At 32.2% G+C, this 135,869-nt stretch overlaps 4 protein-coding genes and 1 long non-coding RNA gene across 35 annotated transcripts; 2 read left to right on the top strand and 3 right to left on the bottom strand.

The window, feature by feature from the left end:
• Positions 1-15,468: 15,468 nt before the first annotated feature.
• On the bottom strand, positions 15,469-18,124 carry LOC148618854 (uncharacterized). The gene is made up of 2 exons (XR_015921488.1): positions 17,631-18,124; positions 15,469-15,643 (listed from the first exon to the last, which is right to left on the bottom strand). It is a non-coding gene; the product is annotated as an uncharacterized LOC148618854 (long non-coding RNA).
• A 14,285-nt stretch (positions 18,125-32,409) lies between these two features.
• LOC148618853 (dynactin subunit 5-like) lies at positions 32,410-46,197 on the bottom strand. Of its 4 annotated transcripts, none has more exons than XM_088578150.1 (8): positions 46,092-46,197; positions 41,187-41,255; positions 40,191-40,309; positions 39,002-39,113; positions 38,081-38,183; positions 37,479-37,587; positions 36,370-36,439; positions 32,410-34,900 (listed from the first exon to the last, which is right to left on the bottom strand). In XM_088578150.1, the coding sequence occupies exons 1-7, from the start codon at positions 46,137-46,139 to the stop codon at positions 36,415-36,417; spliced, it is 585 nt and encodes a 194-aa protein (XP_088434276.1). In that variant the 5' UTR covers positions 46,140-46,197; the 3' UTR covers positions 32,410-34,900; positions 36,370-36,414. The 4 variants fall into 4 exon arrangements, with proteins under 4 accessions (XP_088434276.1, XP_088434275.1, XP_088434277.1 ...); XM_088578149.1 differs by having other exon boundaries at positions 36,393-36,439; XM_088578151.1 differs by lacking the exon at positions 36,370-36,439.
• Positions 46,198-50,284: 4,087 nt separating this feature from the next.
• LOC148618852 (protein transport protein Sec24A-like) lies at positions 50,285-71,873 on the top strand. Of its 2 annotated transcripts, XM_088578146.1 has the most exons (23): positions 50,349-50,489; positions 50,824-51,531; positions 53,653-53,742; positions 55,140-55,226; positions 55,575-55,669; positions 55,916-56,494; positions 56,810-56,925; positions 57,784-57,886; positions 58,373-58,499; positions 59,051-59,160; positions 60,299-60,365; positions 61,157-61,321; positions 61,834-61,991; positions 62,383-62,484; positions 63,405-63,528; positions 63,741-63,899; positions 64,217-64,390; positions 65,033-65,143; positions 65,488-65,666; positions 65,952-66,089; positions 67,264-67,461; positions 67,809-67,912; positions 69,448-71,873. In XM_088578146.1, the coding sequence occupies exons 2-23, from the start codon at positions 50,889-50,891 to the stop codon at positions 69,560-69,562; spliced, it is 3,744 nt and encodes a 1,247-aa protein (XP_088434272.1). In that variant the 5' UTR covers positions 50,349-50,489; positions 50,824-50,888; the 3' UTR covers positions 69,563-71,873. The 2 variants fall into 2 exon arrangements, with proteins under 2 accessions (XP_088434274.1, XP_088434272.1); XM_088578148.1 differs by lacking the exon at positions 53,653-53,742 and having other exon boundaries at positions 50,285-50,489.
• A 2,851-nt stretch (positions 71,874-74,724) lies between these two features.
• LOC148618851 (meiosis inhibitor protein 1-like) lies at positions 74,725-112,086 on the bottom strand. Of its 5 annotated transcripts, none has more exons than XM_088578141.1 (29): positions 111,985-112,086; positions 107,835-108,074; positions 107,073-107,120; positions 106,647-106,720; positions 105,998-106,103; positions 103,691-103,891; positions 98,130-98,342; positions 96,067-96,112; positions 94,455-94,525; positions 90,766-90,880; positions 90,431-90,565; positions 89,898-90,068; positions 89,360-89,507; positions 88,563-88,714; positions 86,700-86,827; positions 86,078-86,183; positions 85,041-85,152; positions 84,250-84,295; positions 83,723-83,847; positions 83,263-83,376; positions 82,945-83,016; positions 80,852-80,954; positions 80,002-80,097; positions 79,593-79,685; positions 78,797-78,936; positions 78,029-78,256; positions 77,692-77,773; positions 75,957-76,066; positions 74,725-74,934 (listed from the first exon to the last, which is right to left on the bottom strand). In XM_088578141.1, the coding sequence occupies exons 1-29, from the start codon at positions 111,995-111,997 to the stop codon at positions 74,791-74,793; spliced, it is 3,432 nt and encodes a 1,143-aa protein (XP_088434267.1). In that variant the 5' UTR covers positions 111,998-112,086; the 3' UTR covers positions 74,725-74,790. The 5 variants fall into 5 exon arrangements, with proteins under 5 accessions (XP_088434267.1, XP_088434268.1, XP_088434269.1 ...); XM_088578142.1 differs by having other exon boundaries at positions 90,766-90,865; XM_088578143.1 differs by lacking the exon at positions 111,985-112,086 and adding an exon at positions 110,056-110,072.
• On the top strand, positions 110,422-135,124 carry LOC148618850 (uncharacterized). Of its 23 annotated transcripts, none has more exons than XM_088578131.1 (37): positions 110,422-110,458; positions 112,426-112,755; positions 113,205-113,348; positions 114,640-114,824; positions 115,791-115,911; positions 117,368-117,460; positions 118,199-118,262; positions 118,441-118,539; positions 119,167-119,270; positions 119,543-119,681; positions 119,892-120,010; positions 120,210-120,359; positions 120,563-120,733; positions 120,938-121,117; positions 121,295-121,418; positions 121,631-121,695; positions 121,888-122,093; positions 122,255-122,512; positions 122,739-123,204; positions 123,520-123,729; positions 123,911-124,056; positions 124,218-124,308; positions 127,050-127,106; positions 127,398-127,484; positions 127,683-127,849; positions 128,402-128,480; positions 128,700-128,945; positions 129,145-129,341; positions 129,572-129,704; positions 129,880-130,096; positions 130,271-130,511; positions 130,682-130,874; positions 131,082-131,582; positions 131,786-131,986; positions 132,365-132,523; positions 133,418-133,444; positions 134,680-135,124. In XM_088578131.1, the coding sequence occupies exons 2-36, from the start codon at positions 112,555-112,557 to the stop codon at positions 133,427-133,429; spliced, it is 5,826 nt and encodes a 1,941-aa protein (XP_088434257.1). In that variant the 5' UTR covers positions 110,422-110,458; positions 112,426-112,554; the 3' UTR covers positions 133,430-133,444; positions 134,680-135,124. The 23 variants fall into 23 exon arrangements, 22 of the variants coding, with proteins under 22 accessions (XP_088434257.1, XP_088434254.1, XP_088434260.1 ...); XM_088578128.1 differs by lacking the exon at positions 117,368-117,460 and adding an exon at positions 116,921-117,013; XM_088578134.1 differs by lacking the exon at positions 117,368-117,460 and adding an exon at positions 116,921-117,013 and having other exon boundaries at positions 134,676-135,124.
• The last annotated feature ends 745 nt before the right edge of the window (positions 135,125-135,869 follow it).

The following is a 135,869-nucleotide window of genomic DNA, read 5'->3' as shown; positions in this document are numbered from 1 at the left end:
TTCTTCCACTACCCTTTGTCAACTAAGGTATAGATGCAATTAATTTGGCTAACATCCACAATCACAAAGACGTCGCAAAAGTTCTCTATTCAAATATGGTCCTTCCGGTCACATCGTTACGGGAGATTTAAACATAATCGGAAACAAATCTCTCCGTAGGGTCCTTTCTTCAGGTCCCAAGTACCGTGAACTACACTCCATAAATTGGAATTTTACAACATTGTTTTTGTCTGCAAAACGTATTACATCCAATGTTTATTATCAGAGATAGACATAGAAAATAATAGCAGTAATAAGAACTATACTGCCGCTACATTCTCCAAAGGAGAGATAGTAAAAGACCATAAATCTGTGTTATCCTCTTTGTTTCTCTACTTAAGACGATGACTTTGATCTACCGTCTGAGTAATGGATTCCTGAACTCCACAAGAATCCATACAAACAACGCTACATAGCTGGATCTGCAAAATGTACCCCCAAACCTCTCTCAAAACTTTTAATCTCTATACTCCCAGCTGTCTAACTTGTTACTCCCGTAGTGGTATTGATTAAATGTAGATCCTGAACAATTCGATAAAACTATGGAAACCCTCAATTCAAGATTATTATCAAATTATCATATTATTATACAATAGCGTTAAAACCTATGATTTTCAACTCTTTTTACTTCTATTCCTCATACTCAGTTAATATTCCGACTCAAAAACATTCATCGTTGTTACTCCAAAAAAAGAGGGTACATCTAGATACAAATATGTTCTTGGTAGAGATTCCTCATACTTTGTAAGAATAATTCAAAATCATCTTCCAAATATACAATAGAATATATTTTCAAAATTCTGGAATTTTTTTATCTACAATATATTTGTCTGGTGTGACGGACGCGTTTTTCAACAAACGGTCGGCATTCCAATAGGAATAAATAGTGCTCCTCTACTTGCTGACCTGTTCCTTCACTCTTATGGAGCTGACTTTGTAGCTGATCTTATCCAAAAGAAGGAACACCGTTTAGCTAGATCTTTTAATCTCATTTTCCACTATATAGATGACGTATTATCGTTAAACAATCCTAATTTCGGGGATTTGATACATCGCATCTACCCCAAAGAACTTGAGATCAAGGATACTACAGGCACTGTGAAATCAGCCTCATATCTTGACCTACACTTAGAGATCGATGGAAATGGGAAACTATTGACTAAACTATACGACAAACGCAATGAATTTTCAGTCCGTATTGTCAACTTTCCTTTTATCTGCGGTAACATCTCTTCAGCACCTGCGTATGGAGTTTTGTTATCACAACTCATACGTTATGCCAGAGCTTGCCGTAAATACGCAGATTTTTTGTATCGCGCTAAACTTCTTACAATTACGCTTCTGAAACATGGTTATGTTACTACAAGATGGAAGTCATCACCACATAAATTTTATGGTCATCATCATGAACTCGTGGATCGTTACGGTGTATCCATCTGCACCATGAAAACTGATTTGTTCAACGTGTCATAGTTTTCCTTTTCTCTTTCGTCTAACCCGGACAAGACTTTTTATGAACAACTCGGTGAGTGTTTCTAGAAAAGCAGAGGGTGCATACCCTACCGGTGCACCTGGTCTATGCTCTTAGTTTTTAGTTGAGTCCGAGTTGCTCGTTTACGTTTGTTATTTTGTGTGAATTATTTTGGTTAGTTTATGTTCTTTGTTGTGTTTGTTTTCCATGTCTGGTCTTTGTCCCTGGATTACATTCTTTTTTTATTTCCGCTAGAATCTTGTTGCCCTTGATTACTATTTGATTAAAGAAAAACTATTGAAGTTAAAAGACAATATTGTGCTGTGGTTTACAATTTAGAAAATATTGAACATGTGTGTAATGAACTTTTAGAGTTGACTATTCATAAGCAGTAATTTCTTGAGACTTTGATGATGGAAATAAGGGGAAAACCATCTTCTATGTTAATTATAAGAAGAAAAAAAAACAGAAAAGGGGAAAAAGAAACTGAATTATATAAAGAAATAGAAATACTTGGGACAAGTCTACAGGTTAAAGAGAAAATATAAGGGAAAGTAGTTAGATAAGGGGTTCAGTGGATTGAAGAAGATAAAAGCCCACAAAATATTTTTGTGGCTTAGAATCAAAGAGACTTTACTTGTAAAATTATACCTAAGATTGAAAAAGAGGATGGGACTGTTGTCACGAATCAGTTTGATATAATAAAGGAGACTAAACATTTCTATGAAAAAATTGTATGCAAGTAGAGATAATTATATGAACAGATGTATCGTAAATACATTAAAACATGCTATACAATATTTAGTATGTAGAAAACTGAAGAAACAAATATGATGAGAAGGGGGAAATGAATGTAACTGAAGCTAGTTTAACATGATAAAAAAATGAAAAATAACAAATCACCAGGCTCTTATGGCTTTCTGTAGAGTTTTTCAAATTTATTTGGGAGGATTTAAAATTTTTAACTGTGGATTCTTTAAATAATGGCTTACATACTGGAGAATTATCAGTCACCCAAAAAAACAAGGAATAATCACTTGCCGTCCAAAAGATAAGACATTTTCTGAAAAATTGGCACCCTATTCTTTATTAAATACAGTATATAAAGTAGGGTCTGGAATTATTGCAAAAATAATTAAGTAAGTTTTAGTCCTTGCATTAAATTCTTTTGATTTCCGCTAGAATCTTGGTTCCCTTGATTTCTCTTTCATCTTTCAAACATAATCATAAGTTATAGCGCTTGTTTCTAAACAAATTATATGTAAATTGGTCAATTTGATCAGACAGGTTTTGTTAATGTGAGATATATTGGACATAACATTAGACTGATGTATGCTATATTGGAATCTGCAAAAGATAAAAATATTCCTGGCTTATTGCTATTGAGAAGGCAGTTGGTTCAATATCTTGGACTTTCCCGTGAGTGTTAGCAATTTTTTTTATTTTTTAGATTCTATTATTAGTTCTGTTGAGGGTTTTTTCTGTGAAAATATTAGATCAACAATTAAAAAGGAGGTAATCTATCTGACGTCTTTAACATTAGCCGTGGTTGTAGACAAGGAGATCCACTATCCTCTTATTTTTTTTATTTTATGTGGACATTTTAGCTATTAAGATAAGAGGAAATAGTATGATTCAAGGTATAGAAGTAACACAAGTAGAGAATAAGTTATCACAATTTGCTGATGAAACTTCTATCAGGTATTCATACAAAATAGTATTCCAAATAGACAGAATGTTATTATTTAGTGATAATGAATGGAGAGAGAGATTATTCATTTTTAGTCACGAAAAATACGAAATTACAGTGGTTACTGTTAAGAATTAACCATAGAATTATAGTAACAAATACATTTTTATGCAAGGTTAAAGTTTTAGACAGGCCAGCTTGTATATTTTGTGGTGATGACAAAGAAACAATAGAACATTTATTTGAAATTGTGAAGTTGTACAAAGTTTTATTGAAGGTAAAGACTCCTGGTTTTTATCGAATGGTATAAGCATTTTGTTTAACAAAAAGATTTGTTTTGGCGATGTATCAAAGATTTATAAAGGAGAAGCTACAAACTTAATCTTCTAAGCCTGAAACATTATTTTTATAATATGAGATATTTTAAAAGGTACTTAGTATCTCTACTCTGAAAGAGTAATCAAGGGAACCAAGGTTATAATCACAGCAATTTAAAGAAATTTCAGGTTTTATTAAAAAGGCAGTAATCGTCAGAAGCATTATGTATATGATAAGAACCATTTTTGTTTTCTCTCGTTTATATATATACTATAGTTTCCTTGGAGTCTAATCACTTATCTGGAATCACTCGAAAATGTTTACTAGTATTTAACTCCTGGATTAAATATAATCTATAAAAGCATTTTAAGGTAATGACACCAAAACAGCTATAATAGTCTAAATTTAATTTTCATGGAAATAATTCCAAATATGACTTTACTTAACTCTGCCAACAGGAGGCATTGATAGTCTGGTCTTCACAAATGTATATTTTTTTTCATTCCTGGCAACTAACAGTTGAGGAAGGCGTATCGTTTTACCCATGTCCACCCGTCCTGCAAGTTTTCGCAAAATAATTTAAAAAATCAAACTTAGGGATGCATGATTGTAAGCTCTCTTTAATTTACAAAAAAAAGTTTTTGTTTGAAAACAGATGCAGCAATTTGCGTGATACGATAGAATTTTCGTGATGATATATGATGCAAATCAGCACGGTAAAATAAATCCTACTTTGTATCAGGAAAACACTTTTAAACATGTTTTCATTTACATGTGTTCTCCTTTGTACACGTTTATGTTTTTGGGGGTTGGTATAAATCTACATACCAGCTCATTAAGAAGCTTTTTTTGTTGTGTTTAACTGTCCATATATGTGCGGGTGCATTAGTCTGTGTCTCACAGACATTAGACGTTTCTAGGGTAGTCCCACTTGGAGTGTTTTGGCGAAACAATTGTGTCAATATTGAGTGGGGGCATTACTTTAGTTTCTGTTTATTTTCGATTTCAAACTGGAATCGAAAATGTCTTCCGAGGGCAAAACTAGAACTTTTAAGTAAGTTGTCGTTGTTGATCATCTGTCATGTTGAAAACAAAAATAAGACAAAAAAACTACCAAATAAACATAAACAACAACAACAAACAAGACAAAATACACTAAAATTACGGAAAACAACAAATAAGACAAAATACACTAAAATTACGGAAAACAACAAAATCTCTCGTACAACTCTATAGATACCTCATAGACTTTGTCATTATGATCTTTCGTTACTATATATCTGTTGTCATGGTAGTTATGAAAAAAAAATAAATTAAAACCGACAAACAAGAACTAAACAAAAACTAGGAATTTGTCATTTTAATCTCTATGAGTTGTACGGTTTCGGCTAAAGTGAGGCTTTTGGTGGTGAAGAAGGGGAGTAACGTTTATATATTTATAACATACGTTCTAAAATATTTAAGTCGTCGGTTTTAGGGAGGTGATATCCTTACCGACGCCGACGGACTGTAAGTTAGGATCTGACTGACTCTTATATGGATTTGTATTTAAAAGAATCAATAGACCACCAGTAGTAGATGTTTAATACATTCACGACAGAAGAAAAATGACTTCATTCACATGATTATTATAAAGCATGTGACTCATTATTTATTTAAATATAAATGAAATGTATCTTACAGTACGCCCAGTATTGTGACCGTTGAATAATACTGTAAAGCTTTACACATCTTTACCCCTTTTTATGATCAAATATAACGAAAATAAGTATGGTGTATATGTCAGAAACAACAACCCATCCGGGATGAAAGTGTCAGCCAGACAATATAGGGATTTCCATCCCATGTCGTTTAGGTTTGTTTATGAGCGAAATTGTAGCATATTTAAAATCTTGTATAAAAACTTCCTTCAAATAATTAAAACGGCTTGGTTCTAAATACCTAAATCCACTTGCCTTCGAACTATTTCCACTTGAATATGTGAGAGTTTATTATTGTCAAATTTGTTTGTTTTATACAATACTGCTAATAAGCTTTCAACAAAATGAAACTGTGTCGAACACCGCTTTAGCGTGCATGATCCGATATCATAAAATATTACCAGAGGGTGTTTGAGAATTTCAGTCCAGCATATTCAATGTTATAATAAGTAAACCCAACCCAAAAACATTCTATTTGACGCTATATTCCTTGTCTACTAATTATTTTTTGTGATATCACGTGTTGTATCTCAGTTTTATTGGTGGATCTCACGTGGCAAAATATATAGGAATACCATCGTCTCATAAGATACCAAAATATTTTCAGAAATATGTAGCAGCTGAAAAGAAACGAAAGAAATATTCCGTATACTAGTGCATGTATTCATGAGCAACTGTGGCCGTATTCAATACATTGATACTGAAAATAGAAAGTTTCCACCGCCAATTTTGTGGCAGCTGGCAAACAATGGTAGTAGAAAAAGTTTATTTTGTTTTAACGAATATTGATACCGAGTTGACAAATCGACTATAATAAAAATAAATTATGTTATACACATGAAATTATATCAAACTTTTATTAAATTTTTATGTTTTACAAGAACTCTGACTAAACAGTCCGTGTAAAAGCAAACTTTGATTTTTTTTTATAATATATAAGATGTGGCATGAGATGTATGTACAAATGTATTAGCCGTATGAAAAGAGAAATAAAGTAATGGATGAGTATGATATTAAATATTTGTCAAATTTGCCCAGTATAAGAGGTGCACATCTTCGATATATTTATAAACACGGTGCAAAGATAGAATATTATATTTTGATTAATTACTTTTTCAGAAACAGATTACACAAATTAGGCACTGGACACAACATAAAGTGGCAAAATGGATAAATTCAACATGCTTAAAATGTAGACAATGTGTCTTTGTAATAAATGGTGCACATTTTAAAATATGCATATAAACACTGCATAGTTTGAATAACAGTGGTTAAATACTCTTTTTTTAGGTTATAAATTACACTTAACGTGACGGACGGACGGACGAACGAAGTGCAATCGGCTATTAGACCCGCTTTCACTATCGGTGATGCTGGTTTAAAAAGAAGTTGAGGGTTCCAGATATATTTTCACACCGTCAATAATTAGTTTTACTCTAAAACATAAGAAAAATTACAAGATCGGTTGTTGCTTTAAGGGTATCAGCAAGGAAATACGACAATTGTGTGGAAGTTGTGGGTTCCAAGTATATTTCAAAGGTTTCCATGGATGGTCGCAATAGATAGATCTAACAAAGTTTCCATTTATAAAATCACGAATATTAAGCATCACTATTAAGATAACCCAGATTTATAGGGACAATCTACAAGAAGTATGAATGATAAAAACATCAAACCAACATTGAATTCAATTTCGTCAGTGAAATTTATCTGTTATATGTATTTATTTAATTGTAATAAATTAGTCAAAAGTCATAGTTGTTGCACTTTTAAATATGCATTTTGAAAGTAAGCATTATAGCAGAAATAAACAAACAATCTGTATTGGATTCTTCATAAGAATATGTTAGGATGAAAGAGTGATCAAGGGAACCAAGTTTTGAGCGGAAATGAAAATAATATATTCCAAGGGTAAGGACTACACAGGGAAAATAGATACACACAACAAAAACATGAAATAACCAAGTTAACACGTACAAAGGAACAAAATTAAATGACCAACCCCGACTCCAATTGGAGCAGGTATGGTAGGCGTCCTATGCTTTTCTAGAAAGACCGAGTTGCTCATAAAATGTGACGCCCGGGGTAGAGGAAAGAGAACAAAAACAATTACACGGCGGAAAAATCTGTTCTTATGGTGCAGACGTACACATCATTACGATCCACGAGTTCATGATGACTATAGTTATAGAAATGATCTCGTTAAAATTTATATCACGCATATTATTATTGTCATTATTTGAATTCTTTATTATTTTTTATTACATGTACTTGAAGTCTTTGGCATTCAGTGTTACACATACATAACTGCATAACACTGCATTATTATTATTATTATAGTTGGGTTACTTATCTTCCGTTGCAAGTCTTTGCCGAACATTGCACATATTTAAATTTAGGTCTTAATAAAGATATATCATCAAGTGTTATTGTTTGAAAAATAATTGAACAATTTGATAAAAAAAGGGTTTATATATATATATATATTTATTTTTTTTTATAGGTTTAACGAGAAAAATCAAATTCGATTTATAATCACTTTAACATGTGGTTACCATAAGATATCATTTATTGGAATTCACCAGTTACTGTGACAGATTGATCTTTCTACAGCTGTCAAACGCTTTTTCCCGTACTAATATAGTTATGTTGCAAACACATTTGCATAAAAAAAATGGGGCTTCGTGTTTATCAAATCGTGCACAAAATGGTTCTTGTGACTAGAATGTGAACATTTTCTGCTATACTTCTTAATTGCTAATGATATTATACTGTTGTTAGCACGAAATACAACGGCTATAACGTGTATACACATGCACTGGACGCAACATACAGACTCGTAAAGTTGGAAAACTTTTAAAATGTTAATTAACCGTTCGTTAGTTATGTTGTCCAATGATTTAACTATCTTCAGGATATACTTTACTACTACGATTTTGTAGAATTTTCCTGATGTATGTTTTTTTCTCGTGATAATTCGAATACAAATTCAACAACACCCACATTTTCGGGAGCGGCCTTATAAAAGGTTCTCATGTGATAAGTTTAGAACAGCCTGTCAATTGCGATGCCTTCTCAACAGTCCTTCATTCCAAATGTATGACGTATGCTACTGTATATCTACATTATTTTTATAGTTTGAGATATTTTAGTTCTTTAACAATATTATATATTGGTCTTTTCTCTCTTTTTAATTCAATGAAATGAAAAGAAAGACAAGTATAGATTTTATGGTAACTTAAAAACGAATATCTTCTGATCGGTCATTTTTACTTCACTCTTGGCACGGAATATATTTAAAATAAATAATAAATGGTTATGTGTACATTAATTTTATTAGTCATTTATCCGTGAAACAATGGAGAATTAAAGTATTCGTACCAGTTTTGAGTCTTATAGATATTATTTATTGATGCATTTTAAAAACTAATGGCTTGGAGTAAAATATATAAATATCCAAGTTAAGATTTAGAAGCAGTGTTTCCCTATTCAGCGACGGGAAGGTAAGTGAAGTACATTTGTTTTTATTGTTATTTCTTACGGGTAATTCTATATATTGACTGGCATGTCTTTCAACAAAACTCTAAGACATGTTTAATATTGTAAAGTAGTTTCAATTCGTATTAAGCTTTCCCTTGCCTTAAACTTCAGTCTGGTTTATTTCGTATGAGTAACGTGTTATACTGTTTTGAAAACTTAAATTATATATGGAAATTAATAAATGAAAGTTTTTAAAGATATATGAAATTTTTGAAAAAAAAATATAAACTTTTTAAAAAAATGACAAAGCAAAACAGGCATTATCTAATACTGATACATTGCACAAACAGGCAATTTTTGTGTATTATTCCAAAGTTTATAGAACCAGATTTAAAGTAATACTTCTCATTATCATAATTGTAATCAGCTTTAATCATGTAATTCTGTATAATCTGTATTCAACCCTTTTTTTTTATTAATACTTGCAATTGATTACATAATTTAAAAAAAAAATAACAATTTTGAATTTTGCTTAGTTTTTAATATGATTTATGTTATCAGTATTTCATTGTACTGTACGGTTACTACTATTATCATTTATTAACCCTTAATTCTAAGAGTTTATTAAAAATCATTTGCAAAACGTTAGAAAATATATTCTATTCAAATTCTTTTAAAACAATGTAATATAAGTATAAATATATTAAAACATCATACATTATCTTCTACTCAGTGTAAGAATAACTATTTTTTTCTTAGTCCAAAAAATATACTTCCCAGTTTTTATTGGAGCCTGGGTTGCTCATTTCCTCCTTCTTGTATGCGCATGTAATTTGGATTGATTCATATTCTTTGTTGGGTGTATCTATTTTCCTTATATAGTCGTTATCCTTGGATTATGTTATTTTTTCCTTACCGTTTTCTGGTTCCATTGATTTCCCTAGCTTATTTGAAATCAAACCATTGCTATGGATGATTTGTGCTATTGTTGTTCTATATTTTTTGTCTATATGTCTTTGTGTTTTCGGTGACATTTTCCGCTTCTTGGTTTTCTGTCCTCGTATTTGATGTAATTAGATTTTTAGTTTATGTGAGTATGTGATAGTAAGAGCAAGAGACGAATGTACTTACTGCTTTGAAAGCCTGTACCATGTAATGTATACTAACAAGGCAAGGCAAATTCCACTTTAATGTGTCTCTACATTTACAAAATACATATTTTAACATTTAATAAAGAGTATATTTATTTTAAAGCAACCGAGAACATAATTTCAGGACTGTCGTTATAAATAACATTTTTTTTGTTGAAAAATCTGTTGATAAGTGGCCATCATTTTAAGTCAATTAATTGATCATTTACTTAAATGGCTTTTTTCCTTCTTTCTTTTTTCTTTGCTTCGTATTTGTTTCTCTGCTATAAGTTCATTGTTTACTGACTCACAAATCATTGCATTAATCCATATGTCTGATTATAGTAAGGTACTCTTAAGGATTTTTTTCTGCTTTTAAAATGGTCTCGTAGATTAAAATAGGCAAGATTACTACTATCTCCTGAAGGGTTGCAGTGGAAGTAAAATGTCAGTATAAATTTTAAATCATCGAACTCCCGCTCCCTGTTAATATTAAATGCTTGCACCATTTAGAAGAGCAAAATGATACAAATTTTATTTGGAGTTACACTTCAAAAAAGTAATATCGGAACACAATCTGATTCCTTTAGTTTTACGGCTGACCTTTGTACAATGGAGCTATGGTACTGTTAGTCCCAGTTATATTTCAGGATACAATTATGCAATTAAACATCGAAACTATTGTTTAAAGAATGTGTGGGACGCTCTAATAATTTGCCTGGTTGTTTTCAGAAAATGTTGCTCGATCAGCATATTTGAGATATTCGGGTGTCTAATGGAATTCGGGATAGGCAGGACACCAATCCTTAAACCTGATATCAATAGAGCGCGGGAAAATACTTGGGGAAACCCTTGTTTGCTAATTGCTAATTTAAGTAACAGGATGTACACCGTGTGCTGTTTGTCAAATATATGCATGTTAAACCAATACCTGTTTGTATTTATACAGATATATTTTTGGCGACTACACTAAAACGGAATAGTTACAAAAGCTTCATCACACGATAAAATAGTCAAAGGTAAGGCGAGGAGGAGAGTACATAAATCATTGCAATTAATTAGTATGTGTTATCGTGAATGGATAGGTGGAATAATGGGTGTACCATGTAGGTTAGTAACGGCTTATTTTGATACTAAAACAACATGATGTAACATTTGAAATTGAAAACGTTTAGCTGACATTAACGTGACAGTTACTAACCTTTATATGGTCAGTCTATATCGTCATAGTATATGACCTTAAATTACTATTATTGCTTTATTGCTTCAAATGAAAAAAAGATTTAATTTTATCACAAATACTAATACGTAGGAGGATATCGTAGTGAAAAATAAAATGAAACACGTGTAATGGCAAACCTCGTGGCGCCAACGAAGTAAAGCGTTTCATATATAAATGGCAGAGCTATATTTGAGAAGCTATTTTTTCTACCTAGTGGATAATACAGTAAGTTTAAAATGTGTAAATTCAAGACTGATACACGCGCTGAATGGACATTTTGGTGTTTTTTTTTTTTTGTTTTTTTTTATTTTCAAGTGAGGATATCTAGACAGACACACCAGCTGAAAAGATTTGTATTCACATCATTCAAACTGTTTGTTCTTTAAAAAAAACGGTGACGTTTTCTTCTATTAATTTTTTTATAAGGCATGTCCAATTAAAAGCAAATTTGCCCCACTTCTTACAACACTAGGTATCATATGATGAAGTACGAGTTGTTAATTAATGTTATCGATATATGCAATTATGACTATATCTAAATCCATTGTAGAATACAAGTTCAGTGGACTTTGTCATGCCAGCCAATTTTGTAAAGTTTAGGGTAATGTTTCATTAGTGAAATTTTAGTGGACATTGTGATAAAACTATTAGTATACAGTTGATATGTATTTTGGCGGGTATAAGGAAGCTTAACTTATTAATATTAAGGCACTTGAATAATGTACTGAGAAAAATATTACCTAAGATAATGAAAATTCTGAAATAATTTGTGTAATGGAATTGTATGTATAAAAATTTTATTTTCAAAATTTTTTATTATAACATGATACATAGCCATGTCCCTTATCCTTCAGCTATGATCATTTACAACATTATATATAATCTGTGCAAAAATATCGGTCGAATTAGGTTTCAGAATTTAGACCCCTTTATAATATTAAAATACTAAATTCTTTCATTTTAAAAGAAAAAATTAGGGAACCAAGGTTATAGCGGTAATCAAAATAATGTAATGCAGGGACAAAGACCAGACATGGAAAACAAACACACAACAAAAAAGTATCATTATGACGCAAGTACAGCGTGTTCTTGTAAATTGATAAAGAGGTTATGACGCAGTACCTTCGCTAAATAAGAAGACAGGTTTCTGGATGTCATGAGATAAACTATGAGAATTAATTACATTTCTGAAAGGTGAAAACATTTATTATAATATGAATGATTTTTTTTTCCTTGTTTTTCTCTATTGTTTGGTCTTGTTATGTTGTTAAAACATTTCCAATGGACATATTCGATGCACTGTAAAAATGGATTTGATTGTAATAAAAAAAAAAAAACATATACAGTAATTACATTTTTTAGTTAAAACATTAATCATCGCTTTTTTTTTTCACAGCTACACATCATAGGACTCATATCTAAAAAAAAACAGTAAGCATTCAAAGTCGATAAAATCCATTCAAGGTCAATGCATGAATATAAACAAAAAAAAACTTTTGTTTATTGAGATATGCGTCGCTGCTTTTAATTATTCTGCTTTTCTTTTATTCTGATATTTCTAATATTACAATCGGTTTTAAGAGGCACATTTTATTTACAGTCTCAAAATAAAGACAACGAAAAATACATAATTGACATTAAATGCTTATTTTTGCTGCTTAACTAAAGAATTAGTTTCTTTCAACTGCAAGGAAATAAAAGAAAATAAACAAGATCTGCTTTTAGTGATAAAAATAATAAAATTGTGCAGTATTTATTTGGTCAATGGTATTTCTTTCTCTTAAAAAAAACAATCTAACAGTCAACAGCATTGTTAAAACATTTTTCTCCTTTTTTATCATAAGAATTTTAACTATTCATTTCAAATAATAAGACAATTGTTCAATACTTTAAAACAATCCATGCTTTTTAAAGTGTTTCAGTTAGAACTTTCCTTTTTAGTGTGATTTTATTACGGAATATATACAGTGTATTTGTATGATTTAAGAGATATATACATATAAAATAAGAACTGCTCTTCATTTTTGATATACCATTGAATATAATCATTTTATTTCAACTAAGAATAGCAGATTTCTTCTCCTTGGCGTTTTGAATCCAATTGTTTAACTAGCTTTTTAAATGTTTAATCAGTATTTTCTAAAGTCCCACCTAATTCTATATATAACTATCATGGTATGTGTACATTAAAAGACAGGACACATTGCAACTTAGTTCAACATAAAAGTTGAATGTAATAACAGAACATATTTGATAACATCTAGTGCAGAAATAATGAGTAATTATTTTTCTAAAGAAAATTAAGGAAGTTTATGTAAAGTTTCCGAGAAAAATGAATAGTGATACTTGTTTCAATCTGATTAGCCAATATTCAATTTTAAAATTAAAAAACAACCTCTCTTAAGCAGCAATTTTCAATATCTGCCTTTGAGACTAAAGGTTTCTGATATTAGTTCCAATCAACATTCATTTTAGCTTACGTTAGTGCATTTAGTAAAATGTGTGAGAAGTCTGTTGTTCATGTTACTATCAGAGATGAATTTGGTTTCAACTAATGAGATAATTGTAATAAGCCAATAAAGCAAAAATAAATTACCCTTACTTCAAACTTTTTACAGAGGTTCAGTTTTGTTTGGAATTGTACACAGTTATCTCAATAAAAATGACCATAGAATGGATGAAGCCGAAAGTTTACCTTTTATAAGGGAGATAAGTCGAAGGAAAATAATAAACTTAAGATAAACGAATTATGTCATCCATGTCCACGTTTAGTATAAATATAGGATAAAGCAAACCAATTACTATAACAAAGACTTGATATTTGGATTCAAAATTTGAATTAGATTTCTTATACTATAATATCCATTACACTATAATTGTAGGATACCAAGATTTGTTCATAACAATTTTAAGTAGACTTACACTTTTTGTTCCATAAGTTATTCAAAAAATGAGAGAAATTAATTAATCAAACCACAAATAAAAATTATAATTTATGTAGATTGTAACCAATTTAAATTACTGCATCAAATCAAACCAGTTTTAATTTATCTAAGTTTCTTTTTTAACAAATGGAGGACTAATGTTTTCAAATGATAAAATGATGAAGAAATTTAAATTAAGAAACTTTCACTTTTCATTTTTTATTATTTTTTTCCATGGAATATTAGGATATATTCCAGCAGATTACATCTAAGATGTAAGTTTGGAGAAATGAAGAGTTTAATAACTCTGCGCATGCATAAGAATTAAAGGACCAATCATGAAATTGAAATTGATATCCTAAAATTTATGGCGTTATCCAATAAATGAATGTTGCACTGGATTGTAAAAATTGTATAGCAAGAAAAATGTTATATCTGAACAAATATTAATTTGCCATGTTTGATACAGTTAACGTCAAAGCCAAAATTTGCACTATCAATATGAGTTAGCAACCACTAGGTCGATGCCACTACTGGTGGACCAAAAGCCCAGACTTGTCTGACCCGAATTATATCATATATATTAATTTACCAAAATTTGCAGTATTACAAAATTCAAAAGAGCTAAAACCTGAGACTCAATTCCTTGGATTGCACTTAATAGACTCTCTCAATCTTGAATTTGCCTTGTACGGTAGATAATCTAATCACTTATAGTTCGGATTAGAAATAACAATATGTCTTTTGAATCAATAACCATAACAATTAATCCTACCCAATTCAAGTGATTGGATCAGAACTTTGTATAAGTGATTTGTGATTTGTATAAGTATGTAAACTCGACAGCATATAGTTTGATATCGTTATTTTATGATTAGATGTGATTTAGCCTTAAAAGAGTCAATAGGTAGAACTCCATCATTCCATAAGATTTGAAGACAGCAGGGTTTCTTTTTCATCTTGTCGTTTTACCATATAGCTGAAAAGCTTTTGCTCTTTAAGAGTATATGTAATAAAACTTTCGAAACTTTTAGGGTTCAAATTATTTATATAAAAAGACCGCAAGTCAATTTAATAACATGAAAGCATAAATTTTCTAGCCATCTTTTAGAAATAAATAATTCTTTCATGGTTCGTTAAGTGTTTAAACACGCAGAAAACAACCACTATATATGATAACTTTTATTTTATTATGTAATCAACAATATTTCATGAATGGTTTGAGAACCAGATTAATTTGATTAAAATAATTAAATAATACTGATGTAAATGTGACTTCAAAAGTGTTTACACTTTAATGGATTTCAATATACAAAAAAATCTAAATGTGCTCTGGCGAGTTGACTAGGACGATTAAAAGTACGTGGTGTTTTTTTGGTTTTTTTTTTTTGTTGTTGTTTTTTTTTTTTTGACACGGGTCACAAGTCTTCCTCCTGGTTTATTTTAAATCAGTATTATTTAAATCAATACAAAACGAAAGAAATAAAACGACACTTAGAACAAAAAAGTTAAAGCTTTATTGCATTGTGAAAATCTTGGTGATATCAGTCGGCTTTATTTTATTATTCAATGTCATATAACAGGAATGCGACCTTGAACGAAATTCGAACAATCGTGAACTCATTATACCGACAGCTCTTCTTAGTGCTGGATTTCCCGAAAGCATATCCTTCAAATAAATGTAAACAGGTACAGATGATAACAGGTCGTGTTTCCGGGGTTATACATTTCTCATAAGTATTGATACGATTCACGCTTGCAGTTATAGAGTAAACTCAGTAAGGCAAACGTGCCTGTTTTGCTGTGGTTCAGTCAACATGCATTTTATGTGTTATATACAGGGGCGTGTCCAGGATATTTGAAAGGGGGGGGCGTAGAATAAAATATTTCGCCGAGCGAAGCGAGGCGAAAAAATTTTTGGACCTTTTTTGGCTTAAAAACATAAAATAATAGAGAATTGCACTAATGTAACGGTTCCTGACTTGGAGCATGTATATTTTATAGTTAAAGTGTCAGGGTGTGACATTTTTTATGCCGAGTTTTCTCCATTAATTGTCTATGGTATATTAAAATGATTGGATGGATCTTAACAGCAGTAGACCAATAACGAGAAATTCCAAACTCAAGGGTATAAGGAGTAACTTAACATTTCAATACCTAGGCCACGATAGTTTTTTTTTTTTTTTTTTTTTTTAAAGGGGGGGCGTACGCCCATTACGCCCTTACCTGGACCCGCCCCTGATATATATGAATTAAATTCCTTTGACTAATGTGTGTCCTATTGAATTGCAAGGGTATGCTTTATTTAAAGTATTTAAAGAAGGACGCGAGGACGTCCCCTGAATGAAAAGGAGGAGTAAAAGTTTTTGTACCTGTCCCTTGGTGCATTTTCCAAACATTTTTATCGATATAAATCAATAGGCATAATCTTGGTCATTCATATGAGAGTTTCCACTCAATTGATAATATACTTCTTTTCTATGGACTTCCTGCATTTATCTAACAGTGAAGGCATGATGATTTCATGTCGATTAGAATAAATGCACACTTCCGGGGCACTTGTCCTGTGTCAGAGTTACTCTGTGTTTTTGACACTTATTTCAATTTTGTTAAATGTGAAAAAAAAAAGTGTTTCCCGTTAGGGTCGGGAAATTCATACAAGACACTTTTCTTCACTAAGGTTTTACCGAGAACGAAATGTATATACGCATGGTACCATTGAACTATGTGAATTCTTCTGAACATAGCGGTAAATTCTTTAAAATTTCGAGAAAAAGTGAAGTGGGAAAGTGTTTCAAACTCTTTCATTAATTCATTTTTTTTTTTTTTTTTTTTTGGTGACAAAAGCAATATTTCATAGTTTTTATGACACCGTTTTAGGAAAAAATATGCTTTTATTGATTACACGATATCGATAACTAAACCAAATACGTCAGTTCTGATGCCGTTTTTTCTCCCACACATCCTTTTAATCAATATCATTTTTCTTTTATCGTGATTTTTAATCGGACATAACCCATGTTCTATCTCGTGAAATGTTAAAAAAGGGAGGTAAAATATTTCTCTGCATATTGTGTAATACATGTCGTTTCAAAATGGAGAACGTTCATTCATAAATTCTGAATATTGACTACCTAAGTGTCACGTGAACTACTAACTTGGTTATTTCGACACATGACGTCAAAAGACACACCCACATACTATTTTTGTGAATGGGTTTTACTACTACATGAGTACGGTAATATACCACATGTTTAAGGCGGGAAATGCTTACAGCACTATTGCGTTAGTGACACATTAAGACCGAATTTATTTTTAAATTAAGTAATATCATGCGAACATATTGAATATAGAATTAGAATGTGAACACTAGACAGTATTTCTAGAACATATGGAGCTGAAAATATATCGATTAATGTGTGTTACCAGCTGTATACTTTTTATCTAAGTTATACATTGTCATTGCTATCAAAAGTATAGGAGATTTTGTCAGAACTTTAGAAATATGTGACCGAATATTTGCTCGTGGAAATTCCACTCGTAGGAGTTACTTAAACTTCATTCTGAAGTTGTATATTCTATTCAATTTTTATATTTTGTGAAAATTTTATACGCTACAATATTTTGCAGATTTTATGGAGTATTAAAAGTTTTACCTGTATGTTTGTATTAAGGTAAGTTCATTTGTTTAGTATCATTTCCGCAATTCTAATTCACCACGTGCTTTCACATCCTGTTTAGTGAAAATTTCTGGACTATGACATACATGTATGACTTTCATGCATTAATATTTCTTACTGATTCAAGGTCTATTTTTATTCATGACTCAATGCTTATCATAGGTTACAGAAGCAACAATGAAAATGGTCGGTGATTTTCAGACATCAATCGAGAGAAAACGGATTTACAAACTAGAGGAAGATGAATACAGACTTGTTTTCTTGCTGATTCGGGGTTTTGTTTGACAGTCATGTTAAATAATTCATACTGGCCTGCAAAATCCCAAATGGGGCGAGATACTAACATCATTTGAGAATTCTATTGATGACAGATTTTGGTTTTTGTGGTAGAGTATATAGAATGATTTTAAAACGTTTATGTTAGGTTTCGGTAGATAATAATTATACGTTTTTAACGAGACTGTGGTTAACTCAATACCAAAAATCGATATTTTTATTAATTATTACTGATCGCATGTGTTTTAAACTATACGTGGCTGATATTGTGTGGTTATGACGTCGTTGCACGAACCTCGTCTTATGTGGAATCTATGGTAACATGTGAAATATTTGTTTATATTTTGGATCACTGTTTTGACTATAGTTGTCAATACAGGAATAGTGCATATGAATAAATAATTGATAGTCCTAATGAGTAAGATTATACATAGGTAAACTGGGGTAACCTTTTACCCGGTTTAAACACGGGAATTTAATCACATGATTTGCTAATAATAAAATATAAATAATGCTTAGGCTATACTTTCAACTAGGTTAAGAAATAGGATGTTACTGGAATTAATTTTACATGTGAAATTTACAAGACATCAAAGCTAAGATAGTACTCAAGCATCGAACATTTTTCGAAATCATCATGATCAGCAATGTCAAAAAAAGAAATATGTACTTATTGTGTACAAAAACACTGAACAATGATTTTATCTAACTAAATCAAATATTTTGAAGTGTTTTATAGGTTTATATATGGAACCAATAAAGTAATTTGTTCTCAGTAATATTGTTTATTCCATAAATTGTTCCTTCAATAAAAAATATAAACAATTCATATATAGGACTACCAAGACAAATATAATCAAACTACCAAAAATAGGCTTAATTATTTTCAAATCAACATTATTTGAAAATTGGGATTTAATATAAAATTTAAAAAAAACAATACATGCAAATTGACTTAAATTTAGGTGTTTTCTTAGAATTTGTTGTTTTGGTACAGGATTAAGTTGTAATAATCTGTTTGTAACATTAACAAGACAAATGCGCGACGTGTTCGTGACACGAGGTCATCGGTTACGAAAGTGTTTATAACATGGACAAGTTCATTGATACCAACACAAAAGAAGTATATAAAATATCTAATTCCTGTACATATTGCGCAACAGCTTAAGTTTTTTTCTGTGAAACCTATTTTATAGGCTTTGTTTCTAGCTTTTTCTGGCTTATCGTTGTTTTACTAAGCTAAAATTCTTCAATTATGTACATGAAAGAAATATTCTGAACAAATAGTCATAAAATACTTAATTTGTGCATAAATTTATGAGCAATAAACATAGTTGCTGAAATAATGTTGGACCGAAAAAACTTGTATAACTTAAAACAAGGAAGCAAAATGAAAAGAAAAGAAATGCTGGTCTATATTTAATAAAAAAGACAGATATTTCATTTTAAAAATGTATATATTCGGGCCAATTTATAAGTGTTTCATTAAAAATTTTTGGTTGTGAGATTTGCTGAATATAATCGTTATTTATATGTAGATTTCGGGTCCCGGTTTCAAATAAGTCAAAATTCTTTGATTTGCTATTTCTTACCCTGTAATTAGATTTTTTGTCTCTTTTTTATAGTTACCCACATAGATGACCATAGGGTTCAAAATTGGACTCTGTTTGATAAATATAGAAATTGAATTCTTGATTAGATTTCCAATTTTGGTCTCTTTTTTTTTTTTTTTTTTTTTTTGGTCGATTTGGTTAGATTTGGAGTCTAAATGGTCAAAAAATTAACCTTAATTAAGTTCAAAACAATCGTGAAATCTTGTGGTTCTTTGATGTATATTTACGTAACAGATGAAAGTCAAATTTCAATTTTAAGTATTTTTCTACATTGAATCTGATGTGTACGATCTAAACTCAGAGATATTTAAAGCTGGAATATAGTGCATATACTTGCCCGAAGAGGTATGCACGTTTAAACTCTGTGGTCATTATTACCTTGTTGTCGTTCACTGCTTCTTTGAAATCTATTTTTCTCTATGAAAAATGAATGACTAATTTAACTTTAACTCCTCTTATTGACTAGTTGGTATCCTACTATTAAGTGTGCTATTTGGTTGGTGTCTCATGTACATGCTTCGTTCCACTACCGTTATAGTGAAACCGAACAACTGGGATTCCACATAAAAACTGAAATCTTGGACTTGGTAGGACACTGATAGGGCAAGCGTTTAAGCGTCTTCTGTTTTTCTTTAATCAACCATTAAGTCTTGTGCCCATGGAACATTTTGAATATAAAATTAAATAGCGGACACAAGGTGTCCCAGCTTGAATGTTATAATCAAAACGTTTAATAAAAGTTATATATCTAAAATACTGATATCGTCGATAAGATTGTTCTGCTATATTTACGACTGTACTAACATCAAATTTTAATATTCTACTAAACAGAGACTAAAATACAACGCACCAACTTTTCAGCCAGAAAAAAAAGTAATTGCAAAAGATTGAATTTTCGTTTGACATTGGAGATAAACTAATAACAATATGTGACCAAATAAATGACTAGTAAGGAACGCAGTCTACTCCTCTTTATAATATAGGTGTTAGTCCGAATGAAATTTCACCGATAGCCAATACAAGCGTCTGGGAAAGAATCATACTACCGTCGCGAAATTTGGGGGAAATTAACGACCTCTGAACATGAAATGCTAGAGAATTGCTGACACCAATTTACTTTGCTCAATTTGCCTTATATCTTGATAAATGATTCCCAATTAACCCTGGACGCTATTGCTGCATTCACCAAGCTTTTTTGTTAATTCGATGTCAAATAATATCAAAAACAGATATAGCAATATTAGAACAAATGACTGAAAGAAAATATGTTTTTTTTTTTAAATGAACTTCGATATCAACCCTTTTTTCTGCAAATAGTTATTAGCAAATGAGTGACCATGACTACTTTATTTCCACCGTACTTGAATGATATAAGAACAATGACACTGCATGGTGTTTCATCTATAAGGGTACAAATCACTATTAAAATTAATATGTCTAACTCCATGTACATTTGTTGTCATTTGATAAGAAAATGCTTTAATGCAGATTTATAAAATAAATATTATAGAATTGGGTTGTTTGGGGTGGGGGATACTACAAACAAATCAAATATTTTGCAATTAAAATTGAAAGTCTCTGGGTTGATCCTTAACTTATTCACCGAAGACTTGTTAATGATTGGTGGAAATAAATGGGTATATTCGTAAAATTAAAGGCAAATCCGTTATGAGGTTTTTTTAGGAGTTTCGTTGATCAGTTATACCAGATTTACATTTAACTTTCTACATGAGTCAGTTTAAAAATTACATGTCTTAGTTATAAACTGGTCTATCCTTGTAGCTTATAATTGTGACAAAGAACCAAATTTCACAGACTTGCTTTATCTTTTGACATTTCGTGATTACACCTGGCTTTGTTCGATAGGTATATTCACCATCAATATGTACTTATGACATGTACATAGATTATCATAAAAGTATATTAATTCCATCCTTAAAACATTTATGAGAGACAATTTATTAACTTGAATAAAGTATTTAAAATCATTCCTTTTAAAATTGAAAAAAAACTGTATTTACGGTCTTACGGTGTGACCATCTGCACCATGAAAACTGATTTGTTCAACGTGTCATTGTTTTCCTTTCCTCTTTCGTCTACCCCGGACTTACTTTTTATGAGCAACTCGGTGGGTGTTTCTAGAAAAACATAGGACACTTACCCTACCCATGCACCTGGTCCATGCTCCAACTTTGTGGTGGAGTCTGAGTTGCTGATATACTTTTGTTTCTTTGTATGTATTATTTTGGTTATTTTATGCTCTTTATTGTGTGTTTCTGTTTACCATGTTTGGTCTTTGTCCCTGAATTTTTGGGCATTTGACAGTTTTTTTTTTCTGAACTTCTCAGGTCATTATAGAGAAGAAATGTCTCAGTTATGAGTAATAAATAACGACATGGTAAGAATTTACATAATTTAGGAGTATCGTTATTTCGCAATAGTTATGCAAAATTACGAAAATTGTAAAACGCCTATATAAAAAAACATTTTGTTATTTTATTGCGCTTTGTAAACTATGTTGTTGATCACTCATCTTCAAATATATAACTATCTCAAAGAGAATTATCCCACATAGAAATTTCGAGAAATCCAAATTATTAATTAGTTATGTAAACGTCATTGACACAAACTCGATTTTACAAAGTCAAAAGGTTATATAGTGATGATGTTGTGTTATGTTGGATGTATTAGTGCATCATTTCTTGCTTTAAAATTTGGATTTAACATTTTATATAGTTGTTTCCACATTTAGTATGTAATATAATTTTAAAAAAGAAACGTGTGTGTGATGCACCGAAAAGAAATTTGATACCTAAACCTTAACCTTAAAGGACGTTCTTTTATTGTTATTGGTTTATGACTGGCACAAAGTATTTACGCAATTGAAATCTATATAAAAAAAAAAGCATGTTCCCATAACTGAACACGAACTAACTGTACAAAGCCGAAAATATCTATTGAAGAGATTAAATATTGCTTTTTTAATCTTGTTTTGTTCTGTTTTGTTTTGTCTGCTCTTTCTTTATTTTTCGGTTTGTTTGTTTGTTTTGTTTTTTTTTAATTTATTTATTCTATAACAGTATGATGAAAATTGATATATTTATTAATAAATATGACATCTGTGATCCAAACAGTTTATTTTGAATAATCTCCCTTTGAATATAACACATGCTAGAACTTATTGAAGCTGGACTAAGCAAAATCACGAAACGAAATCATATTTAACTATTCCATAGCAGACATAGCAACAAAAATATGAGAAAACAAGTACAGTCTTTAAAAAAAAGATAGCCGACGCTGTAAAATTTTGTTCTTTTTACTTGAACACATGGCACACACTTTTCGATACCATTTTTTTCGAACGCCACTATAAATATAACTATTTGGCCAATCGGGAAACTGAATAGTGATCAAGTGGCTCGAGTTTCAATGGAAGGGCGTCTTTAATTTCAAAGGGTAAAAAGCGAAGATATGCCGACTGCATCGGAAAAATAGTAGACTGGAATCAAATAAGCGGTCTATTTTGAACTATAAACTGCATGGACATGTAGCACACACACGTTTTTTGTTGTTGTTTTTGTTTAGTTTCTGTTTGTTTTTGTTCGTTTTTTGTTGTTTTGTTTGTTTGTTTGTTTTGTTTGTTGTTGTTTTGTTTGTTTGGTTTGTTTTTGTTGTTGTTGTTTTTTTTTTTTTTGTTTTTTTTTGGAGGGTCATAGTTTTAGGAATTCTCATCGCGAAGATAAATGCTGACTAAAATATTACCTTGTTCAAGAGTTATCAAGGGAAAAGGTTCGAGCGGTATTATGAATTAACTGTAAGCATAGCACATGAAATAACCAAAATATTACATTATTAAACATAATTAGTAAAGCCCAGGTTTCCTTGATTTCCTACTTTCTCAACCCTGTGCAATTCTCTGATCGTCTGAATATAGCTGAAATATTGCTGCTTGGACGTTAAACCCCAACAAACAAACAAACAAACTGATTTACAGAGGCTACACAGAATGTTAATACCTTGCTAATACCTTGTTAAACTGTAGTTTGACCCCATGTTCTTTTTTTTAGTAACAGCGGCATGTTTCTCGACGTTTCAAAAGTTTTAAACAATCAGATTGTGCAGGGTACCATAAGGAACCATGCTAAGTTTCATGTCAATTGGTCAAGCAGTTTTAGAGGAGAGGATTTTTAAAAAACAGCTAACGACGACAGACGACGACGTCAGATGACGACAGACAACGGACGCAAAGTCGTGACAATAGATCACACGGCCTTTAGCTCGGGTCAGTTAAAAAAGAAATAAAAAGTTGAACTGGTCATATAAAATCCTGAAAAGGGAGACAAAAAATAAACTTTAAATGACTGTAAATTAGAACATTCCTATAAAACATTGTTATGCTTCATAATTATCAATCTTATCATTCATCACCACTTTGTGGTGAGAATAAGGATATAAATAAAACCAAACATCCCCTTTAATCTCCTTCAGCCTCACTGCACCAAGCAAAATCTTACATGGTGATATTTGAGTAGAGGTACCAAACTTAAACAATAGATACATACAACCACAAATCTAGAAACTATGCACGTAAACAAAACATTCCATGCAACACGATAAGATTATATTATACACCACCACTTCAATCGCAACGGATAAACATTCATTTTATTTTATGTAGATACTCAAGAAAAGTGTTTGCTTACATTTCAAGGTCATTTCTTCAGTTTTTATATAATTTGAATACATTAAACATGCAATATATGAAAAAGTAATATTTTACAAGTTGCCCCTTTAAATTTGAAAAAAAAGCTGTAGATATTCTCTAAAAAGCAAACTATACCATTGTAACATTACTTTCTACCTTGCTCTTAACTATCACTGCGATAAATGTGATATCCGTAACTGCAGTTACTCACATCGAAAATGGTGTAGGGAGTTTCAGTAAAATATTTCAATCGTCGATTTTGTAACAATAATGCATTATCATTCAATATTTCATGTCATTATAAGTGAACAACTTTCAGAAGATTTTTCGTAATTCAATCGCTAAATTATGATGGCTTCTTTTATGATAAAGAAAAAAACATTAAGTCGTTCCTATGAGTTATTATGTACATTGCACCCACTCCAGCATCCTCCCAAGTCAGGGTTTTGAGTCCGCCCTAGTTCCCTCAAACCCCAAACCCCTGACATCTCATTCATATTTAGCGGGTATCGTCCAGCGCCATCTAGTGGGTTACCTAACTTTAACCCGGATCCAAAATCAAGTCAAATCACTCCTAATGGAAACTCTTCGATATAACTTACAAAATGGCTACATACACATAACGTCATTTTTTCGCTAAAGACTCTAAACTGAATCTACAGTTATAATTTTTTTGTCATATATTGAATAATTTGTGACATCTTACAACTATCATTTACTCGTATCATTGTTTACCTTTCCACAGACATTGTCAAATCAATTTTCATTGGTGCTTCGCACCCGGAGAAGCAACCAATCGGAATTGGCTGGACGATACCCGCTAAATATGAATGAGTGATGTCAGGGGTTTGAGGGAGCGAGGGTGGACTCAAAACCCTGACTTGGGATGATGCCACTCCAGAAAAACATTTCAAGAATTTAACCTAAAACAATTTTTAACTGTGCGCCCTCCCTAATCTAAATTCCTGGACCCGCCCCTCCGTACGACAAAATATAAAAGTTCCTGTGGACATCTCTTGTCCAGGCATTTTGCTGGCTGTGTAGTTATATAGTGTACAGAAGTGGTAACCTTATAAATAAATTTTCAGAAAAGAAATCGTCACAGGTCTTGAATATTGTAAGACTTTCTATTCGTTAATTTATATTCCAAAATCAAATGTAAACAAGACCCTTTTTGAAAATATTTTTAACGGTAATTTCAGTTACAGACATCATTGACTACTTATTTTCTTTAGTCGTGCATTTGTACGACTAATTTCTCCATTTAGCGATTAAATCATTAAAAAAAACAGTACCAAATTTATTAACACGTGTACCTAGACAAAAAATACCAACGGATAATGCATTATTATTGCAAATCCCGAGCTATTGATGCTTGTAACTGCAGTTACAGATATGACATTACCCAGCGAACTATGAAACTTAAATTCAAGCAAATTTATTAATCTAATGAAGGTGAGTCGTAAAAAATCAAGTTGGTAATAAATTTATTGTTTGGAACGACAACTATTGTCTCATGAAATATGGAATTTACAGTGACTGGAATACCTACACGCTGCCATGATAATACATCCGATTGCTGTTGCATTGTTCTGGTTCTGTAAGACAAAACCGATCGGCATTATTATTCGCGGAAATCAACACCAATCCAATAATTATTGGTATTTGTTGCTTTAATTTCATGCAGCTTATTTTTCTCGTTATTCTGATGCTAAATTTTAAGTCAGTAAACAGATTTTGTCAACGTACAGAATTACGCATGTGGTCCAGACCATGGGCATATGATCCAAGTATCTGAATGACCCAAACATGAACATGACAATGTTAATATTTCAAAATATAAATGATGATGTGATGACGAAAGGTATTTTTAGGCAAGAGAGGTGGGTAGGGTCGGACAATTTAGCCCTCTGTGGCGGAGCCCTATGGTTACTAATCCAGGAGAATACCACAGAAGGGTTCTTCAACGTGCGAGAAACGTGGCATCTTTCCCGACACGTTGCACCAATATGGCTTTCCGCATTATGGCCTGACGACCCCAGCATGTAATATGCCAGGGTTACCCCATTCCACCATAGATCTGGGGCACACAACCCAGTTGATCTGTGGGAAGAGCGCCCTAGCCCCCCGGTCAGGGTTCTGTGCAGCTCAGCGCAGCTGCGGGCATATTCTTTTGACACCCAGACCCGCACGGGGTCGTGGTTACAGTAGAACAGGCAGAAATTCGAAACGATATACAAATTACCGAAAAGGCAAAACAGTGTAAAAGCTAAGGAAAAATCAACAAAATTTTGACCATTTTAAAATTAAGTCTAAATTAAGTTTTTGTTTACAAAGTCTCGGACTCGTCGAACAAAGAAATGGAATGAATTATCGAGGCATTAGCATTGTTAGCAATTTAGGGAAGTTATTTACATCCGTCTTTAATCAACGTTTAAGTGGTCTGAATCTTACGATATTATTACCGATGCCCAGTTTGGCTTTCGCCCCGGACTAGGGACTGTTGATGCTATTTTTGCACTCACATCCCTTATTTTCCAATCTTTGTCATCTAAAAATCGTTTATATTGCTGTTTTATAAACTATACCAAAGCGTTTGATACAATTCAAAGATATATGTTATGGTGTAAGTTATCTAATTTTGGTATTCAAGGAAAACTAATATCTATTATGAAATCTATATGTGTAAATTTTAGCACATGTATTAGTGTTGATGGTTATTATTGTGAATGCTTCAGAAATGAAATTGGTTTAATGCAAGGTGAAGTTTTATTCCCTATTCTTTTTTTCTTTATACGTAAACGACTGCGAAATGGCTTTCATAAACAGTGACTTTATTCCGTTTGAGGTTAGAGAGTTGAATCTATTTTTACTCATGTATGCAGATGAGTTGGTCATTTTTTTTCAGAAACTGTATCTGGTTTACAAGAGATGCTTGATACTTTATCTTTATACACCCCAAAATGGTCGCTTAGTGTAAATATATCAAACACTAAAATTGTAGTATTTAGAAATGGTGGTAATATCAAAGAAAATGGGAAATGGTATTACAATAACCAGGAATTAGAAATTGTAGATAAATTTATAAATAAATATATAATAAATCTTGGTATTCTTTTCATATTATAAAGGAATATGATATGTTATAGCAGAAACTTTCTGAGCAGGGTAGAAAAGCTGTATTTGCTTTAAGAAGAACTACCAATGATATGTTTTTGAATTATGTAACTTTATTGTCACTTTTTGACACTTACATTAAAAGTATACTTTGACTTATGAGTTATGGTTGTGAAATATGGGGTGCTCATAAGGCTCCAGCTATAGAGAGAATACATTTGAAATGTTGTGGAACTATTTTGAAAGTAAAAGGCTCTGCGAATATTGTCATGGTTTACTATGAGATAGGCAGAAGGCCGTTGTTGTATACTAGAAAGTGCAGAATTTTCAAATATTGGTTCAAATAATTATGTACTTCAAAATTTTGAAAAATTGTTATGTATTTTTATATGAACAGTTGTTGAAATAACACTAATTGGTTGCATTTTATCAAGAACGAGCTTTTCAGAATAGGTCTTGATGATATTTGGTTTAGCCAGGAATCTTTCACAGACACAAATGTCTGCAATGCGTTTTTTTTTTTTTTTGTTTTTTTTTTGTTTTTTTGTTTTTTGGTTTTTTTTTTCATCAAACAACGTTTATATGATTGTCAGAAACAAGAGTTTGATAGTCTCTTGAGAAGTTTAAGTAAATGTATTAGTTATCAATACATGGTTTAGAATGCATGCCTTCAGTTTTATTTATGTAAACCTATACCAGGTGTATATGAAAAAATGTATTACTAAGTTGAGACTTAGCAGTCATAAATTTAGCTATTGAGAGCGGTCGTTTTTTTCGCAATCTCTAGAATTAGACTGTTTATTTTGTAAAGATGACATCGAGGATGAGATGCATTTTGTGTTAAAATGTCCTCTCTACCGTCGTTTTAGGTCGTATTTCATTAAACATTACTACTGGGAGAAACCATCTATGTTTGAATATGTTCAATTAATGAGTTCTTGTAATGTTAAAGAGCTTTGTAATTTGGGTAAATTTATATTTCGAGCTATGAAACTACAGACATGTTATAACTTGCTCAACATTACCTTCTGCTTACTGACTATTTAATATGTCTATATAATGTATTGAAATAACATTCTTTGTACTTGTATAACCTATAGTTATATTGACTTCGGTTAACAAAGATATATATCTTAATAAAACTCAATATATAACATATAATATATAATATATACATCAAGTCAAAGCTGTGTATTAAAACTTAAAATATCTTGGTTTAAACACGTCGTGAAGATTGTCTCCCATATTACTTTTACAAAATGGAAGTTCCTTTAGACTGAAAGACGAGGTTCCACATAAAATCATTCTGTCAAGTAAACAGAAAAATTACTTCCTATTTTTATGACCAATATTTAGTCTTACCGGATCTTTAAATATCGCATGGAAGAAATTAAGGGCTTATCAGAACTTAAATTAGTAGTTTGTCATGGAACATCTACAATAATTATTACAATTATGTAATTATTCCGTCTGGTGAAACTTAGAAAACAAAATGCTACTTTTTTTCTTTTTTTTTTTGGGGGGGGGGGGGGTGTTTTGTTCTGTTTTTTTTTTATGATGGAAAGGTTCGTGAACTGGGAGGCTGCAACTATGATATTTATGACGGTTTTATTAAATGCATATATAACTTGAAGAACTGGTATGCACTTGTCAGGCCTGTTTTCACCAAACATTGGCTCGTCATAAACACGAACCTAAAAAAACATAAATAAGGATGCACTTGCATAGCATCACAAACGTGATAAAGGATTTTGTTTTTGTGTCTTTGTATCTCCTCATCTTTATCTGTGTTTTGTTACTTTTACTGATTGTTCTTTCGGGGCTTGATTGTTGTTAGAATGCAATTGGTTGGTTTTAATTTGAAATTACATTGTACTAGTATTATCTCGGTAATTTTGAACTCAAATAAAATTCAAAAATACCAATCATATATATTGCAAATTTCGGTATATGCTGTACACGTGTTTCAAGAAGTAACCTCTCATCAGCAGCATTAGAGTAAAATATGTAGGAAGAGCTTAATCCAAAAGTTAACTATATACTCCTAAAGTATTCAATACCAAAACTATCGAAATAAGAAGCAAAATGCATCAGCCATCAGCTTTACCATGTGCAATACATGAAATGAAGCCTCTGTGTTTAAGGTTTTTGCAATATTGCAAATACAATCAATAAAATCTTGATATACTGTCTGACTATTTGGTTGATGAATACCCTCAGAGGTCTTTGGTCCATAAGTCGCGGAAGCATAGACCATGTTTACATCAATCGTCTACAGTTTAAAAACATATTCAATGATGAAATGGTGTCATACGTTATGTGCCGAATAGTCCACTTACCTTGAGCTGCCTTGAGCTAAAACTGTCCACCCTATGCCTCGAAATATCCCACAAACTTACAATTCAATCGAAGCTGTAAATATTCATTTCATGCGATATTATCATTTTTTTTTCATTATCTGTCATTTGAACAGGAAAATGTCAAGACCAAATTTATAGCATTCTGAATTTTATAGAGCTGTGATCAATTTTCAAAAATTTCTTCTGTTTTTTTTTATTCTTCACTCTTAGTCTCTGGTTCGTCCTGCCTTTTTAATTCCTAATTCTTCTTAACAACACCCCAATTAAATTGTTGCTTAACGATTTATCTATAGCAAGTAGAATCGTATTTATCGAGGTTTATGTGGGCTTAAAAGGCATTTATTTATAGAGAGAATATTTACCTTTTAAGTGCTTACTTCGTAAAACATATAATGAGTCAGCGATTAGTTTCTATGTCATGTTTGTCCTGTTCCTGAAATAGGAGACTTATCGACCTTGATATCGGTATCAAAAGTGCCTCGCGTGCAGCTCGGTGATATTGATATTCTCAAGCACTAGTATCAAAACAACAGCTGACCTTATATTGATTTCAATATGATCCAAGAATCTCGTGTACTTATATCAAGGCATCGCGTGCTCTCTGGTAGATCTGATATTGGTTTCAAAGCCTCTCGTACAAACATGTAGTACACATCCAACTCCCTATCGTTCCTATAGACTGGTGTCATTATGTCTGGGCTGGCGCCTCGGTCTTATATGTGCTATTTGAATAATATTGGACCCGTGATAGAAATGATGTGAAATAAAGAATATAATATTATCTGATTTTTTCCTATTAAATATGCCACAAGATCCCCATGACATTTTAACGCTAGAGCTTACTCGAGTGCTTATATCAAAATAACATTTTGTTCGGGATTTTTTTTAATCGCGAATTGCGAACAGGTCGACGTTAGTGGCGCCAGAATACGATGATGATTGGGGTTTTTTAACGACCTTGAATGCCAATACAGGCCTTTCTCGGTAGATGTTAGTGGGGTAGTAGAACCAACTGACGTCGGTGGCGGAGCCAATCCTTCCAGATACCTGACCGAAGAACTCGGCCAGAGTATGTACTCCTAGCGGCTGGACTGCTGTGTTGACGCTCTGGCCTACTCCTAGACCCCACGTAGGTTCGAGAGCGTTTCCCCACTCTGTTTTGGGGTACGTCAATGTGAAGAGTGGAATCAAGTTTAACATTATATCTAAGTTTGCCCAAAAAGAACCAATCTATCAGAAAGCGTCTTACACTTCAAATCAAATTATTTAAGGAGTGTTTCTAATTTTTGAACATGTTAACTATACGTACGAAATAATAAGATAGTTTGCAAAAGTTTGTACATATAAACCACAAGGAGACCTAAACTATGCTAATGGATTAAGACTGTTCGTTATCGAAACGTTGTTTTGTTTGGGATTATGGTTCTACTATATAGATAGGTCACTACAGATAACTTTATGACAATTTGTGGAAATAAAGCTATATTGAGACTTGATATTGAGATACTTAAACAAGAAGTTTATACTTTTCAAAACCTTACATTATGGAGATCCATGAAAAAATATAGATATTCTTTTCCATTTTATCATGAATATCTGTAGCCCTGGTACTAAAATAAAAAAAAACTATATCAGTTTTAAAAACAAATTTTGGGAACCTACCAAAAATAATTTGCCAAAAGACAGGTTTTCTAAAATATCAGGCACTTCACAACTGCAAGAAAAAGTAAGCGGGCATGGCATTATTGTAAATTAAAGAGTAATCAAGGGAACCAAGGTTATAGCGCTAATCAAAAGAATGTAATCCAGGGACAAAGACCAGACATGTAAAACAGACATACAAAACAAAGAACACAAAGTAACTAAAATTCATACATACAAAGCAACAAAAGCAAATGAGCAAATCGGACTCCACTAAAAACTGGGAGCATGGACCAGGTGCACCGGTAGGGTAAGCGTCCTCTGCTTTTCTAGAAACACCCGCAGAGTTTTCATTAAGTCACGTTCGGGGTAGACGGAAGAGGTAAGGAAAACTATGACACGTTGAACAGGTCAGTTTTCATGGCGCAGATGGATACACCGTAGCGATCCACGAGTTCATGATGACGACCATAAAACGTCAGTAGTAATGACTTCAATTTTGTAGCAACATAACCATGTTCCAGAAGTTTATTTGTTCGAAGTCTAGCGCGATACAAAAAGTCTGCGTAGTTTCTCTAAGCTCTGGCATAATGTACGAGTTGTGATATGAACACTCCATACGCAAGTGCTGACGGGATGTTGCCCAACATGAAAGGAAAGTTGAAAATTCTTAATGAAAAGTCATCACGTTTGACGTAAAGTTTTGTCAATAGTTTTCCTTTACCATCGATTTGTAAGTGTAGGTCAAGATATGAGGCTGACCTCACAGTGTCTGTAGTATCATTTATCCCAAGTTCTTTGGGGTAGATGCGATGTATCAAATCCCCGAAGTTTGGATTGTTTAAAGATAATACGTCATCTATACAACGGAAACTGAGATTAAAGGATCCAGCCAAACGGTATTCTTTCTTTCGGATTAGATCAGCTATAAAGTCAGCCTCATAAAAAAAGAATAAATGAAAAGTGTACATTTATCTGCTCATTTGTTCATTATTTTAATTGTTAAAGTTCGTGCGAAATTTTGCATTTTTTTTAAAATACAATACAAATACAAATATTTTATTGGCTCAAACTCAGATATAAGAAATGGTTATGGCCCATTATATGCAAAGATATTTAAAACAGCCAGTTGCTGCAAGAGGTAAGGACCAAAATCTTTCCGAATAGCTTAAAGTACACATTTAACACGTCGTTACCTTCACAAGTATTGCATCTATTTATGTATGAATGCTCTACGACCCACGAACAATATTTCCACCAAGTTTTATTATTCTTAAGTTTTACAAAATTAGACCAGGTCAATTTCGTGTACGAAAGAGTGCACCTCAATCCTACCTTTATAGGATAGTGCAACCCTAATTGGTTTGCTCAAAGAATACAAAACAATAAAGAAGTGTGTTACAATTCCAATTAAATTATTAAATTACTTTTTTGTTTGTCCTATTTATGTGAGATAAGGCTATGTTACTTTCATATTGTAAAATGGCAGTTTTCATTAATTGACTGCATTTATTAAAAATATTTGTATGTTTTGTCTCATGAACTTTTTTTTTCATTTTTATTTCTTATTGGCAAACTGGGAAAAATGTAATGTAATCAATGAGGACAGTACATTAAGCAATTTACATAACGAACAGATTCTTGGAAGGGAAATATTTGTATATTTTGTGAACACTAGAAGATATTAATGACATGTTAAAAGGAAAAAAAAACATCATTTACAATTTTCCAACTGAAAAACACCCTTGCTCAGGTTGTTTTCCTAATTTATATCGCACACTGACTAAGACTGAATAACTATTTTTGATAATTTCATGCAAATTTTCTTAGCCAGCAAAAATCAAAGTCATGATCTTAATAATTCACAGAGATAATCACATTCCAAATTTACTCTTAAGCACATGCAAATTTACACACAAGAGTAAATGCATTCACAGGGATGAATTTGCACCTGTGTGTAAATTTATATATATAAAAATAAGTTTGCACATGTACAAATTTGATCATAAGAACAGGGATTAAGATACTCAGGATATCAGTTTCTGTGCATGATATACATATATCCAAGACAGAATGTCTAAAGATCAGTAAAAGTTATTGTAACATAAATTAGGATTTTTCCTTTTTTCTTTTCCTAAATAAATAGGAGAGGAAGGCCAAGTGTGCTCTCACTAGAAATCTTGTATGATATTGCATGAAAGGTCATGTGTTTCCATAGAACTCAACTGGAAAACAACCATGCAATATTCAACCACATTAGCATAAATATTGCACATGGACAACTCCGCCTTTGACAAAAATGACTCCGCGTGGAACAAGAGCACGAGCTACCTGTGTCTGTACATCTCTCATTGGTCAATTATTGATTATTGGGTGTTGTCAATTCATGTTACAGATCATTTAAAGCACCACCTTCCTCATTATCCAAATAGACTTTTGGCCCTGCCGGTTCAAAGTCTATTTGATTAACTTGTAAGACCAGTCTATAAATATAACCTAGAAACTTCTGTCCTTTAAAATAATTGGTTCTCAGAGCACCCATAGTTCTCAGAAAAACATGAGCAGTTATAGTGTCATTTTCAGGACAATTTCCAATAAACATTTTGCACTTTGCTCTACAGTTGTGCCCAGAAAAAAAATTCTTTTAGTAAACTATATCAGCTGTTTTCTTTCTTTTTTTGGGGGGGGTTTTGTTTTTTTCTGTCTTATTATGTTGGTCATGAGACCTGCAATAGTACTTTTAGGTTGAACAATTTGTTGAAATTGGATCCAAATGATTAAAAAGACAAAAAAAACTTCATTATCATATTCATTAATATATTGCACTGGTCCTTAGCATACATTAAATACACTGCACAAGGTTTCAATTTAAAAAATGGATAATTCAGCAAAGAAACACAACTGAACTTCAGAACTGAAGATGTATGTAAGCACAACCACATATTTGAATCATGAACATTGCATATCTTTTGCAACCCTTATTTCTGCAACATTTTAGTGTTACAATCTCAACAATTAGATCAGAAGTTTTAGAACAGTCAAGTTATTGCATAAATAACACTACATCAGGACTGTAAGGCTAAAATTAACAAGACAGTTTTAAACAATTAACTTAAAAATCAATCAAATGCTATAGAGACTGCCAGCAAGGAAATCTAAGGTATAAACCATTAATTTTCCAAAAGTGTTTTTCATAAGCTCATAATACGCAATACATGTACTATGTACCAATAGATTACCAGTTGTGGATAGTTTCAGCACTCTAACAGTTAAGCATTACTCCTGTGGTTCATGTCAAACAACTTAAGACAGGGTTAGTATTGTAGCTACACAATTACATGTAAATATGAATGGAACCCATAAACCACCTTCCTGAATCTCCTCGGCTAGTTTAACTGATCATACGGTAAGCATAATGTCTACATAGACTCCTATCACCAAAATAATCAGTAAAATAAATAAAGACAAAAGCTCTGTAACTTGTTGGTCATTCATCCATGGCTAAAGTATCACATATCACAACTGTCGTACTATCTACAAAGGAAAAACAATCACGTGTTTCAGTTCAATTTCATTAATCCATGTATAATTTTCATTAAATTTTCAATACTTAAAACTGTGGTCAATAAAAAAAAACCCAAGTATTATGGACTGAAAAAGATTCAGAAATCAATCTGGTAAGAATCATTCTAATATCAATTTAAATTTTCTGCCACTATATAATTTTTTCAATTGTTTGGAATGTAAATAATATGGAAGTATGGAGAAACTACTGATATGATAAAGGAGTTCCTAGACAGTGTTAACATCACCCTTGGTTATAATCTGAATTTATCAAAATAAATGAATAAACTTTAAACCCGGGGTCAGAATCCCCTACTTACCAAGGAACTTCTGAAGAGATCAATCCAGTAAACAACAATCTAAAGTTTCGGACCAATCGAATATATGTATCTAATGTTTCAGTGAAGTAGAATTTGAAAATTGTCCAATCAGAATTAAAAGTGACTATGGCAAATTTGAAATCAAATCAAGAATAAAATTTATTCATTCAAGCCTACAGCCATGACAGAAGCCTTACCAAAAGTGCCAACAATGGATCCTGCTGTCCATAATTTTGTCATTTTATAACATCTTAGACAGAAGTTACTAAGGATTTGAATGACTGATTGTTTTAGGATTAAGGACCTTGTAGAGGCACAATGAAACCTGTTGAAACCAAACCCTCAATAAACAGCAAACCTGTCTTAACAGAATTCTGAATAAATGGTAATCCTTTCTTAACCAGACATCTTCTGAACTCCATTACTGCCAGTTTCAATGTATTTTGAACCTGTGTAAACCAAAAACCTGCCTCGAATAAACAAAAACTTCAGTCTGACAAAGGTTCAGTATAAACAGGTTTCACTGTAAATTCATAACCTGTTCCTGTAAATTGAACTATATGGTTATTGGCATGTTGATTACTCATCTACATGGTGATTGGCATGTTGATTACTCGACTACACGATTATTGGCATGTTGATTACTCATAATTATAGTGCAAAGGATATGAAGGATGGATATTTGTGCCTGCAAATCAACGTACAGGTTTATTTTTATGTTCTACGGACAAACACATATCTTCAACCCATTCAAATCAAAACCTCATTCAAAAAACAAAACTTAAGCATATACAGGCAAATATAGCTCCATTGAAGCAAACTTCAAAGCAAGGAAAAACTGTATGCCTTCTTTGAACAAAAAATTACAGCTTGCGAATTTTTGGTATTTGGTATAGTAAAACATTACCAATATTGTTTTAAAAATAAAGACATTGTTTAAAACATTTTCAAACACTTGGAGAATTCTTATAACTCTAAATATATACTAGGTATTTCTTTTTAACTAAAACAATGCCATCAAGTCTAAATTCCAAATAAATATTTGGGTATGTGGTTCCACAGAATAAGGGTGGATAAAGGATCAATTTACAAGCTAAATTAAGAAAAACTAAAAACTACCGGTAAACCTTCAATACACTCACAACACCTAGACATCCACTTTAACTAATAATCACAGATTTCACTGAAACTATAATTCAATGTGTAATTTAACACTGCTACAATATGTACTGTAGTAAAGATTGGTTGTGTGAGATAATTTGACTAGCAATACTGAGGGTCATTCTAATATTTTTTATTTTTGTATCATGACTTGCCACAAATCAATAGTCTTTCTACACATACTGTTCATGGACAAAGGAAATATTGCATCATATGCTTTTCACAAGTTTAGGACCACCATGAAAACATATAAAAACATATGATATTTATATGTTTTAAATAGAATTACACATATGAGAAGAGTTTGGTTTTCATTTGACTTTTGAAAAGGTGATTTCATGTGTTCTAAAAGCACAAAAATATATTTTTACCACAGTGGTCCTAAACATGTTTCCATATGTTTTACAACATGTAAAAACATATGGTGCAATTTTTCCTCTGTACAAGTATGCATATCAGTGGGTATTGATTTTTGTGGCTATTTTAAATTTAATCTGTTTATGAGATTTTTAATTTTTAGATTTGAAAAAAAAGAAACTTGTCTTCCTCAAATAATCATTTTTGCTAGGTATGAAATTCTGCTGTCAGAAACAAAAAAAAATTAAAAAATATCATTACAATTCATAGTACATCATAATAAATAAATAAATGATACTTCATTCACTATTAAACAGCTATTCATATCAGGATTTAACAAAATGTTCTCTACGACATTCCCTACTAGTTTTTCATTTAAAAGACAAATATAGATCATTAGCACAATATTTTCTTAAGATATCTTTTTCTTTTTATTTATTTAATCAATAACATTACAACACTAAAATTTATTACACCATAAAGTTAGTCAAATGTAATTTACCTTTAAATGTCTGAATGCCAATTTGTAATGCTTGTAGTGCTCATGCTGGACATATATGTTTGTCAGAATATTTAATGCTAGAAAAAAATTTTGTAGAAATATTTAAATTATTATTTCTTTTTATTTTTTTTTGGCTTTTGAGTATGCTTGTACAGTTCAATCAGATCCTCTTTACTCTGTACTATGGTAATAAGAGGTTAAGTATTACCTTTTTCTTGACTTAGGTCCACCTATAGATTTGAAATGATCATAATAACTCATGGTAACATCTATCATTAGATCTTGTGTACACTCAGGCAGCTCAGATGTAAATCTTCCTGTAGAAAATCAATTATGTACAAGCTACAAAACTGATGCATTTCTATTAGAGTCTTTAAGCTCATTTCAGCTAGTAAGAACTCTTAAAAAATATGAAAGAAAACCCACATATATACCAAATATTTTTTTTATCTAATTTATATCACAAATAACTAAGAACACCATTCGGATGAAAAAAAAATTGTACCTTTGTTGAAGGATGGTATATAGAATATAGCAGCATACATTTATCTGAGAAATTTCATATCATTTATAGAAACATGTATAATAAGTTTCTTGATATTCTCAGACTAGCATAGCCTCTAGAATAAAAAAAAATACTGGCTGAAAATCTCCAAGGCATCTAATGGAGATACCACATTACAAAAACTTCTAATGCCTTTCAGTATATGATTTCTACCACTACTATTTTTTTATAAACTTTATATACATTAATATTATACAAGTAAATAATTTTTCATTTATTAAGTATACTACTTCACAACTATCTACCTGGAGAGCCAGAAAATACTGTAAAGGGAGGGACAACAGTTTCTGGAGGCAAGACAGTATTATCAGCAATGGCACAACAATCTTTCAAAACACATCTTCTTCCCTAAAAGAGAAAAAATGGGTAAAAGACAGAAATGACTGGGATACAGTAAACAAGTAGTAGAAGTGTGACAGACCTGAAACTGAATTCTATGATATGGATCCCATACTGAAATTGTGTACCAAATATTTAGTGACTGTGTGTTGCTGAGAAAAATGCTACAAAATTATTTTCCCTGCCCGCCATCTGACTGACAACCCAGCCAAAAATAATATGTTACTTAAATAATTAATTTTGTACCATTATACCTTTACCTACCTCATACAGTAAAACCTGTCTAAACTGAACCCCTTCAGGTTTAGACAGGTATTTGGTTTAACACGGTTTAAAATACTTTTAAAGTTGATGTAAAGGGCTTTATGGAAGTTTTTTTTTATTATTATTATTCAGGGTTCGGTTCAGCCAGTTTCAATGTACCATAATGAAATTATAATTTTTCAAGTGATGTAATCTTAAAAGTCAATATAACAACAACTAAAAACGCTTCATACCCAGTACTAATTTTCCCATCAATTGCCCACATGTAAGTAAACTATAAATCTTCCTGAAGAAATTTCAAGTTCACAATATGTATATTTTATAACTGACATTTTTTTATTGTACATGTACATATTTTTTTTATGTACAGATGGACAGAGCAACCACTATAGGGCAACCCCAACCCTTTGTGGAACTTAAACAGCTATTAAAACAATTTTAATTAGACATAAAATTATTTTTTATACCATATATCTTACATTGACACAGAAAAAAGCTAAGTTACTGAAAAATATGAACAGCACAGGTTTCCATTAAAATTTCTTTGTTGATAATATACTTACAATAACACAGTTTTTGCCTATATGAACAAAGGAACCAACTTGGGCAGCATTCACTATGGAATCTTCACCAATAAATACATTATCCCCAATATGAATAGGAAAAAATGCAACTCTACAGAAATTAAAGGAAAAAGGCATTCAAACATTCTACACAGTAAACAAATATCTTAATTGTGATGAAGTATTCGCTAAGGGAAATTTTTCTGACAGAGCGACACAATTCACATTAGGAAGTTACATGTTTTTTTTTTATTAAATAAAAATGACTTAGTGATATCTAATGATTGACTGATTGGATAAAAAAAATACTCTTTGAATAAAGTACAATGTCATTCATTGAAGGACAATTGTTGATCTTGGGCTGATATTCTCATCCCGTTGAGGTTATTGTCTCTTTGACATATTCACCAGACCTATTCTCGTTATATTTTTTTTATATACATGTATGGTTTTCTATATTTAGTTGGAGTAGAAAATTTAATAGAAGAAATGTTCATGTACATGCATGTCCCCCTTCTTTGTAGTGAGAAACCAAAACATATCAAAGACAACAGGTTTTTACATGTAAAATAACTTGTACACGTAAACATTTAACTGAATAAACTATGTTGGGTTCAATTCCAACCAAAGATATACCATTATCATAAAATGGAAAAAAGATCATACACTGCAGATAAAAATAATATACATGTACGTTAATAGATAACATCTTGAATGGGATGTAGAAATATAAATGTATGCACATGTCTTCGAGAATGAAATAAGCTAAAACACAAGTTTTTCACTCCTTTAAATATGTCAAGAACATATCAATGTATTGGAATCAACATTAAAACAAAATACAAAACTACATGAGTATTAGAACCCCAAAATGGATACAGTCGAACCTCGTTAAGTCGAAGTCAAAGGGACCATGCAAAAATGTTCAAGTTATCCAAGGTTCAAGTAATCCAAGGTCGAGGATAAACCGGAAATACTAGTAGTTTGGTCCATGATTGTTTCTGTATTTACACCATATGTTGTATTTGTACATGTACAAAAATGTACTTCACTTTACACGGTACTTCGTATCTATCAACTTAAATTCATACAAATTTTTATTTGTCTTTTATACAGTACCAGTACTTATACAATATATGAACAGTTATAGGGTGTTTATGTATATATAGTAATATCATACCAAACTTACCCTTTACTAAACTTTTTAAATGGGGGTCTAATGACTGCCTTACGACTGACAATACAGTGTCTACCTATTCTAACATTAGCTAAATCTCCTCTGATAACACAGTCTGTCATAATTATGGTCTACAAAAGGGTTAAAAGAAAACATTTTGAGGCTGAGCATCATCCATTGGATAACTACAAACAGGAAATTAGAATGTGTAGGTACATGTATATACAGTTACACTGTACATGTACATAGACTAGGTCCATACAATTGTGAAAAAGTTTTATCACATAAAATATATCTGGCATTATCAATAGAGCAAGGAATGTAACTCTTGCTAAAATTGTATATTTTTTAATGATTTCCTGCTTGTTAAGAAAGATACAAAATGTATATAGACCAAACTGCATTAGTTTTATTGATAATATACATACATGTATATGTATATTCTGCTTTCATTCTATATCTGTTCATGAACATATACAAGACTATTCATTTGTAGATTATGAATTTAAAAAATGACTTGATAATTAATGAAGAACTTGATATCATAATAGTATTGGGAAATAGAATCTCAGGAATAGAAACTCTTGTAAAAAAATTAAATCATATCAACAAAACAATGCTGGAGTAATAAATCTGTACCAATGATAGCCAAGTTATTCCTGTTATTTAATAAATCTGTCCTATTTGCCCAATGATAGCCAAAATATTTCTGTTATTTAATAAATCTGTCCTATTTGCCCAATGATAGCCAAAATATTTCTGTTATTTAAAACAAATTCACACAGGAAATTTCATTGAAGTTTTGCCAGAAATTTTGTCTGCCTATATTTATTCCAATTTAGGCAAGGTTTTTTTTTGCTAGACTGACTGGACTGTGACTTACAATACATTTTAGTGCCCACTTAAATATGAAAATGTACATGTATGTGGTATTCCAAATAATGAAAATAAGTGAACAACATTGTATATGTTTATAAATAAATATAAAAGTTACAGTTAACCATTTACCTTGCCATTGATAACTATGTTTTGACTTCCACACAAAACTGACTGTCTACTGACTTTGTTCCCAGATGCCTGTAGATATAAATGGACTTTCCGATTCTCAATTTATTAAGGTACCATAATACAAGAAAAATTAGACACATCCAGACAATGCCTACTAAGTAGTATATTCACAATAAAAAGTATGTGACCTCAGCCATTATTTTTTTTATTATTTATTTGTACTTGAAAAAAACTGCTAAATGTGTATGATGTTTATTTTGGATTATATCCACGGTGCTGTCAAATGTAGACAATGTTTGCAGCCTTAAATTATTACTGGTGTAATAACCATAAAAAAATTACTTAGAAGACTATCAAGACCCCATTTTAATTAGGAAACCTTGAGTATCAATAACTAAATAATTAGAGTTACTTTTGGTATAAAATTTCATTATATGAGTATTTTTTCAGTTTGATTTTTCCCTTGTAACTTGTGACTTCTGAAGTATCTCAATCTATTACATTTCAATCTAAGCATTAGACATTGCACTTGAATAATACTGAGGTTAGTATTTGGATACTTTAATAAGTTTCAGGATAGATAAATTGTATATAAAAACTATTGGTGGACCTAAAATTTGGGAGAAGGACAATGTATAGATACAAAGTGATGATAGCACTAGAGGTTTTTGATTCCTTTGAATATTGTAGCATGAACAAAATTTCAAAGATTACATAATGTTAAATAAAATTGTAATCATACATTTGCATGTGAAATATTTATTTAAGAACTGTCTTTTTTTCTATGTATGAACTGAATGTCAATCCATATGACTGATCCAACTAAACACACATTGACAATTTTTTTTTTCATCTTTTTTCCAAATTTTTAAACCTGCTCAAAAGTTAATATGCATTTACATTCAAAAACTATATTGACAGAGTATTTATTCTACACTGCTATTATCCCCAAATAATACTCAAATAAAACTGCTTAAAAAAACGATTTCTTTGATGAACAAAAGATTTTCAAAAACTAGACACTTTTTTATCAATTTGATTTGTTTGTTTGTTTGTTTGTTGGGGTTTAACGTCTGAGCAGCAATATTTCAGCTACATTCAGACGATGAACATGAAATTGATGATAAAATGAACATGAAATGATAATGAAATGAAAAAGGGATGGGACACAAGGACAATGGGGTCAACAAATTTTTATTGCCACTGGAAATAGGGAGAGATGGGTAGGGTCGGGCAATTTAGCCTCCTGTGGCGGAGCCCTATGGTTCCTACTCCGGGAGAATACCACAGTAGGGTTCTTTAACGTGCGAGGAACGTGGCATCTTTCCCAACACAGTGCACCACTATGGTTTGCGGTCAGGTTTTCCGTATTATAGCCTGACAACCCCAGCATGTAACACGCCAGGGGTACCCCATTCCACCACCTGGGGCACACATCCCAGTTGTTCTGTGGGCAGAGCGCCCTAGCCCCCGGCTAGGGTTCTGAGCACTATTGAGTCGCCTTTTACGACAAGCTTAGCGCTGCTGCAGGCCTATTCTTTTAACACCTGGACCTGCACGGGGATTATCAATTTGAAATTTCCAACCAACATACATTGTACTTGGTTAAAATAACTGCTCTTCACTTCCTGTTTATCAATGGCAAAATATTAATGATAGGATGGAGAATTTGACTGATAAGAATGTTAAATGGAACATGCTTCACACTTTTTACGCTTCTTGACATATTAATGCAAGAAATAAATTCCCTTAATGCAAATTAATTACTAAATAGCTTTCAAGGTCAAAATGGAGTCATTCAAATCTCCAGTTGATATGAAAACTACATCTAAATTTTATTTGAAGAAATAATAGAATATCATTGAGCTGAATAATTGCAAGAAACATATTTACTGGATATAAAAGAGGTAATGAATGATATGAAAGGAATTACATTTGGACTACATTTTTTGTGTAGTGTTCAGAAATAGTAGGGAAGTTCCAGTGATGGACTGGCAACATAAGGTAATTAGATCCTGAAAGACCAAAACCCCAAAAAAATGAAAACCATACTGTATCTTTGAAAGAGTAGAAATTACTAAAAGTGAGATAATGATTTTTCTGGTGATTGAGTCTAATGAAATGAAGAATAAATGTACGAGATGTTATAGCATGTGAATGCATGATCTCATATACATCATGACTAGGCATGTGCACATCTACATTTTGCTAGTGGCCAGATTAGTGTGTGTTCAAAATAGTACATCTAGTGGCCAAATCAGTGTATGTTCAGCATGGTACATTTGTAGATACCCTGCTAGTGACAAGATTAGTGGGTAATCAGCATGGTACATTTGTAGTCTGTTGATAAACTGCTAGTTGCATGGTAGTTATTAAAAGCACACTTAATGGAATGTGGCCCTCAACTGAACCACTTCTAATGATAGTAATACATGTATTTTCCTTTATTTAAGCAGAATAGCATATTTAGTCTGTGGACTAGTTTACAATATGATCCTGTATATATGTACATAGTAAACAACACAAATCATAAAATACGATTAAAAGTAACAATAAAAAGACAAAAAAAAATAACTACACTTAATAATAATAAATATTAGCAGTAACATTTCTAAAATATTCTAGATATGTTTTTTTGAAACTCTCAGTTGTACAATTTGTAATATTTGCTTGCATATTGTTCCATAATAAACTACCAGATATAATGAATGATCATGATGTTTAAAATATTCCATATGTTCATGGCACTTTCTTTGTAAATATGAATCTCCTTTCAATGATCTCTTTGAACTGAACACAAGAAGTTACATCATACCTGCCAACTTCTGAAAATCTCCTAGGGGTTATGAGTACAACAATTTCATGACATATTTGGAAAAAATAAGGATTCTTGCTGTATTAGCAAACCTCTTTGGCATTAAAGGGCCTTTCTCTAGTAATATATCCCTTCTTGAATTAAAACTAGGGCCTTTTTTTCAGTTGACCAAGTGTTTTTTTGACAATATATGTGTACGTAATATAATTATATATTATTCTATGTGTTAAATACATAGAATTAAATAAGCCTTTTCGTGGTGGTTCCTCCACACCAAATTGAAATTCTAAAGCTTAAATGCTCTAAAAAACAATTAAAAACATTCACTTATTACTACTGTTTTTAAACTACTAGTATATTGTGAACACCTTCCAAATTCTTGAAAAATATGTCATTTAACACACGAAAGAGACTATTGGTATGATTTGCATGGCAAAGATATTGATCTCCCCTATGTAAATGTGTTTTTCGATGTAGTCAGTACAGTTTCACTTTTTACCCTTTGACCTTAAAGACGCTCTTCCATGGAAATGCAAGTCACCTGATCCCAATTCTGTTTCCCAATTGGCAAAATACTGAAAACTTAGTGGCATTCAAAAAAACTGCATCAAAAATTTAAACTACATGCCATGTGTTTATTTCCTCAATGAAATGCAGAAAATCATATCAAAAAGAAAAAATTTTACTGCATTGGCTATCTTTTTATAAAGATAGTACTTATTTTTTCATGATAACCCAATGTAAGTGTGTTGATTATTTGAAAGCCATCATGGTAAGTAATGTAGGTAAACATGGGCAAGTGTTAATTTACATTTTTGCATGCCGTAAGATACAATATTTCAGGTAATGTAACAAATATTCAAGATTGCTGCAATCATATTTTCAAAGTCATCACTAATTTATAGGAATAATATTTTCTTTGACTACATTGTATTGCAAATGCGACATTTTCCCCAAATATACTGTTCTGTTGAAAACATGGGAAAATAAAGACAAATTGAAAATTCTAAGGGCAATACATGTAACTAACTTCTTGAATAACCAAACTTGTAATTCAATAATTGTGTTACACATGTGGCTCTACAAAATTTGGACCTATTAAATTCACAATTGTATAATAGAAATAATTATTTAACAAATGATTGGCTGTCCAAAAAATTGTGAAAGATCCAAATGGGATTCACTTTACAATATTTTTTTATAACCCTAATCAGCTGATTGCTCCTTGGTAAAATTATTTACATGGGGTTAATAATCCAAAGGTGCCCTTACAAAAATTTGCCTACAATGTAATGGATAAAGGCTACTTCATACCTACGGTTGTTTTTTTTCAAATTTGTTTAAAGGTAAATGAAATAACAGAAACAAGACATAAAATCAAGATACTAAAATCGTCAGCCAAGTATGGTGATATGTATCGAATCATGGAGGAGTGGAATTGTTACACCCCTATTAGCCTGTAATAAAACTTTCCCTTACCTGTTTGGATAGCAGTTAACACCTTTTGACTGATTTATGGCTTTTCTCATCAAAGAAATGAAACACAAATTTCAATGTTTAAATTTGGAATTTAATATCTAGATCATTTTATAAAATCACGTTAAGGGTCTAATTTTACCATAAAATTCATGTTAAACCCGCTAAAATCATGTACATTGGCAGGTACAATGTATATTACAACTACAAATTATCAAAAAACTTTATATTTGGGTAAGAAAATAAGCACTATGGCTTCTATAGCCCCTCTCCATCTTTAGTGCTAAGTTTTCTCTTGTGTAACAAAAACTTTTAACTCAGACGTATAGACTTATGTGTAGGTTAGATCAGACATCAGAATTTTTTTCAGTCAGGTTGTGAATTCATGGAACTTGCTTCCTTCCTCTACTGTTGCTATGCCCTCTCAAGAAAGTTTAAAGAAGAGATTGAGGTGCATGTAAGAGGACAGATCGTCAAATACTGCAAAATACTTGTCCCACTGAACTGTTTATACTAGACTCTAGAGGGAAGAATAGCTGTGTTGGAAGATGAGAATGAGATGGTAAGAACAGAGTCCGAGATTGTTCTGACTTCCAAAATTGTACACTACATACTGTTTCAATGTACTCTGCGTTGTTATAAAATACATCTTGGAGTTCCATGACAATTTTGCAGACAGAAATTATCAAGCGGAAGTAAATAGTTACTTCCCTTGTTGACTTTATTTTGTAAAGGGAAGAGTCTTTTGATACACTGAAAAGTGCTAAGTGATAAAATTAGTAAAAAATATCTGAGCATATGCCAAATACAAATACAAAGTTAACATATATCATAAAAAGTGACTTTGATTGTAAGTTCTAAGCATAATTCTATCATCATAGTAAAGTCTTGTAAGAATCAGGCAAAATGGGGGAAAAACAGAAAAATCCATTTTAAAAAACCCATCGATCTGACAATATTATTTCACTAAAGAATGCCCTCTCTTTTTAAAAGACTTTTATTTGGTCATTGCTGATAAATTTTAATAAAACATCAGAAAAATGAGGTTTTTGACAGAGTTATGACTGATTAATCGGAACACCTCAGCCTTTCTAGTTACACAAAAGAAAATTATTTTTTCAGTGTAGCGGAAATGACCAAATAGTTCCGATTGATGACTGATCTGCCCGTGGAATGTTCATTTTCAGTGCATTTCAATTAAATGATTATCAACTTGTTTTACCAAAGGGAAATGGAAAATCTTGTTTTTTTTCCTTGATTCTGATGGTGCAAATAGTCAAATTAAATTTTCAAAATGTGGATTTTTTTAAAAATTCATACCATGTTTCATCCACTGCCTGATTCTTGCAGAGACTGACACTTCGCCTAATTTCTGTCTTCATCACCATCTAGAATCATTTAAAATTGTTCTTCTTACTAACACACACACACACACACACACACACACAATATTGAGCTTAATTTCTATACACCAATCAAAGTAGATCTAGAACTAGAACATTAGAATTTTTAATCTTGAATTTTCTTGGATTTAATGAAAAACACTGTGTTTGAAAGAGAAGAGACACATGTACTGTTACACGTAATAGATTTAAATCCCACATTTTTTTTAAGTTGGAAAAAAAATCAAATGATCATTAGATGTTTATTTTAATTTATTTTATTTTATTATCAAATCTCATTTCTCGATACACTGTGGATCTTAAAATGATGCTGTTCAAAGTTTAACATTGAACAATTACCATGGTAATAATTTGTAGAAGCAATTATGTTTTATCTAATTGTGAAAAAATGCAATATATGATCAAGGATTTATTACAAAAATCTTTGGTTTGATCTTGTCGTCTATCTTACGAAACTTGGTTTTGAAAATGGGAAATTTCAATTTACCTGTCTCATTTCTCAAAGCGCTAGATGCACGTCATGATTGAACGTTAGCGAAAAGCGAAATGCATATTATTTATCTCTATTTAATATCAGATAACTGTTAAAATTTCTATTACCCTTCTATTTACTTAAATGTTTTTGTTTTTGTTATTGTCTACTGATGATATAATATTGTCTTTCGTTCATTCATGAAGTTCAGTATCACAAAGTTACATGTATAAATGCATATTCATTTTTCCAAAAGAGAGGAATAAAAGTGCCGGCTAGAAAATCTATAAAAGTATTCTGTATACATTTGTTCACATTTTTTTGTTCTTTCATGGCTGGTTCGGGAGATCAATTCTCATTCAAAGACCTCGTTCCTAGATTAAAACATGTACTCTATTTGACTATTGACGTACATACCTAAAAGAGGTTGAATTAGAGCTGGAAAACGTCCCCAACCCAATTTGAAAACTGCAGACTTTAGTCTCGACTAGCTGTTGCCTAGCGTGATATGCCAATGGAAGCAAATACGTAAAATGTGTATAATTGGAGGTATATAACCATGCTTTTTTGACTTGAATTGACGAGGAGAAATGTTCTGTTTCTCGATTGTCAAACCACAGGGGCTTATTCACAAAAGTGCAGCCCTACTAGCATATACTACGGAAAATACTAGTCAAGCTGAATTTGATGTGGTAAAACGGCGTTTGATCTGATAAAAGCCTGTCTGCAAAACGATCGAACGTCTGCCGCTTTGAATATATTTTTGATCCCTGAAAATGAAATGAGTGAGGCGTAATAGAGTAGACGGTTTTAAATTTGGTTTGTTTGACCAAACGGTCAACCCGACATAAACTTGGCAAGAGAGTAATATTTTTGACATTTTCTTTAGCTTGCTCAGGGTGAAAACGTTTCTCATCACATATAAACACCATTCCAAATATGGTGAACTTCTATCAGCAGAAAACGATATTTTCCTAAAACGAGGGTAGGTCGAACGCCATTTATAAATAAATAAATAAATAAATAAATAAATAAATAAATAAATAAATTTTATTCAGAGTCGGCATGAAATACATAATGATAAACATACGACCTAGTTTTTGACCGACATAATATAACAACAGGGCATGTAAATACAAAAGGCACAATACAAGAGATACATAAATGATAAGAGCTTGCTATCAAAGCAAAATATAAGCAGATGAACTAATTGCACTAGAGCTAAAAGCAACTGAAACTAATATGATAAAAAGAAATGCAAAAGCGTTAAAGCGAAATTAATATATACATAGTCGAAATGACCTACATGGAGCCAGCATGTTCCTTGCATTTACAGTTCTTTCCATCTCAAGATTTTATAATTTTTAATTTTAAAAACAGCTGCAGCATATTTAAAAGATTTCTTATCATAGGTAGTTGTTCGCACTCTCTATCTTGTATTTTGTTTTGTTTTTTTTTTTCAATTTAAAAGTATTACTTTTAGTGCAAAAATACCAGAATAAAGGACAAAAACTAAAGTTCTAAGTTTAAAGAATAGAAGCATGAAATATGGTAAGCTTATTTACTTTGGAGAGGTAGCAGCCAATGCGCTTAAGCACAATGAGTTGCTGTGAGGCCTTACGACATATATTTTATATGTTGATTAAAATTCAATTGATAGTCTCTATTATCCATCCCCAGTAATTTGACAACATCGTGACAGGTTATTTCAGCTGACTCGATATTAAATACAGGCTTCATATCATGTGTTTTATTACCTAAAGCAATAGCCTGAATTTTGATTGGGTTGGTCTGCATACAATTTGTTTTGGACCATTCTATCCATACGGTATTTTCTTTTAAAAGAATGAACAGACATTAAATTAACAAAGTCATAATCAGCATAAGACAAGGTGTTATCATCAGCATAATTATATAAAGTATCCTGCTCAATAAAACAGAATGTATCATTTATAATTATGTTGAAAAGCAAGGGATGAGTATAAAACCTTGAGGCACACCCTTAGTGGTGTTAGCCCAGTCACTGACTACTCCCTGTAGTTTGATTTGCTGCTTATGACCTGTTAAATAATGTTCTTGTTATTTCACAGATTAAGATGATAAGTCGTAAGTAGAGGGTTTACTTAAATATATCATTTTGCAAACAACCAAATTTTTCAAAAGATCCATTAATATTGCTGCCGCATACTGGTTCTTATTAAGTGCCGATTTCCAATCTTCCAGGAGCTTCAGCAAAGTGGTCTGACACCCATGTCCCTTTCTAAAAGCACATAAAAAGAATTGAAAATGTTTTCAAAATAATTTGTCACTTGATCAGACAGAACCATGTCATATAATTTAGATATCGTTGGTAAAACAGGACGGTAATTGATCACTTTACAACCTGTGCTTCTTCAAGCCTGTCAGGAATTCACTATTACAAATTGAATAGAGCTAATATTTTTTGTTAAGAACAGGAGCCCTAACACGTAGAAGTTTAGATGATATATTATTAACACCCGTAGCCTTCATAATGTTAATTTTACTAATATAATACTGAAGAGTGTCAACGTCTGTTAACTAGTTCTTTCTCTGGATAATCCTTTATTTGCAATGAATGTATGGTCACGGTGTTCATTTAAAACAAATTCCTGAGAAAAAATATCTCCATCATGGCAAAACAATAGTTTCATTTCCTCTGGATTTTTTTTTTTAATTCCATGAGAAATTTATACTTTTTCAGTTCGTCAATTGACTTAGAAAGAAGAATCACTGTCCCCTTTGTAGTAGATTTAAAGTTATCGTTTATAATTACCATTACATAACTGTAAGAATTCTTCCCGTCAAATTATACAGTGAATTGTTAGAAAACAATATCTTTTACCATGCATGTTTTGGTGAGCTAACAACAAGTATCTTCCTTTTATTCATAATTGCCACGTTTCGCTTTTGCGCATGATCATAAATTTCTGATTTCCGGTCTAGTTCAGAAGATTGGACTTCGCCTAAATAAATACCAAAAATATTTATAAATTGACATTATGTATTCGAAAAAACAAGTCAGTTTCCGAAAAATCCACATTATATTCCTTAAAATTGAGTTTACGTAGATTTTTTGGCCAAAGAAGTCGAATTACCTTTAAACCTATCCAGATCTGGTAAGCTTTTTCATGACCTGACTGATCCATATTTTCATTTGTACTAGTGGTAGAATAATTCGATATATTTTTACTCAGTTTCTGAGAACGGTATTTGGGTTCTGTTTATTTAGCTTTATTTGTTAATAGCCATTTTTCTGTGCGATGTGCGGAATTCGGATAGTTAGTCCTTGTACACATATACCCAGTATGACGTGGTCACAGCCAAATGTTTGATAGTGACAAGGCATGTTTTTTTTTATGTAATTCTTAATAAGTTATTCATAGTTTTTAATATATAGTGAATACAAAGTTTCCTCTGTATATTTTAAAACTATAAAATTGTGTTTTGTAGATTTGACTTTGTTGTGGAAGGATGATTATGTGAATTATAAATTTGGATTAGATGAACCACCGTACATGAACAAAATGTCATACAGACAACCTTCTATTAATGGAACTTCATCACCTACAATGCCATCAGGAGGTGGACCACCTAATCAGCTTAGGCCAAATATGCAGGCAGGTTCAATTGGAAATGGACCATATATGTCTCAACCACCTGCATCTGGTCTGAGACCAAGTTTTCAACAACCATCAGTACTTGGATATGGTGGACCTCAATCACAACAATTTGGGGGTTCATCACAACCTCCAATGTTTTCAAAGGGACAGTTTTCTGGACCTCTGCAAGGAGCACCTAATTCTAACCAAGGTGTCAATAGGCCACCATTTGGGCCAACACAAACATTAGGAACCTCCACAAATAATATGGGACAAGTTTTTCATAATAACTATCAACAACAAAGGCCAGGTATGCCTCCATCAGGTTTTCCACCTGCATCTATGCCAAACAGGCCCCCAATGGCTAATGGTCCTCAAGGGGCTGGCATGCCTCTGAGAAATACTGGACCACCTGCAAGAATGGGTCCACCAGTAAGCTCAACATCATCAGTTTCAGGAAGTGTTCCTCATCAAGTAAATGCTGGACCTCACCAGATGGGTCAACCATCAGTAAGACCTCCTCAAGTTCAAACTTCAGTGCCACAAAACAATCAGTCAGGTAAGTTTTAAACAAAGGACATTGAACAGATAAAATTACTATGCAGATACAACTAATTTTAAAAGCAAAGAATTGTGTGTATGCTTTTTATGTACAAATGTATATGATGCAGCGTGTTTGCTTTGTTAATAAGATTCAATACATGCAGTATCAAGTCATTGGATAAAAATCAAGTACCTTTTTACAGTTGGACAACTACATGTACATTGTACATGTTCAGGTTGTTATAAAATACATGTAAGGTATTTTTTTTCTGTCAAGATGGCTTATCTCACCTTAATGAAACTAGCAGTGCCTGAAAAAATTTTTTTTGGGCTAGTAAAAATTTGAAGTCACTGGCCCAAAATGATTATGACTTGCCCAATTTTTTTTGCCAAGCAATGAGTAGAGAATAAATGCAATTACTCGAACATGGTTGGCTACTTACGCAGTGCCTCCCCCTCCCTTCCTTCTATCTCCCTTGATGTGCTGTCCTCCCCCTCATCAGTACACGCTACAACTCCGAAAAATGTAATCATAATATGTAGGGTTCTTACTTTGCATATTTTGACTGTTTCTTTTCATCAGCTGTTGATGTTCTCTTTAAAAAAGACCACGATTTGTCCATGCTCAATGTTTTACTACTTCGACATTGCCGCATTAAGTTAGCGGTTAAGATAAACCCCGATCGCTACGATAAAATCCGAAGTATTCTGATTAATTATATCAACTGAGTTCCCATTGGTTTAAATTCTATTCTTAAACCAATCAGTGTGGCTGTTTTATCAGACGTTCAGGTATGCCATGCGAAAGGACTAAATACCAACAACTGGAAAATAACCGCAGTAATTATTTTTTGACGATTTTTTATCAATCGCCCAGACAGTTTTTTTTTGGGCCAGCTTTTCATCTACTTTTAGCACTTTTCAATTGCCCAGATAAGGTTTTAATCGCCACTGGCGAGTGGGCGAGTGGCTATTTCAGGCACTGAACTAGTTCAAAAAATTGTTCTAGTAATACAAATGTACATTTTCACGTTGTGTTAAAAAATACTTCATGTTTACTGCCACGGATGTATCTCTCTCATTTCTTGTCATAATGTACTGTCGTATGCTGTTGTTCATCCTCTTGTCCCACATTAATTGAAAAACATATTTAGGGATTTTAAATTTCTTATTTGGTACTTGTACACTAATAGTATCCAAGCTCCCTTTAATTATGTTTTTCATTTATTTATTTATTTTTTATTTTATTTTTTTTTTGGTCTGTTTGTTCAATTTAATTTTGCCTAGGTTTATGGATCTTTAAACACCTAAATTAGAGGCATTACATGTACATGTATGTTGTAGCATGTGATTTGGAGCAGTTTTTCAATTGTATCATGATGGTCTTGCCACATATTTTCTAATGACATTCATTGCAAATCCCAAATACATGAATGTGATGCATTTGACTAATTTATTATGCTTTATGATTTTTAACACAATATTGTTTGCTGCCTTTTCATTTGAGTTGGCTTTTTTGCATGTTGTTTTCCATACTTCAGTTTGTTTACCATATTAGATTCTGATGTTGCGCTTAAAGTAAATATTTATGGCATTGATTTGAAAACAGATTATGACATGTACATGAACAGGTGATGAAATGTAAACAAAACGGGGGATTGTGATATAACGTGATGTTCATGTACTGTAATTCATCTAAGATGTATTTGTTCCACTTACATGTAGATTAACAATATATATTATTGTATATAAGTCAAGTTAAAGTAAATACATTTTACACCCATATTACATGTTACGATGCACATTAATTTTACACTGATAAGTTTAGAACTTCATTTTGTACATTTGTATATGTACATGATTGAAAAAGTAAACTGTATATAAATTGCACTAATAAACACCTGATCATTAGGTTAAGTATTCACAACATTATTCTAGATAAATGAAATAAGTTTATTGGGCTTTTTATGTTGTCTCCCATTTCTATTTTTAATAACATTTGCATTTCGTAATGCAAAATATGAATATTTACTCACAAATAGAAGCTTTTTCAAAGTTCTCACAAGTTTTGATTTGAAAATCCAAGTAAAAGAAAGCATGGCATGACTTTCTTAAGTGTATGATGTGTATGTTGTAGATGGGTTGCCTGCTCCATTTCATGGTCAGGGACAGTATTCACATCAAGTAGGCATGCAGCTTACCCCTGGATTAACACCTAACAATTCAGGTATTTGTGAAAACATAAAACTCAAACTTTTCTTACCTGTATTTTTTCCATGCTTTTCTATCTTTGCTGTGATTCTATCATTAATTTATTGTACTTCTGGTAATGAAAAATATTTCATTATGGTACATTGTATCTACCATTTGGAAGAATGAAGCTCATTGAGGGTTTTATCGTTAAATTATCCATCATGGAGGAATTACAACAATGTAAATTCTAAAATAAAACTACGTTCATAATTAATTTTTTTTCTCATTGTGCAGACAAATGATAACCATAAAACTGCTGAGTCAAAGTAACCGTTTAATAAAGTAGTGCATTTTATTTACCAGTACAGAAAACAGCAATTGGTCTACATTTTTTGTAAAAAATGTCAAATATTAGAGGAACAATGAAAGCTGTTGCATGAATTGATGCTCAAATACCTTTTCTACTTGTATGCCTTCTTGTTTCATTATAATAATCAAGATTCAAATGCTTCTTGTGATTGCTGATGTAACTGCTTCATTTCTTTACTTTTATACTAGTACTTATGCTTCCTATATATATGTTCAGATCATCAGCATTACTTACATGTAAAAGTTTATTTGATCTTTTCGATTGACTACATGATAATAATCATTAAATGCACAGGTACATGTATGTGTGCATTTATTATCTTTAATCAGTATAGTGTATGCATATTTTAAATATTATTGGTTTGAGTAATTGATTATATTTTTTATTGTGACATATTCAACTTTAAAGCCTAATATACACATGTACATGCAGAGTAAACAGTTTTTAACAATTTTGGGATATGGTTAAAAATCGTAATGTTGATGGGATCACATGCATAGTATACTACATTGATTTTAGTGAAACTGAAAGTGTGAAAGTACCCATGAGACAAATGACATTGACAGCTAATATCTTTAACTCAAAATAGGACTACATTGAACTGGAAGTTCTTTTCATTTCCAACTTAAATGCTGAAAAAGTAAAAAAAAAACCTCAATTATAACTTCAGAAGTGCAAATGAACAGGTAATATGATTTTAGGCTTTGCCTATGAGAGATTCCAATTATATCACTTCTGACAGAACAATTTTGAGTCATTATCCTCATATATACACGTATATAAGTTATATTCATGATGTTTGTAAACATGAATAACATATAATTTTAACTAACTGGACAAAGACATTTGTTGCATTGACAAATATGTACTTTTTTTTAATAAATTTTCTAGAATGTATATACATGTAGCTTTCCAATTATAACTACATACATGTATTATTGTTGACTGAATTTTAAACAAAGATGTTTCAGACACAATATTCTACATCTCTGGTATAGATATCTTTCACAAAAGTTACTAGAAATTTTAAAAGCTGATCATGATTTGTTATTTATTTTCAGAGCCTCCATCACAAAGATCTTCGAGGACACCATCTCCCATGAACACTAGCCAGACTTTTGATGCCCTGGAAGGACAGTTTACTCCTTGTAAGTGTGATATTTAGTCAGTTGTTAACCTGCACAATTACATTCAATGAATAGTTATTATTTTGTGAAAATGAGTTAGCCAAGAACCACCTAAATTGACTTGATTAATGACAAATTTGGAGACATGATATATCTGAATTTAATGAACTTATATGTATTTTTTATCTCATTATCTAAATCTCTCCACACACACAAATTTAATACATATAACTATCAGATGACAGAAAATAAGCAAGATTGCAGGAATGATGATGTTTGAAAATTCCTAATTTTCAGGGTCAGTCATGATGACTCTTGTTACTCATAGTGGATTTAGTTAAAAGAAGAACATTTTTTTTCTTATTATAGCTAACCAGGGAGAACCAGGAAAACCAATGACACCCCCTCTTTCTCAAGACATACAGGGACGTGGTACACCTCCAAAGCAGCCTCCCTACTCTCAGGTACACTATTGATGACCTTAGAAATTAATTTATAGTTATTTAATTGATTTCTCATTTATTGAAACACTTACTTGGGTTGTTTAAGAAAGTTGTGGTTTTTGGTTTCTTATAACTTGTTCTCAGACCTGTGCTTATCAAACAAAAGTATAATGTTCCAAAGAAATAGACGTTTTTAAAAACAATTGTGTTATACATTATAACTGTAGTCTAAAATATTTTATGATAGTATTATTTTCATAATTTTAGCCTGGAAGTTTACCACCCATGAGTAACCAAACATATAGACCTCCATCAGGGATGCCTCCAAGACCAGGCTTTCCTGGGCAGCCACCTTCAGGTCCAACCAATGTTAGACCAGGTCAGCCTAACTTCAATGTGCAATCACCAAGTAAATCAGGACCTCCTCCTAACATGTACCAGATGGGCACATCTGCTCAGCCAGGACCCCCCAGTGGTCCATCTTTTGGCATGCCACCCTCAACTTCTCAGCCAGGTCCACCAAGTGGGCCAAGAATTGGTATGCCATCACCACCTACTCCTGGTCAACCTGGACAATTTGGTGGTGCTCAGATGGGCATACCTCCACCAATTTCACAACTGGGACCACCAAGTGGACCTCAAATGGGCATGCCACCACAACCTCCTCAGCCAGGGATGATGCCACCACCTCTAGGAGGGGGCTACACTTCCTCAGGTCAGCCTGGAATGTCGTCTAGACCAAACTATCCTTCTAGTCAACCTCAAACAGGGAACCAACCTCATGGTGATGGGTACAACTCTGGACAGTACAATTCCATGCCTAATATTGGAGGCATGAACTTATCTGTATGTGTAGTATTTTACAATGAAATTTGTTTTAAAATGTGGTCTTTTGTCTATTTTAAATAAGCTGCTTGATACAGTATGATTTGGCAGTGAGTATTTATTAGCAATTTGTAAATGACTTAAGTACTTGGTATTTTAATAGAATGTGGACTTTTCAACTAAGTTTGTAGAAGAATTGATTATTGGTTAATAAATTTAATACAGTTGATAATCTATAATGAAATTTTAGAACCAAGTAAAAAATCATTTTATTATGACTACAGGAATTTGATTTAGATTTTAAAAAAATAATTTTGTTGTTTATTTTGTTGACAGGATGATTCAAGAGTTGTGAACTTGTTACAAGAGAAACAAATTGTACCCCCTAATGGCATAGAAAACCCAAAGATTAAACTTCATAATGACTTTAAAAAGGTTAACTGTAGCCCAGAGTAAGTTCAATTATGTTTGTATAAGTTATGTAGGTATGGGAATGAATTTAGCAGCACTAATATTAAAATGTATAGAGCCATCTGTTGCAAAAAGCATTCATTTTAACAATATTACACATCTGATGTACATTAAATCTATAGAAGTCTATGAATTAAAATTACGTCAAGATGCTTATTTGGCATTGTCATACATATACATGTACTATTCATGCACAGATAAATTATATTTTTTAGAATAATATGATTTATACTTATTGTAAATGTAATTGTAGATGTGAGTAACTATACATACATGTAGTTGTGCATAGAAATGTTCAGCTGAAGTATATGAGACAACTATTATCAAATTCAAATCTATAAAATTTAAGTGGTGAATTCTAAGGTAGATGAATGTAACTTAAAAATCAAGCCAGAGGATTATTGCTGTCTTTTAAGTTCATTATACCCCACTTAACGAATGGGTGGTATATTGGAATTACCTTGTCCAACCAAAGTTCATTGCAATTATCTCAGCTCCCAATGGATGGATTGTTTTCAAATTTGATGTGTGGCTTTATATAGATGGGGCATATGTTTTAAGCAATTAAAGGGGCTGTCCGATATCAACTTTCTGTTTAGTGGGACTTAATCATTTTTCACTGTATGGAGTGATAGTGAAAATTTTTGTTATAAAAATCTCAGCACCCAGTAGATGGATTGATTTAAAATCTTGTGTGGCTTTATATAGATTGGGCATACGTTATCAGCAAATTTGGGTGCCGTGTAGTATCCTCTCCCTGTATGAGTTGTGGTATACACAGCACATTTCTGTGATTTGTTACTTCATTTTATTATCTGTTTTATACATTTTCTTTTCAGTATTTTTAGATGTACACTGACATCAATACCACAGACTTCTTCACTTCTAAATAAATCTAGATTACCCCTAGGCATTCTTATTCACCCTTTTAGAGATTTATCAGTAAGTTTACAAGCTTAAGTTAATTCAATCTCTTGACCATAGGATCATTTTAATGCTCTATACAGCTTTTTGTCCTGAACAAGCTTAATTTGTCATAATGATAGATTTCTGAGGGCAAAATGTTCTTTTACAAAAACAATTAAGATAGACAACAGAAGAATTCCACTGCTGCTTTGCTATCCTCTATGTCATACTCTGTGTGTTTTATTAGTTAAGCTCTTAATCCAATGTTTGTAACAACTACAGTTGGAAAAGATTAATTCAGATATTGTTAATTTATAAGATGAATATTAATATTTAAAACAGCTTTTGTATGGCAAAATTGTCTGAAATTTAGCTTTATTTTCGCTTATAATACATATATTGATATACAATTTGAATTCTAAATGATTAGCAGATCATTTCCTACAAACTTACCTTTAATTATCATCATCCTCATGCTCCATTAAAAGGTAAATGCTATAAATTTTAGTTATCTTATTACAGCAACTACCAGTGATACAGTCGAATGTGATAGTACGGTGTCGTTCTTGTAGAACTTATATAAACCCATTTGTCTACTTTGTAGACCAGAGACGATGGAAATGTAACTTGTGTTATAGGGTTAATGAATGTAGGTATTTTTGTTTGATTATGTTCTGTAAGATTGGGAAAAAGAGAAATTCCAATGACACAAAGACTTAAAGGCAACTAAAAGGACTCCCATTAATGGCAAGCTCTTATAAGCCCTGACACAAAGGCAGACAAATTTTTACAAATCTTCCAATTAGTTAATTGCCATCGCTTCATACAAGTAATTTAGGTATCTAATTTTGGTTCATTCTTATGCTACCAGGGTTGTATTGAACATACATGTATAAACATGAATTATTGTCAATAGAAACAACATTTGTTTCTTTACATGGTTCAGTTTTATTTAAAACAAGGCCTGTCTGTGGGCATTGCTATGGTTCACTATACATGGTTCTGTTTTATTTAAAACAAGCCCTCTCTGTGGGCATTGCTATGATTCACTATACATGGTTCTGCTTTATTTAAAACAAGCCGTCTCTGTGGGCATTGCTATGATTCACTGCACAAGGTTCTGCTTTATTTAAAACAAGGCCTCTTCGTGATTATGCAGTGTTATAGTAGTTATATGTACCAAATGGTTTTTTTTTTCAGTACCTGAAGAGTTCAATTTTGATCCTGTGTCTAAATCATATGGGGAGCCACAACGAAGGCCTGAGATAAAGTCAGCTACTATTGAATTCATAGCTCCTTCAGAGTATATGGTAACTATTAAATCTTTAAGTAATACTGTATTATCATGTATTTTCATGAGGACAAATTTATGTGGATTCTCAATTTATTTTTTTATAATAGTAATACACTTTTGATTCAAGCTCTCTGATTTGCTGCGTTTTTCCGTATAAACTGTACAGTTCCCACTCCTTCTTGGCTAGGCATATAGGAGAATCTTTTTGATTAAGTATTGTTTGCTGGTACCACATTTTTGATATCATTTTTGGATTAAAATAATATGATGTTGGTTCCTTAAATATTAACATTTTCTACTGTTTCCGGTTATGTGCAAGTCAATGGTTTCACTGAAACAATGGCATCTACATTGTCACAGTGAGATATTTTAAATATGCCAAGCTCATTTATTAATGTTTTGACATCTGTAAACAGTTAATCAAGTGGATAAAATGATTTGTGCAAATTGTTTCCACCTTTGTAAATGGTCTTTTTTCATCTGCTAATTAAATGACATAGGGCCTTGTAAATAGCTTTGCACTCCCGCTTTTGGGTATTGCATGCTCTACCATTCACATAGGTGAAGTAAATTATGTCTGCCTGTTTTGAGGGAATAATTAGATTTATTGATTTTATATACATATGATTGTTTAAGTATAAGTGCATTTGAATTCAAAATGATCGTTCTATTTAAAATATTTGGAGATAAATTTTTGTGGGGACTTATTTTTGTGGATTTTTTCTACCCAAGAAATAAATGAAATTAAATCCCCAACAAAAATTTCTGCTTTTACAGTAATTACTTTTAATATAAATTCTTTTATAGGTTAGGTTAGAAATGTATTTCCAACGCCATAATGTTGACTTAATTATTGATAAAATGATGTAATCAACTCTAAATTGTCATGTGTCATACTTTAATTAGTTTGCATATTTCATTGATTATTTTTTAACAGTTTGATATCAGTATCAAAAATATTTTCAGTGTTTTAATGCTAAGTACAGAAAAAATAATTGACATGTATAATTTTGGAAAATTCTTGATGTATGATTTTTAACAGAAATGGTATCTTATAAATTTTATGACTAATTAGGTTTTATTATTGTTATTATTGTAACATTAGAAAATTACATGTTGAAACGGTAATAATAATTATAATATTATGTTTTTAGTTAAGGCCTCCACAGCCTGCAGTTTACTTGTATTTACTGGATGTGTCTTTCAATGCAATAGAAACAGGTTAGTACTTACACAAGTATCTGTATCATTATGTTCCCCAAACATAGTGGGAAACATTTTTTTTTGTTTTAACTGTTATAATTTTTCTTTCCTGTTTACTTTTGTCTGCATATCTCCTAAAAAAATCCAAACTGATTGAAACCAAACTCGGCACAAATATAGGACACCACATGCAGGTGTGCAATCACTATCTGAATTTTCAAACATGATCACTGTTTAAAGATGGAAAAAGTAATAAAAAGTAGGAAAAAATTGAGACTTGAGACTTGGTTTGAAAATAGGTCACCACAAGAGCTTCCAGTCAGCCATAATGAAAAATGAGAAAAATGAGCGCCATTTAAGGATTGACATCGGTCAATAATAAAAAAAAATTCAAAAAAATCATAAAGGTTTGAAAATGATGTTTGGAATGCCTTTGACAATTGAAACATCTGTGTCTGTGTCCAACACAATACTTGTTATTATACAGCAGTAGTATGATATTGCTGTTGTTTTTTTCTGTAGACAATTGAACTTAAGTACATGGTTCTCTATGGTATCACAATGAGCTATACAACCAATTAAAGCATGGACTATGTTCCCATTAACCCCAGAATTATCTTATGATGACCTTTTGACACCGAACAACAATGTAATTTCAAATTGTGACAAAGATCTTGTAATTGAAAGTGATATCTGTATTTTAACAACGGGAAAATGTATTAACTTGTGCATTACTTGGCATATGTCTGTTGTTAAGATCTAATTATTTCCCCAATGTAAATGACCAATATGTTTTGGGATTTTTTCAGGTTATCTGAATGTGTTTTGTCAGACTTTATTAGATGAGCTCGACAAAATCCCAAGTGATTCCAGATCACAGATTGGTTTCCTGTGTTATGATAGTTCATTATATTTCTTCAATTTAGAGGAAAGTTTATCACAACCACAAATGTTAATTGTCTCTGATGTTGAGGGTAGGTACAAATAGGCATTATTTTAATTATACCATACATAAAATAGAAAAAAAAATTGTACTAAAATGTGTAGTTACATGACCTTTTTTATTATATGAAAAAAGTATTGAGTACATGATGGTCTGATGTCATTTATTTATTTCACAGTAGTGCCAAGTTTCAAGTAAAACTTGACAATTCCAGTTTTTTTTTACCATTTTTTATTTAGATCACTGTATGCCACAAGAGTGAGCAACAAAATTTTGTATAGCTGAAATGTTAAATAAAATCATGTGATGTTTATTGTAATTTGATCAGTAGGCTTGATAGCAATTAATTGAAACATTTTTTGTGTGCAGATTGTCTTTATCAAATTGTTACCCAGGCTTGTGGTTTTTAAGTCTTTGTTTTAATCATACAGTAATAGAAAATTTTATTTCATCCACATTTTCTTCAAATATGTGAAAAAAATCGGTGATTATATAGCTTACACAGAAAATCCTTAAGAGTTGAATAATTCTATCTAATTTCAGATGTCTTTCTCCCATGTCCTGATAACTTACTAGTCAATTTACAAGAAAGTAAAGAAATGGTAACAAATCTATTGAATATGTTACCTACATTGTTTGAGAACAACAGAGAAACAGGGAGTGCATTGGGTGCTGCACTTCAGGCAGCTTACAAGTTAATAGTAAGTAAAATATGAACATGTTATAAGACCAGTGTGACAATTATTTGTGAAGTATTTTTTATGTCAGACTATCATTACATGACTGATTATAAATGCACAGAATTTTCATACTTCTCTTTCTATAATATGCTTCATTGGTTGTACTGTTAAAATAGACAAACTCTTATATGGGTGTCTTAGCCAAAGATGCATCTCAGCTTTTTCATGTATATGCTATAGAATCCCCCCTTATTTTTATATATATATATATTTCTATTATGAATAAAGTAACAACTCTGACATACAAGTTAGCTAGTGTTCTTACTCTGTTAAGTATGAACATTTATGACATTTACAAAGGTTTCATTTGTCATCAATAATAAAATTCACTAATTATTATTTGTATTTATAGCATCCAACTGGTGGTAGAGTGACTGTAGTACAGACCGTCTTACCTACAGTAGGACCAGGAGCTCTGGAATCTAGAGAAGATCCTAATCAAAGAACAACTAAGGTAATTATTTACTTTGAATACTTCAATGGTTTAATTTTTTATCTAAATCTCGAGGATAACTTGATGCTTATATTAATGTTAAGTAGGCATGTACTTGTATATCAATGTTCATTAAGTGGACTCAATGTCAAGTTGTTTAATTTATTTATTTTACTTTTTTTTGACAATTTTTCATTAGTCAAGAATGAATGTACAATCTTGTGGGTTCTTTTAGTTAACATCAAAATGTGTTTTGTAATTTGATTTTCTTAAATATCTGTAGATGGATAAAATAAATATGTTTCTGGTAAGTTCTGGGTACAATAACCAGCCTAATCTGTTTTATTATGATGTGGTTGTATTTACCAAATTAAAGGACATATTGAAGGTATTTTTATCTATTTCAGTCATACTGTTATTTCAGTGCATTTGATTTATTTCATTTTCAATCTTTATTTGGGAATTTTATATCCCCACTTAACAAGTGGGTGGTATATTGGAATCACCTTGTCCGTCAGTCATTTCATTGGTCATTCAGTCTGTCTGAATTTTATCAAAGCTATCTGGGCTTCCAAGGGATAAATTGATTTCAAATTTGGTATTTCATATAGATGTGGCATATGTTGTTAGCAATTTTGGTTGCTCTCCATTATCAACTTCCTGTCAATTTGGGTTTTTATCTAGCACAATATCGCATGCAACTTTATGTTATTACTTGTCACAATATTTTAAAATATCTACTTTGATTTTGGGTATTAATTTTCACCGTTGCATGTAAAAATAAATTTTGTTCTGTTCTTCAATTTGAGGTTAATGGGTTAAAAAAGTAAACAAACTTTATCAATGAAAACTTTGAAAATACATTTTGATTCCTGAAAGCAGAGATTGTTATTTTATTGTTCTTTGAACCTTTGTCAGGAATCACATGGTTTGTATTTCAGACTGTATCAAATTTAGGACCAGCATCAGATTTCTACAAGAAATTGGCACTTGATTGCTCAGCTCAGCAAGTAGCAGTTGACCTTATCATGTTGAATGGTCAATATGCAGATATTAGTACAATTTGTAAGTAGATATTTATTTGATGATATTGGCATTATTTGACACCTTCGATGACTACTTTGACAAATGGTGCATAGTTGACTTAAGAAAAATTCATCTATAATTTGTTAAGTTTTTTATACAGTCAGCTGTATTATATTAGTAAACTTGAATAAAGTTTTTTTTCCAATTGGTATTTTTAAGCCAATTTTTGTTAATATGAATTTACCTTTCAGCATGTATATCAAAATATTCTGGTGGAAGCATACAATATTTCCCATCATTCCATTGTGTGAAAAATCCATCACTAACAGAAAAATTTGAAGCAGACATGAGAAGATATTTCACAAGGAAGATAGGATTTGAGGCTGTTATGAGAATAAGATGTACAAAAGGTAACAACGAAGACCTTGATAGTTTCTACTTTAAAGCAGTTTTCTTGTTTCATGATTCCATTTTATTTTCATTCTGCAATTACAATTCAGCATTATTGTATATTGCCTTCTGGTGTTTGTTTAATACCATTAAATTTGCTACTAGTTCAAGAAATGAAATCTTCATTGTAATAGATTCAACTCTTGTATAGTTGCATCTTACCTTCAAGTAAAATGGAATTTGAGGGAGTAGGGATATTTTAGAATACTGTCATATGTGTAGTGTTTATTATTCTCAAATTTCTTACAGAAAAATATTGAAATGAATGTTTTTGTAGGTTTAAGTATCCATACCTTCCATGGGAATTTCTTTGTGAGATCAACAGATTTACTGTCATTGCCAAATATTAATCCTGATGCTGGCTTTGGTATGCAGATGTCAATAGAGGATCCTTTAACAGAAAACTCTGTTGCTTGTTTCCAAGCTGCTCTCCTATACACATCAAGTAAAGGTTAGTGATATGTTGCCAACAATTAATGATAAATTGTTTTTATCATAATTGTTGATGAATTTTTTGCAAAAGAATAACTTTTAATTGTTAAATTATGCTGCTATGATTTGAATTAATGTCAGTTTAATTGCTTCATTGTATATACACTATAATATTAGTGTGTGGCCTGTTTCTAAATGCATCTTAGTATATTGTACTTTGAAGCACAGTCATGGTGAAATTCGTCGGACCATTGGACATGACCGGTACTTTTAGCCGCCGGTCCAGGTAAAATTTGTGTGATTTCTGGACCAGAAGTCTGGTACGTTTTTTTATTAGAAACGCCTCAACTGGAACTTCCGGTTTAAAGATGGCATCTGAATCGAGGCAAATTTAAATTGGATTAAAGAAATAATTTTGGTCCGGCAGATAATTGTTTGGTCCAGCAGATTTTGTTAGGTTGCCGGACCAAATGTCTGACAGGTTGAAAAATGATTTTGCCAGGTCTGGAAGCATAGATGCTAACCATCAATATTTTGTTGAAAGTATGGCTATAAAAAATGAGTATTAAAAGATATACATGTAAATATCAAAGATTCCTTCATCAATTTTCAAATTAGATGGTTTCCTGTTTGATAATACCTTACTTATATACTTGTTTAGGTGAGAGAAGAATCCGTGTCCATACCATGTGCCTTCCTGTCACAAACCAAATCAATGAAATATATGCTGGGGCAGATCAACAAGCTATCATTGGACTTTTAGCTAAAATGGGTAAATTTATTTTGAGATGTGGTTTGAAAAGAGATTTCATCGAAGAATTCTTGTCCTTTAAAATAAAGCTGAAGATAATTATGTGTATGTGTTAAAAGGGTTGAAAAGTTCTATATTAACAACAATGACTTGTATGTATAAAAACTTTGTACTTTGTTTGGCCCTTCTTAGAAAAACAACATTTCATTTTTTCTGCATTACATCATCATTAATTAGAAAAAAAGCACTGTAATCTAAGAATAAATAAATGGGAAACAAAGCTACAGATAATTAGACCTCTACTTCAATTCTTAAGACACAGTTAACAAGCAACAGTTGTATTTCAATTTATTTTCCTTCTTTAGCCGCTGACAGAAGTGTTACAGCATCTCTACCTGATGCTAGGGAGGCTCTACTGAATGCTGCCGTGGATCCTATCTCAGCATATGGTAATACACTGCCATCATCACAGAGGGTTGGAAGTCTACCAACAGGGTTCTCAATAAGGCTACTACCATTGCTGATTTCAGCATTGTTTAAATCTGTAAGTACAAAAACAATGTAAAGTAATTGATGGATTTTTTTTTCATTTTAGTACAGATGGTGATTTAATTAAAAAAAATATATAATTATTTATTGTAAAAGAGTTTATAGATAATAAACAGCTGAATCAACATTTCAAATGAAATTACATGAGATGGGTATTTCTGTATTTAATGATGTTTTATATAGAATTTCATGTATATAGGTGTTAATATAATGGAGGAAATTTAATTTTATTTGATTTCCTCTACTTAATTGTAATATACCAAGCTTTTCTCATTTGCAGACTGCATTCCGGTTTGGTGTAAACACCAGATTAGATGACAGAGTGTTTGCCATGCAGCAATGTAAGAGTTTACCCCTACAGTACCTGATACAGTCTATCTACCCACATTTATATCCTGTTTATAAACTTGGAGAATTGGTAGGTTTTAAAACTATAGATGCAAGAACTTTATTAAAAGATAGATTGCCTATAAACTGAGTGGTGTAAATACTGAAGATTTAACTTTTTTAAATAGTATGATATCCATTGTAATATTTGTTTCAGTATTTTGAAGAATACCTTAAATTGTGATATTTTTGCGTCTGGTTATTTTTGTGGTTTTTTTGACAAAACATGTATGTTTAAATTTGGTGTGTTTTATTTTGGCCTTTTCATTGAGAGAAAACAATCCATCTAATTCTAATGTACCAGTGACAGATTAATTACTTCAGTTTTTCTGGACAAAATGATTAATAATAATAAATACATTTATAACATTTTTAAATAAGGTTAATGAGGTCTTTATAGGTAAGCAAATAATGTATTTATTTCTACATCATTTGTCGTCACTCAGCAATGATAATCCACCAATATATATTTGCAGTCAAAATATTTGCATACATTATATTTTGGCAGTTTTATAGGAGGTGCCAAGTAAACCAAAATAAAACTACAACCAAAACATCCCAATTTACGGTAATACTCTATTTAAGCCTTGATTGTAAGGGGTTGTTGGTGCAGCCCAAATGTGGACGTACTAAAGTTTTTGAAATTAGAGGTTGCTCCTCAGTCATGAACATGACATTTAGATTGAGTGTTGCTCCTCAGTCACGAGCATGACATTTAGATTGAGTGTTGACTTATATTTGCTATAGTGTTTTGCTTCTTTAAAAAAAAAAAAAAGCTCGGAGTGTCTATGTACTACAAAACAGAATCTGTTTAAGGAGGTAGACCTAGGGTAAAGGACATAACTCATGAAGTCAGTGATATGTTTGTATCATATTCAATTTTACCAAAGCCTATCAAGCTTTCATTTGACACAATGAAATCAATCTAAGTTACTTTGATGCTTACATGATGTTGATGTAAAATGCTGAATACAAACGTTCCAATGATTTTTAAGAGTTGTGTCCCTTACCCTTGGTCTACCTCCTTAAGTAAAAAGATATCAAGGTTTTTATCTAGTTTTGCTACTTGCATGAAACTTCTGTTCATGTAGCCGAAATTTCTTGCTTCATAAGATCTAAGTTAAAACATTCTTTTGGAAAGTTATGAATCAATCTTACTTATTTATCATTTCTTTATATTAACAACCACTTTTAATTAATTTAAGACTTTAGTAACAAAAGACAACCCAGAGGCACCAGAATCCTCAAGACTCCAGCTATCCTCAGCCAATATTGACCGCACTGGAGTGTATTTACTGGATACACATGACCACATGTACCTATACGTAGGTAGTGCAGTGGAGGACAAGTTCTGTCAAGATGTATTAGAAGTTCCTAACTTCATGTCCATTCCCGAGGGAATAGTAAGTTAAATATAATGCATGAACTTATAGTTTAAACTTTTAATTTTAGAAAAATTTAGGTTGTTTAATGTTTAAAGTACCAAAAATATAACCTAGTTTAAGTTACAAATATAAAACTCACAATATGGAAATTTAATCAAAGATTGAATTATTTGTATTGTTTAAATATTCAAATCACTTATAGATTATATACACATTAAATCCAGAATTTTAATGTATTTTTTTTGTAACATTTTAAAATGATTCCAAAACTTCACAAAGTTATGTGCACTGTTATGTAATGAAGTCAAATAATTATATTTGAGATAAATGTTAGAATGCTGCAACATGTTTTTTTGTAATTTCAGATTGATTTACCAGAACTAGAAAATCCTCTGTCTGAGAGTGTAAGGAATTTCATCAGTTGTTTGTTGGACAATAGACCTGGAGGCTGTACATTCTATGTTGTTAGGTAAGCTTGTGTACACTGGTATTGGTTGAAGTACTTCTATTCCAAGTATTACCACACAAAGTGGCAAGGTGTTATGTGATACCCTTCTAAAAAGGGCATGTCCATCTGTCCATCTGAATGCCCCCAACTAGTTTTCATATGATAATTTGAGAATGGATCAATGAATTTTTTTTCAAACTTTACACAGTTATTTAGTACCATAAATACAGATCAGGTTCAATTTTCAGTAAAATCCAATATGTAGTTACGCCATTTTTAGAAGTGTCTAATTAAGTTGACAATTTTTGCACTTGTAATTTCATTACTGTACATTTGTATATGATTTGCGTAGTTATATATTACTACACCACCTTATGTTTTCTAGCTTAATATAAGATCAAAATATACCTCATAAATACCATATACATGTGTATGTGTGTTTTTTACTTATATGAGAGTGGGAAGTTTACATTAAAAGATGAAGTATTCAGTTAGCATTGAACTTTCTGTAAAATAGCCGAGAAAAGCCTAGTCTACGATTCTGAGGTTGCCTGTTGTTTTAATTGAGAAGCATTCGAGTCATCACAGTTATGAAGTCATCTGATTTTAGAGAATATCACAACTTCCCTTGAGTTCATTCCATTTTGGACTCACTTGAAGTCTGCCAATCTTAGATTGACGAACTGTTGCATTACTCAACAGTATACTTCTAAAATGTCAAGTACATTTTACGAACTGTTGCGTTACACAACAATATACTTCTAAAATGTCAAGTACATTTTCATAAAAGGAGTACACTTATTTTGCTAGTAATGTCAAGAGATGGGAAATGGAAAAGGACATGAATGTATATTATCAATCATCATTCTTGCATAATATCTCTTAAACCAACCTTTTCAGCTCATGTAAATTTGTGATTTTTTTTTATTTGGAACTAAGTCCATACATATGGCATGGTATCAGGGTAAAAAGTAAGGGTTTTAACATATGGTTAATTAGATTTATACATTTGTTTAAATTGAATTTTGCCTAATCTCTACTAAACTTAAGTACCAGTCAATCAGTGAATTTCTCATTTAACATAGCCTTTGGTTAAGTCACAGATTGATTGGTAGTGAAGTATAGTAGAGTATTGAAATCCCCTGGATGTTCAAAGCAAGCTAAAATCAATGTTTTAGAATATTTGACAATTAGCGACTTTGAAGACTTCAGTCTTTGATTTAACATTTTGCAATTTTTTTTCTCACCATAACGTGGCAGGGTATCACTTAATCAATGCTCTATTAATGTCCTTTCTGAGTTGGTAATTTTGAAACTCTAGAGTCTTTATTGTTTTATTCTTCATTTTAAACCTTTTTTCATCTTGTAAATGTACAACAATGAAATTTGAATCACATTTAACATGCTGTTATTTTTTAAGCAGTTAAAAGATTAAGCTGATGATATAAACATGAACTCATATGGCAAAATGTTAAAAAAAAACTGTTCAGTGGAACTGAGGAAGAAAATAAATTTGTAGGCATGTCTGCTACAATGATCTTTGCCTTATTTTTCAGGGAAGATAGTAAGCTACGTATGGAATTTTTCCAATATATGGTTGAAGACAGAAGTGAATCATCAATGTCTTATTATGAATTTTTACAACACATACAGAAACAAGTTAAGAGCTGATTTTGTGATTAATAGTGCTTTTAATTTATTTAACTACTCAATGTGAACCAAACTTATGGTTTAAATTCATATCAGACCCCTATATTGTTCTATAGGGCTTTGGTGCATCACCCAAGGTGATTAGTGATATAGCCCATAAGATTTGGAGTATATTACCCTCGGGCTTGCCATGGATTGTATGATTATGTGATATCAGTAATGTATTCTGAAGTTAATATATAGTAGTGACATTTAATTCAAATTCTTATTGTGAAATGTAATACAATGAATTATAATGTTTAATTATGATGTCACTTTAGTAGTTGTATTATTGTAATTCTATATACAGAGCTTTCATTTTGCCATCAAATACTTATGTTCATTTGATAGTTTGAATTTTTGCAAAATTTTGTGTTGAATTCAGTGAATTAATTGATCAAAGGAGAAATAGAGAGCACTGATGCTTTTTATTTTTGTTTGCATATGAGATTCATAATGTTGATATTTGTTGACCTGTCAGAACATATGTACATGTATAAAGAAGAGGTGGTCATGACACTTCTTTGTGAGGTTTGATTTTGTTGAAAATGATTTTGTTATAATGACAGGTTTTCATCATAAAAATATACATGTAGTCATCAAAATATGAAGACAGGAGTTGGCATAAGGTGTATAAATTAAATGGTGCCAACCAAATAGGATGCAATTTTTTATGTTTGTTTGATGTTGTTAGTGTTTTTCTGTTATAACTTATTGTGCTTGACATATGTAATGTAGTTTCCATTCTTCTTTTCATCATGCTATCTTTATAGCTGTTGCATTTATTGATTTAAAAGAACACTGTAAAAATGTCATATTTCAAACTTAATTTATGCATGATACAAATTTATCATGTGGATTGCAAGTGTCTGCTAAAGTGATTAAACATAATGTTTTTTTGTATATTGCACCTGACCTGGGTTTCATAAAAAAATGTCATATTACATTTTCCTCAAATCTTCAATTTCAAGTGATTCGATTAGTCAAAATTAGAGTTGAGGAAGGGTTTGAGATACTTTATGAAACCAGACCCTGACCACTTGTTTCAATTCATGTTTAGAGCACAGTACGTCCAGGTAGAATAGTGACACCTGAAAGTTAATTGCGAAATTAAAAATTGGATTGTATTATGACCGCTATAAATTACTCCTCAATTTAGTGTAACATATTTTATCACCATGTGATCTCAGTTTAATCTTTGTGTTCTTTATAGTCATGTGTTTGCTCATTTGTGTTTCCTTAAAATACACTACTTAATATTATTATTAACATTGCACTGCTTATAACTAATAATTGGGCATAAATAGTTTTGTGGTAATTGGCAAAACAATGAAAAGAGCCAGTAATTGGTTGAGTTTATTTTGTTTTATAACCCCCGGGTAATACCTCATTATTAGTGCTAAGATGAGTGATGTATGCCACCTCCAGGGAAGTCAGAAGTTTGAGAAGTATTGGTTGTCTTACATCCACATTGTTATTTTAAACCAATGATTTTTTTTTATCCATGAATTAATTTTAGAAATTTAGTGGTAAGGAATAGACACATATTTTCAAACTTTCGTGTCAAGCAATATATTGGAAAATCTTGAAAAGTAAAGAACTTTTGTTTAAGGTAGTTAAAACATGCCTGAGCTCCAGTTTAATGGAAAAACTGTAATATCTCTCTTGTAGTTTAATGGGACCTTTTAAAAATTCTGTAATCACATTTAATTTCATCTAGAATGACTATATGGTGACATTTTAGAGCTCACATAGAAGTTAGTAGCACTGAATTTTTAATTTTTATTTCAAATTTCCTTGAAAGTCAACTGAAAGTACTAACATATTAAAGTTATGATGATTCTTATTGATATAGATTTTTGGTGTGTCATCATGGTTATGATCTTCCAATGCTTTTTTGCTTAAAATTGTTCCTTTATATGGATTTCTACTGTCGTTTTTCAGTTGTCATTTTTCGTTTGACTAGGTAATGTTATAAATATGACAAAGTCATTTTCTGCAGTTCAAAAAATCGTTTGTTTTAATGTAAATTGTACACATTTTAATTGTACAGCAATATCATTTACTAATTTAATTTATTTGAAAACAAATTGCCTTTCATGTTCTCGGTGTATTTGGTATAGGTTTTATGAAGCAGGTTTGTGAACAATTATTACCAGGAATGTCAGATGTTTTTATTTGAATGTGGTGCTGTTACTTGTACTATGGTTTGTTTTATCATGAGTTCTGGTCAATTTATTTCCAATTGTACATTACCTGTTCATAAAATAAATAAATTATCCTATCGTTAAAATCTTTCTTTTTATCTATTAATTTTTTAGCTCACCTGACCAAAGGCCATTTGAGCTATTGCCATCACTTGGCATCCATCATTCGTCGTCATGGTTAACAATTATACAAAACCGTTAGGTTTAGCTTAATTCTGACATGGGTAAAAGTGTTCTGCACAATCAGATCTATCTCTGGTCAAATTTTGGCTTTAATCCATTAAGCAATAATTGAGTTATTGCCCTTTTTCAACGATTTTTACTATTTTTTGTTATTTCTTTCAAAAATATTCTTCTCTGACACTACTTGACCAATTGAAACAAAACTTGGTATGAATGTTTCTTGGTGTATTCTAAATAAAACTGATGTGAGGATTTTAGATTCATCTGAAAACATCGCCACTAGGAACATTCATACCAAGTTTGTTCAAATAATGTCAAGAGGAGAGGATTTTTGAAAGAAATAATAAGAAACTAGAGGCTCAAGAGAGCCTGAATCGCTCACCTGGTTAACCATTTGCTTATTTGAAAAACTTGAGGAATGAGACAGGCTAAGTTAAAATCAACTAAATTGTCAAATGGAGGAAATGCTTTTCATAGCATTTTCATGACCTGAACCAGAATTTTGCTAAAGGCAACAATTTTCGAATTTTTTTTCAAAAACCTGTCTTATGACCCCTAAGTTCCATTTTTAGTATAGGCAGCCATATCTATTCACTGATTAAAAATCACAACAGACATTTTGAGTGCAATACACTAAAGAACTATTATGCTTATTTTCATTCAATGATCTTAAATGGTTTTAGAGAAGAAAATTTTCGAAGTTGTGCATGTGAAAAAAAACAACAAAAACTGTTTCAGGGGTTGTAACTCCTGCATTAGTCAATGAATGGTTTCGGAAATTTCGGCATAGGTTCAACCGTCCATCTCATGATGCTTAAAATTTTACCCAATGCCAGAAATTTGGTTAAGGCAACGGTTTTTGAGTTATTTGCAAAAAACTGCCATCTGACCCCTATGTTCTATTTCTAGTAATGGCAGCCATGTTTTTTCATGAATCAACAATCCCAATGGTCAATTTGTGTGGGATACCCTAAGGAACATGTATGCCAACTTTCATTGAATTCTGTGCAAGGGATTTTGAGAAGATTTTCAAAGTTGCACATGCGAAAATACAAAAAAAACTGTTTCAGGGTCCATAACTCCTACACCAGTCGACCAGTTGTTTTGAAAATTTTGGCATCGGTCCGCCTCATGATGCTGAACAATATTATCCTCAGCCAGAAATTTGCTAAAGGCAATGGTTTTGAGTTATTTGCAAAAAAATGCCATCTGACCCTTATGTTCTATTTTTAGTAATGGTGGCAATGTTTTCTCATGAATCAACAATCCCAACAGTCATTTTGTGTGGATACCCTAAGGAACATAAATGCCAACTTTCATTGAATTCTGTGCAATGGATTTTGAGAAGATTTTCGAAGTTGCACATGCGAAAAATGCAAAAAAAAACTTTCACGGGCCGTAACTCCTACATCAGTTGACCAATCGTTTTGAAAATTTTGGCATATGTCCATCTCATGATGCTGAACAATTTTACCAATGCCAGAAATTTGCTAAAGGCAATGGTATTTTCGTAGTACGACGACGACAACGGACGCCAAGTGATGGCATAAGCTCACTTGGCCTTTGGCAAGGTGAGCTAGTAAAAATAGCAAAAATCGTTGAAAAGGGGCAATATCTCCAACATGACTTAACAGTTTAAAACCAAAATTTGACCACAGATAGATCTCATCATGCAGGCACTTTTACCCTTGTCAGAATTCAGCTAAACCTAACGATTTTGGAGATATGTGCTATAAACTACTGTCTGACCCCTATGCTCTATTTTAAGTAATGACAGCCATGTTTTTCGACAAATCAAAAATCCCAACATCAGTTTTATGGAACACTCATACCAAGGTTAGTTCCAGTTGGTCAAATAGTGTCAGAGGAGAAGAGTTTTGATAAATTGTTAACGACGGCGGACTCCAAGTGATGGCAATAGTTCACATGGCCTTCAACCAGGCGAGTGAAAAACTGACATAAATTTGCTCCATATCAATACTTTTCAATATTTTTTTTCTGTCCATTACTGAAATGTTATCAAACAGCCAAAACCATTAAATATATCTTGGTATAAAGACGGATAAATAACCTACAGACAATTTTTGAAATGGTGACTCCACTGGAGAGTGGAGACCCTGTGACTCTACTCACTATGTTCACTGTGGAGAGAGGAGAAATTAAAATTTGTGTTGACTGTATATAGATTGACTGGTTGATTGTTTGTATCTTAACATCCATTGGCAGATATTTCATAAATATAATGATAAGAACTTATGATCAATCAAATATGCTAAGCCTTGTACTAGAGCCATGCTGAACAGGATTTTTATTTGCCAGCTCACAGATGCAACCACCTGCAGGAAGATGTATACGCAACTCGGACACATTATTCGGACTACATGCAAACCAATCAACACCATCTCATAAATGCCACATGTTTGGCAGAATAGCAGTAACTTTCAGTTTTAAAATCGTAGGTATGACTTTGCCAGAAAGTAAACACACTACCACAATAAATGATAACAATCATACCTGCAATTAGGAGTGTCTTTCCTGTTAGATCAAATACCCTGGTCCTGGATGCAAAGTTGCAAACTTAGTACAGAAAGTTCCATACAACATACAGTATAACTTTTCTGCAACATTTTTGTGACATTACCAAAAGGGAGCTTATCCATGGTTACTTGTGTGTTTTAAGCATTAATGTTGAAAACTGCTAAGATACATTAACCTGATCATTTAAAAATAAGCAAAACATAAAGATATAATAAATAATATAATGAACAGTTTATTATATCAACCGAAAATCTGAAAAATTTACAATTGTAAAACATTTCTTTAAAGAATTTTATTCTTGACACTGGTCAGTACATCTTGACTATTTGTTTCCTCAGAATCAACACAATTTAAAAAGTCCACTAAATGTTGATGAAGATCAGTGCCTTTCTGGAAAACAATTTCTTCGGTATCGGCATCCAATACCTACAATGGAAAAAAAATTATGTGGGTTCTTCTTTTAACACTCACCATGCTGAATTGTTTAAAAAAAATGTCTAGATTTCGATATTTTGCAAACTTAGGCTAATTATTTGCATCATAGTGCTGATGCTGATTGTTTTATATATGTTAAAGGTAGGTGATCACGGGGTGAGGTTGTGGTGGGAGGGTGGGCATGCGCCGGTAAATGGGTCTGTTGCCTGAAAATGGTCATTTTTGGTGATTTTTAGTCATTTTTCACTGGATGTGATGCTCACCAGGGATAAGACAGTGTCCAAAGTGCAATTTTTCCAAAGCTTAATTGTTCCCTCTGATGGTAATTAAAGCCAAAAATTGTTCATTACAGTCATAAGTGGTCAGTCAGGGGTCTCCAGATTTCTCACTCATGAGAAAAAATGAGGGTTTTTTGCAATTTTTGGCTTCAGATAGGCTTTAAACCAAACGTGGTTAGTATATGGGGTTGACATCATCGGAGTGGTAAGAGACATCATTATTCTATATAAACAAGGTGAAATAAAGCACTATGGATCCATTCTGCTTTTATTAGAGGCCGAGAATTGAGCCCTACTCCCAAAAAAAATCACAACATTTTGTGGCCTTCTTAACTCTTGTTCAGCTGTCAAGTCTCTATTTTTGAAAAAACTCTGTATAAGATAGCCTCATTTTAAAGCACATTAACTCTACTTGCATATGAAATCAAATTGTGGTTTCCAAGGCTAAAAATGAAATTGCCAGAACCCAAAAAATCAGAATACAGCCCATGAGCTGCACCTGGTCCATGGTCGGGATTTTTAGTGGAGTCTGGGTTACTCATTCATTTCTGTTTCTTTGTAGTGTTAATTTGATTTCTTTCCCTTTCTAGTCTTTATCCTTTCAATATATTCGTATGGTTTTTGCTCAAATCTTGGTTCCCTTGATTACTCTTTAATCATAACATTACATTACACAACAGTGCAATCATTGACATCAAAGAAAATATTAAGAAATAAAAAAAATAAATAGCTTACTGCATTAAGAAGCTGTAAAGTTGTGTGTAAAGAACTCAAGTCACTGGCTGTGATAGTGATCAATACTTCAAATAACAGACTATTCCAGGAACATCTCAGTAAATCTGAAACTATATGAATAACATATCTAAGTAAATCTGAAACTATTCAAACAACAGTCTATTCCAGGAACATCTCAGTAAATCTGAAACTATATGAATAACATGTCTCAGTAAATCTGAAACTATTCAAACAACAGACTATTCCAGGACTGTCTCAGTAAATCTGAAACTATTAAAACAGACTATTCCAGGAATGTCTCAGTAAATCTGAAACTATTAAAACAGGCTATTCCAGGAATGTCTCAGTAAATGTGAAACTATTCAAACAACAGGCTATTCCACGAGCATCTCAAAATTCTGAATTTATTTGAATAAAGGACAATTCCAAGAAGATCTCAGTAAACCTGATACCAGTCAAATAACAAGCAATTCCAGGAACAAAAATAATATATGATGTAAAGTGGCTCAAATTAAACGTAATTAAGAATAATGAATAAGTGAACAATAGCCACTTTTAAAAGGTAAAAAGGAACTACAAAGAAGATGAGCCCAAATATTTTGGTCTTACAGCCTTCATCAGAGGCAAAAAATGTTGAGGAGAAAAGTATCAACTGCCAAAATTGATCTTGATCATTGTGAAATATGCATCAAGTTCAAGATGAAAAATTATAAAATTGTAATTGAGCTGACGAAAAGCAATTGAAAAAAACAGGTTATGGTCACTATATAATGCAGGTTTTGACATTCATTCCAAAGGGGCGGGCAGTTCCAAGAAAGCTGGTGATATGCTGTCTTAGAAACTTTCATTGTTGTTTCATTGTTACATTAAAATGCAACCAATTTTAGGGGCATTTTTGTTCTGTGATTAAATAGTCAACTTTGTTTACATGTTACTTGTTTTCCAATACCCACAATAAACTATTTCACTTAAAATACTTATCAAAGTGTGCTGGGGTTGATTGATCTTTGACCCCTCCTAAAATTAATGCAAAATAGCGGAAAACGTTACCGTTTTTCACTTTTATAAGTATGATATTCAAAAACTGCATTGATTTATCTTTCCATTGATATAGGATATAGCCATATACCTTTAGGCCCATTAAATTCGAAAACTAAAGCACTTTTTGATACCTGTCCACTATTGTTTGTGTTCTACAAAACGATTACCAAATCTCTGATAGGTTTAGGTGGGCAAGTAATAAAATTTATTCCAATAACAGACAATTCCATAGGCATCTCGGTAAATCTGAAACTATTAAAATAACAGGCTTCCCAGTGAAACTTGTTTCATAACGTTAAGTGTCTGCTTAACTGTTGAGCTGATATGTGATAGATAGGTTACAAGTTAAGTGTTTTCCTTTGTTTCGACTGGATGTTTTCAATGTGTGTCACTAACTTTTTAAATTCAATTTTTTTCTGATCTTCTTATTTCTACTACCAGATGAATTACTTAGTATCTTCAAATGGAAACTATGGTTGAATGATGTGATCTTTGTCATAATTATAGTCGTTTTCATTTTGCAGCCATTCAGGGACTTTATAGTCTTTTCCCAATCCTCTGATAATCTAGTTGTTTTTAAAATAAACAAGTAACATACAAAAATGGTAGTAAAAAATTAATTACAGCTATACAAAAAGTACAAAAAATAAACAAGAATGTATAAGGTTTACAAAACATTTTCATGCATACTTACCAATTTTAGGACTATGCTTCTTCAGATATTTAAGTAAGTCTTCTATGCACTGGACAGCAACTGTTTTTACATCATTGATATCCTAGAAAAGAAACAGTACCAGTAATTCCTCTTAATAGAAGCAATCAGTACTTTTTAAGTTCATTTTATTCTGAGATGGAAGACAAAATACATTTATAAAAGATTTTTAGCAGTATTCAGTTCACTAGTAGTTAAAAAAAATCCCATATGATGAATGAAATTATCTCCAACCATTGAAAAAATAGACAGTTTGAGAATGAGACCTTTACATATACGTCTGTATACCTAGTTGAATTCGGAACAAGCTGAAACATACCTGTAGTACAAACTGCTGGAGGTATATAAATAGCACTTTAAAATCTTTAGTAGTGAATGGACAGGAGTAGTGAGGTGGGAAGCGTCCTGTATTTTTCAGCTGTATGACAGTACTAACAAAATTAACTCTAAGTAAGGCTGACACCACTTGCAAGTAACTGGTCAGTGTACTGAACCTGTGCACAAAACTTTCCACTGGATTCAAAGATAGTTCAATAATTTTTAATGCCTAAAATATAATAAATAGATAAGGAAAATAGCAATAATAAGCCAGGCAGTTATTACAGTTTCTAAATGTGAATCTACAAGCTCTCAACATAAGACAATATCAATTAACAAATTTCAAATGGCAAAATTAATGATTCTGTTACAATCCTGAAAATAGAGGCAGAACTGGTGTCATTTTCAAACCACAAGGATGAGAAAGACTTATTAACAAAAAATTGTCAATCCAAATGTCATATAATATCTTGATAACTAGGTTTATGCTATGTATTATCTGCATTTGAAGTTCAAACAATCACTTTCCAATTACATATATCATCCAAAAATATTCTGATAGAATTATTTTTTATCCATTCATATTTCAGAGAATCTACATATATAGAACTGGTACTCAGTCTATAATCCCAAACAAGATGGTGCTTTTGTTACAGTTTCTTAAACCAATATTCATACTCTAAAATGACAGCTTAATTCAAACAGGATTATATTGAGAAAAAAAAACAACCCAAAAACATGGGAAAAATTCCTATGGTTCTTATTTTACCTTATCTTCAGATTCTGGTGTATTAGTTATGATCAGTGACAGAATGCTCCAGCTGACATTAAAGACATCCATCTTCCCTGACATTAGCATGCTATTCAATAATGTCATAAACTTGTGATTGTTGACCATCAGATTAATCACTGAAAATAAAGTATGTAGATCTATAGAACAAACATCCCACTACAGCTAGACAAAAGAAAAAGTCTCTTAATTGGTGTAATCAATTAAAACATTTACATTATAACCTTTAATAACAGTATTTTGATATCTGAACGATTACAGTCTTCATCATTTTCTTTTATAAGAAGCTGGTAGTTCAATCATGAGTTTCATATGGAATATACAACATAGCACTAGCCTACCTCTACCAGGACTGTAAAACACAGCACTAGCCTACTCTATCAAGACTGTATGACATAGCACTAGCCTACCTCTACCAGGACTGTAAAACACAGCACTAGCCTACTCTATCAAGACTGTATGACATAGCACTAGCCTACCTCTACCAGGACTGTAAAACACAGCACTAGCCTACTCTATCAAGACTGTATGACATAGCACTTGCCTACCTCTACCAAGATTGTACAACATAGCACTAGCCAACCTCTATCTGGAGTGTACAACACAACACTAGCCAAGCTCTATCTGGACTGTACAACATAGCACTAGCCAACCTCTACCAAGACTGTACAACACAAAATTAGCCAACCTCTACAAGGACTGTACAACATAGCACTAGCCAACTCTACCTCTACTAGGTCTGTACAACAAAGCACTGTTCAATACCATCGCTTACCTCGACTAGGACTGTACAACATAGCACTGGTCAGTAACTGCAGACAGGATACTATTACAGAATCAGTCTTGTCCTCATCTAACCAGGATATTACTGACAAAAATGAAAACTAGATGTATAAATTACATATCAGACAGAGCAAAACAAAAATGTGTGTAAATGAAGAAAGAAAACATTACTGAACTGAAAAAATGATAAAGACACTGACCTACTGGGTAACTAACATGAAAAAACCGTAACATTTTAGATCCCAAAAAAAAATGATCATTAATAATTAAGACAAAACCATAAAGCAACTGACAAAATGAAAATATAACGTGGTCATACTGACAATAATAAAAATATTAACATTTATTACAAAGAGATAACTATTTAAGAGAATTTTCATGTAAATTACTATATTACTCACTGTGATACAATATTTTGAGGAAGATACTTGAAATATCATCAGTATTCCTGGTTTCACACATCATTAACAACTGTATGTAACATTCTACATTCATGTCTAAAAATAGCAATTTTTTATATCTATTAATTTATTTTTTAATATGATTTTTCCAATAATCTTTTTTTCATTTTTCACAGAAAAATTAACAATAATTTTTCTGTTTGTTGTGATTGGAGTAATCATGTGCTTCATTTCTAACAGAGCAATTTTGAGCCATTCTTGTTTTAGACCTCTACATATATACGGTATATTACATATTATGCACTAATAATATTCTGCAAAATTTATTTTTAACATTATATAACCTAATCATATTCTGAAACCACGAAAATTGATATCTGCAAACATGTTCATTTGACAGAGTCCACAAAAATTAGCAAAAATAAATATCAATATGTTTACAATATCCAGAGTTAAAAACTATCAGAAAATATTAGTAGCAGATAATCTACTTTCATTGCTGTTTTAATTGTTTATGTGACATTGCATCAGTTTTATTTTTGTTCAACATTAAGGAGATAACTATACTGTATTTGAAGATTTGGAGATGTCAATTGTGTTTTTGATGGTGGCAAATTGAGTTTACTGGTAACATGGAGCCACTAAACTAATATATGCCACCATCAAATGTAGATTCCATTCTAAAGCAAATGTCAATAATTTCTGTGAAAATAACAAATGAAACATTCCACATATGTAAATATTTGAGACTTGTCAATTGTTGAATTTACGTCATGAAATTTTGTGTTAGTTACCCAATGAAATTCCATGTAACAACAAATGTTGTATTTATAGAATTAAGTATATAAACCTTCTGGTTTGTGACTTGGATCCAGGAACAGTTGTACAATCCTTTCCTCGGATATAGCTGTCAGTTTCAGCAAGAAAATACCTTGTTCATCAGAGTCTGTCAGCTTGAAAATATTGTATAATATCTTAAAGTTTTCATGAATAGCAATCGTTGTTTTTCTTCATTTATAATAAAGATCTCGGGTACATAGAATAACAGTTGCTATTGATTTAGATATTAACATACAATATTATGTGGAATATCTCGGTGAGGGCATCAGTACGAGTAACATGATATATAATCAAAATCAAAAGTAATCATTCCATTTATTGGTATTCCAATTTTGGCATTTTTATTTATTATAGTGAACATTTTTGGACTGTACCTGGGGTTTCATATGTGATATTGTTTCATTCAAAACATGAGAAGATAACCAAGTTACATCATAATTGCACCCAATGTTTTAACAAGCATTTCTGAATGTAGAATCATGAATGCAAGAAAGAGAAATATCCGTCAAAAAGATAAAGAAAAAAGGTAGATTATAAAAAAATAACAGTCATAAGATTATGTCAGGGAAAAAAACTCTATAAACTATCGGATATTCGTGGAGTCATCACATTAATGTAAGTATAATCATTGAAATCATGTATACCTAAGATAGATAGTGTTCCACGAGCTCTACAGTCTATCAATTACCTGAGATACAATAGTGTTCCATTTAATACATAGTTTTCCATATGATACATAGTGTTCCATGAGCCCTACAGTCTATCAATAACCTGAAATACTTAGTGTTCCACAAACCCCACAGTCTATCAATCACTTGAGATACATAGGGGTGCATTATACAGTTACATTAAGGCACACTGTTTCGCACACCAAGTTACCCCCTTCAAATTTTGTAAAACTTAAAATTAAAAGTTGAAATTTGGTGGATATATTGTTTAAACGTAGTTAAGCATTTATACATAGACAGATGTAATATATGTAATGGTAAACAGGTGTAATTTAAATGAAGAATGGTATCCAGAATGTCTCAGTCCCCTGCCATATTAGGTTCTCTCCTCAGCATCAGATGGCTGATTTTCAAAATACCTTCTTTCGCAGGAATTTTTGGAACTAAAATTGTGAGAGAATGAATCGAAAAGGGTCTTATTATTTTTACCCTTTTTCCACCTACTCCATGCATGCTTTCATCCTGTGGTAGTGTCTAAGTGCCTGATATTTTATAAAACATAGTATTTGGCTGTTAGTTTTGGAAAGGCACCCCTGATTTGTACTAAAACTCAGTAATATTTTTTTCAGGATATTACCATGGCTACTGGATTTTATAACAATAATCACTAAATTACTTATAAATGACTTGAACCTCCACACACCTAGGATTTCAAAAATATGCACTTTTTTATGACAAAACACTAGAAATTTCTTTGCGGACTGCCTCAAAACAGCTTTATTTCAACAAAATGAGACCAAATTTTCAGAAATGACCTAACTGTATTGTACTACCTAGAGCTCCATGAGCCCCACAGTCTATTGATGACCAGAGATATGTAGTGCTCAATAAGCCCAACAGTCTAAAATTGACCTGCGATACAAAGTTTTTCATGAGCCCTACACTCTATCAATTACCTGAGACACATAGTGCGCCACGAGCTCTACAGTCTATCAATTACCTAAGATACAATAGTGTTCCATTAAATATATAGTTTTCCATATGATACAAAGTGTTCCATGAGCCTTACAGTCTATCGATGACCTGAGATATGTAAAGCTCCATGAACCCCATAGTCTATCAATCACCTGAGACACGTAGAGCTCCACAAGCCCAACAGTCTATCGATGACCTGAGATACATAGTGTTCTCCTAGCCCCACAGTCTATTAACTACCTGAAATACATAGTGTTCCTCCAGCCCTACAGTCTATTAATTACCTGAGATACATAGTGTTCTATGAGCTCTACAGTCTATTAATTACCTGAGATACATAGTGTTCCTCCAGCCCTACAGTCTATTAATTACCTGAGATACATAGTGTTCCTCCAGCCCTACAGTCTATTAATTACCTGAGATACATAGTGTTCCTCCAGCCCTACAGTCTATTAATTACCTGAGATACATAGTGTTCTATGAGCTCTACAGTCAGTTTGGAGGTTCTATTATTCATACTTGAAACACTGTCCTGGAACATAGTGACAAAATTAATCTTTTAATGGACCAAATGATATGCATGTTTTATAGCAAAGTGAATATATCACAAATGAAAACGAATATAAAATATAGACTAAAATGATGTATATGGAAATTATACAAATGCAACAAAAATCTTTTTCACATAGCAAACTAATTATTTATAATAAAGAAAAACAGTATGTAGTTAATCGGTAATAACTTGACCATAAAAATGAAAGATAAAACTTATACTAACCAGTAAGACAGCAATAAAATCCTCCTCAGTAAACAGCTGATACAGTTCTGCCACATCACTGTTTTCATGAATGTCCATGTCATTCTCACTAATACCATCTAACCAATGCTGAAGCTTATACATACCATTTTGTATAAATTACTACTGTGATGGTACTAATATATCATAAATATCAATTATTGTTTTTGCAAAATTTTAGTGGTTCATCAGATTTTGAATTTATCTAATACCTGTTTACTTGTCAATGTAAAATGTTTTAATGGTTTATAAATGTCACAGTGTCATCAAAAGACAAATAAAGGCTATTGCTAACCTGGAAATATCAAAAAGTCTAATTCTTAGGAAATCAATCGTTCAAGGGCATTAATCATGTTTACCATTAGAGACATCTGTCACAGGGTTATTTCATTCATGCTAAGTAATGACAATAGCTCATATGAATCCTACAAATTAAACCTACCACTTGCTGACCATAGATCATGACCACTCTGGAGTCTTTAAACGTCCAGTGAAGTATAGCAGGGTGGTGAGTGTACCATACAGAGGAACTTGAACTTTCTACTATTTTAAGAACAGTGTGGAGACCTAGAACAAACATGTATAGTTAACTATCATGGTTAACCATAAGAGAGAAAAAAATTTCAACATGCTAAATGGAACACCATGAAGGTTTTTGTTGTTTTTATTCAAAATATTTTTTTCAATACAGTTGCTTTAGGACAATCACATTAACTGACATTGTACTGAGAAAAAGTTGAAAAGCATCCATACAATTAAATTGTTGTATGATGAAAGAAATACCAAAGGTCATTTCGTAATTTATCCTGTATCCACCTCTAAAGCTTTGTAGCTACCAAAATAATTAAGGTGTAATTTGAAAAAAAACACATCATTTGAAAATCATATTTTCATTTGATATATAATTACTTCTTTTTTAATATTAAGAAAAAAAACATGCTTCCATAATTTTTAATAATGGTACAATACCTTTCTCAGGAAGGTCAACTACATTCTCTATCATGCAGGTCAACATCTAAAAAATACCATTTATACTTCATAAAAAGTAATTAAACATGAAACAAAGGTTTTTGTAAGCAATACATACTTGTATATTATCATAAAAATACATATACTTATCTTGTAAAAAAATCAATTCATTAAAGTTAAATGAAGCTATGTTATTTCTAAATTTGAAAAATAAGGCATCATGGGATATCAAATGACATTCTCCATGTTGTAACTATGTACATCAAAATCAAAACAATAAAAAGGGAGGATAAAAAATAACTGGAGATTGTCCTACAATCCAAACTTAACAATAGTGCAAAGTTTGAAAAAAATCTTTAAATTAGTTTCCAGATATCATCTGATAACAAAACAGGTATATGACAGAAATAGGATTATGTGAAAAATAAACTTAATCTGTATTTATTTTCAAGCACTTAAATTTTGTGTAATTCGACAAAAATTCTTTAATAGGTTCTGAAGTTATCAACTGTATACCATCTGGGGAGGGACATGCAGACAGACAGACTGACACAAAGAAAGGTATCACACAATATTACTACACAACATCTGGCCTGGTAAAAAATCAATAGTTTCAAAAAACTTCTATATCTTATTAATATTCCTTTAAACCAGAGCTCACAATGCCCGAAGTGCAAGAGATCTTGGGTTTTAAAATAAAGTCTGACATTTAATTTTATTCAGTAAAATATTTTAAAAATCAGGTCATTTACTTCCTATTTCTTATGATAATTATAATATATATTACTTACAGCCCACAAGAATACAAACACTTTTTTAGTCAGGGGAGACAATTCAGCTAAGGGTTCATACTCCTTGGAAAATACATCTAACATAAACATTAACTCATCTGATGGAAGAATTCTGCAAAATAATATTTAAAATTACATCTTTTGTTCTAAAGTATAAAATTTGCAATTCCATGTTAAATCTTGCAGTTTTAAGTCAAGAAAAAGTTGAGAAAATGGGAAAAAATCCAAAACAGAATGTTCTGGCAAACATAAAAAAAAAATCCCTCTAGGTATACCTGAGTTATCCTATGACCTGGAATCCTAGACTGACAGACAAACAGACAGCAATATACCATAATAAATTCTTCATATATAAGGTGTATAAAATTAGATATTAAAAATATCTTTTCATATTTATTCAAGATAGAAACTATATTGGTATGTAGTTTTGGACTATCAATGTTAAAAATGTTCTTGTAGATATTCACACAAACGGTTGAACGTAGTAAAAACTAAAAAAACTATATGCAAATCTCAATAAAAGATACCCTATGTTCCCAATACCAATCCTGAGAAATCTGCAATGGAAAATTCTCAATACCTCACATGTAAAAATTCTAAGTTGCTCAGAAAACATGAAGTAGATGACCTAGAAAGCTGGAGAAGAACGGTACAGGTCATCATGCTTAAGCCATATCTAATCATTCCAATGGCCGCTGAAAAAACTGCTACAAAAAATTTCCCAATATCTTATATGTAAAACTTCTAAGTTGCTCCAAAAACAGGAATTAGATGACCTAGAAAGCCAGAAATGGGAGACACGGTACGAGTCATCATGTGTAAGCCATATACCTTATTTCTAATCATTCCCCCAAATAGAAGCCAAACAAATCTTGATGGAAATATTTGTTACAAATGAAATGATGGACAGACCACCCAATCACTATAAACAAAATGTGAATAAACGAACCAACAGACAAATACCACAAGCAATATTAATGTGCCACAAAGAAATTGAAATCAGTGAATTCCAGAACAACCAAAGTGGCAATACTTACATGTGACCATTCTTGTAACAGTGATATAGTAAAAAACTGTACATGTAGGTGGACTCTTTACTAACTGTAGAATGAGTAAGGTAACTTGCTAGATCTTCAAGATTTACTATAACATAAAAAACATATTTCTGTTTACTTTTTATTTTACTACGCAATAAATTTACAAATTTCCAAAATTACAACATGTCAGAATACAACTTTTATGAAAGTTCTCATTTTTATTTTGTTTTAACATATGAAAGAATAGTTGTTTTGTGAGGTACCAATTTTCAGGTTTTTTAAGGAATGGCTAAACCTCAAAATTACATAGCCTAATACATTGATTGTTGATTAAGCATTTTAAAGAAACCATTTTATTCAATTTCAATGTTGACAAACAAAAAATTGTATAAAACTGCTTACAATTGGCACCAGTTATATCAAGGACTGCTCACTAGTAATATTAGTCATCGGCAACATAGTGAAGTTCTATGTGCCAAAGACTGGTTAAGAGACTTCCAGGTGACCACTGCTCACCAGTGTCCTATGTGGCTTTATACATGAAAAAAAAACTGTCTCCAGTGACTACATCTATCCCAAAACTTTCTTAACATAGCCATTATTGGCACCACAGACTACTTACCAGTGACATTGGTCATGCCAATTTCCAATTCCCCAGGACACACTCCATCTTTATTATCTTGACTATACAGAATAAGACACCAAGACTGCAAACATGGATCAATGTGCTGAAGATCTACATGGGATGTCCTACAAAAATAGGTTAGTAACAGTAACTTGAATTGTCAATACAAGCTACAATTTATATAACAGGGATGAAATATGAGAGAAAAAAACTGGGAAGCGGACATTGGCAAAATCAGAAGTAAATAAGCAATACAATAAAACAAGACTCTCTAAGAGCCTGAATTACTCACCTGGCAAACTATGCCCTATTAACTAAGTAAGTAAAGGTATTTGTTACCATGGTTGACAAAAAATTACTGAATAGAAGCATATTTATCAGTGCTGTAAGTTCAACAGAGTACTTGATGCAAGTGTTAAATTCAGAAATTATTTAAAAGTGTTTTTAGAACCTATGAGAAAAATTTGTGCAGAGGTCCCCCATGCCCTGTTATTCCACTGGGTTTGAGGGGCATTAGTCCAGTATTCACTTGCTGAAAAAGTACATAAAATGAAGTTAAACCATGGCAACACATCAAGCATATAATACAAATTGACTTCTTATGCCCCAAGCTTTAGTATTCCTGCTCAGTTTGGAATCCTCATACTCATTTTGAAAATGGATGCCTATAAGTAATTTCAATAAAGTAAGTCAACTCAGAATACCATGTTTATCTTGTGAGTAACTTTCATTTTCTTATTCTTCTATAGTTGAGGAAACAATAGCAAAAAAAACATTTTGACCCTGCATTCTATTTTTAGTAAGGACAGCCATGTGCTTTGACCGAAGAAAATTTTAAATGATCAGTTTGTGCAGGATACCCTAAAAAAGAATTATGCCAACTGTCATTAAATTTTGTCGCAACTAGTCTCAGAGAATATTTATAAGTTGTACACGTGAAAAACAACAAAAAATCTGTTTCAGGGGCCATAACTCTTATATCAGGCATCAAATCATTTAAAAAATTTCAGCATAGGTCCATCTCCTGATAGTGAACAATATTACTTCCCATCAAAATTTTGCTAAATTCAACAGTATTTCAGCTATTTGCAAAAAATTGTATTTCGACCCCTATGTTCTGTTTTAAGTTACAGTGGCCATCTTTTTTTTAATGGATCAAAAATCCAAAAAGTTGTTTAGTGCAGGATACCCTAAAAAATAATCATACCAACTTTCATCAAATTCTATACAGGAGTTTCTGAGGAGATTATTGAAAGTCATAGCATCAAAAAACAGCAAAAAATGTTCAAAAAGGCATTAACTCAAACATAAGTCAACAGATTTTCAACAAAATTAGACCACAGATAGATCTTACAATATTGAACACTTTTACAATGTCATGCTGTCCGATCCCTATGTTCTATCTTTAATAACGGTGGCCATGTTCTTTAATGGATCAAAAAATTCAAATGGTCATTTTGTGCAGGATACATTTAGGAACAATTGTGATAAGTTCATCCATATCCATGTGGTAGTTTCAATGGAGAAGATGTTGGAAAATTATTAACTACGACAACAATGATAACAATAGCTTACAGCAAGGTGAGCTAAAAATGATCAGTAAAATACAGATTTGTAAACGTACAATCCACAAAATCTGCAGAAAAATCACATCTCTCATATGGACCAATCAGAACATAGGAAACTTATTTAGAATGATCAAGTAATGAAAAGCAACTAGTAAGTGAAAATAAGTAATTTTTGTAGTTGGTAATGAGTTTATTACAGGTAGATAATCTGAGAATGTTGCATGAATCTGAACAGCTATACTAAAAAGGTTTGAGAGTAAATAACATAAATCAAAAATATGTATGTAATAACCTGAGAGAACACCTAACACTAACAGCCTTAGACAATAATCCTTCATTGGTTAAGTGTAAGATACAGTTCTTATGTTCTAAAGTATCTAAAGACTGTAGACAGTTTAGTAATTGAAACAGCAAGGTACAGCTAATGGGGTCCTCAAGTAATGTCTGAAATAAAACAAAAATAATATATTCTGATTTATCATCATTATTGACAGTAAGGTACAGCTAATGGGGTCCTCAAGTAATGTCTGAAATAAAACAAAAATAACATGACTTATTCTGATTGATCATCATCATTATTGCCCGAAGAATTCATAAGAATACTACCCCAATGAACTTTATCAATTTAATGTTATTTGTGTTTTGTGAAGTAAAGAGTACTCTCAAATATACTGTAAAAAGAGAATGAATATGGTTAGTATGTCGAAAAGACAATCCAACCAGGATGAAAATTGTCAGCTATCTCAGTCTCACAGAACTTCTAATCATGTCAGATATGTATTCAAAGTTCTTACAAATGGTTAGCTGAAGTGTAACTGAATAACAGTCTTATGAATTCAGACATGATTTTACTGAGCTGACAATAAAAATAAAATCTGCAATCTGAAGTATTGATTACACTAAATAAATTACAATAGTCCTGAATGAAAAAAAGTGGATTTTCATTTTAAAATGGAAAATCCTGTCCAAGACATTTTGACATTCATAAGAATTCATTCCTTAAAAAAAACCAAAAACAAAAAAAAAAAAAACCATCATTTTATTCCATAAAGCTATCATATATCAAATGGTAAATGGTAATATACATACAACAGCTAGACAGACAGCACTCTGTGTGACCATTGACACCACCACATCACCTAAACTTTCTACAGTAGATCCCTTACAATCCTCTATATCAGGAGCCAAGAAAGCTGACAAACAAGTAGATGGATCCTTCTTACAGTCTAGTACCAACCTGTAAGGAAAAGGGTTGAATTTTTTAGAAAAACAGAACAATTATATAAAATCCTTTTATCCTTGACTTTTTGTGTTAATATTGATAATCTCACATTTATTTTTTGATTCCATCAAATGATTGGTCCAATTTCTTCCATTCTGAGCTGGTGAGAAAAAGTGCATTTAAATTTAAATCATTTAAACACCAGGCAGTAATTAAATTTCTGCTTGAGGTTTCCAGTCATTTACATTTAAACAGTTTTCTACTAATTTTATGGGAGGGATGAAGTCTCCTTCTGCCTATTCTTGATTTAACATATATTTAAAATATTGACTAAATACGAATCCATCCTCAGTTTATGTAGAACTGTACAAAAACTACAAAATACAGGATAAAATGAATACTAACCTTCCAACTGCTAACATAGCCTTACAATAAGATTTACTGATTTGGTTGACCTTTGACTTCTCTTTTTCAAAAACCTCAGTCTCCGATACAAATGTCTGAACTTTCCCAGTCATTTTGTCTATGATAGTTTTAATGTCAGTCACTGGTACTGGTCTCAACATGTGATCTTTCCTGAAAATTTGATTCTAACATTGATTAAGAAATTTGGTAAAAATTTGAACCTGAGTATCATTATGAAAGACTGCAGTTGTTAAAGTTGTCATAATAACATGACATCATAACTTTACAAAGTCCTCATCTGAATGTTAAACAAATTAGGGATAAACTTCTGTCACAGACTCAATCCATATGCTCAAAACTTGCATTGATTTCTTTCATTAAAATAACTACTGAATCCCTCACCCTGATTGTATAACCTACTCTTACATCACCCAAAGGACCAAACTTACAAAAACAGACTACATGTAAGTAACACCATAGTGTTATTGTACAAAAAGATGATTATGACTAAAACCTGTATCCCTGTTACATACTTCAACAATGCTGCTGCCATATTTATAGCAGCCAATAAGACTCCTGGATGACTGTGGTCCACCACTGTCATTGTTACATCTAGACATAACTTCAAAGTTATACTGTTCACAAACAGTGCAGATTTCGTGGGTTGCCTGAATGGATAATATTAAATTTATGATTAACTTCAAGATGCAAATAAAAAACAACATGCAGTTATACACCTTTTTCTTTATTTGTGCATTCATTTTCCTGTGTTTCACTTATAAATGACATAAAATCTTTTAAAAAAAAACTCTCTTAAGATTTATCAGTTTAAAACCAAAGTGAAAGCAGGCTTATCTCTATAATATACCTGTCTAGAATGACTGCAAGAACCTCCAATACTTTCTTTGTTAAGCCATAGTGGCTCATAGAATTTAGGGTCTGTAATGTCTTCAAAAGGACTTCTATACCTATTTTAAAATAAACTGCTAATCACTGAGTTAATGTCTTACATAGAAATGGACACAGAATTGTGGTAGAATGATACTAATGGAATTGTATACCAAATATGATGGACCTAGCTAAAGTAGTTCATATCAAACTGACTTAATCAGAAAACTTGACTTTGATATCAGAAACATAATACCTTATCCTTGCGACATTCATCACAGATGAGACATAAAACTATGGTAAATAGTTCAAAGCAAGTTAAAACATTTGTTAGTGACTAGTACTACCCCAGTAATATAAAGAAAAAAAAATCATGTTTTTTCTGCAAACAAAAAGTAGATGTTAAATGAGTAAGAAAATGCATTCCACAATACAATATCCTTATTGAAAATCAGTATCCCACAAATACAATATCCTTATAGAAAGTCCACATCCCACAATACAATATCGTTATAGACAGTCCAAATTCCACAATACAGTATTGTTATAGACAGTCCTAATCCCACAATACAATAACGTTATAGACAGTCCACATCCCGCAATACAATAACCTTACAGAAAGTCAGCAGCCCACGGTACAACATCCTTATAGAAAGTACACATCCCACAATACAGTATCCTTATAGTAGGTAAGCATACCACAATACAATATCCTTATAGCCAGTACACATCCCACACTACAATATCTTTATAGAAAGTACACAACCACACTACAATATCCACATAGATAGTACATATCCCAAACTACAACAACCTTGAAGAAAGTACACATCCCAAAATACAATATCCTAATAGAAAGTCAGCATCCCAAATTACAATATCCTTTTAGAAAGTCATCAAAGCACAATACAATATCCTTATAGAAAGTATACATCCCACAATGCAATATCCTCATAGAAAGTACACATCCCATAATACAATATCCTTATAGAAAGTCAGCATCCCACAATACAATGTCCTTATAGAAAGTACACATTCCACAATACAATATCATTACAGAAAGTCAGCATCCCACAATACAATATCCTTATAGATATAGAAAGTACAAATCCCACACTTACAATATCCCTATGGAAATTCAGCATCCCAAAATACAATATCCTTCTAGACAGCCAGCATCCCACAATACAATATCCTTGTAGAAAGTCAGGAAACCACAATACAACATCCTTATAGAATGTCTGCATCCCACAATACAATATCCTTTCAGAAAGGCAGCATCATGTAATTAATAATGGCCAAGAAAAAAGCGACGAAAATTGTATATAACCTCTGCATATAAGGAAAATTCAGGGTTTTTTGGCAAACAAAAACTAGATGGCATATTAGTACAAAACACATTCCACAATTCAATATACCCATATAAAACTTTGTACTAAATATCAACAGCCTGTGACTTACAGAAGCTGAGAAAAATGTGTTAGGGAAAGAAACAAGAGTGCCTGAATTGCTCAAAGGCAATTAATTTAACAAGGAGTTGTCCAACAATTTTGACTCAAGAAGTCTTTGGTAGGACTTATCATAAGATCATCTCAACAATTGAAAGTTTCTTTTAATCTATCATAGTTTTCAAGATATTGACTGAAAACTGATAAAAAAGGTCATTTTTCCCCTTTCAAGGACAATAACTCTTACAAGGAGTCATCCGACAAATTTTATCCCTGAAGACTTTTGTAGTCCTCATATTATGGATCATTTCAGCTATTGAAAGAATTTTGCTAAACCTAACGGCTTAGGAGATATATGTGAAAAACTACTGTCTGACCCCTATGTTCTATTTTTAGTAACGGCTGCCGTGTTTTTCAACGCATCAAAAATCCTCACAACAGTTTTATGCAGGATACCCCAAGGAACATTCATACCCAGTTTGGTTTCAATTAGTCAAGTAGTGTCAGAGGAGAAAATTTTTGAAAGAAATAACATTAAAAATGGCAAAAATCGTTGAAAAAGGGCAATAACTCCAACATGGCTTAACGGATTAAAACAAAATTTGCCCAGAGATAGATCTCATCATGCTGAATACATTTTTCCCCATGTCAGAATTTAGCTAAACCTAACGGTTTAGAAGATATATGTGAAAAACTGCTGTCTGACCCCTATGTTCTATTTTTACCAATGGTGCCTATGTTTTTCGACGAATCAAAAATCCCCATATCAGTTCTACGCAGGATACCCAAAGGAACATTCATACCATGTTTGGTTTCAATTGGTCAAGTAGTTTCAGAGGAGAAGAGTTTTGTATAATTGTTTTTTTTTTTTTTATTTTTTATCTTTTATTTGCAATCTGTACATCTGTTAGTCTTAAAATCAAGTACTGATACCTTATCCCGGCCTCCTTAACATTAGTATCCTACTAAAATTATCCTAATAAATATAGTTGTTAGCTTTTGTCAGTACATTTCCTTCACAAAATAATCTATATAAATCTTAATATATGTCTTTCATTCAATATATAGCATGCTAATATTTCAAAAAGAAATATCTGACAAAGAGATGTTTTGTCAATAACAAAATAAACTCTTAAGACAAAAGTGCAGATATACAAAAAAGGTTTTTGATTTGTATAGTACGAAAAGGATATTGATGTACTACCTCTTCCCAAAAGGAAACTTAATAAAATCCAGTATAAATTTGTCTGATGGTGTGTCATGTTAGTAACACAATATAAATAATGGTTTATGTTTGATTAGATATATATATTTCATGTTACATACTATATATTATAAAAAAACAATGTTTCTATCATTTGATAATCAAATCATATATGTGTTACGAAATCAAATTTGTTCCACTCTTCATTGAACTTTGTAATTTGTTTGTTATTGACAGCAATACATTTTTCTAGGAAATATAAATCTTTCAATACCTTTTTCACAGTACAGATACTAAATATTTTTTTTGGAATATCTCATATTATTAATATACTGTCTCAGGCTTAGAAAAATTAAGTTTGTGGCTTCTCCTTTATAAATCTTTTTTACATCACCAAAAAGGAAAATCATCTTATTAAACAATAGCCTTATACCATTTGATAAAAACCAGTAGTCTATACCTTCAATAAAACTTTGTACAACTTCACAATTCCAAAATAAATGTTCTAATGTTTTTGTAAGTTTTGTATAATTGTTAATGATGACAGACGCCAAGTGATGGCAATGGCTCACATGGCCTTTGGCCAGGTGAGCTAAAAATGACAGACACTAATAAAACAGTATACCCACTTCTCCTACAAAGCAGGGGTATAATTAGGCATTTGAAAAACTTAACCAAATTTTATACATGTAAAATAAAAGTGGAATTTGATTGTTTTAATCCTAAGATATGATACACAATGTCTAATAAAGGTCAAATGTAACATTTCAGTTCCTGATGTTATTGTGCACACCTTCTGTTGGAAATTTCTCTAGTTTTCTAGTTTGTTGAAAATTTGGGCAAAGTGAGCAAATGAAAACCCCATCCCCATTTAATGAATTTCAGGATCAGAACACCCCTTCTCTTTTATAATTTTCTGGATCAGCCCTAGAAAACTAGAGAATATTTATAGCAGAGAAGAATTCAAACAGCCCTCACCAAAGCTTTTAATGATTGTTTTATCTCATTTTTACCTACCATAAATGGAATGGTTCCTTGAATAAAATGCTTCCATGTGACATAATGGCCAAAGGCACTGGAATATGTTCCTGAAATAATAGAAGCTTATAAAGCTATCAACAGACATGTTGGCAGTACACAATAGACATTTTTCATATTCCTGACTCGACTACATTTTTTAAAATTTTGAGCAAAGGAAAGTAACTCTCAAACCCAGCACACTGTTTTACTGTCAAACTTGAGCAAGGGACAGCAGTAGACTTCCAATTCAAGTATTTGACTTATTGGAATTGCAGTAAGTACTTGAATATTTTTAAATAATTTATTTCAAACCATTTAGCTACTTCACAAAAAGAAAAAACTTGGTTTCCAAATGTTTAGTGAAAGTCTGTTCTTCCTTTCCCTTATGAGACAGCCAACCAGGTTGTGGTCTCATTAACCACTTCTAACATTTCCATTACTTTATATGTTAAAAAAAGTAATTTTCAATGTTTCAACGTGAATTCCCAGGACAATGACATCTTAAAGTTGCATACCATTACAAAGCTTGGAAAATAAGGCTTTCAAAATCATTATGCTAATGGTACAATGATCACATAAATTCTACACAAAATTTACTAGAATAAATAATACTGAAAATCCACATTTTACCTTTCTGCTAACTGACAGCATAAAGGCTAATTACTCATACATGTAAACTATAATCAAAATGACTAAAGATTATAACCGCAGTTGCTTGTACCTCGTTAAACCAGGTACATGCATTGCTAAAAATAAATAGAACAAATAAAACCATTAAAACAAAAATACTGTCCCAAAAGTTCTTTCCATAAATAAATGATCTAGACTAACACATCATCAAACTTAAAACTAGTGTATTTACAGGGAGAGACTCTCTGACTTGTCTAACCCATGGGAAAATTGTCCATAGAAAACTTATTGTAGGCAGCAAGCACTGTTTTACCTCAGGCATAAAAATACAACAGTTGTTCCCCTTTAAACAGTAGTGCTGATCATTGAACAAAACATGAAAAGGGTGCAAAATCATTTAATAACAGTTTATCACACTTAGATTGTTTTACATTGTTTTATCTGATCTATTAAAGTGATATAACACAAATCTCTAACTTCACAGGAATAAGAAATATTCCTGATTATGTACAGAGCCTACTGGTATTAACTAAATTAACTGCTATTTATATATTGACACTTTCATAAAGCAAACAATATGCTGAAGAAATCCAATTTGAAATTAGAAGCAAATTTCATGGATGCTTCAATACATTAATACAAGGCAAAAACCTAATTACATTACCAGTAATCATAGTTTGTGCATCCTTATTTAAACTGAAAATCTCAACAACCAAACTAACTACTGTAAACGTATGAACTTCATGGTTGCTAATTTTTTGTTGATTCTGTCAAGTGAACATATTCGCAGGTATCAATTTTCACTGTTTCATAAAATATTTAGCATAAGATAATGATAAATTATTTATTTCACACGTATTATTTTTCATGATTTTCTGTCCACCATGAAAACAGTAAAAATCAGTATAAAGCGAAAATTAATATGTTTACAGTACTTAAAATAATTAATAACAACATTTTGCAAAAGAACAAGTCTTACTCAATATTTTCAGTATTTCTTGTATTCAACTTCTCAAACAAGAATTCTGTACAGAAATTATGGAAAAATAGTATATACATATATATCATATTAAACAAACAATACTGAATAAGAACCAGAAAAACTGTGAAGGATATCCTAGGTTCTTCATTAAAGAAACCACATGGTCAATATATAAATGAAGTTGCCAAAAAGGATATTGACACCAGAATACCCATATAAAGCTTCTGTCAAAATATAAAAAGGTTGCAGAGGAAACTGTAATGAAAAAGATGGAGATTGACAAATGGACTGAATGGTCATATAGATGGAAGGAAGGACAAACACTATGATTACTATATATACCTACTTTCCCAATGGGGATATAAAGAGTGAAAATACCAAAAGTTCTAAAAATGTCTAGACAAAACAACAAAGAATAAGAAATGCCTACAAAAATGTGTCTCTCCCTCCATTCCAAAATTCAAAGGGGTATAACTCCTACAAAATTCAGTGGAACACACACTCTTAGTAACATGTACAACTATATACCATGTCCTTACTACCTACCTTCATCATGGAATTTAGAGTTGCACTTTACAAAAAGTATGACAGACAGACACACAGATCACAGACAGACAGGGCAAAAATAATATGGGGGACATAACGTAACAAACAATACATAAATGCTAAAACTTACGAGCAGAAACAAACAGCACAACACCCACATAAAACACAGGGAGGGAAGGGTGAACAGTAACAAGCAACAAAATGCCCACAAAAAACACCGGGAGGGAAGGGTGAACAGTAACAAACAGAACGATGCAAACATAAAACACAGGGAGGAAAGGGTGAACAGTAACAAGCAACACAATGCCCACATAAAATGCAGGGAGAGAAGGGTGAACAGAAACAAACAGAACAATGCAAACATAAAACACAGGGAGAGAAGGGTGAACAGAAACAAACAGAGCAACACCCACATAAAACACAGGGAGGAAAGGGTGAACAGTAACAAGCAACACAACACTCACATAAAACACAGGGAGGGAAGGGTGAACAGAAACAAACAGAACAACACCCACATAAAACACAGGGAGGAAAGGGTGAACAGAAACAAACAGAACAACGCCCACATAAAACACAGGGAGGAAAGGGTGAACAGTAACAAGCAACACAACACTCACATAAAACACAGGGAGGGAAGGGTGAACAGAAACAAACAGAACAACACCCACATAAAACACAGGGAGGAAAGGGTGAACAGAAACAAACAGAACAACGCCCACATAAAACACAGGGAGGAAAGGGTGAACAGAAACAAACAGAACAATGCAAACATAAAACACAGGGAGGGAAGGGTGAACAGAAACAAACAGAACAATGCCCACATAAAATACAGGGAGGGAAGGATGAACAGAAACAAACAGAACAATGCCCACATAAAACTCGGGGAGGAAAGGGTGAACAGAAACAAACAGAACAACGCCCACATAAAACACAGGGAGGGAAGGGTGAACAGAAACAAACAGAACAATGCCTACATAAAACACAGGGAGGGAATGGTAAGCAGTTCCTGATACTTGTAAGACGCTTGTAGTGTTGCTTGGTAAAGGACAAGTGTGTTGAAAGAGGAAGAACATTAATAACTAATGAAGACTGCTTTTAGTATTTGAAACTGACACTGGAAAATGAAATTCTTGGTCCCAATTTCTAACAAAGCCTCCAGTAAGTAAATCATAAGTTAGTTTGCTGGAATGCTACAGCACAGAAAGACTTCCTTTCACTAGAGTAAGATGTGAAAGAAGTCAGAAGTCTGCCTAATGATATTTTATGAGTTTTAATTATAGATAAATCCCATAAGTGTCTGCAAGCCTGTGATTTCTGTAAACCAGGAATCTTTTGCAGTATTTCTATTTCTTTAATTTCTTATAACTAAACTCATTATACAGTTTTACACAAGTTAAATTATGAGAAAGTAGATTGATTGGAAAAACCACAATAAGAATGATGGATAAAACACTTCTTGCTCACAATATTCAATAAAGATTGATAATTGATCACATATTGAGATAAGGCCTCACCTATAATATCAGTTTGTAGAATTTGGAAGCAATATTCCTGCTGTGGGTCCCTGTGTATAATATTAGATAGGACTTGTATAGCTAGTTGTTGTACACCTTCTATTGTACTGGCTACTATCTTCTTCAGGACAGTTAAGATTGTCATACCATCTACAGTCAAATTCATCAGGAACTGTAACCATCGATTATTGACAATGATTTTTGTTAACAAGCCTGAAAAAAAAACACATTGAATATTAACAATAATTAAGACCAAAATTTGTTGAAAAAGATATTTTAATTCTTATTGTTTACACTGGTACTCTAAAATAAATATTTGAGTAGAAGAAATTAAGTTTTTGCAATTTAAAATGCAACTTTAAATTTGATTTTTATTAATTTACAGAGGGAAATACTAGTACTGGTCAGAGAACAAACTAGAAAAACTGTGAGCAATGTTCATTTAATTGATACCCCCACTGCTTCATTTGATAACATGTACCCTTTGACCTGTACATGATTTAGATCAAAATCTGAAACGAATGTGCACAGTGGTAATGAGTAATAAGGATTCTGTTAAAGTTCCATTAAATTCTGTTCAGTGGTGGATAAGACATGAGTCTCTCCATTTCACCATATTCATAAATGACAAAGTCAATGTTTTGCTACCAGTATGTGAAACCCACTAAATGATTTTGTTCAGTCTAAATTAGGAGGTGCACAATGCAAAAACAAAATATGTAAAAATTTTATTAAATTCCTTCAGCTGCCTAACTGAAGTAAAGATGGACACTCCTGTCACTATATACCCCCACTTTGAAAGTGGATGTATAATTAAGTTTCAAAACATCAGATTAAAAGTGAACAGTACCAAATAATAAGTGAACAAATGGAAGCTTAATATTTTGACATTCTTTGTGTTTAAGACGGCTTGTGTTTATCTTTACACAATATAATGAGCTGGTATTGTAGTTGTGGTTTGGGTATATGAATGGAAACAATACAATACAGTAAAAGTATAAACTAAAAAAAAGCTCACTTGATGATACCCCCTGCCCCAACTCCCTAGGAAGCATAAAGGAAACACCAAAAGTCATTCAGATGGAAAATTAAAATAAAAGTTGCACAATGTATTGTGCGATACAGAAATTTAGAAATATTGATTAAATTCCATTCAGTAGTTTGAGAGGAGTTGCAGATTAGATATGGGGATGGACAGATGAACAGAGAGCCAACATGATTTCTATCTACTAATAATAACTAAATAATCCAGTGAAACATAAAGAATTGACTTTGGTTTGGATATTTTAATAGCACTGACACTCCTATTACATACTGGTAGTTATCATATTATAGTTGAGGCTGTAATTGTAATTTTCTGCCAACCCCAACTCCATTAAACAGGCTTTCTCAGAAATATAAGACTAAATAGGAAAATTACTTAAAACTAAAGTTCAACTTCATATTAAATTGATGATTAATGGTTTAGAACAAAATAGCCAGTGTTGTTAAAACTTCTTATGTTCACCAATCTCACTACTGAATATACAGCAATATGGATAAACAAATGGAAGAATCAGTCAAAAACTTGTTGAGTTACAATTTAATATTATAGTAAGGCATCTGAGTCTGTTGTATATGAAAACTATAAAAGAGGTCAGTAAGTCCACAAGTGAACATTAATCATGAAAATAAGCTTAAAATTCAAGATATAAAATAAAGTAATCTAGTGCACACATGTTTGAAAGTCCCAAAATAGATTATCCCAGGTAAATGATCCAAAAATATCAAAACTCAGGCAACTTTATCAAGGTGTGTCTATCTTCTATGCAGGAATAATTTGAAAATGAATGAACATGATAAAATGTTTTCAAATTTGACTATTGCATTTTCGAAGATTTAAACTAATGGCCTGTTTTCAGTCTAATATCAATTTGAAAAAAACTGTTCTTTTTTTGATACTGACAAATATGTATGTGATCTTGATAAAATTGAATTTTCACCCAATACTGATGAGAATACAAAAGGCTGTAATACTCTGTATAATTATTTTGAAGAGAAAGTACTAAATGTTATTAACGAACATGTACCAATGAAGCAGAGATATCCTCGTAAAGAATTAATCCAATATATGAACAGAGAACTGAGGAAAGCCATACAAAAGAAATGTTGTGAAAGAAAATCTGAAAAACGTAGATTTGGCAGGACATGGGAGGATTATAGAAAACAATGAAATCATGTTACTAAACTTAAAAGAAAATCTGTTAATACTGTAAACATATTAATATTTTGCGGTTGCTAATTTTCACGGATTGAGTCAAGTGAATATACTCGTGGGTATCAATTTTCGCTGATTCAAAAAAAAAGATAAGCAGTATATAGTGTTGAAAATCAATTTTGCTGGTACAAGTTTTCATGCTTTTATGTTTTATTAGTACACCGCAAAAATTTATATTTTTACAGTACATGTACTGATTTTTAAGAAAGCTGTGCTGGTGATCAAAATAAAAACATTTTCACAGTACGGTTAAACCATTCTTATAATAAAAAAATTTTAAATGGGCAACAAAAAATTGTATTAGTCATAAACAACAAAATTATTCATAATAAAAAAGATGTTTGTGTTACTTTTAAAACATTTTTGTAAATGTTGAAAATAAAATTGGTAAATGTTTGGGGCTTCTAGATGCATGTTTTAAGTTCAAGTCAACAGACATTGACAATGTTACTGAACTACTTAGTAAAATTAATATTAAGAAAGCTACAGGTATTGATAATATCTCAACCAAGCTTCTATGTGCTAGGGCTTCTGTTCTTATCAAAAATATTACATCTTTAATAAATAATTGTATTTGTAATCGTAATTTTCCAAACAGTCTTAAATAACCACAGGTTGAACCTTAATATAAAAAAGTGATCCACTGAACAAGAAAAATTACCGTCCTGTCAGTATTTTACCAACACATATCTAAATTATATGAAATGGTTCTTTCTGATAAATTGATAAATTATTTGAAAACATTTTCCATTCTTTTTTATGTGCTTTGAGAAAAGGGCATAGGTGTCAGACCACTTTGCTGAAGCTCCTTGAAGATTACAAATCTGCACTTAATAAAAACCAGTATGTTGCAGTTATATTAATAGACTTTTCAAAAGCTTTTGATTGTCTGCCACATGATGTTCTTTTAAGTAAACTCTTTGCTTACGGTTTATCACCTAAATCTGTGAAATTATTCAAAAATTATTTAACAGGTAATAAGCAGCAAATCTAACTGCAGGGAGTAGTCAGTGACTTGGCTGACATCACAAAGTATGTGGCTCAAGGTTCTATACTCGGCCCTTGCTTTTCTACATCTTTATAAATAATGTATTTTGTTTCACTGAGCACAGTACTTTATAAAATTATGCTGATGATAACACCTTGTTTTATGTTGATTATGACTAATAATTTAATGTCTGTTCTTTTATAGGAAAGTAGAATGTTTCAAAATAAATTGTATGCAAGCCAACCCTGAAAAATTTCAAGCTACTGCTATATGCTATAAAGTACAAAATATGAAGCCTGTTTCTAATATTGAATGAGATGAAATAACCTGTGATGATGTTGTCAAATTACCATATTTCACACTTTCATTCTTTTGTCCTTTGGCATGGCCTCTTTGCACTAATATTAATACTTCTCAATTGGAAAAAATACAAAAAGTGCCTTGTGACTTACATATGAAGACTATGAGAGTACATGATGAACTATTAGATCAAGCTAAAGTATCATCGCTTAAGATCAGAAAGATGTATATAATGGCTGAAAGGTGTTTTAAGATTTTAAACAAACTGTCACCATCATGTTTACATCTTGTTGTTTTTAAAAACTCAAATTATAATTTTAGATATTAAAATATTGTAGATATACCAAGAGTATAAACAACTGCCAATGGTAGAACTCTTTTAAATATGCTGCAGCCGTTTTATGGAATTACCTACCTGATGAGCGTAGAAAAGTATCAAATTTTAATCAATTTAAAAACATTATAAAATCTTGGGATGGAAAAAAAAACTGTAAATGCATGGCATGTGCTGACTCCATCTAGGTCCTTTCGAGTATATAATTTTATTTTGTTTAACTTTTCTGCATTTCTTTTTATTAGCTAAGTTTTAGTTGCTTTTAGTACTAGTGCTATTTCTTCATCTGGTTTTATTTTGCTTTGATAGCCAGCTCTTATCATACATGTATCTCTTGTATTGTCCATTATTTATTTGCATGCTTTGTTGCTCTATTATGTCAGTCAAAAACTCAATAGAGCTTATGTTTATTATTTTGTACTTCAAGCCACCTCTAAATAAAACTTCCTTCTTTTTTTTATTTAAAACATGAAAAAAATGTGTTGATCCCATCACACAGTTTCAACCTTCCAGCATTATATCCAACAGAGAAGATACTGATATAATTACCTAATAAAACATACTATAGTATTATCTAAGGAGATAAAGAACTTTAAGATCTTCATTGTTTACATTAAGTCTGAAGATGACATTATAATCCAATAAGTCTGTCTGCTGTATAATGGCAATCTAAATAGAATAGTTTTAAAATAATTAACTTCAGATGAATCAGTTCTTACAGAAACTGTGAGGAAATTGTTTATAATAAGAACCTTAACAATCTCAGATTTGATCATCTTTTATTGTTTCCCAAGAAAGTTTTATGTCTTAGAATCTTTAATTTACCCATTAACTTTAAAACTGATTCATTTCTGTAATTGACCACTTTTCATGGATAGGTTCCAGTCAGATTGATAAATTTGATTTTTGAAAATCTTTCTCAACATATAAATAGGTTTTCCAATCACAAGGAAACAGTATAGCTGTAGAATCATAATATCAGATGTTATACAGATTCAAAGAATATCCTCATCAAATTGTTTTAAAATACCTTCTAATTTTTAATGTCCATTACTGCACTTAGTCATCAGAAAACAGCTTCAAAAATTTGAGCTCAGCCCATATCAAATGCATAAAATATATTGGTTATCAAAATGCCTTGGAGCAAAATATGAACACTATTGTATTCCTAAGGAACTTGGTTATCAATACATTTTTGGCAAGTTATAAGCTCTCCGTTATGACAAATGTTGGTTATCAAGATAATAAAGGAAAAATTAACTTGGTAACAACCCTTATATCATGGATCAGTGATCTTATTTAATAAAAATACTACCTGTTTTATTTTGAATCTACCTTAAGTGCATCTGGATTTCTTCAAGTTTTCAATGTTTGTATACAGAAAAAACCTTCAACATATGCCATACAAAATGTCAGATGCTAAGATGCCAATTTTTGTTTTCCCAGAGCTTTTCCAATGATATTCTTGGAAATCTTTACATTAAAAGTAATCATTATCAATTAATAGCAGTTCTGTATAAAGATTCATCAGTAAGTTTAGTGAGTAATAAAAGGCTTTATTAGAATCATTATGGCTTTGACATTGAACATCTGAATTTTCACCATCAAGAAATACATGAACAGAGCAGACATCTGCATTATATGTTAGACATGTAATGATAGTGCAAAGTTCTAATAGTTACCTAAAGAATTCATCATTAATATCTGTGTTTTGGCAGAGTTTAATACACAGATGAGATCTTCGCACAGTTGTTCTTGTTGCCTAGGAGACATATGATCTTCCCAACGACCTTCAAAAATGTATACTAGAATAAACATGGCTGCTGATTGAACATCTTCATCTGGAAAGCTAAGGCTCCAACAGAATTTGCTTAGTAGGTGTTCTGAAAAAGCAATATATAAATTATCTATAAGTTCCATATTGAATGTTGGTAAGGTCAATGTCACTTGCACAGACCTTCCATGCATGTGGAATGACTAATGCTTACGTAAGATATTGTACCTACAGTTCTTTTCGTTATATATGGACATTATCTAAATAGACACAATTATTTATAATGGGAATAGTAGTAGTCTAAATACTATATTTGAGTTTTAAAGTATAAAACACTTCAAGAATCAACATGAACTTGTGGATAACCCTGAACAAATTTTATATAGACAATTTTGTTATTAATACCTGTTTGAAGGAAGACAACTGCGTAAGATAAAACTAGAAATACTGCACACAAGCTCATAAAAGGAATACATTCTGATTAAAGTGGACTTATATTATACTGAACTCTATATTGGTTGATTTTATCTGACATTAATGATCAGAATATCTATACATGATGTCTAAATTTTCATCAAAATCCATTGAGCAGTTTCTGAAGTACTGTGCTTACAAGATTAGAATATAGATCCTTTAAGTTGGATTATCTCCCTTTGCTGGCCTCAGACAATAATCATCATTTCTTCTGCACACCTGCATATGATGCTTTACCTTCTTTTAAAGTTTCTACAAAATTATTTTAGCAATTTTGGAGAAGCTGCACTAACAGGGTATGTGAACAGATGAGCAAATAATTCTTACATACTCCAGTCTATGTTTGCAGGGTATTATAGCAATTTGTAATAAAGTGTTAATATCAAATGTGTATTATTCATTCCATAAATTACATGAAAGCAATTTCAATCAACTCCATAATTTACTTATTTATTTCAGTTCATTAAGGACCAGTTTTTGAATTACACAAGGTAAAACATGGAAACTGACAATAAAGAAAATGATGGTATTTGACAGGTTTCAAGTTTTTAGCTTTGACAGTATTTACTGAAATACATATTACTTCAATGTGAGAAGTTGCCAGGATAAAAGTTTGCACTTTGAACAGTTTTCTACAATGTTTAACTGCAATTTGATAAACTTGAGAGTACTAACATGTACTAGGGTAAATATTACATAACATAGAGGATGTTGAGCTAACAGGATTACTTCACTGTTTGGCTCCGTCATACTGCTACAGGGTCTTATCTCTCACTTCATTCATAGAAAATAATTAGACTAATTACAAGTAACAACATTGTCTATATGTATTTCTCTGATGTTCATATCCCCAGCAATAACATGATTAATGATTATAGATATTGTATCAAGTATCTGTCTGAATCAATCAAAATTTGGCTGCCATCACTGCCAACTTTATATATACTACATGTAGGTGTATTCCATCAAATCATCAGGTTTGGAGAGATGAAATTACCATTCTGAATAATCTTCTCACTAGTCTGACTCCCAATTTCAATCGCATTAATACTCAATATTGGAATTAATTTGGAAATTTATTTAATTTTATAGATGTTTAGACTGAAAAATCTTTAAATTGATCAAAAATGCAGTTCTAAATTAATTGATTATTTGTTCAGTTTTAATGGTTTAAGCATTAATTACAAACAAAACAAAATTCTAATTTCAAAAGTAAATATTAAATATTACATAACATAAAACTGAATTTCTATCAGGTCTAAATCAGACTTTCTTCATTACCTACACTACTATGATAAACAACATTTGTCTGAAGAGAAACAAATGTTTGTACTTTTCAGAGATCAAAGCTTCAGGCACTTCTTAAATACTGTGAATTCAAAAAATGCTTTGAAAATGTGATTCTAAATGTTTGCAGTTTTGTGAAAAATTTCTGCACCAAAACTTTAAAAGTTCCATAAAACTAGTTTTTATTATCGAGATTTTAAGTAAATATACAGTCACATTTTGCACAACAGTTGAATGATTGCAATAATCTCTGAATTTGCAGCATATAATGAGGAGATGCATTGTAAGCAGTAATAAAAATCTGAAATGTCAAACGACTTTGGTACATGTAGCTATATTAGTGACAAGTACAGAATTCAAACTTGTGTACAATTATATACAGAAAAAAAACAGTCAAAAGCCAGAGCTCAAAAGGGAAATTGAAATTTATAAAATTAGATACATAGATACAGACCATATTGTACCAAAAGTTGATCAGCAACCTGAGGGAACTTCTGAACCATCCTACCAAGTAGTATATACAATGGCAAAACTTCAGTATGGTTCTGCATAGCTTCTACCTGCTCATCCATTCATAGAAAGTGCAAATATTTAACGATACTCAAAAGTATTTTCAGATTTAAGTTTTACCAAAAACCTTTTAATTACAAATAAATATGCATAGAAGTGTTAGAGATGTGTGCTTGCTAACTTGCCTACTATAACTGCAAATGACAAGGGCACATTTTACATTGGAGCAAAGTTTAAAATAAACTGAACTTGCCTACAGGCAACATTGACATAAAGTTCTTTCTTACACTAAATTAACTGTGAAACTTTTATTTCATTTGTCTCTTCCAGCCAGAATCACAGAAAACATACCTCTTTGAAAGTTTTTATTATGATGAGCATGTGTACCAAGTTTCATGATAATATGAACTTATGACTGTAGAAAAAAAAACTTTCATTAAAAACATAATTTTAAGGTATGACAGACAAATAGACAGATTCACTGTTGAAAGGGTTTCAAAACTTAGAAATTGAATCTGAACTTGTACCAATATATTCAGGCCGAAAAACCTATAAAATATATAAATATCTAAAAGATAACGTACAATACCTACTTTATTTCCAATGTCTTTTAAGATGAAGTCAACAATATCGACAGACTCTATACATTGGACTAGCCTCAAACATACTGAAATTATACTGACCTTCGAATAAATACAGTAAAGTGACTAATCAGAGGATGAAAAAATCAATATCTATTATCTAATTTGAAAATAAGTGATTTCAATGTATTAAATGCAACTGACTTTATATGAATTCCTATAGATGTTTGCCATATTATGTAACAAAAAATAACTTTTTTTTCATAAACTTTTTTTGGTATTAGTTATAGCATAAACAATAAAATAGAATTGAAAAGCAATGGCCATGAGAAGTCAAACCAGTATAAACTTTATTCCCTTCCTGAAAAAGCACACTAAACATGAAGAATTTAAAGAATATTACTCCACTTAATTAGTACTCGTCTTTACAATACTTACCATCTGAGGCTGAACTGATGAAGGTTTCATCTGTCTGTGACAATAAATCTGTTAAGATTTTAACTTAGTAATTAAATAACAACAATATTGTTTATTATGAACTGGCATATTGTATAGATAGCAAGATAATTTAAAAACACAATTAAATAAGGTGTGGCATATAAAGGAAAAAAACAAAATATTTAATTGCATTAACCAAGTATTTATACCTGACAATTTCAAGAACTAACCATCAAAGTGTTTGTAAAATTTGCCTTTTTAAGATATTGATAGGTCAAATTTAGTTGAAATGCACTATGAAAAAATGTGGGGGGGGGGGTTTCCCCGCACTTTTTCGTTACAGAAGAGTGAAAAAAAATATCTACAGCACAGATGTTTAAGGATAAATTCAAACAGCTTTTCAGTTTGTTTCCTAGATGTAATGAATATATTTGAGGCAAAAGAGACCAATTTGAGAGTTATAATGTGCCAGTCATTGCCTATTCTTACACAGAAAGGTACTTAAATACATCAGTTTACCAAGAAAGTTTCTGGAACAGCAGCAGAACATTATCTGATATCACAAGTTATTTCAATGTTCATCAGGAAAGAATCGACTCCTGTTGTAATGCTTATTGGAATTTAATTTATTTATCAAAGCATCAGGAATAATTTTTTTTGTGAATTGCTAATTTAAAAAAAAAAAAAAAAAAAAAAGATATATGACAACTCAATTGTATATACTTCTTTATCATAACAAAGATTTACTCCATGAGTTCTTACCTAAAACTACATGAATTATGTGACAGGTCACAGTAGGTGAAGATTTTAAATCTCTAACAACCACTGGCATCTGAACAACTTTTGATAGTGTTGCCATTGTTGGGGTCTTCTTTAAATGAGGTATATTGGGATCTTCAATTGTCTCCACAATACATGCAATGCATGTGACCTTGTTGTCAGTTTCATAAACCCATTGGTGGTCATGGTTGACATGATCTTTGTTCAAATGATCATTCATTCCTGTAAATCATTTAGCAAATTAAGCAAAACACTAAGTTTAAAATTAATAGGTATAAATAGTTGCTTCAAGTGTATGATCATGATTTTTTACCCTATAAACACATTTACTTTGAATATAAAGAGAAGAGCATATTATTATCTTAGTCATAAAAACTTAGTATATGGATATTTATAACCCTTGACCTCTCTCCAAATTAGGTTTTGTATGATGATTTCCAATGAGATTAAGGGCAAGAAATTTTTTGTGACCCTGATTTTATGCAAATATTTTTTCCCCAATTTTAAGGGGCATAGAACTGGAGTGTCTGTCTTTAAATCCACACCTGACATTGGTTTCTTGTCCTTTTCATAGATGTATCAATTATTTCATTATGCCAAATTTTAATCTCTCAAGAGGAATACATCAACAGAAGGCAGTAATCATGTATGCTAAAACACTTCCACACTTACGAGTATAATCCAACAACCAAGCTTTACATCACATTTTGATCATAGAAATACCAGAATAACAACTGTAATATATTTAAATCTCTGTTTCTCAAAAAAGATTAAAGATTATATTCTTAGCAAATCAAAATATCCAACATGTTGCCTACAATTATTTGAAATTCATTAGAAAATGTTAAATACAGAAATACTGTGAACATGCTTCAAAATGACTTTTTTGAAGCATGTTCCCTGATATTTAATAATATCCCTTGCAGTAACCTGCCATTAATCATCTTCCTTCAAAAGATATTTTTTTCAAAATTTGATGAATGGTTCAAAAGGAGTTGTGCTTACAAAATTTTAAATGTAATCTACATATGTAGAAGGACTGTGATTTACATCCAACACTTCAGTTAAATTATTTTCATTTGCAGGTATCAGATAATAACTACATTTCCCTTTCTTATTAAAGGAGAAAGTTTGATAAGGACCTCATAATTTGGGCATTTTTGATAATTTCATTAAAGCTGATTTCTAGGTAGTAGTAGTATAGTAAAATGGTCGCAAACACTGAATATAAGATGTTTTTGAAGAGAATTATGACCTTACTCATGAAATAACAGAATGCATTTATGTTACTTTTACAAAAACCTTAATTAACTTTTAACTTCTGCAATTTTAAAGATGGTGTTTGTGTGGAACGAAAGTGGCGACATATCTGTTGCTCAAGATATTTTTGCATTAGTTGTAACTGACAATTATACACAAAATATATGAAGCACGAGAGTCAACACTCACGTGGCCATTGTTGAAAGAGTGAAAAACTGCACAAAATTTGGTGTTTTCCAGCTTTATAACAGATTTTCCCAAACTCAGCCAAGTTTGAAGGCATTTATGACTGAACATGTTCAAATTATTACCATAAACCAATCAAATCTACAATGAAACACATCAAAGAACTGGAAAAACAACATAAATTTTCTTTATGTAGACTTTGTTTTTGAGGCAAAATTTTGCCCTTTTTACTGAACCAACTTTCATCAAAATCTGTTTTAAGATGTAAACAGACAAATAAACAGACATATGGACAAACATACAGTCAGGTGATTCCAATAAACCTCCAAAATTTGTTTGAAGAGGGTATAATTAACATCTTAAGCCATACTCCAGCCCCATTACCTCTAGTAAAAAATACTTTTTCTTATGACAGTGACCTTGTCCTATGACCAGGGACTATATATGGGTATTTAATATAGTAATATAAAGTCCATGCTATGATATACTGACTTCAACAACGACAGCAGCCAAATTGTTGTCTTCTAGTTCACATAAACTTCAAAATATTCAACAAAACGCAACATGCCAAATATTTGTTTCAGGATACACATTTCCATGTACAAATCAATTTTAACAACGTCCCGTTCCTGATTCAAATTTCAAAGTAAGGTGTCATTAACCTGATTTTTTTATTTGATTTTACATGTTTAATAAAAAAATTCAGATGATTAAGTCATTTTAAGTCCTCACTTAGATGCCTAAACAAGCTACAAACCGTTGTTCTGGACGAAAGAGACAGAAAAGGAAGGGGGAGTGAAACATCGATAACATAGGGCACGTAAATAGTGGGCCCTAGTGAAACATTTGCAAAACAGGTTATTGTCTGTCAACTGAGTCGTTAGTTAAAGGCCAAAAACAAGTTGTAGAAATTGACGAAACAGAAGGGTTACTATATACGTGTATTTCAACTGTTCATTCAGACCTTTCTTCGTTTCAAGGTAAATCAGCCATAAATAAATATTTGGCCACATTTAGACGAATGCAATCGCAAGCATAATTCAACCAGTTGCGATTCTTGCAGATTAAGTATTATGATATCATAGTTTTTGGTATATAAGAGTGAATTATCTCAGAGAACCTCACTCTTCTGAACGAAGCTAACACATCACTTTATCTCTGTAAGTACCAATACGCTTTTATCAGCTAACGCCAAAAATACATTAATAGGTGGAATTCGTGTAATTAACTTTATACATTGATGTGTGTTTAAGTGATCAGATCAGCTTGCACTTGTGCCAACAGCATATTCATAGCTGGATACCTATTCTAAAAAAAAATTGGTTGATAATATTTTTTAAATCGTCTAATTTTGAGCTTTCTAGTACTTTTTTTCTTTCTTTCTTTCTTTTTTTTTCTTTCTTTCTTTTTTTTTTTTTTTTTTTGGAAGGGCATGATAGAAAGCAGCACACCCATTCAATTCCCTCTCCATGCCATTCCAATGGCTTACAGTGGTTTAATACTTTAAAGAAAATTTCTCTGCCCATGAGCCTTCTTTGAATCCTAGTAATTTCCAAAAACCAGACGCGGATCAAAGGACGGGCGGGCCGGGCGTGCACCCCCAAAAATTGAAAAAACATTTTTTTATGAAATATAAACTATTTTCACAAATTCTACCACCCAAATTTGCTATTTCTTCCTTCGTTTAATTCTATTTACGTGCCCTAACCTGAAACCCTGGATCGCCCCTGAAAACCTAGTGAAAAGGCATCTATACGGCAAAAATGTAGAAACGTTTGAATTAGTAAGATACCAGCAACCATATATAGAAACTAATACTTTGTCTTCAGGGAAACGTTTGCTCGCGATAAACACGTTTAGAAATTATTAAAAAGCGTCGATCTCAGTATTTTGGATAGTTAAAGACCTAACACACGATGCATATAAAAAATTGTCAAGTTACAGCTTCCGCGTTCCACGATCACATGCCCCACGTGCAGTCGCGTGCAAGTGACATTCGTGGTATGTTATTTAGCGGAAGTGCTTCGCAGCAAGATCCACTTAACTGACTAATCACAACCAGATGTAAGAATTGTCATATGGTAATCCAACTATCTTACTCTCACCGTCAACAGTACCGACGTGTTGTAAACACACACACAAAAACAAACAAAACAAAACAAAACAAAAAACATGAGAACAAATGTCGTGGCAAAAATTAAACTGAAAAAAAATTGAGAAATAATAGCATTTAAAGATGTCTAAAATTCTTTAACATGATGCCATTAACTCAAGAGATTCTGATTTTCCTGGGAATCCATTTTTTAGATGAACAGGTAAAGGTGTAATCTTTGTTACTACTTTAAATTGGACTTGAACTATGAGATGTAAAAACCAAACATTTTGAATTCAAACTTTTATAATGGATGTGTTTGGAATGAAAGCGTCAAAACGTATATTCAAGATATAAGAAACAAGCGAATTCCAATTAAGAGAATAAGTTCCATATAACAAATATACATTTATATCTAATGTACAGAATACCAATGCACTTAAGTTTAAAATTATCAGAAATATCTTATAAACATATCAAGAGACAGTAAGCATATTAAAGCACGGAAGCAAATTATGCTTAGTATCAGCATAAGTAATCTGACGGTACAAGGTGAACTAAAATAGCACTTGTAGGACATGTAAAGTGATTTACGCCTCTCTCTCATCAATCAGATGCGCCTATCGTATGTACATTAGAAGAAAGGGGAAGTGATCACTATCTTCCGGCAACAACAAACGACCCTGACAACGCCATATTTCCTTAAGTAGCATCCCAGGAACTCCAGATGCTTTTATAACACATTAAACGATTGGTTCAAAACACACCCCCTCTGACAACTCGACTTATCAAACCAGTTTTAACAGAATTATAGAAAATCTTATCATTTTTTACCCAGCCGTATATAAATAGTGCATCAAGATTATATTCCAATACAGAACAGCTTTTGAAAGTAAGTATAGTGTATGTGTTTCCTTGTCAGGACTTTTCCAATTACATGTGTTTTTGGTGTTTGAAAGTTATTGCCATATTTAAACAGAAGCAGTGCCATTGTGGATTTTAGCTTATAAGTTTGCTTTGTATTGTAAATTTCAGTCACCAAAGAGCTGATTCTGGTGGGTTAGCTTGTGTAGTAGTTGTCCAGAGATTCTCCGAGTTTCGCCTTGTTTCGGCGTCAACACTATATATTTTTTGTTGGAGTATTGAGATTCAATAGCCACCAAGATGACATCAGGAATCAGTCCCGACGACCCAGACTACCAGTATCTGTGTGTCGATCGTAAGGCACTTATGAAAGAGCAAACCGTCACTTTTGATGGCAAAAAGAATTGTTGGGTACCCGATGAGAAATTGGGATTTGTTGCTGCTGAAATTCAGTCTTCAAAAGGAGATGAAATCACCGTCAAAACTGTTGAGAAAATGGAGGTAATCTCGTTTACTTTTTTGCATGAATTAAACTCGTAAAAGAATTTTTCTTAAAATCAGGAAATGTGACATACTAGTACTCAATTACCCTCTCTTCCCAATTTGATTTGGTTTCAAGCCACTGCTTTCAGTTTTGCTCTAATGACCATTGTTCTGACATTCACAGACTCATCTCATTAGGTCCCTATTAACCTCTGCCACCAAGTACGAAGTGTACACTTTAATAGTTATTACAATAGTTCTGTTCTTAATATTGTTATGAGGCAATTAATTCTGAAACGGGTTAGTTTTACCGATGGTTTCCTTTCAAAACTTCTAATCAAATCAATGTGTTCTAACTTAGGGTATATACCAATTGTCTTTTGTTGACAATTTAAAATGACAACAATTACCGCGTGAAAACAACACATATCTCTCATTACCCACCTACTTATGAATTGAAATTTTAGATGAGAACTGTCAAGAAGGATGATATCCAACAAATGAACCCACCGAAGTTCGAGAAGATCGAAGACATGGCCAACTTGACCTATTTGAACGAAGCATCTGTCTTGCACAACTTGAGATCAAGATATGGTTCAGGATTTATCTACGTGAGTGAACCTGTATCATAAAGAAATTAATTAACTATTGATGAAATTCCCCTTAATTCACCCAATAGCGTGTAATATGATCCCGACATATTTGGGCAACCATTGTTGCCGTATTTATATCACAGGATTGATGACGTCAGAGTTATCTAGTAATCAGAGGCTGATGGCAAACTTCTTCTTCATCAAAATGCCTCCTTTATATCTCCCTCACTACAACATAGAGATGTTTATTAGCCTCTGACTGTTAATATTCTTCTAAGAAGTTTACCCATATCAATTAATGTAAATTATATTGTTAATGCGTTCCCAAGGTTATAGTGGCAAGGCGTGTTTGTTTAGAAAATATTGAGATAGACCATACTTCCTCATAGCTTGATCTATATGTGAATTATAGATGTTTAGATTCCGAATAAAATATTGTTGTAACGGACAGGCGAATAACACGAAAAAATGAGAAACAATGTTGCTCATCAACTATGTATGTATTGCCAATTCATTAACTCATTAAGTGGTTAAAGGTGAAAATATAAATATACACAATAAAAATAAAATCTTGATTATAACGGAAACAAATAACCCGCAGAACAAATGCTATATAATGTAATCATATTAAGTTCTTAGCATTCTAATATTCAATCGAGAGGTTACCGGTCAGTTATAATGAATTATATAGTTAACCTGAGGGAATAGAGTAGACCCTACCCTTGATTGAATGACAATTTCCGGGTGAAATAACTGAACAGTTAACAAGATATAGTTTAATAGAAATTCTCTCCGGAAATTGCCCAGTTATCTCTCTGAGGAAGTTATAGTTTGATAGAAAGTCTCTTTGCAAATTGCCCAGTAATCTCTGATGAAGTTAAATTTTGATAGAAAGTCTCTTTGTAAATTGCCCAGTTATCTCTCTGAGGAAGTTCACCCGACCTCATTTAATTGAGGGAACACCAATTCTAAAACAGGAATTTTGAATGTTTTGGTTAGTTCTTTTAACCAAAAAAGAAAACAAAAACAAAAACAAAAAACGTACAAGTGTTATAACTGAAACAAAAATAGTTAGAAATAAATTTTCCCCATTGTTTATGATTGAACTTTCCCTATAATCGTTAGAATTGATTCTAACTGATTTTTGACTTAAGTTCATTTTATCAATATGAAACTCGACTATAAATAAAAATGACTTACTTGTTCTTCGCCTATACATGTATTTGTTAGTTTTGATCAAAATTGTGTATATATATATATATATATACTTGAATTAGTCTTGTTACTTCGTTTTATAAACGTTTTGTAGACATACTCTGGACTTTTCTGTGTCGTCATCAATCCCTACAGATGGCTTCCTATCTACACTGATAGTATCATCCAGAAATTCAAGGGAAAGAGGAGATCAGAAATGCCTCCCCATCTTTTCTCCATCTCAGACAACGCTTACCAATTCATGTTACAAGATCGTGAAAACCAGTCAATCCTGATTACGTAAGTTACCTCACATCTTTTGATGTTTATGTAATCTCAGATTAAGTAATACTCCAGCTAAGAATCATGCAAAATGTGATTCATCGTTGAAAAGCCTACATATTTTTATTTTTGATATTTTGTTTAAAATGTCACAGCAGACTGAAAGTAACATGTGGTTTTTCATATAACATTTGTTCATAGGAGATAAAAAATAAATAGAATGCACTGTAGTTAATTACAAAAATAAAAATATGTAGCCTTTCTTGGTGTGTATCACATTTTTCAGATTTTGCACGATTCTTACAAAGACAGCTTCTTAAACACTTTTATTTTTATTTTTCAAACGAAACGAAATACAAAGGGAAACATAAGAAAAGCATTATAATTATGGGCTTTTTATCATCATTCATTAGAACACATTATTTATTGGTTAACTTTCGAAATACACACCTACGAAACACGAAAAACAGAAGGCTGCAAACGTTTTCTTTTTTTCTTCATACCCAATTTCATAGACTGTTTTTTATATGTTACCACAAGAGGCGAATCAGGGGCAGGGAAAACGGAGAATACAAAGAAAGTCATCATGTATTTCGCTCGAGTGGCTGCTAACATATATAAAGAAAGCAAACAAGTGGAGCAACATAAACTCCGCGTAAGTTTAGGGCATGGTATCTCATACTTGTTGATACCAATGTTTGAGTTATTATTTTGGCAATGGCACTTAATTGTGTCGTAAGATATATCGAATGGTCATTTAAAATGCCAACCAATAATTCCACTCTCTATACGATTTATTTGGTTTGTTGGTTAAACAAAGTTTTTAAATTTTTTTCAAATGGTTGGCATTTTAAATGAGCAAGTATAAATACAAAATCTACAAAACATTGGTACAATAAGGGTTATGAGAGACAGTTGCCTGTGTATCTTTTTCTTAAAATATGCACAGAAGAAAATGATTGTTTTATGACTTGTGTTATACAGAGGAGAATCTGGAGCCGGAAAAACTGAAAACACGAAAAAAGTAATCATGTACTTCGCCAAAGTCGCTGCTTCTCTAGGCAAAAAAGACAAAGAAGAAGAGACTGCGGCTAAAGATAAGAAGGTTGGAAGGGTTGCTCCCCCGTGTGTTAATAGCATGATAGTTCCTAAATACATTTTCGTAACCCAGTTAATACACCATAACTTGGATTTTAAACCCAGAAAAAGGCATGATCATTTTTTACATATCTTTAAACTTACCAAATTTTTCTACCGAAGCCGTCCTGCAAGATCGAAAAAAAAATTTCATACAAATAATTTTTTCAATAAATAATAAAGATTTTGATTTCAAGAATAAAGGCATTTAAATTGTATTATTTTGTTTTATAAGCTATTGGGCTTCAACTGTTCAACTATTTAAATTAACATTCAAAAGACACCAAGTACATTTTACTCCCATTCACCATTTGTAACCTTGTGCATGATCAGGTTTCTTACACAATATAAACCCTGTTGTCACTGGTTTTAATGTTAGTGGTTGATGATCATAGTACATCGTTTCATAATCTGAGTAAGTTAGTACTTCACCAAAAAGACTACCTCTCCATCATTGCATGTAGTTTTCCCCTAGACCATCACCTTAGCAACTTATGTCATGATATCATTTTCAGTTGTGTTTAGTGTGTGAAGTTTGAAGTTCGTAAGAAGGAACAAACTGCAATAAAATCGAAGTTGGGCATTGTTTGAAGATCATAATGCCTAATCGCAGATTTTTATGCTTAATTGGTTTAGTTAACACTTGCGTATCTTTAGTTATAGAAGCATCTACAAACTTAGTTTACGAAATAGAAATTAGTTCGATAATGGACGATACTTAATGATTAATGAAGTGTCAGCTACATAGTAAATTCTTATTTCAAATTTAAAAAAAACTTTAAAGATGATTAGTTGTTTACATGGCTTCATTTTTATAAAGCATCAGTTCATTAAACGAAGTTAAACAAATAAATACAATTAATATTTCATGAGTTTTCACTTTATTCCTTACAAGTAATATTTTATATAATCATGTTTTTTTCTTTTTTCCCTCCCTTTCCTTGCCATTCCCCATTTTCCGAACCCAAACAATACAGGGTTCACTAGAAGATCAGATTATCCAGGCCAATCCAGTTCTTGAAGCTTACGGAAACGCTAAAACCATGCGTAACAATAACTCATCAAGATTCGTAAGTAAATGGGTCGATAAGCCCAATCGTGTGCCTTAAATACCCGTAAATGCACCCTCCTGTATGATACCTGAGTATTATGGTGTATATACTTCTAGAACATTGCCTTACCACGGCTTTATTGAATTTAATGGGAAAACAACACTCTAAATTTATTTGTCGATTTAAGCATAAATCTAAAGTTCAAATGTGATTTAAATTATTCAAACAAAATTAATTTGTTCTAAAAGTATTGCACCTTTACATACGGAATTCGTTTTAAATCATAAACAAATTCCGTTATTTAGATCTATATTTACCATGTTTGCACCTATGCTAACACTTTCCCGTTTGTTCACTTTTTGACGTGTTTAGGGTAACCTTGAAGATCAAATCATTCAAGCTAACCCAGTACTGGAAGCCTTTGGCAACGCCAAGACAGTCAGAAATAACAACTCCTCGAGATTTGTAAGTATCTAAATTTTCGAACTATCATAATACGTAAAATGATTTTATACATTGTACATGAAATTCAGAGTTTAATTCTACAGCATTTCAGATTTTTGAACGTGAAAAAGTAACTTGTTATTTTTGCAATCCATTTCGACCTGTATCAAAGGCAGCAGCTTTCCAGTTGGTATGGTGTGGATTTGTATGATATTTTAACCCACAACTTTACTATCTCAAGTCCTCCCTATAGTTTTTTTCCTGTTTTTAGAGATGGAACAAAAAAAAACTAATATTTACCATTACCCAAACCTCGATGCATGAATCCTACTCCTTGAGTGTTTCTGATTGTTCAAATGTGTTGTGACTTAGAGCAGGATGTTACTTATTCCTGCACATGTTTTTTTTTCTTTTCTTTTGACCGACAATATATGGCTAAAATGTAAATAGAGACTTTAGAAATTTTAGATATTATTTTTAAGAAATGGCACACAATAGTTCCCATGCATGACGCACTTAGATAAGATAAGGTTAAAGAAAAATGTATATAGTCAGTTACAGTACAACTCAGGAAACATAGACTTTCATAGCTTTTAATTTTAAAAATTCAAATGATTGTTTCCTAATTTTTCCAAAGAAAAAAAAAACAACAGTAAGTTTTACCATATTTTAAATATAATGAAGTTATTGAAATTTTGACAATAAAAAGAGCAGAAAAGATATGAATATTCCAATATAAATATTTCATTATTTATACAGGGAAAGTTCATCCGTATCCATTTTGGACCTACTGGTAAAATCGCCGGTGCTGACATTGAAACATGTAAGTATCATTTTCCTGAATTTTCAAAAATTGACATAAAGTAAATAATTGGTTTCGAATCGAGTCAATATTTTAAAACAGTTCATAATTACAATTTATCTCCCAACTTTCTGACGACTTCTTGTCGTTGCACCGTAAGCTATATGGTTGTTCTAATAGTGCATCCTATATGTTGCAGATTTGTTGGAGAAATCTCGAGTAACCTTTCAACAAGCCGCAGAGAGAGATTACCATATCTTTTACATGCTGTTGTCAAATGCCTTCCCCAAGTATCACGGTAGGTCTCCTTTGTATGTGAAATCCTGCCCCAAATTTATGAAAACGAATTCTCGACCTTATATTATTGGAGTTATTATCAAGTTTGAAAAAGACACATTGTTTTCAATAACAAAAATTGAAATGAAAGAGGTCGAGAACTCGAAAAAAATTTGTGTGAATAGATTTGATGATGATTTTACCATATTTACCATTTCCCTACCTTCATAAACCTTTACATTTACCCAAGTATTCAGAGTGAGTAACCTAAGTCAGAAGACGGTTTTATCCTGAATGATAACCTTTATTAAAATTCCCATAGTAACAAATCATAAAAATACAAAGAGTGAACCTATTGTGTCATTGTTATCTGCATGTGTTTTCCCTCCACTAAATAACCCAAAAAGTTTGAACCTTTTTGTGTGAATTCGTGTCAGTGTCCAATCTGCTAAAATGGAAATGGACTTGGAACTGACATGTCAATGCACTTCCACTGAGACAACCTGAGACCACTGAATCACCCAATCCACCCACATCCTCAACCAAAATATAATTTATGAAGTATATTTTGGTTCGAGACTGTGGTCCAACCTCTCCCACCTTTCCAACCGGTAGTCTAACAGATCCGTGTATTAACAACTTCTTTCAGAAATGATGCTGCTCACCCCTGATCCTGGACTGTTCTCCTTCATTAACCAAGGAGCACTAACGGTTGACGGTATTGATGATGTAGAGGAAATGAAAATTGCTGACGTGAGTAATACACGACGGTGATGCCAAGAGGAACCGATACTACTAAAAAACGTATTCACTAATTTGATTTTCTTTTCAGTTATTTTTATTATTAAAATTAAGCTTAAAATATGTTGAAATAGATAAAATAATTTTGTATTCAGTTAATTTTGAATGGGAGAAAAAAGTCAACATAACAATTTAAATGTTTTAAGTCATATTTATCTGTTGATTTGATCATCTAAAAGTTTAAAACAACAAATAAGTAAATGGTCTCGTATTTTTCTTTTTAGTCTTCCTTTGACATTTTGGGTTTCACCGAGGAAGAGAAAACCAGTTTATATAAGTGTACCGCAGCCATCATGCACATGGGAGAGACGAAATTCAAACAGAGGCCTCGTGAAGAACAAGCCGAAGCTGATGGAACCGCCGGTAAATCATCGTTATATTTGTAAAACATTTTTATTGTACCTCTCCTCAGGCATCTAAATGTTCAATCCAATTACTCTTGAAGAATATAGATAAAACGATAATTTCCTTTTTTACTAATAAACACTCAATAAGCATATACACTCGTCATTATAGGAATTTTTTTCTATACGTAAATAATTACATGACATTTTTTTTTCAATGTTTTTACAGAGGCCGAAAAGGCAGCATTCTTACTTGGTGTCAATGCAGGAGATCTCCTGAAATCTCTTCTTAAACCAAAGATCAAAGTCGGTACAGAGGTTGTGACACAGGGACGTACCAAAGAACAGGTACACCATATTGACCATCTCTATATTGGTGTGTATTTTATCCTGATAATCTTGTGCATTGTAATTCCGCTAAAAATACAATTGTATATGCTTTATGTCAAAAAGAGTATTTTAAAATTAAGCATCATGAATTCAACCATGTGTGTATTTATTTAATTTTTTTGGGTCAAATTTTAATAACCGAATCTTATCTTGTTAGGTTGTATACTCTGTATCTGCTATGGCCAAATCTCTGTATGACCGTATGTTCAAATGGCTTGTGATGAGAGTCAACCAGACCCTTGACACCAAGAACAAGAGGAACTACTTCATTGGTGTACTGGATATTGCTGGTTTTGAAATTTTCAACGTAAGTAATAAGATGAATTACATTATTTACCAACTGCTTTCTCATTCACTTATACTTTAACAAAAGAATACAATAACGACAAAATCTTTACCAATTGTTTTGATTTTGGAATTTTCAATTAAGTTCAAATAATTATGGATCCAGAGTATCTAATTTTATTTATTAAAATTATGCTTTTAAACATAATGTAAATGTGCTTGTAGTTCAACACCTTCGAACAACTGTGTATTAATTACACCAACGAGAGACTGCAACAGTTCTTCAACCATCACATGTTCATCTTAGAACAAGAAGAATACAAGAAAGAAGGAATCCAATGGGAGTTCATTGACTTCGGTATGGACTTGCAAGCCTGTATTGATTTGATCGAAAAAGTGAGTATAATCATACTTAATTCAATTTTACAGCATTTAAAATACCGGTAGAATCCATCTAGAACTACTCTTTCAGTAAAACATTATCACGTTTTTGCTTTAAACTTTTCACTGTGCTATAATATGTATAATTAATTTGTACTTTGTAGTTGTAATTCATGACAACTGATAATAGAATTCTGGTACATTTCTCTTTATTTCCAGCCCCTTGGTATCTTATCAATCCTTGAAGAAGAATGTATGTTCCCCAAGGCCGATGACAAGTCCTTCAAGGACAAACTCTTTGCTAACCATCTTGGAAAATCACCTAACTTTGGAAAACCAGGTGCTGCATCCAAAGGAAAAGGACAATCCGACTTTGAACTGCATCACTATGCCGGAATTGTAAGTATATTTCCGTACAAAAGATCTAATTTTGAGTTTATAACATTAAACTACAAATATAATCCTAAATATTTTGTAACCATCTAGTAACCTTGATAACTAAAAACAAATTGGCATCTGTTTTTTGAAGCACAGCGTAAGAACATTTGGATAAACTTTTAATTTGAAATTTTTCAGGTACCATACAGTACTGTTGGTTGGTTAGACAAGAACAAAGATCCAATCAACGAGACCGTTGTCGAACTGTTGAGCCATTCTAAGGAACATCTTGTACAAACTCTCTTTGCCCCTGCTAAGGAAGGTAATTGATCAACTCGACGCGTTCATAGATTTTTCCAATACAATGAATTAAGAGTAACCCTTACCTCCGATTTAGCATTAGCTGTCTAACGGTAGTTCATGGTAGTTAAGGTGACTAAACAAACCATTTTAAATCACACTATTGTGATCAAACATGTGTACAGAATATTTAACTGTTATTTTAAGTTGTATTATATATTAACTCTATTGCAGAACCTGGCACAACTCACAAGAAAAAGAAGTCCAGCGCTTTCCAGACCATATCTGCTGTTCACAGGGTAAGTTAAAAACCAGAAGCAATTTGTAGGAATGCAATCTTTAAAATAAAAAAGAAAAACGACATTCGATTCATCAAGAAAACAAGGGTAAAAATCCTCTTGCAAGACTAAAATTTAAAGAAAAAGAAACCAAATACAAAAGGACTTGTCGATTTGCTTAATGCATCGTATTAATTGTCGTTCCCTTTCCAGGAATCACTGAACAAGTTGATGAAGAATTTGTACAGCACTCATCCTCACTTCGTCAGATGTATCATTCCAAATGAAATGAAACAACCAGGTCTTATTGATGCCGGTCTTGTCTTGAACCAGCTCCAATGTAACGGTGTACTGGAAGGAATTCGTATCTGTAGAAAGGGTTTCCCAAGCAGAGTAATCTACTCTGAATTCAAACAAAGGTATTACCTTTAAAAATGTCCCTTTATGTTCTTACAAAGAAAATTGATAGTAGAAATCGTTTTAAGGTAACTACTAGTCTTAGTTTAAAATAATTGAATGATATTCAAATTTTGATAGAATGTCCAAAGTTCACCATTGACATTAACGTTGGTTATTACAGATACTCTATCTTGGCTCCTAATGCTATCCCCCAAGGATTCACTGATGGTAAACAGGTCACAGAGAAAGTTTTGTTGGCTCTCCAAATGGACCCAGCAGAATACAGATTGGGAACAACTAAAGTCTTCTTCAAAGCTGGTGTCCTCGGTATGCTTGAAGACATGCGTGACGAGCGTCTCTCTAAGATTATCTCCATGTTCCAGGCTCATATTCGAGGCTACTTGATTAGAAAAGCCTACAAGAAACTCCAGGACCAGAGGTATATATTAATTCTATTCGAATTATTGCCATGATATATGATAAAATATGTGTGAACACAATAATTGATTTAGAATTAAAGTTTTCAATATATTGTTCAAAACAAAGAGATTTTATCCACGTTATAAACGCATAAGACATGATATTCAGTTTGATAAAAAAGAAAAAATGAAAAGTGAAAAAGCTAAGAAATCATATTTGTAAAAATAAAATTTTACATTTTATAGAGTTGGTCTCTCAGTCATCCAGCGTAACATCAGAAAATGGCTCGTCTTGAGAAACTGGCAATGGTGGAAACTCTACACTAAAGTAAAGCCATTGTTAAGCATCGCCAGAGCTGAGGAAGAGATGAAGAAGAAAATTGAAGAAATGGAGAAACTCAGAGAGGACTTGGCAAAATGTGAACGCATCAAAAAAGAACTCGAGGTTCAAAACGTCACATTGCTCGAACAGAAGAATGATCTGTATCTTCAACTCCAAACTGAGCAAGATGCTGTCGCCGATCTTGAAGAAAGAGTCGAGAAACTTGTTACACAAAAGGCTGACTTTGAATCCCAAATTAAGGAAATGGAAGAACGACTCCTTGACGAAGAAGATGCAGCTGCTGAATTGGAAGCAATAAAGAGAAAAATGGAGGGCGAAAATGATGAACTGAAAAAAGACATCGAAGATCTTGAAAACACTCTTGCTAAGGTAAAAAGCAACAATGCAAATTTCAATTCACACACATTGCTGTGGTTTCTATTTTCTATGTTTAACAAATAATACTATATCTTCTTTCTTCATAGAACGGGTGGCATAGAGACTACTTCTTTCAAGTTGCCCAGAGTTTGTTCCTGAGAAACCTAAGAAACTATCAAACAAAGTATTTGGATGTTTTTTTTAATAATTTCTAAGAGACTGTATTCAAAATCTAAGATGAATTTGTTTCGAAGATCTCTGTAGCCTGTTTGAATAAATTCACAGCCAATAGATTTTAGAAAAAAAAAAGTTTCTTTTTTGCTTTAGGCTGAACAAGATAAAACAACTAAGGATAACCAAATCAAGACCCTTCAAGATGAGATGGCACAACAAGACGAGATCATTGCTAAGCTTAATAGAGATAAGAAGGGAATGGACGAAGACCACAAGAGAACTCTTGAAGCACTTCAAAAGGAAGAAGACAAATGCAACCACCTCAACAAACTTAAACAGAAACTTGAGGCTACTTTGGACGAGGTTAGTCATTATACTAATTCTACTTAAAAGGAAATTTATTTGTTGTGAAAAGGGAATTCTTTGCTTGGGTTGGTTAAATAAACAAATTCAATCAAAACGTTTCTTTTTTTAAGTATTCCATAGAATAAATCTCAAAAATGAGTTGAATTATAAGTAATTTACCCACATGAATTGTTTTCAGCTTGAAGATAGCTTGGAACGTGAGAAAAAGGTTCGGGGTGATGTGGAGAAAGCCAAACGTAAGGTTGAACAGGATCTTAAAGCTACACAGGAAGCTGTTGAAGACCTTGAAAGAGTTAAGAGAACCCTTGAGGACACCAACAGGAAGTACGTATCTTGACCTTGTATACAGTCTGAGTAATAGAACTAACTGTCACTGCTCTTATATGATTTTTTTTAGCTCCCGAGTAGAGTAACAACTCCATCATAAAAAGTAATTTATTCAAAGCAATATTTTTAAAGAAATGAATGTGTTTTTGTAATTGCAGGAAGGATGCTGAAATCAACAACCTGAACTCTCGTCTCGAGGATGAACAGAGCTTGGTTGCTCAGCTGCAGAGGAAGATCAAGGAACTTCAGGTAATATTCGTTTATCTTTGAAGTTTATGCTAGTTTTGCTTGCATGCCTTCAGCTTTTTAGGTTGGAATTTAGAACACTTTGCAGGGCAACTTTCGACAAAATGAGTCTGTTGTAAACGCACCACATATCCAAGGTCTGCCCAATGCTTAAGATACGAAAAAAATATTTGTACTTAATTATGTCAAACTAAGAAAATGTCGTGATTTGTCATAGGTTTTTGGCCTAAGATTTATTCACAAGATTTTTCATGACTTCCACAAATGTTTGACTGATATTTTCACTGTAAAGATTCTAAATTGCAATCTAAGGCATATTTTTGGAAAGTACGTAAAAAACACCACGGTGACACACTCTGTTTGCTTATTACCAGATACTTGCCGTACACGTTTAGTGACAGCAAATTCCTGTAAGCATATTTTGATTTAATCAGGCGTAGAAACATACCTATCAATCTGATTAGAAGGGGCGGGTTATTGCATCTGCAATCTATAAAAGGCGAATACTTATCATATTGTAATCTGATTCCACACGAGGTACGGTAAGGGGCGTGAATCTCGCCTCCGTAAACACTTCCTGGTTAACCAATATAACTTTTGCACACGCATATGAACTGAGGTGACCCCTCTATATAAGACATGTGTGGGTTATACATTGTTGTTTAATCAATCATCTTGATACCTCACGTGGTTGTCATGGAAATGACATTGAGGTATTGTTAATTGCTTCCGCATACACCTTTAAAGGTTGATGGGCAGTATATGATAGGTAGTGAGCGTGCACTTACTTAAGTCGTTCATTGTTGTTTCGGACTTAGCAGTGTGTTGTTTCACGGAGGTTTGTGACACAGTTGGGCTTAGAGCCGGAAGGTTGCATTAGATAGCAACCTCGTACTACATAGTCTAGTGTAGTCGTAGTATGTCAGATTTGAAAATCCAAGTGTCCACATCAGTAACCAGCAGTAAAACAGAGAAACCCGCTGTAGTCAAAGAAGAAAAAGCCCCAGAAGAGAGAATCAAGACACCAGATATCATTTCTTCACCACCAGCCCCTGAAGAGGCTAAGGTGACAACGGTGAAGGAAGAAACCAGAAGAGCTTCAGCGTCAACACTTACTCCAAAGATGAGTGATACAAGCAGAATTACCAAAACAACAAGAACATCAAGCATTAGAACTGCTGATTATGAGTCCACTGTTGGGCAATTGACTAAAGACTATAGGGGGACTAGTCCGGCTGTGTTGGAAGGTATTGCATCTCAACCTGTTCTCTATTCGAAGGCATTCGATAAAATAGGTCAACAAAAACTAAGTGCAAGGAGTAGAAAAATTCTTAGAGACACCACAGATCTAGCTCTCGTAGCACCAGGATTGAAGAACTTACTTGAAGTAGGATTTACTTGTTTGATTGTGCTTCAAAGCTCATACGTTGCTTTGTGTTGTATTGGCTTTTTCTGGCTTAGCACTGAGTGTTTGTTCTCGCAAGGTAAGGTTTTTATGTGCATGCTAGATGTTGTAAACAGACACGACTCCACTTCCGGTTGATGGACAATTCAGTCAGAGAACTCATTTTCCTTTCTTGTTTACAAATTAATTTATACGACTGCAACTACAAATTTTAGGCTGAATTTGCATTTTTTATGTAACTAAATAGACAAATTTGATAGAAGATAGTTTAGTTTTGTTATAGTACAATAAGAAAGAATGGTTCTTGATTATGTATTCATGGATTCAATATTAAACAGAAAAAAATGCATTATCCATAGAAAAGCAACTTTCATTTAATAAAGAGGGGATTTAAGTCTGTTTCCATCGCTTTTTAGATAGAAGTCGACTTAAAATGCTCATTGTTGATTCCAAGTCGCAGCGTAACTGAGAGACGCTTTGCAACGCCAACTTACGACAATCTTACGATCTGACCAAAAAGGGTTTATACTGATATAAAGTACCACATTGTAGACAAAATATTTTCGGGTTATTCTCGCCAGTTTATTATAAGAATGTTTACAATTTCCTAGAAACGAAATCGTTTATCTTCAGAGAATAATAATAAATTAATTAGCGAAGTAAAACAGAGTAAACAGAAATGACATATCTATAGAAATTACGTAACGTCGACATAAAGTTAATAAATATCACATTTCCTTCATTTGAAAACATTCCAAGTTAGCTAATATGAGTTTGGCTGCAATTATTGTTGATACTTGGAACCTTATTAGTGTGCTAACCTGTTGGTTCTAAATTCGCTATAAAATATTGCAATTTGTTGTTATGCAAAACACATTCAGTCGACTATTTTGTCTCAATCAGTTAAAATGCTTTCAGAAACATTATTTTGGTAGCAGGGTGATAAGGTCGTTGAACATATAAACACAGGTGGTGAAAGCTTCAGACAGATAAGTTTTCAAACTTGTAACTCATGAATCTGTAAAGTTTATCTATTTAATAATTGAAAGATTTCCCAAACCCACTTATCTTTTAGAAAGTAAGGAAATCTGCGTTTCTGTATGCATTAGTCTGTGATGATTCATGTCAGAAATACGCAGAGGCTTTTCTTTAAAGTTTTACACTTTCAACATTCCTTCTCGAACAACTGCTTATCACTTATAATTAAGGAATATATGTGCTCTCTGGAATCTTGCAATTTACACCATTTTTTATTTTTAGCATTTTAAAAGAGTTTAAATAGTGGGTTTATAGTTGTGCAATAGTTGACATGTCTTCATCGCTATCATCTAAATTACAGGCCAGAATCGAGGAACTTGAAGAAGAACTTGAAGCCGAGAGAGCTGCAAGAACAAAGGTGTGTATATATTTATCAATAAAACATTGAGGATTGTATATATTAATTCAGACAGGATAAACGTGTTTGAAATATTTCAATCACTCTAATTTACCTTCTTCCTTTAATAAAACCTTAAAAATCGTTTCAACTTATCATGTTTATCAGAGAAATTTAAAGGAAAAAATGGGAAAATTCTATTGTATTGTGCAATCAACAAATATACCTGTCTTATTTCATCATTACTCCGAGAATATAATCAAATCTAGAAATTCATATGGGTAGTCTAAATTATATTTTGTTTTATGATAGGTTGACAAGCAACGCGCTGAACTTGCCAGAGAGTTGGAGGACCTCGGCGAACGACTTGATGAGGCCGGTGGTGCTACCAGTGCACAGGTAATTATAAAGAAATAGCTTCACAGTGGACTGAATAATGTTATATTTGCCACAATGAAATAAAGAAGCAATAACTAACCAAGAAAGAATTATGTGATGTTTATAACAGTTATTCTAATATTGAACGCCTGGAGTAATTAACTAGACAATTAATCGTCAATTATAATTAAAACGATTTGAATATTCAACATGTTTTAGGTGGAGTTGAATAAGAAGAGAGAACAGGAGTTATTGAAACTTCGTAGAGACTTAGAAGAATCTACCCTTCAACATGAGGCCCAAATATCTTCCCTCCGTAAGAAACAACAAGACGCTACTAATGAATTGGCCGACCAGGTAGACCAACTACAAAAGGCCAAGGCTAAGTAAGAATACTTATTTGAATAAATTTTATCTCACATCCTCCATAGAATAGAAATGTTTCTATCTTGTGACTTAATCAAACGATTAAATCGAACAGCAAGATAAAACAATAATCTAAGTAGCATGTTGTTTTGGTATAAATTGAGTTTTCATTCAATCTTAAAATTCCATGCAGTCACCTTTAGCCATTGAAATATGAGTGTTACTTACATGCTAATCATATAATTGATACCTCAATTTTCCTCCCTCAAAGACCAATTAAAAAATGAACATTCTTAATTCAATCATAATGCAAAAGGAGTTTACATTTTGCTAATTGAAACACTAACAGAATGCTCACCATAATGCAACAACTAAAAGGTGTAGTCCTTAGGTAAATGTTTGTACAATTATTCTAAACAATGTCAAATTTGAAATAAAAGAACGGAAATGTCACTAATTCTGTCTCAAAGAGAAAAACAATATGGTGAGTCATTCTTAATTAACCATTTACAAAACCAAACCTTTCCCGTGTGTATCCTTTCCTCATGTGTGTTTTCCCTCCTTCCATGTAGAGTTGAAAAGGAGAGGCAGCAATTCAGAAGCGAATGTGATGACCTCCAGGCTCAGCTTCAACACTATAGTAAGAACAAGGTAACATGAAAAACTGTTTCTGAGATTAATTAATTATTTTTTTTATACTTATTGGAAATTAAACACAGTTATTAATTTAAAATGATAATATAATGATATCAGAATTTTAAACTTTCTTATAAGTCTTTTTTTAATTTTTACCAAATAGCCTATTAAATTATTCAAAGTCATATTATTTGCTTGAAACATTGTAATAAAATTAAATTGAAATTGTAATAGGGTGTCTCTGAGAAGATGGCCAAGCAGCTGGAGAACCAGATTGCTGAGCTCCAACAGAAATGTGATGAGGCTAATAGGAATGTCAATGACCTGAACAGCCAGAAAGCTAAGATGCAAGCTGAGAACTCAAATGTTGTTGCACAACTTGAGGATACAGAACATCAAATCGGCTCTCTCAGCAAGGAGAGGAACTCACTCCAGTCAATCATCGATGAGCTCAGACAAAATGTTGAGGAGGAAACAAGGGTACATTCATTAATTTTAAATTATTTTCTTTTTAGGTATCATTTTGTATTACTGAAGCAAGGTTTAAAACAAGATATCAAAAGTTTAGCTTTAAAATTTGGAAATATGTTTACATCATTACGAAGTCACTTTGTCATTACAAAGAACTGATATTCAAAGTTGTTTTATATTCACTTGTTTAATTTCTTCTTTAAAATAGGCCCGCATGAAACTCCAGAGTGACATCAGAAACCTCAATGCTGATTTGGATGCAGCCAAGGAGCAGATCGAGGAAGAACAAGAAGGCAAGGCAGACCTCCAGAGACAACTTTCCAAGGCCAACAATGAAGCTCAACAATGGAGATCTAAATACGAGAACGAGGGAGCAAACAAGGCCGAGGAACTTGAGGAAGCTAAGTAAGAATAAATATGTAGATCAATTAAGTCTATATTGTTTTAATATGTTTCGGTAGGAGCGTGTTCATTTATCATTTCAAAATACAAAAAATTCCAACCCTAACTCAATATTCCAAATTTCTTCATGCTGTACAGTGTTTCGAGGAGTAATCTCTCATCAGCAGTACAAAAACAATAATTGTAAAACCAGTTACTGTATACCAAATAATAACATATATTGTTTCTTTTAGACGCAAGTTGCAGGCAAAGTTGCAAGAAGCTGAGCAAAACGCTGAAGCTGCCAATGCTAAAGTCAGTTCTCTTGAAAAGGCAAAGAACAGGCTTCAAGGAGAACTTGAAGATCTTGGCATTGATGTTGAGAGAGTAAGTTATAATAAATAAATTCAGAGTAGTTTACAAATACTAATACTAGCACATCATGTTTCAATCTGTTTGGCTGCAAGGATAAAGTCAATAGTTAATATATCGTTAGCACAGGATGAAGTTTAAAGTAATTTAACTGTTATGCACATTTTATATTTTTATCATATAATTACAGGCAAATGCTAACGCCAACGCCCTTGAGAAGAAACAACGTGCTTTCGACAAGACAATCCAGGAATGGCAAGCTAAGGTTTCTGATCTGCAATCCGAACTTGAGAATGCACAGAAGGAAGCTAGGAGCTACTCTGCTGAATTGTTCAGGTGCAAGGCTCAATACGAGGAGTCTCAGGATTCTGTTGATGCTTTGAGGAGAGAAAACAAGAATCTTGCTGGTGAGTATTTACTGAGTCTCAATTGTTTCAGTATCTTGACTCGAAAGTATCATGAATTCAATGGGAAAGGATATACTTTTTCTTTGAAACTTCAAAACAGTAGTGATCCTTTCAATATATAATAAGTTCCTCTTTAATACTTGGTGTTTTAAAATAACTTTTTTACTTTTTCAGATGAGATCCATGAGCTTACAGAACAGTTGAGTGAGGGTGGCAGGAACGTTCATGAGGTCGAGAAGGCCAGAAGACGTCTTGAGATGGAGAAGGAAGAGCTCCAGGCTGCTTTGGAAGAGGCCGAGTCTGCTCTTGAACAAGAGGAAGCCAAGGTTATGCGTGGTCAACTTGAGATTTCCAACGTAAGAAGTGAAATTGAGAGAAGACTTGCTGAGAAGGAAGAAGAGTTCGAAAACACAAGGTAACTTTGATACTGTGTAAATAATGGAAGGTCAGTTTTTCTTATTAATTTAAAATTTACTAGTAGTTTTTTTAGTTTTTTCTCTTTGCACTTCTTAATTAAAACATTCAAAATAAGATTATTTGTATCAATCGCCTCAAATATATACAGATGTATTTGACCTTTTGCAGACGCAACCACCAGAGAGCACTCGACTCCATGCAGGCCAGTCTAGAGGCTGAAGCCAAGGGCAAGGCTGAGGCAATGAGAATCAAGAAGAAACTTGAACAAGACATCAACGAGCTTGAAATCGCTCTGGATGCTTCTAACCGTGCCAAGGCTGAGTTGGAAAAGAACATCAAGAGATACCAACAACAAGTTTCTGTAAGTTTGTTTTCGGTCAATGGTAAAAAAGCACCGGGTCAAGAGTCTATTTGTTCTTTTCTTCCTTTTCCATTTTGTATCGTGTATCGAAATGATAAGTAAAGAACTAAATGGACCTGGACAAAGATTTTAAACAGGTCTTCACCGGGCACAATATTTTCCCAATAACGGTATCAACTGTTAAAATCTCATTGTTGTTTCTTGTAGGAGGTTCAGAGACAAGTTGAGGAGGAACAACGTCAAAAGGAGGAGGTCCGTGAATCATACAACCTTGCCGAGAGAAGATGCAACATGATTTCTGGTGAGGTAGAAGAACTCAGAACAGCTCTTGAACAAGCTGAGAGAGCAAGAAAGGGTGCTGAGAATGAACTTTTTGAGGCTAATGACAGAGTTAACGAACTTTCCGCCGAAGTACAATCAATTAGCAGTCAGAAGAGGAAACTAGATGGTGATATCCAAGCTATGCAGAGCGACCTTGATGAGATGAACAATGAAGTCAGGAATGCTGATGACAGAGCAAGGAGAGCACAAGAAGACTCCGCTAGATTAGCCGATGAGATCAGAAACGAGCAAGAACACAGTCAACAGATCGAGAAATTCCGTAAGAGCCTCGAGGGACAGGTTAAGGATCTCCAGGTCCGACTTGAGGAGGCCGAATCCCAAGCCCTCAAGGGGGGAAAGAAGATGATTGCCAAACTTGAACAACGGGTATTTCTTATTTTCGCATTTAGGAATAAAAATTGATAGATAAGAAGATCCGAACTCTGGTTAAGAATTATTTGCATCTACTAATTGTTTCTGAACCTGTTGATCATTTCATTTTTAATACCACTATAAAATGGTAGATGTTTGTTATCTTAGAGAAATAATGTGTAAGTGTGATACAGTACAATGTATGTTCACATTTTCAGGTACGCGAGTTGGAGGGTGAACTCGACAGCGAACAACGCCGACATGCTGAGACACAGAAGAACATGCGTAAGGCTGATCGTAGATTGAAGGAGATTGCCTTCCAGGCTGATGAGGACCGCAAGAACCAGGAGAGCCTCAATTCAATGATTGACACGCTCAATGCTAAATTGAAGACATACAAACGCCAGGTTGAAGAAGCTGTAAGTATATGTGCTAAACTGGGCAAAAGTCGAAGAGAAAATGAGGGATACATCTAGTTCTTATTCCTAAAACTGCAAATAGATGGCACTTTAAGTTTGTCTACTGTGCAACTGCGGGATTGATCCGAAACTTTTTACAATGCAAATCGACTTTCGAAAGGTTCTAACATAGTTTTCTTTTGTATGAAATAGTTCACATAAATGTCAAATTCAGATATTTTTTGGAGGGGGTGTCGTCTACAAAATCATAACAGGAAAATCATGACATATACCGAAGGGAAATTGTAAAGTCTGATGTATTGACCTTGATATAAATGAAAAAAAAACTTTCACTGAAAGAAGTAATCATTTACCTGGTCTTTCTAAATCACATTACAGGAGGAGATTGCTGCTATTAATCTGGCTAAATATCGCAAAGTACAACAGGAGCTTGAGGATGCTGAAGAGCGTGCTGACAGTGCTGAAGGCTCTCTTCAGAAACTCCGCGCGAAGAACAGGAGCTCTGTCTCTATATCTAGATCAAGTGTCACACACACTGTAAGTAAAAAAAAATAATATCAGAAAAAAATATGGCTTTTTTTGTCTAAGAAACGGAAAGAAATGAGCTGTATGATATTTCGCCTTTTTAATATCTAAATTGATAACGAGCTTTTTAAAAACTTCTTTCTCTCTCTCTCTCTCTATATATATATATATAAATATGTTGCACTCACTCAAAATCATATATAAGTACACAATATAACAGAAGTTCGAGGTCGAGCATAGTTATTGTAATTTCCAAAAGCGTATTTTGATTTCCTCAGTGATGTATTGATTTTTTTTCCTTTTTTAAAGCTCTACTGATTATTGCAAAAATCGTTTGACCAATGAAAACAACTATAGTCGATCTCGGATGCGATATAGTATAGTTATTAATACACTTCCACTATAGTCGATCTCGGATACCATATAGTATAGTTATTAATACACTTCCACTACAATCGATCTCGGATACCATATAGTATAGTTATTAATACACTTCCACTACAGTCGATCTCGGATACCATATAGTATAGTTATTAATACACTCCACTATAGTCGATCTCGGATACCATATAGTATAGTTATTAATACACTTCCACTACAGTCGATCTCGGATACCATATAGTATAGTTATTAATACACTTCCACTATAGTCGATCTCGAATACGATATAGTATCGTTATTAATACACTTCCACTGTAGTCGATCTCGGATACCATATAGTATAGTTATTAATACACTTCAAATATAACTTTTAGCCTAGCAGAACATTGCTAAGTACCGAGAGAAGTGATATCTAAGAGGTAAACCGTCGTTGTGTACCCTATATACGTTTCCCTTCTTTTTACTATCTGTACTCTAGTGTTATGATCCACAATCTTTATTTTGTACTATCATTTCTCTATATAGGTTGTTGAATAAGCCATTTTCAGGCAGGTAGATTCTAGCTCTTGTGTGCAGTGGTTTAAATAATAACAAATCATTCATCTTAACATCACATCGTACTTATTTCAAGATTCAAAAACATTAGAACGTCAACGTTTTTTTATTATAAATTGTTTTATGTTATCTGTCAGTTAAAATTCTAACTAGAAATCCTTGCTATAGAATGAACCTATTTTCAAAAAAGTATCTTATTCTTTCTTTATATCATTTTTAAATGATGCATTTCTGAAAAGATTTTCATTTTACTTGTTTAATTGTGTAACATGATCTCATGCTAGTTTGTAATCACATTGTTGGTTATTTATTCTTTGTGCTTGGTATGTTGCCATTATTTCAAATAACAAAATGCTGCAAATTATGAAGTTCGAATTGCTAGTAACATTATTTGTGAATTCAGCAATTTTTCTATGGGTCAATATGAACAGTTTGGTTCAAACAGATGGGAAATAATCCTATTAATGCTGATCATATTGCACCATTTACACTAAGAACTGGCAGACATTTAAACGTAGAGAATGACTGAAGCATATGTTGTTTATCTATACAGCAATTAAACAAACAAACTATTAATTATATTGGCGATATCCTGTTAATTAATTACTTATGTTTTTGTTCTGTCTAAGTTAAATATATTTGCGTTGCCATGGTAACCACCATTAGTCGGTATTTTTATGTGCCTCAAGGTTATAAGAGAAACTGCTTTAACATCAAACCTTTCATGTGCGAAAGATAATGTCTTCCAAAACACAGCACTCGATTATGGTAAACAAGCAGAGAAAGTTTGCACCCACATAAAAGTCAATAGACAAAATTACTACATTTGCATAAGTGTCGCAAAAAGCTACTTCAGTAACTTCTCTGGCTAATCTCTTTATTTTTGTCTTTGTCGCTGTTAACTGATATTTTTTTCCTCCTTCAGCCTTTTGTAAATTTGCTCATTTCCGTTAGGTGGGAACTTTAAAAATCTGTAAATTTGTTATTTGGACATTTTGCATTGCATTATGTACTTACTATGTTGAAGTGAAATTGTGGAATCGGGGAGTGTTCTTTGCAAGCGCCGTGTTACGGGAACTAAATCGTCAGTTAAGGATTTATCATTCAAGAATGTTTCAAAACTAAAATAGAAGGCTAAACATATTGAACAGACAGTTTGTATCGCGGTTGTTTAGAACTTATCAAAGTCACTATCTCATACTAACTCCCTTTTTTCTATTTTTTACAGCCAGCTACAAGTCCGTCAGTACTGAACTCTAGTAATTTGCTATCGCCTAGATCAATGTCACGTGGTCCTGACTCTAGTTTTCTATCACCTAGGTCAGCATCACGTGGCCCAGGACTTTATCGTCGCTCTGTAACTCCTTCTTATGAGGACGACGATTATTGAATATCTACATGTTTAGATCTGACCAGCTACTACACAAGGAACAACATTCGTAAATCAACCATGGAGCTGCCAGGATATTGTGGTTTTATTTGTTTTTGATTTAGATTATTTATTTTATAGGTTTTATAGTATAAATTATAATTTATTGACTACAATTTATTTTGGAACTTCATGGACTTTGTAACGTGTATATATTTAATAGTAATGAACCCTCATAAGGATATGTGTGATGGAAACTAGTGTTTCTGTTGTGCAAAACTCTTTATACATTAAAGCTGTGTATGTCATTCATTGTGTTCATTTTCCTTTTTTATCATTCTCGAAATGGTCAACATATCACACATATGAAACACAAGGACAAAAACACAGGTTTTTTCAGCAAAGGATTGATCTTTTAAATATCATTGGCCAAATAACCTTGCTATCGTTCCGTACATTATTTTATTGCAATCATGTCAAGATAAGGTGGACACATAAACCTTTACGGATGCCTGTATTTTCAAACAAAGGCAATAAATAACTTAAATAGCTCGAAACATCTAAATGTTTATGTTCAAAAGTTACATCGACACTAATGTAGGCTTAAGTCCATAGAAAAGTTGTCGGCACAAAAATAAATTTTCTCAGTCCGAAGAAAACCAATAGCAAAAACTATGGTTGATCGGAATACATACGAAACCCTAAATACAGTATACAATGCTCACATAAAAATGTTCATACAAAACCCCCCAAAAATGTCTGAAAGGGCAATTAGGATAAACAAGAACAAAACGGTGCATGAATTGACAAATTAAAAAGCTTTCTGAACAGGAAAAGAGCCTAAGTAAATACCAGATATGAGATACTCGTGCTCAATTGTTTATGAGAAGAAAAGATATCCGAATAAGTAAAAACGATCGAAAATTAATGATTGCCCCGCAAACACAGAACCCTGACACCCTAACAGGAACCTATCACACTTCTGCATTTTGACATCAACACAAATATTTCAAAAGATATTTTGAAGACAGGACTACAGTTTAATCTTCTGTT

Source organism: Perna viridis, chromosome 4 (genome assembly GCF_037379345.1).
Source record: "Perna viridis isolate PV_CMFRI_1.1 ecotype Kerala chromosome 4, ASM3737934v1, whole genome shotgun sequence".
In the NCBI taxonomy this organism is placed as follows: domain Eukaryota; kingdom Metazoa; phylum Mollusca; class Bivalvia; order Mytilida; family Mytilidae; genus Perna; species Perna viridis.
Note: the sequence above shows the minus strand (reverse complement) of the source record. Positions and strands in the feature narration are given on the sequence as shown.

Bases quoted from the DNA above. Each gene is read 5' to 3' on its own strand.
- LOC148618853 (XM_088578150.1), bottom strand. From the start codon at position 46,139: ATGGAACTCCAAGATGTATTTTATAACAACGCAGAGTACATTGAAACA. The intron at 39,114-40,190 runs GTAAGTTTGGTA...TAATTTCTGTAG, and splicing joins TTTAAAAAGTTTAGTAAAGG to AGTTGCATTTTTTCCTATTC. The intron at 37,588-38,080 runs GTAGATAGTTGT...GATTTTCTACAG, and splicing joins AGTATTTTCTGGCTCTCCAG to GAAGATTTACATCTGAGCTG.
- LOC148618852 (XM_088578146.1), top strand. From the start codon at position 50,889: ATGAACAAAATGTCATACAGACAACCTTCTATTAATGGAACTTCATCA. The intron at 51,532-53,652 runs GTAAGTTTTAAA...TGTATGTTGTAG, and splicing joins GCCACAAAACAATCAGTCAG to ATGGGTTGCCTGCTCCATTT. The intron at 55,227-55,574 runs GTAAGTGTGATA...TTCTTATTATAG, and splicing joins GGAAGGACAGTTTACTCCTT to CTAACCAGGGAGAACCAGGA.
- LOC148618851 (XM_088578141.1), bottom strand. The intron at 107,121-107,834 runs GTAAGAACTCAT...AAATCTTAACAG, and splicing joins CATAATTCATGTAGTTTTAG to ATTTATTGTCACAGACAGAT. The intron at 86,828-88,562 runs GTTATTACATAC...CTATTTTTGTAG, and splicing joins AGTGTTAGGTGTTCTCTCAG to GACATCCCATGTAGATCTTC.
- LOC148618850 (XM_088578121.1), top strand. From the start codon at position 112,555: ATGACATCAGGAATCAGTCCCGACGACCCAGACTACCAGTATCTGTGT. The intron at 119,271-119,542 runs GTGAGTAATACA...TTTTCTTTTTAG, and splicing joins AGGAAATGAAAATTGCTGAC to TCTTCCTTTGACATTTTGGG. The intron at 127,850-128,401 runs GTAAGAATACTT...CCTTCCATGTAG, and splicing joins CTACAAAAGGCCAAGGCTAA to AGTTGAAAAGGAGAGGCAGC.